This window comes from Gorilla gorilla, chromosome 3, assembly GCF_029281585.2.
Source record: "Gorilla gorilla gorilla isolate KB3781 chromosome 3, NHGRI_mGorGor1-v2.1_pri, whole genome shotgun sequence".
In the NCBI taxonomy this organism is placed as follows: Eukaryota; Metazoa; Chordata; class Mammalia; order Primates; family Hominidae; genus Gorilla; species Gorilla gorilla.
This window is the reverse complement of record NC_073227.2, coordinates 195,224,347-195,368,525: the sequence shown is the minus strand read 5'-3', so window position 1 is coordinate 195,368,525 and position 144,179 is coordinate 195,224,347. Positions and strand designations below refer to the sequence as shown.

Here is a 144,179-nt window from a genome sequence, read left to right as displayed (position 1 = left end):
GTTGGGTTAGTTTTGCTGATCCCATTTAGCTACTGGTTAGAGGAAGTGATGAACAAGATTTAAACTTGGTTTCTGGCAGTAAATTCCAACAGAAAACCCTTGCTGGACTTGGGGGTGTAGGGAGCAGCATCAGTCCAAATCCAGGCCTGGAGCAAGCCATGGAAGATTGCAATTGGACCTAAAAGGATAATGGTAAGAAGTAGAAGGGTGAGGAATGGAGAGTATTAAAGATGAGAATACCAGTAATAATAGCAATAACAATAATGACACTAAAATTCATGAACACTCATATGCTAAGTGCATGTCTCCCTAAGAACCCAGGACATCAACAAATATTTTTTAAAACAATGGCAATATTTAAAAAATACTTATCTACAGCTTTCAAAAATGCTTTGAATGTGGACAACATATTATTTTATTTTGCTGATTGTTCAACAAGCATGTGCTGAACAATGCTTTTTAAATATTGAATTTCTCTAGAGAAATCTTAAAAAAAAAAACCCTACTCTTTGGACAAAATGGTTTAAAATTCCAAGGATTATCCTATCATTATTATTTTGCATGAGATACTTTGATGTGCTTCTTTATGATAATACAAACAGGATACTGAAGTCATCTCATTTTCAAAAATTTATTTCAAATTACTTAACTGGAAGATGCAGAAGTTGGTGGTATGGTTTCTGGAAGTTACCATCTATCAACCTCTGCCTCTTCCAGGCACTCCTAGTTATGTCAGAATTCTCCCACCACAGTGACTTTGTGGTTGACTGCTGTGGTCACAAGGATCTGGACTAACTAGGGACGTCTGGAAGAGGGGGTGTTTGACCAAGCTGAGAATTGCAGGAGAATTACTGAGAAAGAATGAGTTAAATCCTCATTAATTCAGACAATATTTATCAGTCACCAACTTTCTGGAAGATTCCCTGTTATGCTGCCAGGCACTCAATAACTGACACCCATATTGGAGAATTACAGCCTAGAAGGGAAGGGCTATGAGCCCTATGGCACCCTCCCAATAACCCCTTGAAAATAGTTCTAAAAACAAAATGTTGATTTTTCTACTGAGGGGCCAGCATTTTGTATTTCAATTTTTCAATTTCTCTCTCTCTCTCTCTTTTTTTTTTTTTTTGACAGGATCTCACTCTGTTGCCCAGGCTGGAGAGCAGTGGTGCAATCTCAGCTCACTGCAGCCTCAACCTCTGGCACTCCAGTACTCCTCTCACCTTAGCCTCCTAAGTAGCTGGCGCTACAGGTTTGATCACACCTGGCTAATTTTTGTATTATTTGGTAGAGATGTGGTGATGGGGTGTAGGTTCACCATGTTGTCCAGGCTGGTCACAAACTTCTGGTCTGAAGCTATCTGCCCACCTCGGCCTCCCAAAGTGCCGGGATTATAGGTGTGAGCCACTGTGCCTCACTATTTCAATTTCTCACAATTAAAGAAAGTTAATTAGAAATTATCTAGAAAATAATTAAGCTAATTTTCTGGACATATTATCTCTCTTTAATTTTTTCTTGGCAAACACATAGCTCTTATTATGTGCCAAGCACTGTTATAGTAACTTTTAAAAAATTACCTGATTATTTATTAAACAACCCTATGACGTATGTATTATTGTTATTTACCCCATTTTTAGATGAGAAAATTGAGACCCAGAGCTAGTAAGTAACCCACCCAGGTTTACATAGCTAGCAAGCAGGTAATCTTTTAGTAAAGTGATCAAAAGACAAAATAAATTATATCAAAATAAAAACAAAAATAAACCATATTCCATATCCAGGGACTAAATTAAATTAGAACAGGATTCCTTAAAAATTGATAATGCCAGCTACAGTGAGACCAGAAGAATAAGTCCTGGTGTTCTATCACACAATAGAGTGACTATAGCAAATAACAAGGTAGTACATACTTCAAGATAGCTAGAAGAGAAGATTCTAAATATTATCACCACAAGGAACTGATCAATGTCTTAAGTGATAGATAAGGTCATTACCCTGATTTGGTCATTATATATTAAAACATCACATTGTACCCCATGAATATGTGCAATTATTATGTGTCAGTTATACAATTTAAAAATTAATTAATAAAATAAAATAAATGGAATGATACATTTAAAAATCTTGAAGTTCATACTTTAAATGAGTGAATTGTGTGGTATGGAAGTAATATCACAATAAAGCTGCTGTAAAAAAATGAAAAAAAATTTTAATTCCATACTAATTCAGACAAAACATAGCTAAGAATATGTGTAGCTGAAAAAAAAATGTGGTGAGATAAAATATTCCCAAAGAAAACTGGGCTATCCTATCACCACCTTCAGACTGGGTAAAGATCAATTAATTAATCTAGGTGAATATTTATTGGATGTATTTAAGTGTTTGGCCTATGCAGCCTCTTTTGGGTAAAACATTTCTTCACAAGCTCAAGTGATAAATACTATTGAGCTTTAGTTTCCGCCCTTAGAAAAATAGTAATAATGACAGTACCTATCTCATAAGCTTATGAAAGGACTTCTCCCATGTGGTGGTATGGTGTCCAGATAGGATTCCTGTATACTGGAAAGCAAATGCTCACCAATCAATACACCCCTCAAAATGGTCCTTATGCTTTGCTGTGAATAAAACATAGCTGTCAAGAGAGAGAAGACTTCAATATCCACACAATTTAAAAGTAAATGCAAGCATGTAAATCAGTCAATACACCCAGGAAGAGCCAAAGACAGCTTCCTTAACTTCCTCAGCCCACCAAAAAGGTTACTTTTCTTAGGTTAGCAAATTGGCTTCCTTATTTCTCTGATATCAGAGGTTTTAAAAATGCCAAAACTCTATGTATCAATGCAATATGAGACAAAGTGCTGTTCAGTTTGGAGGACTTTATGGAACTCATTTATGTACTGACCTCTTGGTAAATAACTTCTCAGATGAGAGATTGGGCTACAAAATACAGAAACAATCAACCCAGGAATCACATCTGTGAGGAAAGCTCAAGCTTTAAACTTTATTATATCTTGAAATAGAAAATCAAAACCATTCACAAATCTTCTGATTATGATGCATGAATAATATATTATAAATTATAATTACATGATTATAAAGTGATATTATTGACTATCAATTGAATAATAATCTACTAGTACCTAATGAATAATTATTGATATTACCATATAGTTGTAATATATTATATAATGATAATAGTAATCTGTATGATTACAAAGCATGGTAATAAATAAGCTTTAACTAACAAGCTTCACTTTAAGAATTCTTAATTCCATTCACCTAGTATAGTTTAGGAGGAGAGGCTATAAACTGAATCCTCCAGTGGAACAATTAGAGGCTCCCTTGAGCTCACACCAAAGTGAATTTAATCTAGACAAAGATGCCTCAAGAATTATTTTATGAGCTTATTCAACTGACAATCTGTGGATTCACAGGATTCCCCAAGCCCATGGAAATACATATTTAAGTCATGAGGCTGAGACTGCTCATCAGACCTTACCACTGGCTACATGGAAAGACCAATTCATCAATTTCAGGTGGGATATCTACCTCCTTTCTTGTGAATCCCTCTGCTACCTATTCCTGGTTCAACCTTCGGCCCTCAGAGAGATTCCCCTTTTGATCATGGTGCTTGTCCTCCAGTGATTTCAAATTCTAGGAGAGCAAAGACTTTCTTGTTCACTAACAAACATAAGTTTTCATCATACTGCCTGACACAAAGCATACATATAATGAATATACATATAAATTCACATACAAACACATATATAGATATATGTATGTGCCTGTATGTATGTGTACATGTGTTGAGACATAGAAGGATAATACGATGGATAGACAGGAAGTAAGCTGACTTACCTATTATAGAGGCCAACAAGAATGAGAAAATACCCTATGTTTAAGTGCTTCTCAAAATCTCATGTACATAAAAAAATCTTTGGAGGATCTTGTTACATTGCAGGTCTCTGTTCAATAGGCCTAGGTCAGAAACTATGATTGATATTCTGTGATCTAACCAGCTCCTAGATGAGGCCAGTGCTGCTGTTCCTCTGATCACACTCCGAATGGCAAAGCCCCAGATAACTTGGACCCAGGTGCTGGCCAAAAATGAGTAATTTAGCAACATATGCCTCAAAAACCATGCACTACATAAGAGACAATAAGTTACTTCGTGACAAGTACTATGGTAAGTACTTTAGATAAATTTTCCCATTTGATCCCTTCTGCAACCTAGTAAATATTAGTATACAAATTTAATAATGTAGCAATAAAGAAATTGAGACATAAATAAGCTACATGGCTTTTGCATTTTATATCTAGCAGATACACCTAACTCTAAGACTATATTGCTTCCCAAACAGAGACTGGATCCTGAAATGCCAAGGTTTCCACACCCTAGAAAACAGCAAATAAGGAATGGCTTTGGGGATGATTATTGGTGGGTTCATATCTCTGGGTTAGAATGAGATTTTCAGTTGAGTTCACGTCCTAATTTAAAGAGCAGTATTCACAGTGGAAACAGCTAAGCCTTGAGGCAAACATATCAGGGCTTAAAATCTTGTTCCACTTGCTCCAAGCTGTGTGACCTAAGTCATCTCACCTTGCTGAACCCAGTTTCCTCATGTGTAAAAACAAATTTGCATCATAGGGTTGCAAAGGTTTGCTGACAAAACATTTTATAGTGCCTAGCACATTGGTAACCGTGAACTCATAATTAAAATGATTTAGTATTTTTTTTTCTGCTACCTTACTTTAATTCCACTCAGTTGTGAAGTCGGTAGCACAGATAAATTATCTGCTCACAAAAGTAAATGCCACTGATTTTGGTGTGGCAAAACACTTCTGGAAAGTATTGGAGACAGTGTCCTACAGTATATTCTCTGCTTTAATGTTGTCATTAATAAAAATGGATTGTCTACCTCTTGCCACTTTGCTGAGGGGGCCAAGATGAGATGAATATGTGAAGCTGAATATCTGAGACAGGTCTCAGTTAATTTAGAAAGCTTATTTTGCCAAGGTTGAGGATGTGTGACCATGACACAGCCTCAGCAGGTTCTGATGACATGTGCCCAAGGTGGTTGGGGCACATCTTGATTTTACACATTTTAGGGAGATGTGAGACATCAAGCAATATATGTAAGACGTACACTGGTTCCGTCTGGAAAGGCGGGACAACTCTAGCAGAAAGGGGGCTTCCAAGTCACAGATAGGTAAGAGACAAACTGTTGCATTCTTTTGAGTTTCTGATTAGCCTTTACAAAGGAGGCAATCCGATATGTATTTTATCTCAGTGAGGAGAAAAACAGAATTATCCTAAGCAGTTCCCAGCTTGACTTTTCCCTTTAGCTTAGTGACTTTTGGCGCCCCAAGATTTCTTTTCCTCTCACATTTTCCCCCTCCTTTCCTTTTAAAAATGTTTTAGGGAAAGCATTTTAAAAGAAAATGAGTCTCTGGTGTCAGGTTTTGTCTGATCTCTCATGGCTAGAATGGTTTATTCCTAGATAGGTAGGTCCCAAGCTGTTAGGAAACCCCATTTTTAGAAGGTTGAGAAGTTGCATGTCCTATGAAGAGAAAATAGGGAGAGGAAAAGAGAAAAATAACAACAAACAAACAATCCTGGAGAATCCATATAGGCCACATTCCTTGGAAGTCCATACGTTAGTAGGGAGGTAGGAAAGTGGCTTATGTAGGTAAATAGATTGCTGTTATTTTCTTCTGAAGATTAAGTTGTCTAGATTCAGTTCGTGGGGCTTTAAGAAAGCATAACTACATTCTTGGTGACTACTAATCAGCAAAAATGCAGGGGAAAAGAAAAAGAAGAAAAATTGAAAACATTACTTTGGAGACTTGAAGTCAGGAAAAATTAGAATTCAGTCCAAATTGCAGAAAATAGTAAAAATTGAAAAACATTAGGCAAGACTAGAATCTAACAACAGGTGTACTATAGTTTTTGAAATATAATTTTTCTCTCTGCAGTTTCCCAGGTTTACTGAAGACAAATCATGGTAGAACCCATTTGCTTCATTATGCCTGGCCAGATTATTTGTATAAAGTACAGCAAGAATAATTATTTTTCATATAGGCATTTAACTTTGATGGGAGGGCCACAGTGGCTCACGCTTGTAATCCCAGCACTTTGGGAGGCTGAGGTGGGCAGATCATCTGAGATCAGGAGTTCAAGACCAGCCTGGCCAATATGGTGAAACCCTGTCTCTACTAAAAATACAAAAATTAGCTGGGTGTGGTGGTGGGCACCTATAGTCCCAGCTACTTGGGAGGCTGAGGCAGGAGAATTGCTTGAACCCAGGAGGCGGAGGTTGCAGTGAGCCAAGATTGCTTCATTGCATTCCAGCCTGGGTGACAAGGGTGAAACTCCATCTCAAAAAATAAATAAATAAATAAGTAAATAAATAAATAAATGGCTTTGATGGAAGTTTGTTCTATAGAAGGAATCTCAGATAAGATTTTTTTAAAGCTAAGCCCAGCTATGGATGTGTACCATCAAATATCTATGAATTGGGTGAATCCTTCTCCTCTTGAGGTCCCAAGATAACTCAGGGCTGCTGGGTCTGTCAGAAAGTGACATTCTTTACTTACCACAGGTCAAGAATTCTGTACAGGGATGGCGTAGACAAAATATGAGGCCAGTTTTCCCAAGGGGCTTTTATTGGCTGTATAAGTGAAGTTTGATTCCTTAAAGGAAAGCACACCATTCCAGTCAAGGCCTTGGTAAAATAACCAGTTTCTCTAATTGTATCCTGTTACAAATGAAAACAGATTCTTCTTGCACTCATGCAAATAACTATATTGACATATATTAAGAATACTCATGAATAGTTTCCAAATTCTGGAGAAATCAGGTGGAGACAAACAAATATGCTCCAAATTTTGTTCATAGGAGTATACTTAATTGTTAAAAGCTGCCAATAGCTCAAAAGAAATGTTTCTTTGACTCTGAGAAATAAAACAAAGAACCAGTAACATTTTAAGAAAAAAGTAAAAACGATTGCTTTAGTCAGTCCATGCAGTTAATTCCTGTTCTGCTTGATATTTATGAACATTTTGGCTCTCCATGAGTCCTGAAAGTTTTTTCTCTATTCTGGTATCAGTCTCCAAAGTTATCAGAAATCTGCATTCAAGAGTACCTGTCAGGTTTTATAGCTGATTATACAGCCATCTTCTAAAGAGGACAAAAACAAGACAATTGTCCATAGATGACAAAAAGTTTAGGGCAGCCTTAGTCAAAACACACAATTGACAAGGAAATTTGTTACCTCTGTGGCACAGAATAATTTAACATAGCAATTATTATTACTGATAATGTACACTAAGTAATATCAGAATTATAGGAGTTTCCCAAAATTTTGTAACATATATCAATAACATATTTATACAAATACAGCCCAAAGAAAACCAAACACCATTTCATATTTAACAATGCTTCCTATATAATATTTATAGCACATAAGCCAAATTATGTCATTTTTGGACTTTAGGGAACTTAATATCTTAAAGTATTAATTAGGTCAGAAAAAGACAATTTATAATTTGCTTTTGGATAGTTTGTTATAATTTGTAATTTGCTTTTGGATAGTTTGGAACTTTCCTTCAGATTTGATCAAGTCAGATAGAGTTAATCAAACCCAGTGGGGAAAAGACCCAACAACAAAAAAACAGTTAAGCAAAACAAATGACGGCACAACTTACACGATTACTGAGCGCTCTAATGGTAAGGAGAAATTAAGACCAGCTGGTTGTTAATCTTCACTTTGGCCAAGAAAAATCCCAATTCAGTTACTTACCTAGGAATATGTCTCATGCTAAAGACTGCTCTCTACTATCCTAGAAACAGGATAAATTTCAAATTCATCTTACCTGTTGGAAGTGAGTTCAAACTCCATAAAGGAGTTACCTGCCTTCCATCATCATGGAAGCAGAAAAAACTTGCCTTTCTTGGGTTGGAAGCAAGTAAAACTCCAAAACAGTTGTATAGCAAACTAAACTTTAGATCTTGACCAAATTTTAGGAGATCAGGGATTCTCTGGAGGGGTTCTTCCAGGCCTCAGCAAATTGTTCTGTTGGTTTGAGCCATAAAGATAGCTCAAGCTGGTACCAAACACCAATAGGAGATTTGTCAAAGGTCAGGGGCATCTCCATGCAGAATCCCTTTGTGGTCATCCAAATGTGAACCCCAAATATCTGAGACAGGTCTCAGTTAATTTAGAAAGTTTATTTTTCCAAGGTTGAGGATTCATGCCCATAACGCAGGCTCAGGACGTCCTGATGACATATACCCGAGGTGATCAGGGCACAGCTTTTTTTTTTTTCTTTTTTTTGAGACAGAGTTTTGCTCTTGTCACCCAGGAACAGTGCTAAGCTTTTTCACGGCATCATCGCACTCAAATCACACAATGATATGATGAATTATTATCCCAACCTCACTGTAGTTGTCTCATCACAGACATTCTGTAATGGACATTCTGCTCCATCCTCATTGTCCTGCAGCCATAAGGTTGAGAACACAGACTAAAAACTGGACCTTTTGGTTGTAAATTGTTTTGATGCCTGATTCACACGGAAATCTGGGTTGACAATACTATTATGAATATTCAGGAGAAGTTTTGAATGTGACTCTTCTACCTGGGTAGTGCCAGACCTAATATCCATTGTTCTATTTTATATGACATTAGGATGACACAAAAGAACAGTAACATATGCAAATAAATGCCTCATCCTTGATGATAATATATATTTAGAATGAGATGCATTAATGAGGTTAAGCTGTGAAGAAAAGCGTAGGATCTCTTCAAACTTGCTATTAAAGTCAATGTGTCAATTTGCTCCTGGCAAGTAAACTTTATGAAAAATGCAACAGGTTGTATAGAGGTTTTCTCTCAGTTTTGTCAAGATAAAAAGACATTAATATTTTGAAATGTGATATCACATTTCAAAATGTATCTACCCATCACATTTCAAAATGTGATATATTCTGTCTCCTATAGAGGAGAATCTATCATTCTCCTCATATTCTGACATTTTAATATACATTTAAAAGAGGAAGACTATTTTCCAAATAAGAAATGAAGACTAGTTGAATTTTGTGTAATTATTAGTGAGAGGAAACAGAAAAATAAAGGGGTTGTTTAGAATTTCTGAAAGCCAGTAAAATTTTGAACCAGAAAATCCCACATGCCATTACAACACGCAATGCCAAACTCCTTTTTTCTCTAGAATTGTCCATCTCGTCTCAGACTGTTAGCCCAAGGTTTATTTTTATAAGGTTTTACTCTGCATATGATCCCTTAGAGTGTGTGTTATTTATTGCTTTAACTTATACAAATATTATTTCTTAGTGATTGGATTTGCAGCTTAAACCTTACCAATCAGCAATAATATCTATCACTACAGATTTTTTTATTTGCTAAGAGCAGAACCAAATTAGTTCCTTATTTTCTCAACTTTCCAAAAAAAAAAAAAAAAAAAAGGCAAATGAACAAAAACCCAAGCCCCAAGCCTTTACTGCCACCCAGTGGTTGTTCAGAATTTTTTCAAAAAAAAAATTTTGCCAGGTCATGACTAATATTTTAAAGGAAATTTTTATTCTTGAAATGCTAGAATGTTTCAGACATTTTAATATGAAGCAACTTGAGACAAAAACTTTAAAAAAATAGCCACACATATCTACTACGAGTACATTATCAATGATGTTATTTTAAACATTGCAACAAAATGATGAATACAGTAACAACTCATTCTCATCTTACTTTGACAGGTAATTTAACTTTTTGTTTGAAATAATTATAGATTAATATGAAGTTACAAAAATGGTATATATATTTCTATTTAAAAACTGCCAAGTTACTTCCCGAGTGGTTCTGTCATTTTTGATTCACACAAAGTAAAAGATATTCAGTTTCTCCGCATTCTCATCAGCATTTGGTGTTATCACTAATTTTTTTTTTTTTTTTTTTTTTTTTTTTTTGAGATGGAGTTTTGCTCTGTTGCCAAGGCTGGATTGCAGGTGCATGTGATCTCGGCTCACTGCAACCTCCGTCTCCCGGATTCAAGCAATTCTTCTGCCTCAGCCTCCCGAGTAGCTGGGACTACTGGCATGTGCCACTGCACTGAGCTAATTTTTGCATTTTTAGTAGAGACAGGGTTTCACCATGCTGGCCAGGCTGGTCTTGAACTCCTGACCTCATGATCCACCTGCCTTGGCCTCCCAAAGTGCCGGGATTGCAGGCAAGAGCCCCCATGCCCGGCCCACTATTTTTAATGTTAGCCATCCTGATAGGTTTACAGTGGTATCTCACTGTAGTGTGAATGTGCATTTTCCTGATGACAAATGATTCTGAACACTTTTCCTGTGCTTATTTGCCATCTACTCCTCCTCTTTGGAAACGTGTCTGTCTTTTGATCATTTTGTATTTTTAAAACTGTTGACTTTCAAGAATTCTTTATATATTCTATATACAATCCCTTTGTCCTATATGGGCTTTAAAAATATTGTCTCTCACTGTGTAGCTTGCCTTTTCATTCTCTTAACAGGGTTTTTCACAGAGCAAACACTTTATTTTGATGATATGGTTTGGCTGTGTCTCCACCCAAATCTCATCTTGAATTCCCATGTGTTGTGTGAGGGGCCTGGTGGGAGATAATTGAATCATGAGCGTGAGTCTTTCCCATGCTGTTCTCATGATAGTAAGTCTCATGAGATCTCTGATGGTTCTATGAGGAGGAGTTCGCCTACACAAGCTTTTTCTTTGCCTGTTGCCATCCATGTAAGATGTGACTTGCTCCTCCTTACCTTCCACCATGATTGTGAGGCCTCCCCAGCCACGTGGAACTGTAAGTCCATTAAACCTCTCTTTCTTTTGTAAATTGCCCAGTCTCAGGTATGCCTTTATTAGCAGTGTGAAAATGGGCTAATACAAGGTCCAATTCATTAAAAAAACTTTTTCTACATATCATGCTTTGGGTGTAATCAATAAGAACTCTTTGCCTAGCTCTCAGTCCTGAAGATATTCTCTATTTGATTTTTTTCTAAATGTTTTATATTCTCATATTTTATCACTAAGCCTATGACCTATTTTAAGTTAATTTTTCAATAAAGTATGAGGTTTTAGTCAAGGTGCATTTTTTAGAATGTCCAATTGCTCCAGCACCATTTGTTGAAAAGAAAATCCTTCCTCCATGGAATTGTTTCTGTACCTTTGTTAAAAATCAGTTGAGTGTGTTTGTGCGTAACATGTGACTTTTATTTCATCTTCTAGTTAAACACATTGCATGATTAATCTCAACAACAGCCTTTCGATGACAGTAATGTAAAAATATTGATGAGATAATTTTATCAAAATGAAAACTAACATTAAATGTCTTTGGCTAGGAAAACACAGAAAATTATTCAAAATGGGAAATGAAATCTTAAATAATCTTCACATCATGTGCTGGGTTAAAACCTAATTTTAAATAAATGGCGGTATAACAAATCAGCAGAGAGCCGTACCATTGAAGAGGCTTCCATGATTTAAATCCTGGCAGGGTATTTTAGCAGCTAGCTACAGGACCTCTGAGGCCTGGCTACTAAACCCCTCAATGTTGGCATTTTTCATCTCCAAAATACAAGTAATAATCTACCTCCCTCTTTATGTTGCTGTGAAGATAAGTTAATTAACACTTACAACAATGCTTAACATATTAAGAACCCAATTTATGTCATCTATCATCAATAAAATCTGATATAAAAAGTCTGATAATGCCAGTGACAGCTTGAATCACACCTATCTTTTAAGATGAAATATATTTATCCTAAGCCTTGGGCAAGTTTCCTAGTCTAAGTCCATTTCCTCATCTGTAGAATAGGATTGTTATGAGGAACAAGTGAGCTAAAGTATTAGGTGGATTTATCACAGTGCTCAGTTACACAGGAAATACTCCTCTAGTAAGTACTACTCTTCTAAAATTTAAAATATTACTTACAATATTGTACCATTATTAATATCATATATTTGTGGAGCTCAAAGATATATACAGACAGTCCCAGACAGGATGGTTCAACTTATGATTTTTTGACTTTACAGTGGTGCAAAAGTGATACACATTCAGTAGAAACCAGAGTTGAAATTTTGACTTTTGATCTTTTCCCAGGCTAGTGATATGCAGTATGACACTCTCCAGAAGCTGAGAAATGGCAGTGAGCCATAGCCCTGAGTCAGCCAGGTGATAATGAGGGTAAACCAGTACTATACTACACAGTGTAATATAGTCAAAAAATTACGTGAGATATTAAACACTTTATTATAAAACAGGCTTTGTGTTAGATGATTTTGCCCAACTGTAGGCTAATGTAAATGTTCTGAGCATGTTTAAGGTAGGCTAGGCTAAGCTATGATGTCTAGTAGGTTAGCTACATTAAATGTATTCTGACTTATAATATTTCCAACTTATGATGGGTTTATTGTGACAGTCTCATTGTAAACTGAGGAGCATCTGCAAAACATGCTATGTTAGATGCTAGGATTAAAAAGCAATAAAGGCAGTCCTTATGCTAGATTGCATTTTATAGTCTACAAGCAAAATCAGGACATGCAAAATAGAGATGGGAGAGAAACTATTGCTACCAGAGGCATATGAGACTAAACAGTTTCAATCTCCATAATGACCAACCATAGTTTGAATGCTGGAGAATTTCAACACCAACAACTCGGTTGACCTAACTCTTAAAGACAGAGCAAAAATATTTAGCAAACCCATGAAAATTAAGTTTATTTGATATTTTAAGAGAAAGAAACACAGATTAGGCAAATATTCTATGGAAGAATAGCAGAGTTTTACCAACTTAATTAGCATATATAAGAAACTATTACCAGCAAAGAAAATTCTGTATGGAAGCTTAAAGCACGGTGGTTACTTATCAATTATGAATATAACAGTCTAATTCGTATTTTTTTCAACTTTTATTTTAGATTCAGGGGTATATATACAAGTTTGTCACCTAGTTATATTCTAAGATGCTTAGGTTTGGGGTATGAATGATCCTGTCACCCAAATACTGAGTATAGTACCCAATAATTTTTCAATGCTTATTTATCTCCCTCTCTGCTCCCTCCAGTAGTCTCCAGTTTCTATTGTTCCCATCTTTACATCCATGAGTACCCAATGTTTAGCTCCCACTTACGACTGAGGCCGTGGTATTTGGTTTTCTGTTCCTGCTTAATTTGCTTAAGATAATGGCCTCCAGTTGCATCTATGTTGCTGTAAAGGACATGATTTCATTATTTTTCATAGCTGTGTAGTATTGCATGGTGTACATGTACCGCATTTTCTTTATTCAGTCCAATGTTGATGGACACCTAGGTTGATTCCATATCTTTCTTATTGTGACTAGTGCTGCAATGAACAGGTGAGTGCATGATGTGCCTTTTTGGTAGAATAATTTGTTTTCTTTTGGATATATATCCAGTAAGGGGATTTCTGGGTCAAATGGTAACTCTGTTTTAAGTTATTTGAAACATCTCCAGACTGCTTTCCACAGTAGCTAGTTTATTTTCCCACCAACAGAATATGTGTTCCTTTTTTCCACATGCTCACCAGCATCTGTTGTTTTTTTGAATTTTTAATAATAGTTATTCCAACTGATGTGAGATGGTATCTCATTGTGGTTTTGATTTGCATTTCCTGATGATTAATGATATGGAGCATTTTTTCATATGTCAGTTGGCCTCTTGTATCTTCTTTTCAGAAGTGTCTGTCCATGACTTTTGCCCATTTTTTGATGGGGTTGTTTTTCGCTTGTTCAGTTGTTTAAGTTTCCTCTGGATGCTGGATATTGGACTTTTGTTGGATGCATCATTTGTGAATATTTTCTCCCATTCTGTAAGTAGTCTGCTTACTCTGTTGATAGTTTCTTTTGATGTGCAGAAGCTTTTCAGTTTAATTAGGTCCCACATGCCAATTTGTTTTTGTTGCCATTGATTTTGAGGACTTAGTCATAAATTCTTTCCCAAGGTAAATGTCTAGAACGCCCTATGTTTTCTTCTTGGATTCTCATAGTTTGAGGTCTTACATTTAAATCTTTTATCTGTCATGAGTTAATTTTTTTGTTGCTGTTGTTGTTGAGACAGAGGCTCACTCTGTTGCTCAGGCTGGAGTGCAGTGGCACCATCTCGGCTCACTGCAACCTCCACCTCCCAGGTTCAAGTGATTCTCCTGCCTCAGCCTCCCGAGTAGATGGGATTACAGGCACCTGTCACCATGCCCAGCTAATTTCTGTATTTTCAGTAGAGTCAGGGTTTCACCTTGTTGGCCAGGTTGGTCTCAAACTCTTGACCTCAGGTGATCCACCCTCCTCAGCCTCCCAAAGTGTTGGGATTACAAGCATGAGCCACTGCACCCAGCCAAGTTAATTTTTATATATAGTGAAAGCTAGGGGTCCAGTTTCATTCTTCTGCCTATGGCTAGCCAGCTTTCCTAGCACCACTTATTGGGTGGGGAGTCATTTCCCCATTGCTGATTTTTGTCCAATTTGTTGAAGATCAGATGGCTGTAGCTGTGTGACTTTATTGCTGGCTTCCCTATTCTGTTCCATTGGTGTATGTGTGTGTTTTTTTACCAGAACCATGCTGTTTTGGTTACTGCAGCTCTGTAGTATAGCTTGAAGTTGGGTAACGTGATACCTCCAGTTTTATTCTTTTTGCTTAGGATTGCCTTGGCTATTTGGGCTCTATTTTGGTTCCATAAGAATTTAAAGATTGTTTTTTTCTAATTCTGTGAAAAATGATATTGGTAGGAATTGCACAGAATCTATAGATTGATGACCATAATTTGGGCAGTATGGTCATTTCAACAACATTGACTCTTGTATCCATGAGCATGGAATGGAATGTTTTTCCATTTGTTTGTGTCATCCGTAATTTCATTTAGCAAAGTTTTGTGGTTCTCCTTGTAGAGATGTTCCACCTCCTTGGTTAGACACATTCCTACATAATTTTTGTATATGGCTGGCTACTGTAAACGGAATTGCGTTCTTGATTTGGCGCTCAGCTTGAATGTTATTGGTTTATAGAAATGCTACTAATTTTTGTACAGTTATTTTGTATCCTGAAATTTTACTGAAGTCATTTATCAGTTCCAGGAGCCTCTTGGTGAAGTCTTTAGGGTTTTCTAGGTATAGAATTGTATCCATGAAGTCATATAGTTTGACTTATTTTCCTATTTGGATGTCCTTTGTTTCTTTCTCTTGCTTGATTGTTCTGACTATGACTTCCAGTGCTATGCTGAATAGGAATGGTGACAGTGAACATCCTTGTCTTGTTCCAGTTTGAAGGGAATGCTTCCAGTTTTTACCTGTTCAGTATGATGTTGGCTATGGATTTGTCATAGATTGCTCTTATTATTTTGAGGTATATTCCTTCGATGACTAGTTTGTTGAGGGTTTTCTTCATGAAGGGATGCTGGATTTTATTGAAAGCTTTTTCCATGTTCATAATATTTTAACATATCATTATTTTGAAAGAAAAATAGAACACACCGTTTATCTACTATATTAACCTCTGTTAACAATCCTAGGGTGAGCTGAATCACTGGCTCTCATACCACTGCCACCTTCTGAAAACTCATCAATTTAAAGCATAAACAGTGACACCGTATTGATTCAGCCCACATCACTGACAGCAAATACCTCACTTGGTCAGAGAAGCAAGATGACTCAGAGAAGCCAACTGAAACCAAAAACCAAAGGAAGTAGTTGTCAGAGCAAAACCATAAGTAGCTTAGTAGGTTTAATATTCTTTAAAGCTGTTTATATATGTGCAATAAGTAAATAGATCCCCCTTTAAATCAAAGTCTTCCCTTGACTACATGACATCACTTTCTCCATCCTAGTCTAACAGCTTTTTCTGAAAAATAATAACATTATACTGTGCTTCTTTTTCCTGTTAACTATTTTGTTGTATATTTTGAAGACAAGCAATCTTAGAATTGTGTAACTCACATACACCTACACACATACATATTTCTTTTAAGGATCATGTCTATGTTTTTTCAAAAGTGAGTCTTCATAACATAGCTGTCTTAGTCTGTTTTCTGTTGCTTATAATAGAACACCTGAAACTGGGTAATTTATAAAGAAAAGAAATTTCTTACAATTCAGGTGGCTTGGAAGTCCAAGGGCATGGCTCAGTGTCTGGTGAGAGCCTTCTTCCTGGTGAGGACTGTGCAGAGACCTGAGGCAGTGCAGACCATCACATGGTGAGGGGGCTGAGCATGCTAACGTGCTAGCTCAGGCCTCTCTTCCTCTTAGAAAGCCACCAGTTCCACTCCCATGATCGCCCATTAATCCATTAACCCATCAATTTATTAACTCATGAGTAGATGAATCCACTCAGGGGGCAGAGCACTCATGAACCACTCACTTCTTAAACGTTCCACCTCTCAATACTGCCACATAGGATATTTGGTTTCCCACTCATGAAATTGAGGGGGGCACATTCAAAACACGGCAGTAACAAAGGCCTGAATGGCTTGACCATGCTGAACCATTTCCTGCATGGGAGCAGGAAAGAAAATTTACTCACAGAAGCAGTGAAAACCCTGGAATGTTGTGAAATTCTCTAGGACTAACCTGAAAAACCCTTGTATCTGTGGTTTTTTTGTTTTGTTTTGTTTTGTTTGACCAGTGACAGCTTGTCTCTCCTTGTCCTTCACGCCTAAATATAGTGGACCAACCTGAGGAAGTAGGATCATAACCAATTTGGAGAGAAAAACGAAGGAATTTGGTCTAGGATCACTATTGCCCTGTAGAAATGAAGGGGAATTATTAGTTTCTGATATTTTGAAAATAGCTAATAAAATAGGAGTGTCTGTACAAAGATTTATGGTAAATAATGTACTCTCAGACATATTACTTAACTCTCACCATAACCTAAATATGACCAAGAAAAAATATTTATTTACCAGTAAAATAAAAAAACATAGTGAGGTTTTCGGTTTGGTTTGATTTTCTAGGAATTTCAGAGTAATTTTAAAAACAGAGTTGTCATTCTCTCAGGTAACATGAGATGATTTTATGTACTGGAAAGTTTCCTCTGAAAGTGTCACAGAATATTTAAATGACACCAAAGTTGTATAACATTTTACCGAGATGTCATCACAGTTAAAGGTTGCCTGTGTGAGTAAGGCTTACCATACTTCAGCAGGCTTTGTGTGAATGTGAACTCCTCTCACACCTCCAATTCCAATTACAGAGACTATCTGAAAAGGAATCAGGGACCTGGAGCATAACCCAGTAGGGAGGTCACAACTGGGGAGGGGAGGAAATGGCCAAAATGAAAGGTGATGTCGTTGAAGGCAGGAAGAATTTTTTTTTTGCAACCGGGTCTTGCTCTCTTGCCCAGGCTGGAGTGCAGTGGTGTGACCATAGCTCACAGCAGCTTTGAACGTCTGGGCTCAAGCAATCCTTTCATCTCAGCCTCACAAGTAGCTGGGACTACAGGCACATGTCACCATGCACAGCTAATTAAAAAAAAATTGTAGAGATAGGATCTCACTATGTTGCCCAGGATGGTCTTGAACTCCTGGCTGCAAGTTTAAATTAAATGTTAAGAATGGCATTGGGAGGCCGAGGCAGGCAAATCATGAGGTCAGGAGATTGAGACCATCCTGGCTAACATGGTGAAACCTTGTCTCTACTAAAAATATAAAAAATTAGCTGGGCATGGTGGCAGGCGCCTATAGTCCCAGCTACTCGGGAGGCTGAGGCAGGAGAATGGTGTGAACCCGGGAGGTGGAGCTTGCAGTGAGCCGAGATCGCGCCACTGCACTCCAGCCTGGGTGACAGAGCAAGACTCTGTCTCAAAAAAAAAAAAAAAAAAAAACCGGCAATACTTGACTTTGTAGTTGAAGTCTCAAAGAGCAGAACTGTGAATTCTAAAAACAGAACTTTAAAAATAGCTGCGAAAGAATGGAACAAAAACAGTTTTATAAGACAGCTTCACTTACAGAATATTGTGTCATTGTGATCTCCAGTAGAGTAATTTTATTTTTCTTTTCTGAAGACCATGCAGGTGAGAGTAATAATCCACAGGGATGTATTTGATTTAGAAAAAGGCAAGACTCTTAGTACAAAACAAAGATTGGGGATATTATTGGTTTACACCTAAGGATTTCAACTAAAGAATTTCATTAGATGTGCAGGAGAGAAAAAGTAGTATCTTTTTCATACCAATTGCGAAGTTGACAATTGGTGAATGACACCTATAACAAAAGACAGATTAACGAGAAAGGCATAACAAAATTTTTTAACCAAAATTTTGTGTGACACAGGAAACTTCGGAAATGACGACCTGAAGACTTAGGAAAAGCTGTGTATTTTTATGCCTAGGTTTGCTAAAGAATGGACAGTCACATAAAAGTCTGATTGTCCAGCCTGGCCAACATGGTCAAACCTCGTCTCTACTAAAAATACAAAAATTAGCTGGGCGTGGTGGCGGGCACCTGTAATCCCAGCTACTCGGGAGGCTGCGGCAGGAGAATTGCTTGAACCTGGGAGGCAGAGGTTGAGGTGAGCCGAGGTCATGCTGCTGCACACTCCAGCCTGGGTGACAGAATGAGACTCTGCCTCAAAAAAAAAAAAAAAGAAAAAAAGAAAAAAAGAAGAAGCCTGATTGATCAAAAAGGATATGATCAATAAACTGGGGGGAACTTAGCAAGGCCTGTTTGTTCAGATTCTGTTCTGGCTGTATGTACCTTCTTTCCTTTTCTCTGGATTTAAGGTGTCCCCAAAAGTCTTCATTCTCCACATGGAGGGAGAGAGAATGATTTTTATGGCCTGGGAGAGAAGGTTGGAGAAAGTCAGAGAGTGAGCTTTCTGCTTATGCCAAGGTGCCATATTATTGGGGTATCATGTTCTAAGCCCTGATATATATTAAAAACAATTGCCCACTTATGGAGCCAACTTTGAAACAATATGAACTATTTTCTGATGTCCTTACAAATTGGTGTAATATGCCATATGGGAGTTCATCTAACCCTTGGTGATTTACATAAACCTGGAACTAACCTCATATTTCCAATTGCTACAGAAGTCTAGAGCCATTCCACATTCGTTGGCTAATTTCTGGACAGCTTACTATCTCCTAACTTCCTCTGCTTCTTGGGCTCTTGTTTCTCGTTTATATTGGGGTCAACATGAGGTGCTACCAGATATAAAACAGCTCCTTTACTGTGTTTGCCAAAAATTGAAACAAAGCATTTATAAGCACAATAGACTTTCCTGATGACTGGAGAGACGGGGGGGCAAAAGCTCATCACTTATTATATTGTCCTGTCCCCCAAGTCCATTTTTATCACTCACCACCAGAAGTTTCTCTCCTGGCTCTTTCTCTGCAGCACCTGCTTTTTGATTTTGCTGGCCTGACTCTTCTCTGCTCCCACCTTTTATTCCACTCCCCTCCCCAGTCCTTCTCAGTAGCAAAACAACACATTCCTCCTTTTACCTCATGTGTAGTGGTTCCCCTTTCCTCTGAAGTCACCAGCTGACACACTCCCAGCATTTATGAACACAGATTCTAAACAGAAACGGTTCACAGAGAGGAATTCCGGACCGAATATTAGAATAATATGTTCTTAACAGCATTACATTATGCCTGGTTTTGAGTGAGACAAATTTAGCATGATCATGGTTGGTGAAAATCACTGGGATGAAAAAAATGACTTCTCAAAATTGTATCTCATTAGTCTTCAGCAAGCTAGTGAGGCATCTTTCTCTCTACTTTACAGATGAGAGTTCTAAGGCAACAAAATGTCAGAAAATTTCCCTAAGATGACTCCAGGAATAAGGAATAGAGCCTGTAAAAACACTCTTTGGGAGGCCGAGGCAGGTGGATCACGTGAGATCAGGAGTTTGAGACCAGCCTGGCCAACCTGGTGAAATCCCATCTCTACTAAAAATACAAAAATTACCTGGGCGTGGTGGTGGGCACCTGTAGTCCCAGCTACTCGGGAGGCTGAGGCAGAAGAATCACTTGAACCAGGAGGTGGAGGTTGCAGTGAGTCAAGATCGCGCCATTGCACTCCAGCCTGGGCGACAGAGCGAGACTCTGTCTCAAACACACACACACACACACACACACTCAGTTCTAATTGGCTTCTAGTCACACACATTTTACAATGCCTTCTATGCTAACAAAAATCAACACAACACAATTCTCTGAACATCTATAATACACACAGTTGAAACTTGACTATATTCTGTTTTGGATTACTTTTCTTGAGTCTTTTCTTCTTAATAAGACAATAAGTTCTTTCAGGACCAACACTAATCAAGGAACATCTTATTTCCTATCTTCAAGATTAATAACCAGCCACCATATTCAACAAACAATTTGGGGTTTAATTTCATAATTTTCTTATGCTAACTTTATAATTCTGTGAATAATATGATCAAACCACCTCATATAGCTCTTAGAATAAAGGCACCTTTACTGATATTGTTAAAAAATAAAATTACAACAAGTTTGGTTTTAAGATGTAATTAGCTGTTATTAGTGATTCTAGAACTGGGCAATATCTCATTCTATAAAACAGAATGCGTGCTCTGGTTTATAGGTTGGCTTTATAGGCAGAAAAGGGCTGAAGAAAGCAGAAACAAGGAACAAAAGCAGATTGGTCATTTCAAAGTTACTTTACTTATAGGGTTAACACAGAAGGGGCTTCCTTATCATGCTGGCTCAGGTAAAATGAGCCCCTTCTGCTTAGTTGCTGTGAATCTTCTCATTTCTGGAAACCTTGCCTGTTTCAAAGTTTAGTGTAATTGTGCATGACACCTAGCATGAGTGACTTCATTGTCTGCTGGAGCCCAGTGTAGGAGCTCGGTCTAAACAATGAAATCACCTCCCATATACTTTGCTTAATAATCTCTTTAAACTATCAGGAACCAGAATTAAAACGAGATGAATAAACACTTGAGCAAATTATTTGGGTGCATCATCACTCAGAATTAAGCTTCAGCAAAATGCTGTGAAATGTAGTTTTACAGACTTAAATCCAGAAAACTCCATTTACCCCTTATGTTGTTTTAGGTTTCCCCAGGAGCTCTTTTTCCCAAAGCTGTTTACTTTGATTCTTCTTTCTGGAGCCTAGAGGCCTCTCCTTCTACCTATCTAAGAGTTTAGTCAAGTAAAGCCACTTAGTTAAAAAGGAAGAAGAAAAAAAAATACAGGTTTAAGATAACAGCTATAAACCCCTAATGGTGGTACCTGTCTCTTTTCTTTCTGTCTGGGAAAAAGGAAAGGAAGGAGACATAGTGTTTAAGAGGATGCTGAGACTATTATCTTACCGCTAGTGAGTTATTCTTTCGCTTTTATTATGACTTTTTTTGCACCCCGCTCCCCACCTCCCCGGCACTGTAGCTTTAAAGCTTCTTTTTTTCAGAATTTAGATATTGTAGTGCATTTACATCTTCCTCTGCTATACTGCAAGCTTCTAGCACTATTAATTGGTCATTCAAATACATGTGGGGAATAATGGATGAATAAGTACCAATTCTGTTACAATGAAATTACTGAAGGAGATATCTTGGTTTTTCTCTATAATTTGTATTCTAATATTCAGTCAAAGTAGTTTGTTAAATAAATTAGAAAGAATTGATCTTCAACCATGGTAATTAACATCTAGCTCTAGATGAAGGATTTCTGTCTGGCAATCCGTGTTTCATTAAGTTTTATCAACTTATCACCAAATAATGTGAACCCTCATTTTTTGTACAGGTTGAATAACCCTTATCTAAAGCACTTACAGCCAGAAGTGTTTCGGATTTCAGATTTTTTTGGATTTTGGAATACTTTCATATACATCATGAGATTTCTTGGGGAGACCCAATTCTAAACATAAAATTCATTTATGTTTCATATACACTGTATACACATAGACTGAAGGTAATTTTATACAATATTTTAAATAATTTTGTCGGCACTCAAAAAGTTTCCATTTTGAAACATTTCAGATTTCAGATCTTTGGATTAGGGATTCTCAACCCGTAACAACTTTTCTCTGATATTCTGGCAATGCTCCCACAGCCACAAAAGCCAGCTGTGTTGGTTTGATTAGAGGAACTTATTTTAACAATTGTTTTCTTGACATGTAGCTCAGAGAAGTAAAGTGAGCTGCCTAGCTCATTACACAATAATTACAAAAATAATGCTTAGCTTTTCTTGAAAGAGTATCCAGGTGCCAGCCTGAGTGTGTGGAATACAGGTGATGATTAATAAATACGTGAATGAATAAATAAAAGCCACAATTGGCTGTAGGTGTTAAACAAACACTTTTTCATCAATTTTAGCCACCAGCATCACCAGCCTGAAATAGCATTAAGAATCCATCCAAGTCAGTCAGAAGCAACCAAAAATCTTTATCTCTGCAGGACAGAAAGAAATACTTCTTTAAGTAACTTCCTTCCTAAAACACACACACAATCACACACAAACACACACACACACACGCACGCACACACAAACAATATCTGGTTCTTTTTTCTGGTCACTTTCACTTAATTTCAATTAAAAATTTATAATTTTTAATTGCAGCCAGGTTTCTTAATTTTAACTCCAGGTTTCTTATCAGGGAACCAATAAGGCTCCCTCATGGAGAGATTGAGGTTATTAAGTTCCCTCAGAGGGGACCTGAACATTCTCCAGCATTCTTCAGGGCAACTAACAATATCCTGGACATTCAGATGCCCTATGCAAGATCACAATTAGGTTTCTTATCCTCCACCTAGTTTTCTGGGCTAAATTACAAGGGATGCAGTATGGTTGATGAAAATACAAAAGCTGTCAATTCGAATTTTCACACACACACCTCACAGCACATGGCAAAACACACTCTCCAAGCATCGTTGCCTTTCTCTAAGGGTGCAGCCAGCACTCTCCAGGGTGCTTAGGGAGAGCACCCCTCTCAGAAGACTAGTAAGAAGGAAAAAACCATAGTAGGAGCCTGATGTTGATTTAGTTATCACTGAATTTGAATACCTCTTTTCAATGCTGGAAAAGATAATCGTGATACAAGGATAAATTCTCCTCAGGGCTTCTCCTGGTAGAAGGCAAAGTGCTACTCTTCCCTTCCCGCAGTCTGCCTAATCCCTACATCTCTAGTTTAAGGTACAGAAAGACTGATTATTCTCCTGCCTTGGAATATTCCTAATAGATACACAATCATAATAGGCAAAACTAGGGGCAAACATTTGGAAATGCTCAGAGAAGGCAATTTATGATAGGTAATTAACAACTCTGGCCATTGGCAGAGGCTGAAAAGTTCAAGTGCAGAGACCTGTTGTAGGATGATGTCCTGTCTGCCTTTGACACAGAAAGGATTACACAGAGCCTGCAGGGGAAAAAAAGTGTTGTATTTATATGGCCTCAGTTGCCCATTACAGCAGATTGAGACATATGGGCAGCACATCAGCACCTCGAACAACTGGTCTCCAAATGTATCCTTTTCACAGATACTATGGCTCAAAAAGCTTAAGCTTTACACGATTCTTTAAGAATAGATCTATTATTATCTTGAAGTGGAACATCAGAGAGACATCAATGTTATGTCTCTCACTTACCTGGAGTTCAAAGTATTGCAATAGTTCCCTTTCTTTACTGTAAGAAATTGCTGCAGGTCGACCCTAAGGTTTCCTTACATGAAGTAAATTTAACAGTTAGGGGTTTAGATTTAGCTCATGAACTAGATGTTCATGTTAACCATTGTATCAAGTTGGAATTACTTGCTGCTGGAAAATAAACTGCTCTAACGGTTCAGAGCTAACAATGAGATTTGTCAAAAATCTGTCCCATCAATGACAATGAAAATCACATTAAGAAGTCACTCTGCTTCTGGTTTTGCAGATTTAGTTTTCTGCATATCATAAAATAAATCTATGGAAGTCATCAAGGAATATTTAATACTCTGATGAAATTAAGAGATCATTTAAAAATTATTGACTGATATTGTTTTGCTAGATTTTAATCAAAAAGTGTTCTAACCTGTTTAGTTTGTAATTAAAATAATCTATTTTGGCTTAACTCTCTAATTTCATTTCTCTAAAACAAGGCACACGATTTTCTCTGTAAATGTACAATTACCAGTTGAAACTGCATTAAGCTTTTAAGCTAATGAATTTAATTTGGTGCTTTGGTATAGTTATTTACTAAGCAGTTTAACATCAAGCTATGGAAACATGAAGACACCTGTAACAAGTCCATAGTAATAGCAAAGCTACCCCAAACTGATCTGAAAATATCAGCTCCTGTTTTTTCGAAACTAATGTATTTTCACACCTGGAGTAAAATTGCCTGTTTTACGTCCATCTTATTGAATTAAATATGAGCAAGGGGAGAGGGCTGCATTTTAATGAAAGAGGCCATCAAACAGAGCCCAAACCCTGAGGTTCCTTCATCTCTTCACCACACAGTGTTCCTTCATCACAAATGGCAATCAGATTTTTAAAAAATCAGGAGAGGGAATTGAAAGAACTGCACCTAAGGCAACAGGATTTTTGAACAATAGAGAGAAATCACCTAGGAAACATTAGATCCTTGTTGTCAGAATCTGGGGGTCACAAAGGAAGTTGTATAAAAGAGGCCTATCGGGACACATGGATAAAGTAGACTAGAAAGAACATATGGGAAGTGTGTGAGAGGAATCAGTCTGTCTCAATTAATTACTGTCATTTTATGCACACAGATGGACAAAAGAACAATAGGAGACTGGTTGCTCTGATATGCAAAAAGGCCCCTACACAGTTGTAATAGTTGCCAAGCTTCTTGATTACCATTATGGTGTTGAGTTGAAATATTTCACTTCAAAAATATTTTCCTACTCTCAAATCTTTTGTGTAAAGAGGTGGCAAAAAAAGAAGAGAAAAACAGAAAACAGCAAGCTAGGCCACTAGGGGAACGATGTTGAACAAGATCTAGTCTATATGTGAGGAATTCACAGTTTTAGGAGGAAAATATGATCTTTAGAAAGATAAATTAAGATATGACATGGTAAATGCTGTTACAGAGATGTGAACAAAATACCAATGGAGGACGGATGGAGCAAGAACGGATCTTGAAGAAGGCTGGAATTCTCACAGCATTTGAAATGGATAGTGAAGTAATAATAGCAATTTGCCAGGAAAAAAAATTCAGGTGTGGTATTCCAGTCTGGAAGGTCGGTCCTAATGTCTGGCATTTGCAAGATGAGATAGTCAATAAGAAAATAACATAAAGTGCAAGAGAAATACAAATGCAGGAGAGGCAGCGAAGTCTGGTAGCAGCCTGAACAAACAGTTTCCTCTACTAGCCAGCTGGGGCAGTGGTTCTCCAACTTTAGTGTGAATCAGAATCACCTGGACTAAAGTGTTTGGGCTTCAATAGCTCTGAGATGGGATCAAAGGTTTTGTTATGCTAACAAGTTCTCAGGAAATGTTGATTCTTCTGATCCAGGGACCACCCTGTGAGATCCGGAAATAGGGTGCTGGAGCTTCATCTTGGAAACAACAGAGAAATGATAGAGAACTTCATGGGAGAGATATCCATATCATTGGCTTTGGTTTACAGTGTGAGATATGACTAGAGTATGGGACACTAGTAACAGGAAAATCGATTAGGGACTATTATATTTTCTAATTGAGAGAAAAATGAGGGCTTCCCATCACAATCACTTCTGGGAAGAAGAAGAATAGCTAAGAACTATTTCTCAGGTAGAAGCTATGGGATTTGGCATCCTCCTGTATTTGAGAGTTGAGAAAAAGAAAGAAGTGAGAAATGACACAGTACCATACAAAGGGCATTAATTGATGTGTAGAGTATAACACATTGGAGCAGTTCTCAAGAAGGAGGAGTTGTACGACTTCCAGTTCTAGCAATATTTCCTTATATAGAGCTTTAAAAACATCTGTGTACAATGCTGAACTCTTTTAAAAAAAACAAATCTTCTTGACACACAGGTGTGGCATAGTGTCAAATACTAACCAGAGGTTAAATAGGATGCATAATTAAAACATGTTGGATTTGGGCTGCAAGAGGTCATTGTCTTCCTAATTAAGAGTTTCCTTCAATGGGAGAAAATAAACTGTAATCAGTTGGAGATTGCATGGGAGTTAAGAAAGTAGACACATCAAGTGTGACTGACCTCTTAAGAAATGTGATAAGGAATAGAAAGGACACAGGAACTTGATATAATGGTTGGATCAAAAGAAATTGGTGGTTTCTGTTTGAGGATAAGTGGGACTTTTATCATGTTTCAAGGCAAATGCACGTGTAAAAGAAATATTCAATTTTTTTTTCATAATTCTTAAAATTAGTATCACCAATCAAGCAAGATCATAAGTAGGCATGAGGATAAAAAATATGTCAGCTGGCTCTCTAGATTCCTCCCCTCTGGGCAGGGCATGTCTGAAAGAAAGGCAGCATCCCCAGTCAGGGGCTGATAGATACAACTCCCATCTCCCTGGGACAGAGCACCTGGGATAAGGGGCAGCTGTGTGCACAGCTTTAGCAGACTTAAATGTTCCTGCCTACCAGCTCTGAAGACAGCAGCGGATCTCCCAGCACAGTGCCTGAGCTCTGCTAAGGGACAGACTGCCTTCTCAAGTGGGTCCCTGACCCTCGTGCCTCCTCACTGGGAGACACCTCCTCCCAGCAGGGGTCAACAGATACCTCATACAGGAGAGCTCCAGCTGGCATCTGGCAGGTGCCCCTCTGGGATGAAACCTCCAGAGGAAGGAGCGGCCAGCAATCTTTGCATTCTGCAGCCTCTACTGGTGATACCCAGGCAAACAGGGTCTGTAGTGGACCTTCAGCAAACTCCAACAGACCTACAGAAGAGGGGCCTGACTACAGAAGGAAAACTAACAAACAGAAAGCAATAACACCAACATCAACAAAAAGGATGCCCATGCAAAAACCGCATCCAAAGGTCATCAGCATCAAAGATCAAAAATAGGTAAATCCAGGAGGACAAGGAAAAAGCAGCGCAAAAATGCTGAAAATTCAAAAAAACAGAATGCCTCTTATCCTCCAGAGGATCACAACTCCTTGCCAGCAAGGGAAGAAAACTGGATGGAGAATGAGTTTGACAAATTGACAGAAGTAGGCTTCAGAAGGTGGGTAATAACAAACTCCTCTGAGCTAAAGGAACATGTTCTAACCCAATGCAAGGAAGCTAAGAACCTTAATAAAAGGTTACAGGAACTGCTAACTGGAACACTTAGTTTAGAGAAGAACATAAATGACCTGATGGAGCTGAAAAACACAGCACGTGAACTTCATGAAGCATACACAAGTATCAATAGCCGAATCAATCAAGTGGAAGAAAGGATATCAGGGATTGAAGATCAACTTAATAAAATAAAGCATGAAGACAAGATTAGAGAAAAAAATAATGAAAGGAAGGAACAAAGTCTCCAAGAAATATTGGACTATATGAAAAGACCAAACCTACGATTGATTGGTGTACCTGAAAGTGATGAGGAGAATGGAACCAAGTTGGAAAACACACTTCAGGATATTATCCAGGAGAACTTCCTCAACTTAGTAAGACAGGCCAACATTCAAATTCAGGAAATACAGAGAATACAACTAAGATACTCCTCAAGAAGAGGAACCCCAAGACACATAATCATCAGATTCACCAAGGTTGAAATGAAGGAACAAATGTTAAGGGCAGCCATAGAGAAAGGTCAGGTTACCCACAAAGGGAAGCCCATCAGACTAATAGTGGATCTCTCTGGAGAAACCCTACAAGCCAGAAGAGAGTGGGGGCCAATATTCAACATTTTTAAAGAAAAGAATTTTCAACCCAGAATTTCATATTCAGCCAAACTAAGCTTCATAAGTGAAGGAGAAATAAAACCCTTTACAGACAAGCAAATGCTGAGGGATTTTTGTCACCACCAGGCCTGCCTTATAAGAGCTCCTGAAGGAAGCACTAAACATGGAAAGGAAAAACTGCTACCAGCCACTCCAAAACACATACCAAAATATAAAGACAAACAACACTATGGAGAAACTGCATCAACTAATGTGCAAAATAACCAGCTAGCATCATAATAACAGGATCAAATTCACACATAACAATATGAACCTTAAATGTAAAAGGGCTAAATGCCCCAGTTAAAAGACACAGACTGGCAAATTGGATAAAGAGTCAAGACCCATTGGTGTGCTGTATTCAGGAGACCCATGTCACGTGCAAAGACACACATAGGCTTAAAAGAAAGGGATGGAGGAATATTTACCAAGCAATTGGAAAGCAAAAAAAAAAGGAGGGGTTGCAATCCTAGTCTCTGATAAAATAGACTTCAAACCAACAATTTTGGATCTGGATCATGGAGTGACTACAGATTTTCAGATCTGGAAGGACTAGAAGTTTGGAAGATTCTGAGATCATAAAGCAGGGTTTAGGCTAAGAATGTCATGCAATGCATCTGTATGCCTCCCTCCCCCAGTGCTCCTGGGGGCACCAGGTCCTTTGAAAGGGCATCATCCTGGTGAGGTATGCTCTTTGGTAAGCAATCCTGAACTCTATGAGATCATAATCATAATTTTATACAAAAATTCTGGAAGAAGTCAATAAACTTTGGCAATGTGCTATGGGCATATGAGCTTATTAGAGAAAATGTAGTGATTGTGAAGGGCTGATGACAATTCTGAATCCTCTTTATGGCCATCTGTTTGCATTTATATTCAGTTGTTCATCTGTTATTCATTCAAGAAGGTTTATTAGTAGCCTAGACATACTTAAGTAGTTGAATCATTGAGTCTACATAGAAAGTTAATAATATGAAGTTGAATCATTGAATCTATGTAGAAAGTTAATAATATACTCAATGATCAGTGATATGGTTCAGCTATGTCCCCACCCAAATTTCATCTTAAATTGTAGTTCCCATAATTCCCACGTGTTGTGGGAGGAATGTGGTGGGAGGTAATTGAATCATGGGGACAGTTACCTCCATACTGTTCTTGTGATGGTGAGTGAGTTCTTACGAGATCTGTTGGTTTTATAAGGGGCTTTTCCCCTCCTTCACTTTGCACTTCTCCTTGCTGCTGCCATATGAAGAAGGACATGCCTGCTTTCCCTTCCGCCATGATTGTAAGTTTCCTGAGGCCTCCCTAGCCATGCTGAACTGTGAGCGAATTAACCTCTTTCCTTTATAAATTATTCAGTCTTTATTATGTCTTTATTAGCTGCATGAGAATGGACTAATAGAGTCAGAAAAGATTAAAGTTAAAAGACAAAAGATAATATTCTGCTTGTTATATATTCTGCATATATATATGTGTACTAGAACTGGAACATTTTGTTATAATATCATAAATGGATAAAGACAGTGAGGATATGGGGCAACTAGACTCTCACATGCTGCTGATAGGAATTGTATGACTACTTTCGGAAACAGCTTGGCAGTTTCTTTGAAATTTAAGTATATGCTTACCTCCTAGAAATTTACTCGAGAGACTTGTATACTTCAAATCAAAAATAAAATTCTAAGCCCCCAACCATTCTGAATGGACCTCTCCTCTCACCCAAGGGCATTCCAAAGTTAACCTGTAAAACTAGTTCAGGCCATGATGGGAAAGAGAAGTCAGATGTGCCTCATTACCATTAACATCAACACAGACCTTAAAACTGATAGAAAAGGCTCTTTAAGTCTGATAAGAAACATTTACAGTCTATTCTCTCTAAAGCCTGCTACCTGGAGGCTTCATCTGGATGATAAAACCTTGGTCTCCACAACCCTTTATTGTAACCCAGACATTTCTTTCTACTGATTCCAGGTCTTTATTTTAATTTTACTTTTCTTAAAACTCCCACGACAGATTAGATTTCAGGTCTTTATATAACTCAATCAACTGCCAATCAGAAAAATCTTTGAATCTGCCTATGACCTGGAAGCCTCCACATCCTGTTGTCCTACCTTTCGGGACCAAACCAATGTACATCTTACATGTACTGATTGATGTTTTTTGTCTCCCAGAAATGTGTAAAACCCAGTTGTAGCCTATCACTTTGGGCACATGTCATTGGGACTTTCTGAGGCTGTGTCATAGGCATGTCCTTAACCTTGGCAAAATAAACTTTTAAATTGATTAAGACTTGTCTCAGATACTTTTTGGTTTACAATACCAATGTTCATAGCAGCTTTATTTCTAAAAATCAAAAATTGGAAACAATCCAAATGTCATCAACAAGTGAATGGATAAACAAATTATGGTACATCCATGTGTGATGTACTATTTGGCAATAAAAAGAAAAAGATATTAATGCATGCAACAATGTGGATAAATCTCCACATCATTATGCTGAGTACACACTGTATGATTTCATTCATACAAAACTCAAGAAAATGAAAAGCAATCTATAGTGATGGAAATTAGATCAGCATTTGCCTCAGGATGGAGCTAGAGAGAGAAATAAATTTAAAAAGAGCTTAAAGATACTTTTGGGGTGATAGAGTTGATCATCTTGATGGTTGCAATGGTTCTAAAACAGACCAAACTTTATACATTCAATATGTAAAGTTTGATTACATCTCAAGTAAGCCATTTTTTAAAAAAGACTCCAAGTTCAAGCCCTGCTGACTGGAAGCACCGTAGTGCTATATGTAGAAATAAGAGGGTAATATAACAGGAGAAAAGGTCGACTTGGTGGTAAATTTGCTTCCCATTTCAAACATTTTGAATTTGAAGTGGCCATCTGCAGCAAGGAGAAATGTAAATCTAGAGAATGGGAAAGAGTTCAAAGCTCAAAGAAAAGATGTACTAGCAATCCTCATAGAAGCATAAAAGCTTAGAGTTGGCTGGGCACCGAGGCTCACGCCTGTAAGCCCAGCACTTTGGGAGGCTGAGGCGGGTGGATCATGAGGTAAGGAGATGGAGACCATCCTGGCCAATATGGTGAAACCCTGTCTCTACCAAAAATACAAAAATTAGCTGGGTGTGGTGGTGCATGCCTGTAATCCTAGCTACTTGGGAGGCTAAGGCAGGAGAATCACTTGAACCAGGGAGTCGGAGGTTGTGGTGAGCTGAGATCACATCACTGCACTCAAGCCTGGTGACAGAGCTAGACTCCATCTCAAAAAACAAAACAAAACAAAACAAAACAAAACAAAAAAACCTTACGGTTGGCCTGGCACAGTGGCTCACACCTATAATCCCAGCACGTTGGGAGGCCAAGGTGGGCAGATCACAAGATCTGAAGATCGAAACCATCCTGGCTAACACAGTGAAACCCTGTCTCTACAAAAAATACAAAAAATTAGCCAGGCGTGGCAGGCACCTGTAGTCCCAGGTACTCGGGAGGCTAAGGCAGGAGAATCACTTGAACCCGGGAGGTGGAGGTTGCAGTGAGCCAACATGGTGCTGCTGCACTCCAGCCTGGGCGACAGAGCAAGACTCAGTCTCAAAAAAAAAAAAAAAAAAAACAACAAAAAACATGGCTTAGGGATGAGGGAGATGAGAACTGAAAAAGAGATTGAATTCCAAATATTAGGACCATCAAGTTAGAAAAGTACAAGGAAAAACAAACCTTTAGGAAACTGAGAAAGGTGTTAGACCAGTGGCAAAATCAGGAAACCACTATTTCATGAAAGCCGTGGGAGAAGAGGGATGTGACAAGGAAGACGAGGTGGCCGACATCAGGCAAGCAGTGCAAACAATGTGAAGGATGAGGACTGACAAACAGCAGTGGGTTTGGTGATTAGAAAGCCACCAACAATTCCCTTGGGAAATATTTTTTTAAAGTAGACAAAAAGTTATCAAAAAGTATGTTAATCTCACTATTTTTTATAAAATCAAAAATTAAAAACAACACAAAAGTCTAATAAGAGAGGAAACAAATTATGTCACATTTGTACCAAGAAATATTTTGTAGCAATTAAAATATTTATGAAGAATTTTTTGTGATATGGAATTAATGATGAGGTAAAATTTAGGAATCAAAATTGTTTGTGTATATATGTGTCTGTATATGTGTAGGTGTGCATTTGCATATATATAATGATATATAGAAAAAATGAATGAGAGGTAATATGAGAAAATAACAGTACTTATGCTTCACAGTAGTGAGATTATAAATGATGGTTTCACATATCTTTTTATTTTTTCTGTACTTTCTGCAAATGTTATCTTTCTTAATAAACTATTTTATCATTATAATACAAATGTTTGATATATCAAAAAATATACCTGAATTTGGCTGGGTGCAGTGGCTCAGACCTGTAATCCCAGCACTTTGGGAGGCCAAGGAGGGTGGATCACCTGAGGTCAGGAGTTCAAGACCAGCCTGGCCAACATGGTAAAACCCCATGTCTACTAAAAATACAAAAATTAGCCAGGCATGGTGGTGGTCAACTGTAATCCCAGCTACTTGGGAGGGTGAAGCAGGAGAATCGCTTGAACCTGGGAGGCGGAGGTTGCAGTGAGCCGAGATTGCACCACTGTTCTCCAGCCTGGGCAACAGAGCAAGACTGCATCTCAAACAAACAAATATATATATATATATTTGAATTATCTGAAACAAATTCAGATATATATCTGATATATATCAGACATATATAATTTTTGTTCGGTAAAATATCAAAAAAAGTGGGTTAATTTTAGAAAACAGAAAAATATGTAAATATTTAAAAGAAAAAGAAACCCATATTCTCATGTCCCAGAACAACATGTTGGTGTATGTCTGTAGGCTTTTAAGATGTTATTCTATATTCTATATAAAGTATTCAAGTCTAGCTTTTGCCTTACTACTGCAGCAATTATCCTTTATACACATGGTATGAGTGACTGCAATTCCCTTGTTGCTTAATAGAATGTTTCCTTTATTTCTCTGTTATCAATAGGTCTGCAATGCATACCTAGGTATATCTAGTTATGTCCTTTATCAGAATATAAAGATACCAGGTTTTAATAATATGAACATTTTTAAGCCTGCAATGTACATTGCACCACATTATTATGTGGATGTTAAATAAATTAAGTACTGAGAAGACACTTAAAATGATGCTTGGCCTTTAATAAGTGACACATACACTATTGGTAGAAATCTACAAGATATACACAGCCAGACATGGTGGCTCAATACTGTAATTCCAACATTTTGGGTGGCTGAGATGGGAGGATTGCTAGAGATCAGCATCAAGACCAGTCTGGATAACATAGTGAGGCACTGTCTCTAAAAAAAATAAAAAATGAGCGGGGCATGGTGGCATTCCTATAGTCCCAGCTACTCCAGAGACTGAGACAGGAGGATCGCTTTAGCCCACAAGTTCAAGGCTACAGAGAGCTATGATCACTCCACTGTGCTACAGCTTGGGTGACAAAGCAAGGCCCTTTCTCAAAAAAAAAAAAAAAAATTTAAAAAAAGACATGCACAACAATAAATAACAAATATGGTCCCCATTTGTGAAAATACAAAGAACCAGGGGTTTGTCAAAGAATAGATTTCTAGACAGAGTGACAAATTGAAAAATACAATCTGCAGTCATTCCCTATTTTTACCAAATGGCTCTGGAAAGAAGCTGACCTTTTTTTTGAGACTGTTCTTCCACTCTCACTGCTAACATCATGAAGTAGGGAATCAAAAGCAAAAGAACTTGGACTCGTTGGAGAAAATAGCTGTTGTGTCAGTAGCTTTTATCATTGCCTAAGATCCAGTGCTGACTCCTGAGGTCTTTAACTCTCCAAAATACACAGTACAGGAACCACTAAAGGGCACGGCAATGAATAAAAGAAGAAAGAATTCTACTTCAGCTCATTTTTTTTTTTCTTAATCAAAAAGAAAACTAGAAGTCTAAGATGAAAAAAAAAATGCTCACTAGTACACCAAGGTATAGGGAAAGGAAATTTGAGATAAGAAGCAGCTAACCATATTTCCAATTTTAAAAGCCTGGGTCCTAGAAGTATTTCATGTCAATGCCCCAGGCTCACAGATTTAGGGAAAATGGAGATATTACAAGCTAACTTACTGAGCATGAATAAGACTTGAATTAAATGTGTGGTTAAATAATCGAGGGAAAAACCATAGTCATCTGGGATTCAAAATGAAAACCAATAACTATAAGGCAATCCTGATGATTCCAGGCCACTGATGTCAGTAAATAAAACTGCACCTGGACTAAACAGACTCAGCATTGATCAAAATGATGGGAAGGGAACTGAATGCAGGAAAGGGTATTTGGTAACTCATTTTGTTTATTTGGTTTCCATTGCCTGGCCCAAAAGCTACTCTCAATCTCCACATTTAGCTTCCAATCCTAGAGACCATTCTGAAGAGATGAGTTAGTAAGTGAGTTAGTAAGTCATTAGTTGGAGTCTCAGATATGACACCCTTCCTTGTCCAAGAGACTTGATGAACTCTTGAGACTCATGGAGAGTCTACAAGATTCTGGTCTAGACCCATTAGATTTTGCAGAGATTATTTAACAACTTGCAGTTTGCACAGTCAAAGCTACTAGTAACATTTTAAAGAGAATTTACAATAAGAAATTGATATGGTTACTTAGCATTAAGGGAGGAAGAGGTCAAGGGTTAACAATGACATTTGAAACACAATGCTGAATTATGCAGTGTAATGGCCTCAAACTGCATGGATTTGAATTCAATTCCTTTATTTATTAACTGTGTGATCTTTGGCAAGTCATGACACATCTCTTAGAGTCAGAAACAAACGTAAAAATACTCACAAAGACACTCCTCTCGAAAAGTGGAGTCTTTTTCCCCATACTTTGAACCTGGTAGGAGTCGTGACTTGCTTTGACCAACAGAATGCACCAAAAATGAGGTTATGCTAGTGTCACGCCTGGGCCTCAAGAGGTCTTGCAGTTTCCATTTGAGAGCTTTTGAAACTGTGAGACTACTACATGAACAAGCCAGGGCTAGCAGGCTAGAGAATGAGAAACTGTGTGGGGAGAGGCCCTGTTGGAGTAGGACCTAGCTAAGGTCTTTATAGACCAGTCAAGCCCCAACTGGCTCACCAGCTGATCACAGGTTCATAGAGCTCAGCCAAGATCACCTATTCCTGGCTAACTAAGACCAAGAACAAGCCAGCTAAGCTGCACCCAAGGCATCAATCCACAGAATCTTGAGTTAAATGATGGGTTGATATTTTAAGCCACTAATTTTAGAGGTAGTGCGTTAATCACAAAAGAGAATTGACAGATATCTCATCCATAAAATGAGATAACAAAAGTACCTGCCTAATAGGATTGTTGGGAGATTCAAATGAGATAATATATGTAAACCACTTTGTGCCTGGCCAGAGTAATTAAAGTACTCAAACATGTTAGCAATGACTATTATTATTTATTATTGATAAAGATTATCTTGTGAAGGGACTTTTTCAAAAGTATGACAGGTTATGCAGCTAACATGTTATCTGGTAGGCTATAAAATTTCCACTCTGAGAAAATATTTACATCATGAGCTACAGTGCTGCTTGCTCTCCTACTACACTGTCTGAAAATCACTCTCTCTGATAGGGAAGCTGGAGGTGCTCCTCCAGATGACTGCTGTTAATGTAAACATATCACCCAAGAAGAGAGGAGGAAACCTTATGGTTCTTCTCCCTACTAATCTATCAGCTTATATTCTTCCATCAAATAAGCTTTTTGTCTTGTGTGGCATCAAGTTGGATCAAACAGATGTAAGGAAGGGAGGAAGAAGAGCATGAGAACAGTGTCATTAAAAAGACAGAGGTAACAGAAGGACCACATAGAGCTTGAGGAGAATATTTTGTTCATTTTTGTTTCACCATTAGATAGGACTCTTAGCCACATTCCATTAAATATTACTATGAACAAAAATGCTCATTTACATATAAGATTTAGAATTTTATTCCAGTGAATCTTCTCATTATGCCCCCAAACCCTAAAATTTGAAGGATACATTCCTAAAAATATATTCTAAAAAAATACATCCCTAAACCTATAAATGCCGATCAAACACTACCCTTTTTAATCTTCCCTTCATTTTTCGCATAATTTTCTGATTTTTTACAAGGCTTTTCCAGCAATGCATTAAGTTTTACACTAACAAGTATTAATGTAGTTCCTGTCTTTTCCCGAAAGGACTATAAAACGGCAAGGCTTTTAGGATTTAAGGCTGGGATATAAATACTCAACCCAGGTGTTTCTAAATCACCTTCCACAATCTCAAACGATGCTATACTTGAAGAGCTCTGGCAAAATGTCTTAAATTGTATTCTGTGTTTGTACCAAGTTATGTTATATCCAGAATAAATGCATAAAATAAAGCAAAGCCTGCTGACATATTTATTTTCAGAATAGGTCTGTCATATGAACTTTATCATCATATTTGAAAATCCAGCTGTGGAAAGGTATGCATACTAGATAAACGACTATTGGGCCTTTGCCAGACCACAAAATTGAATCATATAAAGAAAAATTCTAAACCAATGTTAGAGCAATTCATCCTTTTACGCTCTCTAATTAACCACCTAATTTCTGTCAATATCAATATAACAATCTTTTTTATGCCTATTAAAAATTACAAAAAGTTGACAACATTTTTCTGAAAATGCCCACTGAAAGTGATTTCTGGCTTTTAAAATTCTTGTCTTATCTAAAATGTTTCTATAAATATAAATGTCCTATGTGCCCAATGTAATCAGTTTTCCATTTTCAGTAAATTCCGAAGAACTCTTAAAATGTGGGCTCAACATCCTGGTGGATTGTTTCTATTAGAAAATGTGTTAGTTAGAAAGGAATGTCTCCACGTTTTCTAGCCCTCAAACCCAGGAAGGTTAACAGGTTCAAACCTAAGCATCATACCCCTCCAACTAGGAACAAACTTGTGTTTATTACCCCCAAAATACACTGTTTGAGCCAGAGTTTATGGATATGCTCAACTTGAATAATTTTTTCTTTAGCCTAAGGCACACTCTGAGTCTAGCCCCATGTACTGAGTAAGTATCTGAACCAGGTCAGTAAGTGGTTGTGATTAATGCATGCTATGCCTGAGATCTCTGGCAGTTCAGATGTGAAGCCCATAAAATATCTGCCACTTTAAGATATGGACCATTTGGGAAGATACTTTCCACTTTAAATATGTTCATACAAATTAAAGTGAATTTTATTTGATGAAAATTATATGAAAACAATTATATGTTGTCAATTTAAGGAGCCAATAAATGCAACGAATAAAGCCAAGGCCTATTACATGTGGCCTATGGAAATGTGTTTTATAAGATGTGGTTGATGCAATTAATAGAATAAGTCTAGAATGCTGCCAGTGTTGCATGGTCAGAGAATGAGCAAATGCTATCCCTATTATTTTCCCTTCTTTCCATTGCCACTGCGTATGTAATCAACAGAGAAACAGAGGTCTTAGGTATAAGGGACTTAATTTATTTTTCTTCATATTGTTGTAGTTAATATGGAACACCGTACCTTTAGCCTACTGTACCAACGGTACAAAAGATGGTCTTTGCCTTGCCCAGCTCTTTCCCTGCTACTTTCACTGTTGAGCTATATCTTAACCTCTACTTCCCTCAGCCATTGTTGGACTCTTTCACCATTCTGGATTTGTAACAGTTTACCTATGTGTGATCTTAATAGACATTGGGAAGAAAGGAAGAATGGTCTGCTTCAGCACTTCTGTAATCTTTGACTTTCTCTCTACTGATCTTGTACTAACCTTATGCATTTTCTAGAGCCAATAAAAATATTTAAGTTAATGAAGGAGAGAGCTTCTGTTTTAAGAAAGCATGTGTTTTCTCACCTTCCACAGCCCCCATTTACAATAATAAAGAAATATGAAAGCTATAAACCCACATGAAAAATATGAGTGAGGGGCTATAAGCAGACATTTTGAGAAATTTCTGGAAAATAGAAATTAGACAAACAACTAAGTGTTACCCATGTAGCAGGAAGGAAAAAGTCATCAGTTTTGATATACCCATTAAAAGAGCTGGAGCTGAGGAGGAAGCTGGTTTCCAGGCAGAATTCTGGACTTCATGGATGAGCTTCACTGAAACATCAGAGTACAGCAGGAAAAGTTAAGCACAGGATCCAAGAAACAGAGATTACATGCAGGAGAGAGGCCAAGCAAAGCTCTGTGATGAAAGGTATGAAGTATGCCCCCGGAGCAGCCAGCTGAGACTGGAACAAGAGGATGTAGCACTCCATGCAGGAAAATTCTAGAAAGGAAACACAAAATTATACATTAAAATATGATCTAAATGCATTGGCAGAATGGGTAGATAGGAATTAGAGCAGTGTCAGAGTGCTATTAATATTTCCTCCTCTTCCATAATAGGTACCTGAAAATAATGCCTAAAGAAGACCAAGCAAACAAAGAGAAATGACAATCATATTATTTAGAAATATGTTGTTAGATACCGGAATAAACAGCTAAATGTTCAGAGTTTTTTTTTTTTTTCTCATTGGTGAGGAGTGATGGCAATAAGAAATCTACGCAATTGTCTTACTTTAATTAAAAAATTGGTAACATAATTATGAGATCTAATTTATGTACTAATTAAAAATGAAAATACTCCATTGTGATGAGCATACACTTAAACAACAATTCCTACAGAAAAGTATACCTTTTATGGGTGTAAAGCCATCAGTAGATATCAAGTGCCTTAACCACTGCACATCCTGAAAGCACATCCTAAGAAAATAATAATACATATCATCAAAGATTTACATGTAGATATGTTTACCATGGTACTTTTTATATTAATGAACTTTATAAACCAGCAAAATATGCAATAGGAAAATGATTTAAAAGATTATGGTAAATATTTTTAGTAGGTTAATAAAGAGGTTGAGAATGAATTCTGAGAACCCCTGACTATTAGATTATGAGTTGCCTCTAGCTCCCTTGATCAAAGAGAAACAGGCTTTCATGTGCATACTTGGCATAATCCCTGGAGAGAGGTATATTAAGAAAATGTTTTGAAATGCTTCTTTTTAATTAAAAAAACACATGCTATAATAAAAAAGATTATGGTGTTATGCCTGGCACATAAAAGATTAAATGTTTGTTGAACTTCTAGGGAAAGAATATTTTGTAGTTATTAAAATCCATATTTTGCATTTGAAAATATATTTAATGATATGGAAAATATTCATGATTTCCATGAAAAGAATAAAAATTACATGCATCACATAATTTTTTTTTTTTTTTTTGAGACGAAGTCTCACTCTGTTGCCCAGGCTAGAGTGTAGTGGTATGACCTCAGCTCACTGCAACCTCCACCTTCCAGGTTCAAATGCTCCTCCTGCCTCGGCCCCACTAGTAGCTGGGATTACAGGCACGCGCCACCATGCCTGGCTAATTTTTGTATTTTTAGTAGAGATGGGGTTTTGCCATGTTGGCCAGGCTGGTCTCGAACTCCCGAGCTCGGGTGATCCACCCACTTCGGCCTCCCAAAGTGCTGGGATTACAGGCGTGAGCCACTGCGCCCAGCCAATCTTCATTTTTAATAAATACAAAATCTACATAAATATACATATAGATAGAAAAATAAGAAAATAAGATACGTCAAAATATTAACAAAGTTTATTTGTGGGTACAACTTGATCTTTGACTTTTAAAGAAAATTTTAATGACAATAAAATGAATGTGTGTTACTTTGAACAATTAAAAAATGAACATGTGTTACAAATTCAGAACATATTCTGAATAAAAACATTAGAAATATTGTATTTTCTTATACAATCATTTTAATAAGAAGTATGAAAGTTGAAACTATAATAAGTATTCCTATCTAAAATATTTTGGTTTACATATTCTTTTTGACCTAAGGGTAGAGGATGTTATTTGCAACTCATCCAAATTCATCTTTAAAAATTTAACAAGACAGTTCAGTAGTCTATTTTTACCATAAATCTATCTTGAGAAAGAATGATGATAGCCTGAAGGTTACCATATATTCATTAATTTTTTTTAACTAAATTAGAGAAGAACATAATCCAAACAGTCTTATCCTTTCTCTAAACCTAAAAAAAAAAAGTTATGAAGTACCTTTTGAACTTTTCCCCTTTGGTTTCTCAAAGCATAACATTTTTAGTTCCCATGAGTAAAGTACATACTTCAAGCTATAAAGTGTGAGAACATTATCCTGGAAGCAAGATAATGCTAAAATACCAAATATATTTCAACATTGACAACTTTATAACTTTTATAACTTTGAAGGCATATCAAAACAATTTAAACACGTTTCCTTAACATTTACAATGTAAAACCAACTAAAACTGTGTACTAAGAGGGAAAGCGCTAACAACTTTTCTAAAAATTCTTATAATTAACTCTTATTAAAATGTGTGTGTGTGTGTCTGTGTGTGTGTCTGTGTTTGAGCAAAGGGCTTTCCCATGATATTTTCCTATTCATCCTGAATCACCTTCCTAATAAAATGGAAAAGTATAGGGCCAGCTTGGTGGCTCATACCTGTACTCTCAACACTTTCAGAGGACGAGGCAGGAAGATTGCTTGAGGCCAGGAGTCTGAGACTAGCCTGGGCAGCATAGTGAGATCCCAAATCTGAAAAAATACCAATAAAAAAAAATCCAGGTGCAGTGGCACACACACATCTGTAGTTCTGGCTACTCACGTGGCTGCTGTGGGAGGATTGCTTCAGCCAAGGGGTTCTAGGTTGCAATGAGCTATGATTGTGCCACTGTACTCCTGCCTGGGTGACAGAAAGAGACTCTGTCTTAAAAGAAAAAAAAAAAAAAGGAAAAGTATTGCCATTACTCTTGTACACACTGATCTTAAATGTTAATGGTTTATCATAAGTTTTTCTATGTAATTTCAGAATAGAAACCTATTTTAATTTATATTGTTAAAGGATGATTTAGGCTTGAAAAGTTAAGCATAATTGATAACTTCTATGCAGAATTTAATTAGCCTGAGTTGTAAATTAACAATATCTTTTATATATGTCAAAGTGTTATGGTTAAAAAATCATATTTGTTGAGAAATTCTTTGCCATGAGGGAAAAAAATGAAAGAAATAAGTTTGAGTTGCTCCTAAAAATTACAGACAATTTTCTGGATACACCATAAGACTCTAATCAATGCTTCATGGAACTGAAAAGTCCATAGGTAGGCCTGGCTTTGACTGAAGCTTCCTCCAGCATTTCAAACACTGTCTTATAATTGCACTGTTCGAGATATTGGCTTCCTCCTGGAATTCTATGAGGCAGCTTTTCATTCAAGTACAAATCACTGTATCAATTCCAGTCTCTTCTGATAGTTACTATGGAAATACAAAATTTCTTTCTTAGAAAAACTAGCAAAAGTTCCTTATCTATATTGAGTTATCTTCTGGACCACTGCCAACATTTTAGGTAACCATCATCTACTCAAAACAGAAATATCCTCTTCCTTTCTTTCCGTTATCCAACCAGTCAGCCCTTTGGGACTGGAATGGCCACATGGCCACAACTTAGATGTTTTCTCCTTTTCCTACTTCTTGGTGGAAATGTTGGGTTCTGGATTGTCTACAGTTCCCCCTTGGTCATCAGATTAATGAGCCAATTGATCCCCTTTCATGCTTAAGCCAGTTTAAGTTAAGCTTTCTGACACCTATTTGGGACAACTTCTGGGAAAAGGCTATCTTTTAGCTAGTAGTTGAAGTATTTAATTTTAATATCAAATTTATTTTTTCTCTTATGGTTTGTGCATTTTGTGTTTTTTAAAAACTATTTTCCCACCCAAAGTTATAAAGATAAATCTCCTTTACCAGTGTTTCTCCAACTTTAATATTCATATAATCACCTGAAAAGTTTTCAAAATGCAGATTTAGCTTGTAGGTGGTATTGATATTACTGTTTACAGTCCTTTCATTTCTCTTTTCACATTTATGTCTTTAATCTACCTGAAAATGATTGTGAATGGTGTGAAACAAGACTAAATTCATCACACACACACCCCGTCCACATAAATAGCCAGGTATTCCTAGAACTTTTTACTGAATAATCTATCCATTCCCCACTACAGTCAGTAATACAGTATTTGTCATACATCATATTCTGTAGAGTCTGTTTGAGGCCTCTGTACTCTTCAATTAGCCTATTTGTCTGCCCTACAACAATTGCTATAAAAATTTTAATTATTGTTATAATTGCTACAATTAGGAAATAATTTTAAATATAAGACAAATCCCCCACCCTGTTTTTCTTCCTCAAAGTTGTCTTAGCTACCTTTTCTATTTTTCTCTTCTTTAATATGCATAATCTTAGACTCTGGGGGAAAAAAACTGTCAAGACTTTGAGATTACTTGAATTAAAATTATAATCTGGGTGAGAATGAATCTGTATTGAGTCTTCCTAACACGAAGATGGTATGTCTACCCATTTATTTAGGTTTTCTTTAATATTTTGTTTTTAATTTATATAAGTTTCATAATTTTCTACATAAAGTTCATGCACATATTTTATTACGTTTGTTTTTTTGATACCATTTATCTGTTTTCTCTCTCTCTCTCTAAATATATATATACATATATATACACACACACACATATACACACATACTACTTATATATATATGTAGATATAAATATATCTACATATATATGTAAATGTCCACTTATGGCTCCTATCTAGAAGTAAAATTGGTTTGGATATATTGATCTTATATCTAAAAATGTGCCAAATTCTATTAATTCTAAAAAACTGTCTGTAGTTTATTTTAGTTTTTCTACATAGCTCTTCTAATTGCTGAAAATCAGTGGTAATGAGAAATCTCAAATGTAGCAAAGCAGACAAAGTAAAAAAAGACAGATTCCATAAAGAAACAAAGATAAAAATAACAGTAGATTTCTCATCAGAAACAATGCAAACCAAAAGACCATGGAGGGCCATCTTTAAATTACTGAAAAGAATGAAAAACAACAAACAAAAAAAACAAAAGTCCCTATTCATCTAAAATTGTATCCTTCGTTTGAAAATGAAGGTGAAATAAAGACTTTTCCAGAATTCATCACCAGCAACTAGTATTACAAGAAAAGTTAAAGGAAACCCTTCAGGCAGAAGGAAAATTATATCAAGAAGAAATGTGGATCTACATGAAAGAATAAATAGCACTGGAAATGGTAAATAGGTTGGCACATATAAAAGACTTTTTAAAAATTATTTAAACCTTTTAAAAAGATAATGGATTGCTTACAGCAAAAGTAACGATAATGTTTTGCAGTTTATAACATATGTAGAAGTCAATGTTTGACAAAAAAAGGCTTGGCGGGCGCAGAGAGAATGAAAAGTATATTATCGTAAGGCTCTTATGTTATACTTAAAATGAGTAGTATAATATTTGAAGGTAGCCTATATTAAGTTAAATATATATACTGAAAAATGAGTAGTATAATATTTGACAGTAGCTTATAGTTAGTTAAATACATATACTGCAAATCTTGGAGCAAACACACAGACACACACACAGACACACACACACACATACACACACAGGATACTTCATAAGCCAAGAAAAAAATAAAAAACATTAAAAAATATCCAGTGAAAAATAATTCAGGAAAAGTGGCAAAAAAAGCAGCTAAGAACAAATGATAAAAACAGAAAACAAATATAAGAAGGTGGTAGATTTGAACCATATCCATAATCAAGTTAAATGTAAATAATCTAAACATTCCAGAGATTTTTAGATTTGATAAAAGAGCAAGACCAAATTACGTTATCTTCAGGAAACCCACTTTAAATGCACAGACTCAGATACATTAAAAGTAAAAAGATGGGAAATAAATACTGTAGTAACACTTCCTAAGAGAAATCTGGAATGGCTGTCAGACAACATAGATATCAGGAGAGAATATTACCAGAGATAAAGAGGGCCAAATCATAATAAGTCTCTTTATCATGAAGAAATAGCAGCCCTAAATGTTTATGCATTTAAAAACAGGTTTAAAAATATATGATAGAACCGAAAGAAAAAATAAAAGTTTTTTAGTCTTCATCTACAGTTCTAGTTGGAGACTTCAACACCTCTCTTTTTCTTTTTTATTTTTAGAGACAGGATCTTGCTCTGTCACCCAGGCTGGAGTGCAGTGATATATTCATAGCTCACTGAAGCCACAACCTCCTCAGCTCAAGTTATCTTCCCACCTCAGCCTCTCGAGTAGCTAGGACTACAGGTGCATACCACTATGCTTGGCTAATTTAAAAAAATTTTTGTAGAGACAGGATCTGGCTATATTGACCAGGCTGGTCTTGAACTTCTGGCCTCAAATGATTCTCCTACCTCAGCCTCCCAAAGTGCTGGAATTACAGGCATGAGTGACTGTACATGGCTACACCCCTCTCTCAGTGATGAATAAATTTATAAATGGATGTTATAAACATTTAAAACTGCTCCTTAAAAACACTGTTAATGAAATGAATGAGAAACCACAGAGTGGGGGAAAATCTTTGCAAAACTGTTCAACAAAGGCCCTTTACAACCCAACAGGAAGACAAACAACCTAAATACAATAGGGAATATCTTTGAATAGACTCTTCACCAAAGAAGATATACTAATGGCAAATAAATACTTTATGCTCAACATTTTGGACAAATGTAAGCTAAAACTACCATGAGAGACCATTACACACTGTTTTAATCACCCCCTATTCACCATGTTGGTGAGGGAGGAATTCCCACCTAGGGTTATGGGAAGGTCCAACACAAAACCCAGCACAACGCAGATGAAACTGATAACAGCTTATTAGTCATATGTACTCACAGCTTATAGGGGAGGACACTGCCTGCTCTATGGAGGTTGAATTTGGGAACAGAGAACAGCTGAGAGATGTGGGAGGCAGACTTTGTAATATGAAGAGGGTGAGACATCCCCTGGTTCCCACAGGAATATATGATTGGTTTCTTGGAACAATTTCACAGCTGGCATGGAACTGAAACCCTGCTACTCAGGGGTAAGTGTCTGATCCCTCTGTTAAGGAGTGGTTGTTTGGCTAGGGTACCTAATCCATGGAAGGAGAGTGAGGAGGGGATCCTCTGGTTAGGCCATTTGAAACCTTCTCAGTTTACCAGATGTCAAGACAGTACATAACACTGTGCCTTAACTTTTGGTTTACACCACACACGTCCACTAGAAGACTGACAAAATCAAGTGTTGGTATGGATGCTGAGCAACTGAAACTCTCATACATTGCTAGTGGGAAAAGCAAATGGGCCAGCCAGTTTGGAAAAGAGTTTGGCAGTTTTTCATAAACTTAATCATAACTTTACTATTTGACCCAGCCATCCCACTCCTAGGCATTTACCCAAGAGAGGTAAAAACATGTGTCCAGAGACACATGTTCCAGTGTTCATAGCAGCTTTATTTATAAAATGGAATACCTCCAAACTGGACATATCACAATGTCCATCAACTGATGAAATTGTGGTATGTTAGCACACTGAAATATTCATTGGCCATATAAAGGAATGAACTACTACATACAACAACATGGATGAATCTCAGAAGCATTATGCTACATGGAAGAAGCCAGACACAAAAGACTAAATATGGTATGATGATATTAATATAAAACTCTAGCAACAGCAACATTAAAATGATGGAATGCAAATCAGTGGTTGCTGAAGGACAAGGTGAAACCCAGGGCTAACCTAATTAGGCCTATCAAACTTAACTTGCCTTGTTTGTAGTCACTTGCTTCTAGTTGATTTTAAAACCTACATAGCGAAGTCAATGCAACTAAGCAATATGTAAATAAACTTCCACTAGTTTCCTTATAGATAACATCTCTGATGTACAGGTCACCATAGTAATTAATAGTTGCTTGTTTTTCAGGAAATTAGGATCAGCTCTTGTCCAGTTCAAGCTGACTGACTCCACTGAGCCTCCAATGGCCTGTATGAATGCCCAGTGAGTGCCCTTTTGACATCAGAAGGCCAAAAACTCCACCCTCAGATTGTGCCAACGACACCATTTTGCGAACATGGATCCTATGAAAAGCCATGAAACTTAACTGCACTCGCACAGATCAGCAATTACCTCACTTTTCCTTACCACCAATTAACTTTTTCCATGCATTGGACTGCCTTGCTCCTTTATCCCACAAATATCCCTAATGCCCCAACTTCAAGGAGGAGAATTTGAGAGGTGTTCTCCCACCTCCTCACTTGGCTGCCTCATGAATAAAATCTTTTCTCCACTGCAAAACTCATTGTTTCAGTGATTGGCTTACTGCAGGATGGGCAGAACGTGCCTGGTTTGGTATCAGAGGAATGACTGCAAAGAGGCATGTTCTATATCTTAAATATGGTGGTGGCTATATGAATGTACGACTGAAATTGGAGAATTTTATTGTATGTAAATTATAACACAATAAATGCTGATGCAAAAACATGAGGGGGGAAAACCTCTCAAGGCCTTAGTTTCTAATATCAACAATCTCTCAGGGCAGCTGCTGCTTCAGGCAAGCATAATACTCTGAATTTCTGCTTCCTCTTCTTTTGGCCTTTAGGGATTTCTTTTAATTTCCTGTGATATCTGCGATAAATATTTATTATATTTTTTTCAAGAATGTTTGATGATTTGTTGCAGGAGTTTTTCATATTTTTTAATACCTTGTATGCCATATTGCCGCAAACAGAAATATCATTTTCTCTAAAAATTTGCTGCCTTTTAGTGCTTTAAATGAGACCTGTGTACTTTTTTGAGTAACTTTTCAAAAATATCATAAAATTTCCTCACCTTTTTATTAGGAAAATCTCACATTTAGGCTCAAAAATATCAGTGCTTAAAGTATGGAGAAACTATTTTAAAAGTTACCAAGTTGGGCATTAATGCTACATACTATATTCTACATTTAAATATGTTACCAAATACAGAAATGTAGTATAACAATAAAGTTGACATTAAATTAAAATGAAATTAATTTCAGATATTGAATTTAAAAATCAGCTAACAGTTGCTTACAAAATTTGAATTCTATCATAATATGGGGGATGGGAGGACATCTTAATTGTTTGTCAAGCCACAAAATAAAATAAGAATGTCCTATGTACCAAGCATTGTGCTAAGCATGGAGAACACATCAGTAAACAAAATTCAGGATCTCTTTTCACATAACACTCATAGTTTAGCAGGGAGGGCAACCTTAAGCAACAATTGCAAATAGTAGGTTTATAATGTACAAACCGAAATGAAGAAAAATTACAGGGTGCTTTTCATAGCATAAACAGGGAATCTAAACTATTCTAGGGACCTAGGGGTCATTATTTGGAGGGAGTTATGTTTAATCTGAAGCCCCTATGATGAGTAGAATTCTACCAGCCAATGTGGTGCAGAGGATAGGAAATGAAGAGTGGAGAACAAATGAACATTTTAGGTGATGGAACAGCATTTGTAAAGTCACGGAAAGCCCATCACATTCAGAAAGTGAAAAAGCATAGTATATAAAAAGTGAAGGTGGAAGAGAATGATGATTTTAAAAAATGGTGCGAAATTGAGAGGATAATTGGAATACTGAAATGCTTTTAAACTTTAAACATTTTTCTACTTTCTCATGGCAGTGTGAAAAAATAAATTTTAAACATTTTGATGTTTGTTACTGATCTTCATTTAAAAGCCCTCAACTGTGGTGTTGTTTTAAATGTCCTAGTGTGAATATCAACAAAAAATGATCACAATTTAAAAACAATAATCAGATTCTTACCCAGTAAATCAAAGCTTACTTAAACAGAAGATGGCAAATCTGAAGCAAGACACATATTGATTGGGTAAAGTTTAAGAACTCCTAGTGGTTTCTGTTTTCCTCTCCTCTCACTCTCTTTGCACCTAATTCATCTATGGAAACTGCCTTCTAAATATTGTATTTTCTTAAACTTAAGACGCTTTTTTTACTCCTTCATTTACTTCATTTTACTACTCAAATGAGGTTTCCTTGACAAACGATTTTCAGAAAAAGTTTGTAAGACCATATATTACTGAATTTTAAATTAAATGTGAAACATGGATCTCTAATAATTGCTTTCCATATCTTCAGAAAAGTCACCCTATGACATAATACAGAAAAACAAATATGTATGCAGAATATTGCCTGTTGTACTTTGGGCAACATAATTAAAAGTAAAAAACTAGGAAATTTTTCAACATAAACACAGATATTTCAAAGATGGAGGCTAATGGTATGAATTGCGCATGCTTAGTAAAGAATCATTATTGATGAGGACCAAACAAGTTATTTGTACAAAGCTTACACCTAATTTTGAAGAAAGGATGTTTTAATTCCTATTTATATATTATTTGACTGAGGAAAAAAAATCATTTAACTAAATGCATTCAAAACCCTAAAACGCTAACCAAAGGTGCTAAGGAGTCCAAGATACTAAATGTGAATTACAAGAAGCTGTATATATTTAGATAAAAGCAATTCCAGAGAATCTGAATTTGAAGGCTTAGATTCAAATGTTAGTTATAACATTTGTTATAATAAAACAAGAAGTATGTGAATGTAAACTAATATTTCTTGAACTTAAAGTACCTACAAATTTCTTTGGGTTCTTTGTGTAATGCAGAATCTAATGTAGTAAGCAGGTCAAGAGCAGGGCTTGAGATTTTGCACTTCTAACAAGATTCCAGACGGAACCAATTAGGCAAGATATCAGATTAAACACTAGTGTAGTATCTTTTTGCTATCTCTCAGTCCAGATACTAGATTGAAGATAGTCCTTAAACTGGAAGTACTACATTTGCTCCAAATCCCATTATTTCCCTCCATCTCCACTGTCATCATAATTCAAGTCACTCTTACTATGTTTCTTCGATTACTGTAATAGCCTCCCACTGATTTCTCTGCCTCTAGTTTTGCCCCCTTACCCATTCTCCATATTAAAGCAGTAAAATAAATCCTTCAAAAACTCAGATCTGGTTATCATATTCTGCTGCTTAAATGGTTCACTAAATAAGATACAAGCTGCCCCTTGGGCCTGTGTCAACTGACCTCTAGACACACACACACACACACACACACACACACACACACACACACACACACACAGCACACTCAGTATGCTAGCCCTAGTGAATTTCTTTCAAATGCTCTTCCTTTCAAGCCTTTGTTTATGCTAGTCCTTTTGCGTAAACCATCTTCCCTGGCTATATTCTGTTCACTCTTTAGGACTTAAGATAAACATCACTTCCTTCCACGCTGATCAGTTTGATGCCTAGCCTTATCACAGTACTACACATTGCTATTGTGTATTTAACTGTCTTTGCTGCTTAGCTGTTAGCTCGGTAAGAACAGGAACCATGTTTATATCGTTAGCTCTGCCTATATCCAGTGCCTGGCACTAGTAGACACTTCAATCAACTTTCATTCTAAATGTATTTATTAATCTATCAACGAGGTATTCATCTTTGGCTGACTCTTTTCTAGAATTCATGATTACATCTTCCTTCTGTCAATACATTTCCCATAGAAAAGAATATAGTATGATTGACCAGGCCCTAGCTTTACCTTAATAAAACCTTGCTTTATCTTAATAAAACCTGGCTTATCTGGAAACCTTCATTATAATGTATTTGATATTCATTTAGTCAACAACTAATTATTAGTACCATTTAGTCTGTAATGAATAAATAAATGGTAGGCACTAGGTGAAACAAACATTAGAAAAAAGACTGAAAGCTGGAAGACTAATGAGGATTAAAGTCATACAAATAAATAATAGCTATAAAGTGGGTATAAAAATCAAAAGTATAAAAAGGGCATTAAAGCAGCAAAGAGACAGAAGTAGATAATTTGGCCTCTACAGTTGAGAAAAGCTTTTCCGAGAAAGGTATTTGGTCTTTGAGGATAAGCAGAAACTTGCCAGATGAAAGGAAAAGTCATTCTAGACAAAAGAAATGGTGTTTGAAAGCACACTTTTAAGAGAGTTCTGTGTATTTATATTCTCTATAGAATTGTAGAGGGCACTGGAAACAAAGACTTCAAAGAAAAAGGCCTTTGCTGTCCAGCATAAAAAGCTGGGCTCTACTCATTATTAACAGGAGAAACACAAAGATACATTTTTAGCAGCAACATGGCATAATCAATTTTTTAAAAAATACACTTTCGTATTGGTGTGGATACACTCAAGGAGGCAAGATCAGTGAACAGTGCAAGCAAAGAATGAGAAACCTTGAATACAGTGGTAATGGGAATGTATGAAATAATATAAAGGATTGCACAGTATAAATAACAGGGCTTAGACAGGGGATGGACTAGTAGTAGTAGTAGTAGTAGTAATCTTTGAGTGACAGTCTATGTACTGTTTTTGATAGTGAAGTGTGGCAGAATATGCCATTTTGGCATAAGATTATTTTGAGCTAAAGGCACTTGAAAATCAGCAGATGCAAAAGAGACACTGCCCTCCCGGCACCAGGAAAAAAGAAGTATCACTGAAGGGAGAAAACTTCCATGTGAAAGATGCCCTCCTGGTACAAGGGCATTCTTGCTACCAGAGATGAGTGGAGGTGGAGAAAAACCCGTACAAACAGTCCCTGTTAAAATAACTTACCTTTGTTTAGCCTCTTCATACATTTTAGTTACTTTTCCACAATTGCTGCTCTTCGTTCAACCTACTATACAAGCATTTAGGTTTTGCCACTTCTTTGGATGTTCATTTTCCTATGGGGGCTCCCATGTACATGGGAAAATCCATTTGTCTCCTGCTAATTTATCTTATGTCAATTCAATTCTCAGGCCTAGCCAGAGACCCTAAGATGGTAAAGTTTTGCCTCCCATACAATAGCAAAGGGCATGCAAACAAACGTCCTCCACCTTACGAGGACTTACAGAAGGTAATGCTTTCTCATCAAAGTGGGGAATGGGAAAAATGAAAAAAAAAAAAAAAAGGTGAGCCAGTCATGGGTCTAAAAATGATCAATCTTTACTATAATTCAAACTAATAGAGTTTTACAACTGTAATTACAAATAACTATTCCATAGCTTATTTTAAAACCTTTTTTTCATAAATATCCTAACAGAGATACAGTCTTCGAAAAGCTCAGAAGTTTCAGAGACAAGATAACCAACACAGAAATACTGTTGATGGGGAGCCTGGAAAGGAGAGCTACCTGGGGCAAACATTACTGGGAAACTGCAAAAGTAAATCTATAGGGACGGCCAAGAGACATAAGAAACACGTACAGAATTCTGTTGCATTGTCCCAAGTGCCTCAGGGTTTCAACAACAAATATTTAAGAGCTACATCTCATGATTTAATAAGTTGATTTGCACTCCAACTACATAACAACTTAAGTGAACTAAAGGACTGAAACGAATTAGGAACTATTCCAAAATATTCAGCCTTCTCATCACTCTAATTCCCTGACTGTTCAACTTTTCTGTGATTCTCTACTTTTCTTCTTACCACCCATCCCTCTAACATAAAATTAAAATAATTTATACATTTGGGATACTTACTGAATAAGTCCTATGTTTAATATTTTACATTTAAATGATTAAAAAGCAAAATCAAATTAAATTTTTACTAGTGATTTAGTGGACTTCACTGAGAAAAAAAAACCATATATATATATATATATATACTCCTAATTCCCACAAGTATTAGGAATAAACATAAGTCATAATAAAATTAATATGAATTTTTAAAAATTTCCTCTTCAAAAACAAATTTGCATGTTCTGAATGTGCTACTGCTGTCAGTGCTGTACTGACTTTCCAGTTTTCTTCTCTGACTGGGATAAGAAACCTGTCATTTTCACTAGGAACATTAAAACTCAAGAGACACAACAATTAAAGCTTTAATTTTGTAGTTTAATGTTTCACACTACCTCTACTTCACCTTCTTTATATCCTTTAGTTTCAAAAAAAGGAGACAAACCGGGGGACTGTTAAAAAGTAAAAATCAAAGCTACAATGTTATTTGAGCTCAAAAAGTGTTGTAGTTTATAAAATTGAGAAGGTTATATTAATTTTTATGCTTCCTGAAGTGTGTATCAATTATATAAAGTTATGAGTAATGAATGGCAGGAAACAAAGTCCCAACGTTTTCAAGTTTTATTTTTAAAATATATTACAACATCACATTAAAAACAGTAGAGGAAAACAAGCAAACATGATAGAATTACTTTTTTCCAACTCAATAGTACTTAGCTTTACCTAGAATTTTCATACAGTTGATGCTAACTTCTTCTGAACCCTTTCTGACTAGTATTTTACCTTATGTATTCTTTATAGTATTTCCATATAATCTTTACCGAGACCTATTCAGAGCATAACATAGACAGGGCAGCACAAGCAACTGACACCTTTGTTGGTAGTACAGTGTTTTTTCAACCAGTTTATGAGAGAATGAAAAGAATGAAAGTGAAAATTTTACTTAACTTAGGGTTAATTAGGTAGCTCCAGGTAATCTCTTCAGAACTCCCCTGCTTCACCTTCTCAAGTTAATCAACAGTGGCTAGTTCATAACTGGAAACCACTTACCAAATTGCCTAAACAAGAAAACTTTTTAAAATAACAATTTGCTGATCTGTCCAATAACTCCAATAAAGTTGAATTTGCTTTATTTTTCCAAAAATTATGTTGTCTGGATAAAGACTCTTTGTAAGTGTAAATGTATGATATATTGAGTTGATTTTTAGTCCCTATTAGAGAGTTGTTAGACAAGTTATTAAAGTTTAAGAAAATTTGGATTCTAAATTTCCACCTGATAACATATATGAAATATTTTATATTTTCAATATATACTTACTTATATTTTGCACACTGTATATAAACTAGGAGATTAGAAATTTTTTAAGTCCTTTCTCTGTGTGTATATCTGCACTACATAAAGAAAAAAAGAAAGGGCAGAAAGAGACTTAACTTTTTTTCTATCTTCCACAAGAAAACTTCAAAAATGTTTCTTTTTAAAATTGAATTTTTCAAAAGGGAAAAAATATCCTGTTTGATGCGAAATCACTTGTTTTAACAAAAGGTAAAATACTGGCATGTTAACCACAAGGTGGTGCTGTAATTCCATGCTGGTACGGATATTTTAGGAATTAATCGATACAGAAGTTTTTTCCCTTGTAACTATAACCTCTTAACCTCTTAATTTTTATAAATGTACTTCTCTCACAATTGAAAAAATTAGAGCTAACATGCTTCATTAATTCTGGAAATATTTACTGAAACTCTGTTAAATTCAAAATTGTATGTTTCTGTAGGTTATCATTTTAAAGTTCTGATGACCAACTATTTATTAGAATACTAAAAAAATGTGGCCAAGCATGGTGACTCACCCATGGAATCTAGCACTTTGGGACGTCCAGGTGGGCGGGTAGCTTTAGCTCACGAGTTCGAGAACAGACTGGGCAACATAGTGAAACCCTGTCTCTACAAAAATACAAAAATTAGCCAGGCATGACGGTACAGGCCTATAGTCCCAGCTACTCAGGAGGCTGAAGCACAAGAATCTGCTTGAACTCGGTAGGCAGAAGGTGCAGTGAGCCGAGATCACGCCAGTGCACTCCAGCCTGGGCAACAGAGTGAGACCCTGTTTCAAAAAGAAAAGAAAAAAAAAAAACAAAGGAATTCTAAAAATGTTTTCTTAAAAGTGATTTCTTACACTGTTTCTAATTCACAAACACAAAAAAAATTTAAGTGATTTCTACTCATATAACATATTTTATATTTGACAGTGTAATATAGAATTATACATATATGCCATAAATAGATGAATAAATAAAATATAATCAGATGGTACATATAGTATTAAAAAAAATACTAATTTTCCTTCCAAATAATGAAGTCAATTTTCTTGAGGATTTTCTGGGATTACTGCTACACTTTTATCTACAAGTTTAAAAAAAGATAATTCATATAGTAATATTAAAAATAAATTTCATTTTTCCATTGATTTAACTTCAGCTAAGACTTTTCTCTCCAAAAAATGTGTAACTTTTCATCATTAAAAAAACAAAACACAACACCTCACTGTGTATCTTTTAATGGTGGCTAGAATGGCTACATTCTCTTTCTGTTACACTGGTCTTAAAAAGTGTTACGCCGGAGGCCAAGACAGGCCGATCACCTGAGGTCAGGAGTTTGAGACCAGCCTGACCAACATGGAGAAACCCCGTCTCTAATAAAAATACAAAATTAGCTGGGCATGGTGGTGCATGCCTGTAATCCCAGCTACTCAGGAGGCTGAGGCACAAGAATCACTTGAACCCGGTAGGCAGAGGTTGCGGTGAGCCAAGATCGTGCTATTGCACTCCAGCCTGGGCAACAACAGCGAAACTCCACCCCCTCCCAAAAAAAATTATACAATAGAGCATACGAAAATGTTCAACACATTTCTCATGGTGAACCTTGAGACCACAGTCCTCTTGGTCTAAACTTGAGGACCACAGTCCTCCAGCCTGTTTCCCAGTACAGAAGGAGAATCTTAACCTTAATTTCTCAGTGTTAATTGGAAAGGTATTGATGTTTTTGACCAAGCATGAAATAACTGTCTTTTTGTTTTATTTAATTTTCAATGAGCATTTTTAACTGTTCATTATAACTTATTCATCAGTACAGATGCCAAGATGGTATATATGAGAGCCTCCTGGGTATAATACACAAGTCCCATTTGGAATGTTTCCAACAGGATGTAAACCATAGTCCTCAAGCCTGTGCTTTAAAAAACATTACTTAGCACACTGCCAACAACTGTCAACACAGAAATACAGTGCTTTAATGACTTCACTCTGTAAGAGAAATATACTGGAACATGAGTTTTTCCTAAAAAAAAAAAAAAAGTGACACAAGGTAAAGCAGTATAATCATTGCTCAAAAATATTAAAAGATTTATTCAATAATGAATGCAAAAATTCATATACCAAATGGAATCCAAATTGTCAAAAACTGCAGTATTGCAGTATATTAAAATTGTATAAAGAATTCTTAAAATATACAATATGTATAGTAACCAAAGTCCTAGAAAAAAGTTCATGTAGAAAATCCTACAAGTAGTGATTTGGACATTTCAGTAACTCTGCAGTTTCTTCAAACCTGAAATATAATAAATAATATATTAAGTAAATCAATAATTCATAATAAAGCATAGCATTTTAGTTGTTGAAATTATGCTTTTTAGCCTAAAATAAATTTGAATATTTTTCTTATCTATAAGTACAGTTACTATGAATAAACTTAAGTATGACCAGAGGGAAGACAAAGAGGAGCCAATTATGAGTCATATTCTTGGAGTGTAAGTTAAGTACTTTTTGCATTTCAAAATAATATTATAATTTTCTATAGTAGTAGGCTGCATAATCATCTTATATGCAATTTCATTTCATATTTCCTTCGAACTGCTCTTTAGAAAAATCACACCATTTGTACTAGACAAAAACATCATTTTTAGTATCTTATCAATACCTTGCCGAAAAACACCAGTGATATTTTCACAACACTGAAAATGTCTCCAAACCATCCATCTATATATATTATTTAATATTTTGATAAATCAGTTATCAAAAATAGATAATACTCTTGATTAGTTACCAACCAAAAATATCTTTGTACTCTATCTGCAGTTAATTCCATTAACAATTCCAACAAGTTTTAAATCGCTTGTTGGAAACTAAAACAGTGACTCATCTCACAAACACATAACTGTAGGTGGATTTATTATCCAGTGGAGTCCTGAAGGAAATTCCACACCTGACTGAGAGACCTTTAAGGTTTGAAACACACATGCACATTCTATATATACTGTAATCCAATACAATTCCCTATAGAGAAATGAATTTCTGTTGCCCCTTTCTGTTACTTACATTTTTTTCATCCTTTCCATTTTCTGGATTGTTGTTTCCTTTAATTTAAAAAGCAACAAATTTAGATGATTTCTCAAAGTAAACCATCATCAAAGATGGACCGAGAATGTACAAAACACAGTTTGAAACATTGCATTAAGTACTGTTTACTTATGAAAGAATTTTGAGAGACTAAGATTCGCGTTTGCTATTTTTCTTGCTAGCAATATTTACAACAAAAACTAATGCTTGCTTGTTTTCCTAATTTAGAAAGGAAATAATCTAAGCATTTTCTTACCTCTGAAATCTCATTCAAACCACAGTAATTAATGGTAGAGGCTCTGGGAGTTGAATCTGATGATGCTGTACTATAGCCAGAGGACAGAGGAATACTTGCTGGCCTCTCTACTTCGCTTTTTCTGTCTGTGAAGAAATTAAGTTTTAGATTACCTTTTCCTTTCACAGAAGAGTCAAATATCTAAAAATATTATTTACAGATGGAAGAAAAACATACTATTTTAATTAAAAATGGCTATCCGCATAGATCAAAGAGTTTTTAGTACTCTTAAGGTAACAGCTTTCATATGGAGATCTAGATATTAAAAATTGCCCAATAAAAATTACAAAAGGCAGTATTATTATCATGATAGCAATCAGTTTGAATAAACAGGTAAGTTAATAATTTATTTTAAAATATAACCTATTGAATCAATCATGTATATTCTTTTCTTAAAATGGTGATATTTACATTAAATAATTAGTATCCATGAATTTGTCATGATGCTTTTATTCAGCAACATTTAAGCATTTCACAAATTTTTTTACGACTGTTCTGTGGCAAGTGACAACTATTACTATAACTGACCATATATATCTTTTAAAAATCAAGAAACATTCTAACTTGATTTGACACATATGAAAATAAGTAATGCAAAAATTTAAGATCCACAGATTTCTTTTTCTAAAAAACGGAAAAACCTAACATTTCAAATATCCTGATAATATTAATTTGACAAAATGATGGCATCTCCCCTACAAAAATATCAATTAGAGAAGATTACGGATAACGTAATAAATCCTACAAACCCTGTGTTTCAGTCAGAATACATTTGGCTGCAAAAGCAATGCAAAAAAAAAAAAATTAGACACCCATTTAAACTGGTTCACATAAAGAGAGCTTTATTGTAAGCCTACACAGACAACCTTAATTGGGGAACAAACTATTACCACTGAGAACTGAAACAACTAGAAGACTAATTTTCATCTCTCATAGAGCCACAGTCTCTTTTGCCTACTTCTGCCATTTGCTCCATCCCTCCACTCTTCTCTGTAGAATGGCTTTCTCTGCTGACTCATCAGCATAAACTTCCACCACATGGCCAGCCCGGCCCAGGCTCAATATCATTTGACTAACTAACTCGTGGTGTCCTAATTCCAAATGCTAAGACAGAGAATGTAATTTGACTCATCACACTTTGAGCTGGAATTCTCTGGGTCAGGTGTCTACTCTTAATCCAATTAGCTAAGCCTGGAGGTCAAGATTACAGGGTGTAATTCTGAAGACTACCTAAACCCAGATCTTTTAGTAGGAGCTATGGACAAGAGGTTATTTTAAGAAATAATTTGAAATTAGGCAGGAACTATATCTACTATGCACTAAATCTTGGATTTTTTTCTGTGGGTACAGATAGTTGTCCTGAACATTTCTTACATCTTTCCAAAAAGAGGAGGGGGCCCTAGGAAAAGGAAACAGGTCCGGGAAGACAGATAAAGGGTGAAGGAATGGCTCTTTGTCTTCCACTTTGGGGTCTAGACTTTGCGGTGTCTAACCTTATTCAAGAGTGTGCCTCATGGTGGGAGAAAGCTGGTATTTGGCAGGCTGGCAGGCTATTCATAGTTATTCCTACAGAGGATTCCAGAGGTTACAGAGTGGACCATTACAGAACACCAACTATATTTAATAGCCAGATCAGTTAACTGCACATTAATTCCTATAATTTTTCTTATTGCTATCCTGAACCTTTAGTAAAGCCTTACTTGTTTAAACATTAATAGTTTCTTAGCTGTGCTATAGGGGATTGAGAAAAGAATTGGTAACTGAGTTCAGGTTGGAAAGGAATGGGGAAAGGTAATAGCCACTTACACAAGGACCCTGACACCAGTTGTTATGTACTTCAGTAGTGACTGCTAAGAAGTCTCTGTAAAGAAAGGGACTCTTCTACTTCTAAGGTTATGGGGGTATGGGACATGAAATCTTCTACCCAACTCTTACCACGTAAAAACTAATCTTTCACTGCCATCTTTGGAGGCTTATCACCTTATTCCATGAAGGGAATCAGTAGGGTCCTTTACCATTTAATAATTTGTAAGCCAATACTCCTAAATCAAGGACCAATGTATGTATCCAACTGATGTCTAGTTATTCTGTCTTAAGGATTTCATACATAATTTATTATACTCAAAAGTGAACTCATTATTTCTCCCAAACCTTCTCCTTTTCCTGAATTTTTTATTTTATTAAAGAGTAACAATCACCTACCCAATCACATGAGCCAAACACAAGTAGTCAGTGTTACCTTCCTTACTCTCCTTCACCCTTTTTGTATCTATCAGGATCAAGGCATATCAATTTTAACATCTAAATTTCTCCCAAATAAATCACCTGCTCTTTATCCTCACTATCATTGCCTTAGTAGAGACCCTCATTATTATTCTGAAATAATGACTACTAAAATTCTCTTCAAATTATCCTTGCCTATCTTACTTTCCTAACAAATCACTATTCTGCTTTGATGATAACCTTTGTGAAACACAAACCTAAGAATATTAGCCTTGCTGAAAATCTTCCTACGACTCTGGGATAAACTCCATGACTTGATCTTTCTACTTTTCTGCTACAGCTTCCTTCAGGTGCTCACATGTACCCTTCCTGCTAGTCACACAGGAACAAACCACACTCTTCTGTGGTAGCACACCTTTCTTTTTTTTTTTTTTCCTCTGAGGGAAAAAAGGCACAAAACAAAGCGAAACAAACAAGCAAACAAAAAAGGAGCACTAACAGTTGGTGCCCTGTCTGGCAATTAACACCTAAACTACTGTACCCTCTAATGAATATAAATAATTTCATGAAAAAGAACATCACATGAGGTCACTTCATTAGCATAATGAAACAACACACCCAAAACCACCATTCATGTCCGAACATAGACAAAACAAGGGCACCATGTAACCACATAAACGAGCAGATATAGCCCCCCTTGCCTAACATGAGTACTTATTTTATGCTAAAAATTTCATTTTTACCATCAATCATCAAATTGCTCCTGCTCCCTGACAGCACCCATAGCCCTTGCTTCCTCAAACCCTCTCCAAAATTATCCAACACAAGTCCAATCCTTAAAAGCCTCTGCTAATTCACTCTTACCAAGACATTAAGGTGCCTTACAATTCCCCATGGAACACTGTATTCCTGATAAAGGCAAAACAAATCTGGAACCTCACAAAAACTATTCCTGATTTAATATGATCCTAAACTCAGAGTAGTAAATTATTGCTCTCTGCATTCAAATGAAATCAAACCCTATTTCCAAGTAGCATGTATAAGGTATAATGTGTAAGTCTTTATAAACTTGAGTCTTTTAATTAATCTAGATCAGATCATAAACTCTATGAGACCAGGTATTCACCCTAATCATAATCTGTAATCCATTTCAGATAGAGGCCTGTTAATTACTTTCAGTCCTGGCACAGTTGTTGAAATTTAGCTATGTGAACCCGGACATGTTAACTCACACCTGTAATCCCAGTACTTTGAGAGGCAGAGATGGGAGGATTGCTTGAGCCCAGGAGTTCAAGACCAGCCTGAGCAACATAGCAAGACCTCGTTTTACTAAAAACAGTATGTAAATAAATAAACAATTATCCAGGTGTGGTGGCACGTACCTGTAGTCCCAGCTACTCAGGAGGCTGAGAAAGGAGGATCACTTTAAGCCAAGGAGTTAACATCTAGGAGACTGCAGTGAGCTATGATTGCACCACTGCACTCCAGCCTGAGCAGCAGAGTAAGACCACCCTTATCTCAAAAAAATTAAAAAAATTAAAAAAAAAAACTTAGCCATGTGTTTTCTAAATAGGTTAAAGGTATATTCTATAATCATGTCATTAAAAAAAAATAAGCCTGAGCATGCAAAATCAAACTTGAAAAAGGCAATGTTTTGCAAATCACAAGCATTCAATATTTTCAGTTAATAAATATTTAAACTCTACTATATGCAAATACTGGTGATAAAAGCACCGACATACTTTCTGTGTGCTAGACAGGCAGACCATAAGATAGTTTTTGCTCTCAAGGATCTTATACTCAAGCATTAACATTTGTTGAATAGATATATGAATGGATAAATAAAACAGGCAACATTTTACCAAATCTGAAATCTGCAGCCTATAATAAATTTAGTTGCCTTAAATAGCATCTCAAATAATTATATTTAACAAGCTAATCACTGAAATTGTTCTTTGTGCAATGATATTGATATGTGCTCCAAATATGCAGTGGTCAAGAAAAAACTTCAGATCAGTTGCCTGGATTCAAATTTGATCTACCATTCAATAACTGTGTGACCTTTGCTGTAGTTACTTAATTTTGCTGTACTTCAGTTTCCTCAACTGTAAAATATAAAAATAGTACTTATCTTGCATGGTTACTTCAAGAATTAAATGAGTTAATATAGTAGTTAGAATCGTGCCAGGCACACTGTTAGTGCTAGAATATATATTATTTTATTGTTACACATATAGTAGAGCTGAAAGATTTTATAATGTTAACAATCCACAGATATTAAAAATTTAACTTAATGATGAATTCTCAATTGGACAAAACATCTCTTCTATAGCTATGATTTAATCATAGATATGGCACAAAATTTAGATCTTTTAAAAATACATAACAATCAAAACAAAGCTGTCACTGAAAAACAGAAATCTTATCCTTGCTGCTCAGTCACACTAAGCAAAATATCAGTAGCCTAGTAAAGTGACCAGGAAAAGACCTATCCTAATATCAGATCTTTCCCATTTTATCATTATCAGTGAACTATTCACATGGAAGAAGTTTGCAATACTTTATAGATACTGACAAATGTGTTTTCTTCTCTTACATATTATTATTTACATATGAGAAAGCTACTACCTACCTAAGCTTAAATTTAAAAACTTGGAGGCCAACGTTAATATCCTAGAGCACTTGATTATTCTCGAATGATTAAAACAGTAAAATATCTCTAAAAATTTTCAATTTTGTACACTGAAATTTATTCACCCACTATGTTATGTGAAATAAGTAGGCTGGTTAGTTAAGCAATTCTTGGCTTTAGTAGTCTGTAGGTTCATTATTTTCTTTGTTCTAGGAGCTTTGCAATTTCTAAACAATAAAGCTTAAGAATATTAAAATTACTATAACAATCATTTTTCTGAAAACTCATCATACCAATTCTCATAGTATTTACAAACTTACGAGGATTCAGAAGGTCCATGTCGCTACAAGAAGCGTAGTCTTCACTAACTTCATTAAACTCTATAAATTCATCATTCTGGAATAACACAGTTAAATATTTAGAATGAAATAAAAAGAAAAACCCTCTCATTTTATATTCTTAATACTGAGCATAAAATATAAAGGTACCATGATAAATGTTTAAATATTTTTAATTTTTTATTAAAGCAATACATATACTGTATATTCCTACATATAAGAAATGTTTTAAATATGGAAGCAGATAGCAAGCTACTTGACTTCACCTTCTAAGAAGGAAAGACAGACCAGAAATTGAAATCCTGAGTAAAAAAAACAAATTTCTCAGATTTGATAAGGCAATGGTAAATTTGGTAACTATTCTATGAAATTCACAATATGATTGAAGTAAATGAGTGAAAAAAAGATAGGAAGAGTTATCAATATCTTCTGTATCTTTTCTACCCTATGAAAATAGGTCATTTGTACTATTAAAAGATATAAAATAATTTTAAGCTTTTCATAATATCTATCATATTCTTACCTCATTTTAAGTTCTTCAAGTATTATTAACATCTGTAAAAGCTCAACTGACAAGTTTTTCAGATTATCTTATTCAATGAAGAGAGAAACAACAGCCACAACAACATACAGGCTATATTTAAACAGGACTTCATTCTAACTAGACATTTTCTCATTATTCAAATATTCTCATATTTAGCATTTCCAAAAAAATACACATATAACAATCAAAAAAAAACTTTGTTATATCTGAGATATTTTATAAATGTTAAAGGAGGAAAATACCTTTTTAGACAAAAGCATTTCTGTTTCAAGAAGAGTGACACGACTAAGAAGATTAGTCCAGGTGTTTTCATCTACCATCACTTTTCCTTTCATTTTTTGTTCCAAACAGTCTAACCTTTTCTCTATCGAAGTCAGTTTCTTAAGATTTTCTTGGCATTCAGCAAGCATAGTTTGTAGTGCAGTAATCTCAGGATTAACATTCACATCCTAAAAAGGTTAGAGAGATTAAAAATAAAATTAAACAAACTGAAATTTCCTTAAAATTAATGTATTCTCACTTCCACAGTGTTATCTCAACAGTTAGGAGAGACCATCCTGCTTGAGAGTTAAGAGAGCTATCTCTGGATGGAGACTACTTGGCCACTTAAACTAGTTCTGAGATTTATGATCTTGATGCCTCCATTTCCTCATTAAAAAAAAAAGAGATAAGAGCATTATCTATTTCATATGATTCTTCTGATAATGAGTTAATTTGCATGATTCTCTTAATACCAGCTAGTAAAATAAAACTATTATTAACTAGCTTCTTGAAACAACGCTTAGCACAAAGCTAAGAGGAAATGACCAAAAACAACACTTAGTGCATTGAGATTGTTCGGTCTGCCATATAACAGGAAGTAGGTCCAATGGCCATCTGGCAGTTTTTGTAAGTGCCAACTGTATATTGATATACTGAGATATATAGAAATCACAAGACATAGAAACATAGAAAAAGAAGTCTTAGCAGAAACAGTAGAGATCAGACATATTGGGGTCTGTGGCAATTAAGAGTAATAGAAATGGTTTTTTAAGAGAGACAGAAAATAACAGCAAGGACCCAGAAAGGAAAATGAATAGGCAATAAAGTGCCAATCTTTTCCATTCACCAATAAAGAAAATAGGTGGTAGAGAACCTCCACTATGCAAAGTAGCATATCTCTATGTCTCACTAAACTGTAGATTCCTTAAAGCCAAGTACCATATCTTATTCTACTTTGCATCACCCCAACACTTAGCCCAGCACCCTACACATATGCAGCAAATATTTGTTGAATTATTTTAGCAGACTTATTAACACTTAAGTAATTGTAACATAGATAAAATGTCATGATTAATAATTCAAAAGGCTAGAAATATTCCAAAGTTTAGAGGCTGAAATAATTACACATATTTAAGTAAAAAATACTGGCATCTATTTAAAAAGTCCAAAGTTGTTACCTGTTGCTCAGCCTTGATTTCAGGAACCTTTACTTCAGGCATCTTTATTTCAGTAGCATTTAAGTCAGACACATCAACTGCTTCATTAACATCTGTTATTGGACTTAATGTATCCTCAGAAATGTCAACATTATCTTCATTATACAAGTGACGAATCACCACAGCTTTCTTCTGCATAGAGAAAAATATGTAAGAAACACTTCAATGTTTTCCTCCCACAATTATTTATTTTTTAACTTTTAAGTTCAGGGGTCCATGTGCAGGTTTGTTACACAAGTAAATGTGTGTCATGGGGGTGTGTTGTGCAGATTATTTCATCACCCAGGTATTAAGCCTAGTACCCATTGGTTATTTTTCCTGAACCTCCTCCTACCCTCCACCCTCTGAAAGGCTCCAATGTGTTTTGTTTCCCTCTATGTGTCCATGTGATCTCATCATTTAGCTCCCACTTACAAGTGAGAACAAGTGGTATTTGGTTTTCTGTTTCTGCATTAATATGCTAAGGATAAGGGCCTCCAGCTCCATCCATGTCTCTGCAAAGGACATGATCCCATTATTTTTTACGGCTACAGAGTATTCCATAGTGTGTATGTACCACATCTTCTTTATCTGCTCTATCATTGATGGGCATCTAGGTTGATTCCATGTCTTTGCTATTGTATTTAGCTTGATTCCATGTCTTTGCTATTGTGAATAGTGCTGCAATGAACATATGCATGCATCTCTACAACAGAACAATTTATATTCCCTTAAGTATATACCAAGTAACGGGACTGCTAGGTCAAATGGTCTTTAGATGTTTGAGGAATTGCCACACTGTCTTCCACGGTGGTTGAACTAACTTACACTCCCACCAACAGTGTATAAATGTTCCTTTTTTTCCACAACCTCACGAGCATCTGTTATTTTTAGACTTTTTAATAACAGTCATTCTGAGAAGCGTGACATGGTATCTCATTGTGGTTATGATTTGCATTTTTCTAATAATCAGTGATGTTGAGTTTTTTTCATATGATTATTGGTTGCATGTATACCTTCTTTTGAGAAGTAGATGTTCATATCCTTTGTCCACTTTTTAATTAGGTTGTTTTTTTCTTGTAAATTTCTTTAAGTTCTTTATGGATGCTAGATATTAGGCCTTTGTCAGATACAAGTTTGCAAAAATTTTCTCCCACTCCGGAGGGTGTCTGTTTACTTTGCTGATAGTTTCTTTTGCTGTGTAGAAGCTCTTTAGTTCAATTAGACCCCATTTGTCAACTTTTGCTTTTGTTGGAATTGCCTTTGGTGTCTTCGTCATGAAATCATTGCCCACACCTGTGTCCTGAATGGTACTGCCTAGGTTGTCTTCCAGGGTTTTTATAGTTTTGGGTTTTACATTTAAGTCTTTCATCCATCTTGAGTTGATTTTTGTGTATGGTGTAAGGAAAGGGTCTAGTTTCAATCTTCTGCATATGGCTACGCAGTTATCAAAGCACCATTTACTGACTAGGATATCCTTTCCCCATTGCTTGTTTTCATCAGGTTTGTTGAAGATCTGATAGTTGCAGGTGTGTGGTCTTATTTCTGGGTTCTCTATTCTCTTCCATTGGTCTACGTGTCTGTTCTGGTACTAGTACCATGATGTTTTGGTTACTGTAGCCCTGTAGTATAGTTGAAGTTGGGTAGCATGATCCCTCCAGCTTTGTTCTTTCTCCTTAGGATTGCCTTGGCTATTTGGGTCTTTTTTGGTTTCATATACATTTTAAAGTAGTTTTCTTTAGTTCTCTGAAGACTGCCAATGGTAGTTCAATGGGAGTAGCATTGAATCTATAAATTGCTTTAGGCAGTATGGTCATTTTAACAATATTGATTCTTCCTATCCATGAGCATGGAATGTTTTTCCATTTGTTTGTGTCATCTCTGATTTCTTTGAGCAACGGTTTATAGTTTTGCTTGTAGAGATCTTTCACCTCCCTTGTCAGCTAGATTCCTAGGTATTTTATTCTTTTTGTGGCAATTTTGAATGGGAGTTTGTTTGTGATTTGGTTCTCAGCTTAACTGTTGTTGGTATATAAGAATGCTAGCAATTTTTGCACATTGATTTTGTATCTCAAGACTTTGCTGAAGTTGCTTATCAGCTTAAGAAGCTTTTGGGCTGAGAAGACCCTCCTACAATTATTTTAAACATACACACAGCAATTTTGCAAAAGGAACACCAATCTTTAAAAATTAAAAAAAGTTTAAATTATCACATATAATGTATATATCAAAATATTACCATTACTAACATTACCAATAATTTATGTGTGATGATAAAATTGGGGTTATGACTTTTAAAACAATTCTTACATTTTAGGACAAGCGCTGAAATATTTATTAAATTATGTCTGAGATTTGATTTAAAATAAACACAAAACAAGATTAGCAAAGAGTTGATAAATTGCTGAAACTGGATGATGGGTATGTTTGTAAATGTTTGAAATGTTCCATAATAAAAAGTTATTTTTAAAAAAGATTGCCGAATAATTCACTTATAAATAATCAAAAACTGGCTCTATGAGTAGGGCTCATTACAATTTTTCTGTTAAACAAACTGCAATTTATTAGACCTTCAGCTAAGAATTCAAACCTAATAATGACAACGAAAAAGTCCTGACAAAAAAAGCATTAGGTCACGGTATGCATTTACCTAGAAATCCTCTACCTGCTTCCTATTCTACAGTTTGCATACACACTATAAAAACATATGTGACTCAGAAGCGCAAATAGGCATACTATATAAGGCACTGGGATAGGAGACAATTTGCTTTAATATTGACTCAACTTTTGCTTGTAAACAAAGAAATGTACTTGTAGACTCTTTTCTAAATCTGAGAACTTTTAATACTTATTCAAATTTCTGATAAAGATCTGATATAAATTTTAATAGATAACAAAGAAAACTTTGCTTTAAGAAAATTAAAAATAAGTCTAATGTTTTGAAGTTTACATTTTTCTTGGCTAGGACAATTTAGACTGTCCCCTCAACTCTCATACTGAAATAGAACATTGAAAAGCACATTATATCAATAAATAATTAATAAGTGCTCACAGTGTTCCTAATCCTGTGCTAAGCAAAATGAAGGTACAAAAAATCAGTATAAGAAAATCCCTGTTTATATATGTTCCTTCTAGTTGGGGAAGAATACAAGATATAAGTCATTTAACAGTTAGAAAATAATAAATAAAACTAACAAGAGTTAGATGAGTTAGAGATGCAAGTGTACAAAAACTATATGCACTTATTCAAAAATGGCGGCTCTGTATCATTCTTTATATTGTCCTCATTACCTACAGCAAAATAGGCACATTAAAAAGAAGTGGCATAAGAACCTTTTCTTATAATAAAATTTCACTTTTTTAAGGTATAAAGGAATAAACATATTTTTTTGAGATGGAGTCTCGCTCTGTCACCCAGCCTGGACTGCAGTAGTACGATCTCGGCTCACTGGAACCTCTGCCTCCAGGGTTCAAGCGATTCTCCTGCCTCAGTCTCTCAAGTAGCTGGGGTTACAGGCACCAGCTACCACGCCTAGCTAATTTTTGTATTTTTAGTAGAAACGGGGTTTCGCCATGCTGGTGAGGCTGGTCTCGAACTCCTGACTTTAGGTGATCCACCCGCCTTGGCCTCCCAAAGTGCTGGGATTACAGGCATGAGCTACTGTGCTAGGCCCAAGAATAAATTTTTTAAATAGATTCTGTTTACATAACTCATGTATTTTGGATTAGGGCAGAAGTAATACTCTAGATTATACTTCAGTCAGAAAGTATTCACATCCTTTACTTAATTACACCATTGATAATTCATCTGATATTCTATCATTCAATCAGAGTCTTCTCCAGCTGGAAGACAGCTGAAAATATATTAATAAATAACATTTTAGCTTAAGTCTCCCTTAGTGATAGAAACACTGTAGCTCTAAGTGCATTAGATTCAATTTGCCACAGCTGCTCAAAGCAGATAATGGCAGAAAAATTATCTTTCAAGAAAGAGAAAATATTCAAAATATTAACTGAAAACCAGATTCTACGTGTAGGGACTGCCAATTATTGGATAATTCATACTTGGTTACAGAAATATAATGTACATAAATGAATCATTATAACCTATCACTACTGCTAATGTAGGCTCTTCATATGTTCCCATGTTTTAGGAAGACTAGAACACAATTAAGAGCAAATGTAGATAACTGCATAAGATAATCTTCCTAAATCACTACTCTTCTGTTTAGGAAATCAGGCAGAATTAGAAATTAGAAATATAAAGAGAACACGTATTTAATTTTATCTTTCTATCCTATTGTTATAACTTCAGGCATACTGCCCAAAAATATATGGCATGCAGCACCGTTAAAAATCAATGAACTCCAATATCTAACTAGAATGTTTCATCAGGTGCCAATCAGAAAACTGAAAACTGTATATTCGATTAATTAGATAACTCTTAAACAATATGATATTTTCTTTGTGGTTGCATACCTTTCCTGAAGTCATAAACCTGCCACTGATATCAACGCCAACAGCCTCTGCAGATATTTTCTCATTGCTCAAAGGAGGTTCTGACTTACCAGAACTGATTTTCTTTCTTTGTTGTGATGGAATCTAAAAAAAAAGGTATTAGTCAAAATAACAAATTTTGTGTGAAAGCATAATTATATATTAAAATTCCATTAACATTTAAATTTTCATATATGAAATATAACTGACAAATAATGAGACTCTAATGAGACTACATGACTTTTAAAAACTAAGAAGTAATGAAAATGTATTATGTTTGAACTATTAGTTTAACACTAGGAGTTCCCAGTCACAGGTGTATAAAACAAGAGAGTCGTACTTAAACAACAAGCTTTATAAGGTTACTCAAATCTTTGAATAATACAGTAATTACACTATGAAATAATTTGCTGTCTAGGGTATTGATTTTATACATTAAAATACTGAGCCATCTATTAATAGCATACATCAGCATTAAAATCTATTCATAAAATTACCTTCTGAAGACTGCTTAATTCCTTGTGCTTTTTCATCACACAATTCAAAATATCACAAACAATTTGGATTTTCCATTCTGCAAACCCACATTGGATAAACTGCTTTTTTGTCAAAATTGGTTTATAATTAAATTGATCACGAAGAAGCTGCAGAGGAAACAGACTCTTGTAATAATTGGGAGCAATTTATTTCTAAAATTCCAAATGATAATGCCCACCTGGTCAGGGGAATAATGGCCACCTTTGAGAGGACAAGGAAAACCAAGCCATTAACTAAAGAGTACTAAAGTAATTCATAGGGCTGGTGTTAAGTCATGATCCAGTAAGACAGGTATCAGGTGGAAAACAGGTAGCAAAGGATATGCTGGAGAACAGATGTCTGTCCAGAGAGATGGAAAAATATAGTCAATCATCAAAAAGTGTAAATATCTTCACAGATATTAGAAAAACTTCTTAGTTCACTAGAATACCATACCAGAGTCAGAAACTATAGTTCTATTTGTTTATAACTCTTCCACTATGTGATTTTTGGATACGTCAGTAGGCCTTTTGGTCTCAATTTTTCATTTGTAAAATGAAAAAAACCACACTAGATCAGTAGTTTCCTAAATCTACTCTGTGGAGCTCTAGAATTTCTTAAAAGTGCCTCTTAGGCTTCCATGGATGTTTTCTGGGATCAAAAGCAAGAAAGAGAAAGATTAAACAGAGACTACATATAAAAGCTCCCATTTCATTGACTACAACTCTGCTTTTTTTAAAAGACTATTTGAGGCTGGGTGCGGTGGCTCATGCCTGTAATGCCAGCACTTTGGGAGGCCAAGGTGGGCAGAGCACAAGGTCAGGAGATCGAGACCATCCTGGCCAACATGGTGAAACCCTCTCTACTAAAATACAAAAAATTAGCCAGGCGTGGTCACGGTGCATGCCTGTAGTCCCAGCTACTCAGGAGGTTGAGGCAGGGGAACTGCTTGAACCCAGGAGGCGGAGACTGCAGTGAGCCTAGATCGTGACACTGCACTCCAGCCTGGTGACAGAGCAAGACTCTGTCTCAAAAAAAAAAAAAAAAAAAGACTACATTTGATAAGTGGGTTTTTACCATTAAAAACTAACTTTAATACAAACCACAGTACTTAAGCAAAAATTAATGATAAAAGCAGGGTTTTAAAAAAATCAAATACGAGATTAAATTCAGTATACACAGAGTACAAGTATAAATACTAGGGTAGATACAATATAAGACATGCTCTCAGACCTCAAAGAATATATCAGTTTAATAAAAAAAAAATGTCAGTAATAGTTCCTTTTTACAAACTAAACTAACATATAATTCTAAAAAACTATAAGTTTTATTGAATATAATTACATTATTCTCTAATTTCTGCCAGTATACCAAATTTTACTAAAATTTGATTAAAAAGGGCAAACAATAGCCAACAACAAATATTTACCAGTTGCTGTATTTATTAGAATAGGTAACATTCAAAAAGCAAACATGAATTGCATCTTGATTTCAATAGGGACTACATTTAAATGAGATAAATACAAATGAAAATATCCTGTCAATTGTATATGCTGCATATATTTAAGAAGTTATGACTAAATCATTAATTTTTAAAAATCATTCAATAACTAATAGTTATTGTTTCATAAACTCAAAATACCTTATAGACAGCATCTATAAAGCGCAAGTCATTTTTTGCTATGAGCTCTACATTGGATTCCATTATAAGTTCTGTTACATAAGGTGAGTATGAGGTAAAAGAATAGCTGATGATGGGCAAAGATGCTGCTGGGTCTCCCTTTATCAAACTGTTAGGAAAAAAAGAAAAATATTTTTAATAAGCATTTAATAAGCATAATTCCACAAAGTTGGATAATCAAGAAAATATTAGAAATGTTTATAATAATTTAAAACTTAACACTATAGCTATAATAATTAGGTGATACATGAGACTTTCTAGATTCCATTCCCCATTTTAAACCAGTCTAGCCAGACTACTATGAAATACCACTGTTCGTTTGCTCAAAAAACTTACTATAGGTCTCTAGTACCAACTATTTACCATTGATTTTCCAAAGCTTAGTCTTACGTGATCTACTCCACTTTCTACTACTACTAAAAGCAATGTACCATCTTACAAAATTGAAGTACACTTTATGGTTTTGCAAACACTTGTTCTATTACCTCCTTTGCTCTCTACCACAAACTTCCAAAGGTAAATATTATGAATTCGAAGTTACAGATGAGGAAGATGGGGTGGGAAAAAGCATGAACTGTGACTTGGTTGACCAGTCTATTACTTTTCACTTACTGCTCCTTCTAAATCGTACATTATTACCTATGCTAATTCCACTAGTCTAGAAAGGTATCCCACTCTTCTTTGCTTATCCAATTATTATTTATTTTTTACAAATCATTCATCAAATCTCAAGCTTCCCATGAAGCTTTCCTCAACTTTCTGATCTATACTGATCTCTCCAAGAAAGACTCCCAGGCTACTCAGTATCTGCTGTGTCTTTATCTGTCTGGTAGTGTTTCCTGTCTTCTTATTTTCTCAATGTGAAGTACCTTCACTGATTTTCCCACAACAAAGCACAGGAGGTATTTGTTCAATCTGCCAGTTACATTTGTTCAATTGCAGTATTTTGTACTTATATAAAACAAATGTTTTCCAAAAAATTCAAGATGTTCACATAAACATCCCCATCTCCACCCAAATTTTTAGTAAGACAGAGAACAAATAACATGATGATAGCACTGCATTTTGTTTTACTGGACAAATATGAATTATTTCTTTTATGTTTCTTTGAAATACTGTAATATTTCACCCAATCAGAAAACTCCTCTGGCAACCTTGTCTATCTGAAACACAGTCCAAAAACAGGAAATGAAAAAAAAATACCTTTGAACAGCAAAATCTGTCCATTTTATGCACACTATACATAGATGATAGCCAGGCACACATTCAACACTTTTTATGTTAAACAATTTCAAAAATCTTGATTATCTAGTTCCTAAGGACTTAGCATATTAGAAACAGTAAGAAAAACAGATGCCAACACAAAAAACAGCAAATGGCCAGAAAACATAACAAATGTGAAAAAGTAGAAAAAAGAATCAAAATGAGGGGGGTGTTGTGTGTGTGCTTAAATGTGTGTGGCAGGGAGACTAGCAATCTGAGTGCCTCTATGGAAGAAGCAAGTAGCATTTCAAATCTCAATAGACCCTGCAGATTTTAGTATGTTATATAATAATCTAAAAATTGTTGTTCTTAATGATGCTTTTGGGTAATAAGAAAATTAAATGTTTAAACACTGTATTTAGAAAACAAGAGAATACTGGTATATTTTAGAATTATTCCTATTTAAAATGTCTTTTAAAATGTTGACACTTAAAGTGGCAAGGAGAAGACTTGGCTACTCAAACTGGTTAAACCCCTGCAAGTTCTGGATGGTCAGGATTTTCATGTTTTGAGGAATCAAGATGATTCTTACATACATGGATTACATCTGTTTCATATCTTCTGCCTCTCACATATAATGCCTATAATAACAGCAATTTGAGCTAAACTTTCTCCTTACTCTCCTCTCTATCCTTTCACTTTCAGCCTTCTCTTGAGTTACCTCTCCCTACTGTAACCTCAAGAGTTATTAGAATATCCATTCTTATATGGATAGCCATTCTTATATGTAAAGCCCATTACTGAAGGATTCTACTTACAAGTTTCCCTCTACTCTTGAACATCTAACTTGGACTTGTCCCTGGATACTCATTCATTCAATAAATGTCTAATCAACTCCTAATATGTGCCATGCATAATTCTAGATGGGGGGATTCCACAGTAAAAACAAAAAACAAAGTCCAAGACTTCAACTTACATTCTAGTAACCAATTAACATTTAACCAATCCATCAATTAATCAATGATAAAAGGTTAAGGGTAAGTGTCATGAAGAAACAGAATTATGAAGGGATACAGAATGACTGCAGTACCATATTATATAGACATGAATATAGGAAAATGTATGTTGCCATATTCTAAAAACATTGTCATAGTTGCAAAATAGGAGCTAAAGTGAAAGGTTCAAAGTGGGGTCTGTTAAATGGGAGAGCTTAAGAGCAATCTTCAGGTTGCCATACACAAAAAAATCTACTAACTAGAATATTCCATATGAAAAAGAACACTTGACTTAAATGTATAAAATCTTTCCTCCATAAAAGAATAAACAAATAAATGATAAGAAAAGACTGACAAGAAATGGCAACAATCTCTTCTTATTCTGGATATATTTAACTGTAAGAAATATCATCCAACTGAATATGAGAGAATGGTAGATTATACAAATAATAAAATCTATTATACCTTTATGAGTTTAAAAGCTGTACAGAGATTATAACTTATACAGATAAATACTGTGCTTCTAAACAGTTTTAAATCTTTTAAGTTGGAATTCTTCATTAGCTCATACTTAGAAATAAACTCCTATAATTCCCTGCTTTCTCAAATATTTTAATCATTTCAAGGCAGATTTAAATAGGATCCAGGTAAAATCTGATTTTTCTCAGGTAGTCCCCCATGTTAAATATCATCTCAAATCACTAGCAAGAAGAATACAATTAAGTTTGATATTATAGCTTACCCTACACAGTCCACCTCTTCAGGATAATTTAGCAAGCGGAGCACCTGTTCTAGGTTCCGTAAGCTTCTTTTTAAGTCACCTGTTGCCATTACTTAACACCAGATTCAGCTCCAATTCTTGAAATAGTCTAATTTTTCACCTGAAAATAGAAATCCATGCAATACTGGTTAAGTCTCTGTATTTTTGAAGCTTCTTGATTCTATTTTGGTCATATCTCCTATTGGCACTTACCATATTTATCTTACCCTAGCTCTTTTTCCCCTAGCTTCTTCTCTACTACTCAAGTTCTACTTTGTAACTACTATAAGTTCCTGAATATAGGGTGTCTCCCCTACCCTCCTACATGTTTTCCTTCCAAAGAAATGTTTGCCTTATATTCATCTTATTATAATGTATCTTATATAACACTTGCCCAATAGTTTTTTTTTTAAGCATAAAGCACCATTTGAGAAGACACATCAACTTGGAATAACATCCATCAATGACTCTTTTGGATGCTTATAGAAGCTACATAACACAATCAATAAAAAATGGAGACAAATTTAGCGCAGATTTAATCAGAGTCACAGGGCTCTGATCTCACATAGTTGCCAAAAAGATACCTTTCCTAAAAACTAAAAATACATTTTAAAAATGCAGGGTTCACTTGGATAAATATGACAGATTAAATGCATGTTACCTTCCTTTCCATTTTCTAAAGATCACTAAAATGAAAGTAAATAATTAAAAATCATATATACCCACCAGGACAAAAGGAACTACAGGAGATTTCACATAACAAAACAGGTATCAACAAAATTTTGGAAAATGAAAAGCAAATGAATAAGGGATAACCAACCTAGCAGAGCACAGACTGGCCAATCCCATCTGCCTAATATTTAGGAGGAAACCAACTGAAGCAAGATAGGTTCACAAATCAGGTGCACTTGATGCTTCTGAAAGACAAAGCGGTAAGTCCAGGGGGCTGAAATAAGAATGATTATTTGAAAGTCTACATAAGCAGCAGCTAACCCTAGAATTTATTTTCCCTCCCGCCTCCTATCCCTACACACATAACTTGCTCAGCAAGGCAACTACCTCTCACCTACCCTGGAAAGAGAAAAGAGCTTTACACTCCAAAGAAATTGAATCAAGGAGGCACCAAATTTGGAAACATTAGGCAAGGCGAACAATACAGAAGGAAGTGTTCGAAGGCAGAAAGAAGTATTAATGAAAACACACACACACACACACACACACACACACACTAATAAAGTTTCTTCCTATATCTCAGCCTCAAGAAGCTGTTAGACTTACATCCTCTGTGACAACAGACTATCAGGTTCTATGCTAGAGAAGGTGGATGGACCTGGAGAAAAAAGTATCACGTTTCTGACATTTGAGGAAAATCCCCATTGAAAAGGGCAGGTCTTGCCCAATAAACCTGCAGCAAACTCACTTATTGATAAGCCCTAACCAGGCACCTTTTTTTCTTAGAGACTCATGTTTAAAACTGAATATATGCCCAAAGGTCAATAACTATTAGAGGGAAGCTTCAGTATGAAAAGTATATATAAATACCTTAAACAAAATAAGCAGAGAAGAAAAATTTGGTGGAAATAGAGATAATATAGAGAAAAAATTTCAAAATGAAGCTTTCCATTCTCAATGAGATTAGAAAAAAAATCAAAACCTAAAACAAGAATATTAGGATATAAAAAATATTAAGCTTGTGAGAATGTAAAATGAGCCAGAGATTGTTAAAGTGGACCAAAAATAAGATCTAAGTACATGTTGTCTATAAGAAATCCATTTTGTTTATAAGATTAAAAGTAAATGGATAGGGAAAAATATACCATGCTAACATTAATCAAAAGAAAGCAGGAACAGTTATAATAATCTCAGACAGCAGACTTTATAATAAGGAAAGTTATTAGGGACATAGGGTCATTACATAAAGATAAAGGACTTAATTCTCCCAGAAAATATAACAATCTTTAATGTCTATGCACCTGACAACACAATGTCAAGATATATGAAACAAAAACTGACAGAACCACAACGAGAAATATACAAATCCCCTATTTTAGTTGGAGACTTCAACACTCCTCTATGAGAAATAGATCCAGCAGGCAAAAAAAAAAAAAAAAAAAAATCAGTAAGGACAAACAATATCATCTATCTATCAACTGGATATAACGAATATTTATAGACTACTTCATCAAACAACAATAGAATACATATTCTTCTCAATTTCACATGGAATATCCACCAAGACAGACTATCTTTGGGGTCATAAGGCACACCTTAACACATTTTTAAAAAGTAGAAATCATACAATGTCTGCTTTTAGACCACAATGGATTTAAACAGAAATCAACAACAGAATTGAAAATGATGGCAAAAATAAAAATTTAAATAAGACAAGTTTGAGGAGATAATTATAGTTACACAATGGATGAAAAGACACAAAAGTGGAATAGAAATTATAAGAAAATTAGAGGACCAAACCAAAAGGTTCAACATCTCATGAACGAGAGAAAATGAGGGAGGAAATTGTGAAATAATACAAAAACACCTCTTAAGGCTGAATGTCATGATTTTCTAGATTGAAAGAACACAATGAGTGATAAACACAAGAAGTGAAACAAAACTCACACCAAGATATATCACTGTGACATTTCATAAAAGAGAAGTTTTGATAAACATCCAACAAGGCAAGAAAAGATCACATAGGAAGAATATCAAAATAGCACCAAACTTTCAATAACAATGTTAGAAGCTAAAGGATAAAGAAACATTATCTTCAAAATCCTGAGAGGAATTACTTATAATCTTGAATTCTATACTCAACCAAGGTATCAAATACCACACCCAGCAGATTTACTCTAGGTATGCAGGAGCTTAGTACAACATTCTAAAAATCAACGTAAGCCACATTAGCAGGTCAAAGAAGGCAAATCATGTATTATCAACGGATGTAGAAAAAGCACTTGAAAGAAATCTAACACCCATCCATAATAAATACTCTCAGCAAACTAGGAATAGAGGGAAAGTCCCTCAGCTTAATTGGGAAAATACCTAGAATTCTGAAACAAACAATACAATTAAAAAATAGGCAAAAGATGTTAACAGATATCTCACTAAAGAGGATATATGGATTGTAAATAATATGAAAAGAGGCTTAAAATCATTTATCATTAGAGATTTGCAAATTAAACCAAAATACCACTACACACCTATTAGAATGGCCATAAAGCCTACAAAAAAAACCAACAGCTAACACCACACTTAAGGCTGAGAAACTGTATATGTCCCCCAAAGACTGGGAATAACACGAGGATGTCCTATCTCACCACTCCTATTCAACAGTGTTCCAGAAGTCCTAGCTAGTGAAATGAAGCAAGCAAAGGAAATAAAATACCTTAGGAAGAAAGGAATAAAGTGGTCTTCATTTGCAAAAGACATGATTGTTTATTTAGGAAATGCTAAAGAATTAACAAAAAAACCCCTAAAAGTAAAAAGTGAGTATAGCAAAGTCACAGTATATAAGGTTAATATATAAAAGTCAAATGTTTTCCTATATACTGGCAATAAATGATTAGAAATATAAAACTAAAAGCACCATTATCATAGCACAAAAAACACTTATAAGTCTAACAAAATATGTAAATGATCTGTATGTGACAAATTACAAAACTATGAAAGAAATCAAAGAAGGTTTTAGCTAGAAAAGGACAGTGGAACAGGACCTCCCCAGCCCTTGTCCTTCACAGAAACACCAATTTAGCAACCATCTATGTATAAAAGTGCCCTGATGGGTCCAAGTAGAAGGCTATGACATCCTTCTGGAGTCCAAGACTGATAGAAGCCATTTTGAGGAGGCAGAATCATGCCCCAGTAGCAGGCATGCGACTACAGAACTGGCTCCAGACCCAGCAGCAGCCTCATCAGCATGTGGGCTTCAACTCACCTGTCCAAGGTCTCACAGGAAGACTTGTTTGTCTGGGAACCCAGAAGGAACCACACCCACCCAAGCCCCAGTAACAGGCCCACAACCGCAGACCTGATTTTGAACATGTAAGCAGACCCACAACCTGGCTCCACCTAAGTGACTGTGGTTTGGAAGTCAGTCTCACCAAGGGACCCAGCAAGAGAAGATCTTCACCTACTGAAATCACTCTGTTTAGTACAGAAGTGGGAACTGCTCCTTCAAATGTACAGACACCAGTGAAAGACTCAAGGGATTATGAGTAAATATAACATGCCAAAGGAAACCAATAAGGTTACAGAAACTGACTATAACAAGATGAAGATCCATGATCTGCTTGACAAAGAATTCAAAATAATCATCTTAAGCTCAATGAGCTACAAAAACAAACAAACAAACCCAGATAGAAAATGAAATAAAAATCAGGAAAACAATACATGAACAAAAAGTTCAATAAAGGAGAAGCATAAAAAAGAACCAAACAGAAATCCTAGAGCTGAAGGATACAATGACTGAACTAAAAAATTCAATAGAAGGCTTCAACAACAGACTCAATCAACCAAAAGAAAGAATCAGCAAACTTGAACACCGGTCATATGAAATTATACAATTAGAGGAAGAAATATTAAAAAGAATAAAAAGTGAAATGAAGTAATACTACGGGACTTATGGTACACCACTAAGTAACTTAATAAACACATTATAAAAGTTCCAGAAGGCAAAAAGACAGAGAGAAAGGGGCAGAAAGCACATTTAGATTATGACTGAAAACTTACCAAATCTAGGGAGGAAAATGGACATCCAGACTCACGAAGCCCAAAAGTTCCCAAATAGGTTGAAGCCAAAGAGGTCTGTACCAATAGACACCATAATGAATTTGTCAAAATTCAAAGACAGAGAAAAAATTTTGACAGCAGCGACAGAAAAGTAACTTATTTCATATAACAGAGCCTCCATAAAGGTATTGGTGAATTTCTCAGCAGAACACTTGCAGGCCAGGAGAGAGGGAATGACATATTCAACATACTGAAAGTAAAAAAAGAAACCTGCCAACTGAAAACAATTACCTGAAAAAACTGTCTTCAGGAATGAAGGAAATAGCCAGGCATGGTGGCTCACACCTGTAATCCCAGCACTTGAGGAGGCTGAGGGCAGGCAGATTGCTTGAGCTCAGGAGTTCAAGACCACCCTGGCAAACATGGTGAAATCTTGTCTCTACAAAAAATACAAAAATTAGCCAGTCATGGTGGTGCATGCCTCTAGTCCCAGCTACCTGGGAGGCTGTGGTGGGAGGCTGACTTGAGCCCAGGAGGTTGAGGTTGCAATGAGCTGAGATCATGTCACTGCACTCCAGCCTGGGCAACAGAGCCAGACCTGGGGAAAAAAAATAAAAATAAAAATAAAAGAAAAAGATAAAAGAATAAAGAATAAAGAAAACATGAAAACTTCCTCAGATTAAAAAACTCAGGGAGTTTGTCACTTTTAGACATGCCCTAACAAGAAATGCTAACAGGAGATCTTCAAGTTAACTGAAAAGATACTAAACCAACAGTATGAAAGCATATGAAAGTATACATCTCACTGCTAAAAGCAAACATGAAAACAAACACAGAATATTGCAATACTGAAATTTGTGGCACGTAAATCTCATTGAACACTAGTATATAAATTAAAAGACAAAAATAGTATGAGTAACTACAACAACCACAGAAATTTGTTAATAGAAACAATATAGAAAGAAGTAAAATCTGAAATCAATTACATACATTGGTGAGGAAGAGGGGGGAGGAGTGTAGAGATTCTGAATATGAATGAAGTTGTTACTAGCTTTAAAAAGCCTGCTATGACTACATAATATTTGATGCAAACCCCATAGTAACCAAAATAAAAAGTATAGTAAATAAACAAAAAAAAGAAAAAAATCAAAGCATTCTACTACAATCATCAAATCACAAAGACAACAAACAAGAGAAAAACAGGAGAAACAGAAAGCAAATAGAAAACAATGAATAAAATGGAAACAATTAAGTACTTAATTATTAAACATTATTACTTTAAATTTTTAATAATTAAGGGCTCTCAGTAGACATGGAATGGCTGAAATGGATAATAAAAACAACACTCAACTATACGCTATCTACAAGAGACTCTAACATTTAAGGACACACGTAGGCTAAAAGTGAAGGGATTGAGAAAGATATTCCATGCAAACTATAACCAAAAGAGAGCAGGGTGGCTATCTATATCAGACAAAATAGACTTTAAGTCGACAACTGTCAAAAGAGACAAATAAGGCATTATATAATAGTAAAAGGGTCAATTCAATGGAAAGATACAACAACTAAAAATACATATGCACCCAACATCAAAGCACCTTAAAATATACAGTGAACATTGACAGATTTGAAGGAAGAAATAGATATCAATACAATATAGAAGGAGACTTGGATACATCACTCTCTATAATGTACAGGTCATCCAGACAGAATGCCAACAGCAAATATTGATAGAATTGGAGGAAGAAAATAGATATCAATACAATACAGAAGGAGACTTTGATACGTCACTGTCTATAATGTACTGGTCATCCGGACAGAATACCAACAAGTAAATTGCAAACTATACAACACTATAGACCAAAGACCTAACATGCATATACAGAACATGAGACTCAACCATAGCAAAATAATCATTCTTCTCAAAAGGACATGAAACATTCTCTATAACTGATCACAGCCTAGGTCACAAAACAAGTCTTAACAAATTTAAGAAGACTAAAAACATTCTAAACATTTTGTCTGATCACGAGGGAATGAAACTAGAAATCAATAATAGAAAATGGAAAAATTCACAAATACAGGGGAATTAAATAACATACTATTAAATAATACTGGGTCAAAGAAGAAATCAAAACAGAAATTATAAAATATCTCAAGACAAACAATAATAAAAACACAGTATACCCAAACATATAGGATGCAGTAAAAGCAGAATAAGAGAAGTGTTTATAGCAATAAATTCATTAAGAAGAAGAAAGAGGCAGGACACAGTGGCTCACGCCTATAATCCTAGCACTTTTGGGGGCTGAGGCAGGCGGGTCACTAGGTCAAGAGATTGAGACCATCCTGGCTAACATGGTGAAACCCCATCTCTACTAAAAATACAAAAATTAGCTGAGCATGGTGGTGCGTGGCTATAGTCCCACCTACTCGGGACTCCCACCTACTCGGGAGGCTGAGGCAGGAGAATCACTTGAACCCGGGAGGCGGAGGTTGCAGTGAGCCAAGATCATCACACCACTGCACTCCAGCCTGGTGACAGAGCGAGACTCTGTCTCAAAGAAGAAGAAAAAAAAAAAGGTCTCAATAAAACAACCTAACTTTACACCTCAAGGAACTAGAAAAAGAACAAACTAAATCCAAAATTAGCAGAAGGAAGAAAATAATAAAGATTGGATTAGAAATAAATGAAATAGAAAACTGAAAAACAATTTTAAAAATTGACAAAACTAAAAGTTCCTCTTTTGAAAAGACAAACTAAATCAACAAATCCTTGGCTAGACTTTAAAAATAGAAGACTCAAACAAAATCAGAAATGAAAGAGGACACAATTGATCCCACAGATATAAAAAGTATCATAAGGGACTATTATGAACAATTATATGCCATCAAATTGGACAATCTAAAAAAAAATGGGTAAATTCCTAGAAAAATATAACTTACCGAGACTGAATCAAGAAGAAATAGAATGCTTGAATAGACAAATAACAAAAAAGGAGATTGACGGAATAATCAAAAAATTCCCAACAAAAAAAAGCCAAGAGCCAGATACATTCTAGCAAACATTTAAAGAAAAATTAATACAAAACCTTATTAAACATATCTAAAAAAAAAAAAAAGAAGAAGAGGGAACACTTCCAAAGTCATTCTGAGGCCTGCATCACCCTGATACCAAAGCCAGACAAAGACACTACAAGAAAACTACAGTCTAATACATTTGATGAATATAGATGTAAAAATCCTCAATGAAATGTTAGCAAACCAAACACAACAGCACATTAAAAGAATCATATACCATGACCAAGTAGGATTTTTCATTGTGATGCAAGGATGGTTCAACACATGACAACCAACCAATGTAATATACTGCATTAATAGAATGAAGGATAAAACTCACATGGGCATCTCCACAGATGCAGAAAAAGCACTTGACAAAATTCGATACTCTTTTGTGATAAAAACTTCCAATAAATTAGGTATGGAAGAACCTTATAGCAAATTAGGTAAAGGAAAAACAAAATAAAGTCCATTTATGAGAAGCCCACAGCTAACATACTTAAAGATAAAAAACTGAAGGCTTTCCCCATAAGATGAGGAACAAGGCAAGGTTGCCTATTTTAGCCTCTCCTATTCAGCGTAGTATTTTAAGTCCTAACCAGAATAACTAGGTAAGAAAAATAAATTAAAAACATCCAAATAAAAAGAGAAGAGGTACAATATCTGTTTGCAGATGACATGATCTTAGATGTAGAAAACCTTAGGGACCCCAACAAAAATGTGAGAATAAACAAATTTGCCTTCAAAAGAGAAGGAAATCCTGCCATTTGCAACAACATGGATGAACCTGAAGCACATTATGCTAAGTGAAATGAGCTAAACACAAAAAGACAAATACTGTATTATCTCAATGTATGTGAAATCTAAAATAGTCAAATACATGCAAGCAGAGAATAGAATGGTGGTTGTAAGGGAACATGGGGAGAACAAAATGGGAAGCTGTTGTTCAAAGGGTACAAAGTTTCAGTTAGGCAAAATAAATAAGATCTGCAGGTACAACCCAGTGTCTGTGATTAGCAATATTGTATTCTTAAAACTTTGCTAAGAAGTTAGATCTAATGTTAAGTGCTCTTATCACAAAAGGTGAAAAAAAGATGAGTAGAAGGAAACTTTTCAAGGTGATGGCATTGATTTCTTGTAGTAATAATGGTTGGATGGTTTCACAATATCTACTTATCTCCAAACAGAAATTGTATACATTAAATGTCTATAGCTTTCTGTATGTCAATCATACCGCAATAAACAGGTTAAAAAATGAAGCAGCACCAGATCTCTGTACACACACCTTTAAAAATAGTCCCTTTGTATATAAAGCACCCCAAATTTTCTCCTTCTGAGTGTGTTATCTACTTAATTAAGGGCCTGGACTACAAAATCCAAGTTTTCACTTTTCACCCAAAGTTTTCCATTCTCACACACAGAATTTTCTCGTTCAGTTAGCAGATGCAAGAAGAGAATTTCAGATATTAGCTTTAAATACTACATTCTTGTCTATACCTGGTATTACTAGCTCTACCTAATTCATTTTCTTTCTTACCATGAAATTATAGAAACAAAAAGGTTACTGCAAAACACTTATAAACATATTGTCAGCATGAAATAATTATAATTATCCTATAATAAATTGTACCTTTTGAACAATTTTGGTCACTTTTTGATCTTCGTGTATTAATAAGTTAATACATGTAAATCATAACCAGAAGGGAAAATCAAAACATTCCACCTACCAAGTAATGATGAAAAAGAGAATGTGTGTGATTTAGTTAATTTAAAATATTATAGAAAGCAACAAATAACAGAAATGGTATCTGGGATAAACTTCCTGGACCTGGATAAGGATGTTTGGTGATATCTCAAGCTGTTCAACACCTTTGCACATGCCATTTCTTCAAGCTTGAAGAGATACAGAGCAACTCCTTCCCTCTCCCATTCTCCATCTGGCTAATACCCCTCGGCATCCTGCTTAAATGTCACAACCTCAAATAAGTCTTAGATCCCAAACTAATTAATCCCCCTCATTAATTTTCTCTAATAGACCCAGTTCTTTTCCTTCTTGGTACTTATCATAATAAAGAACCAAAATCTGTGCCAAGGGTCCAAAATAGCACTCTACCTGAAAAGCAACACTTAACCCTTGTCATTTCTCAGCTCTATTTCAGAATGAGCTGGGTTACTACCTGGGGTCCCATAACGACCTATATCCCAATGGCCTAGAAATAGAAGGAATACACCGATTCCCCCTCTTGATGCTGATTCTTCACTTTAATAAGCCACCACCATTGTCAGTCAAGATGTTTTGCACTGTCATCGGTCCCAAACTCCTGCTGGTTAGCCAGCTGTCTACTTCCAAGAAGAAAAGGTGAACACAGAAAAAAAGGCAAGAAATTCAAAATATCTATGCTTTTTACAGAAAGAGTAAATGGTGCAATTATTTTGGAAAACTTACTGGTGATACCTACTAAAAGCTGACATACATAGGGCCTATGAAACAGGAATATGACTCTGAAGAACGTACACAACAGAAAAACACATACGTGAACCAAAAGATTTGAACGAACTGAGACTTTAAACAAAATGATTCATTTTTTAAAAACTGCCCCAAAAGTAATAGCATGGAATTTATTTCTAAATGACTAATTTTCTTGCATGGAGTGGGACTTTCATTAGATTATCAAAGGAGATTTTTCCCAAAGAGTCATAAATAGGTATATAAACAATTAAGAACCTTTGCTGGAAGGAGGTAAGTTTCTGAACTATAAAAGTCTAGTCAGCCAGTAAGGTGAAACTCAATAACTTACATAAAAACATCTACTACAACTGTCCATGGACACTTCATAGAAGAAAAGTAATACATAACAATACCTTGAGTAATGAACCCTTTGAGAATGAAGTTCCTTTAAAATGAAGTTATCACATTAAAATGAAGTCATTATATTAAAATGAAAACAGAACAATTCATAAATCAGGTGAAGCTGGGTTAGTGTGATCTTTTCCTCCAATTCGCATTACCCATCTGTCCAGGATACAAATCATCCCTTTACACACCGTTTCTCTATCTTTAAATAAGGAAAGGTAAGAAGGTTACCGATTTACAAAATCCTAAATTTAGTAAGCTTCCTACTTTAAGCCCCTCGCCACTCATTTCCACAGCCATTTCCCCAGGGTAGAGCAACTGCTCCCTCTTTATGAACCTACCTTTCTGTTCCTAGTCTCCTTTATCAACATGGTAGGAAACAGCTTATTGAATATACTTTTATAGACTTGTGCATGCACATTTTAGTCACTATTTTTCAGCCAATAAATTACTTCAACTAAACATTTACATTTTTAGACAGAGATAATTTTAGGTACTGTCAAATGGGAGATAACTAGAAAAAGAGAAAGTCATCCTGAAATCACATTATACAAAACACTGGCCAAGAAGGTAAACCCTATTTAATATCCTTTAGATTGACTGGGGGTAGATGGACACACGGAAGCCTAAAAGGGATTTCCCAAGATAAGCCTTTACTTCACTGAAAAACATGAAGTGAGGACTACTCTGGCTTTAACCGCAAAAAATGTATTCTTGGATTTTGCCACTGGCCAATATAGTAGGTCTGAGCTTCTTTCGGGTTCCAGACCCATCTATCTTAACACAATTCTTCTAGGGATACCTTCTTCCCAGTAACTTTAATGTAAATTCTATGTCTTTCCAGACTTCCTTTAGTCCTTCCAGATGCATATTCCATTTTCCCAGTGCAAGTAATTTTGTTTTACGTAACACTTTATGATATCTTCTCACCTTTCCCTTTTCTGACATTTTGGAAAACATTTCAGTGTCTCTTACATGATTTCTACCTCTGATAATGGAATTTCTGACAACAAAGTTATGTCTCTCTTCAGCACCAGTGAATAAATATTTTGAAGAGTAATACAAGCAGAGCTCGTGAAGGAGGTAAGTGATAGGAGACAGAAAAATAAAGGGATTTAAAATTGGGATTATTACAGAATAAAATTACAGCTACTGCTCTACATTCTCACAAAGGGCTTTACTAAGTCTACTATAAAATTCAAAAGCCTTAAAAACAAGACATTAAAAGAAGCCAATCTATTACTTATGTACATTTTAACACCTTACTTTCATTAATGAAAAATACTTTTAAAAATTTAACATTTTCAACTTATAGCACTGATCAAAGGAAAACTAAGGAAAAAAGGAGATACCACTCAGCTTGCGGCATAGATTCAATAATAAAGAAGCTCTCAATATTCCTTTCTAGCTTCCTTCCTTGTCTACAAGTCAGATCTGCGCAATTGAACTTGTGGGAGAGGTTGTGAAAATGGTGTACTCTAGCAGTTTAGGATTTTCAACATCGATCAATCTCACTGCTGTTAGAGGTCATTAAAACAATGCCTCCCAAGAGAATGTCACTGGACCAGAGTGATTTTTGTTTAGAATGAAGCAACTACACTGACTCTAATAACAGTCAATGGCTAAGAGTTTGTGACATAGCACATAATGCTCGATATTATCTAAAAACACGTATCAAAAACAAAAAAGTAAAGATGAGAAAAACAGTTTACGAAACTGCAAAAGATATTAGGGAAATACTTCTCTAAGAGATAGAAGAAAGGTCTGAGAAAGGCAAAGCATCGAGAAAGCTGGGCGGGAGTGGGGAGGAGTAAGGGACAAGTAAAGAGTTCAACGGGACTGCTGTGTTCACACATAAAATTAAAAGGTCTGCAGATAATTCGGAAAAACAACAGTCTAGCATGGCCATAATTCCAGAGTAAAAGAGAATAACAACTTCAAGATTAACTTGTTACAGTGAGGGAAAAATCTGTAGCCTTCAATAAAGGTGGAGAAATATTTGAAAAGCTGGGGAAATGCAAACAAGGAAAACACGAACTGCTGTCCTGTCTTCCTTATAGTCAGGAGCCATTTGTATCCTCACCCCAGAGGATCCAACAGGAATCAGTAAGCCTATAACTTTCCAACCCTAAGTCACAACCTAATTCTGATAGGATGAGCTACCACGATACTTCCCACTTCGTTGTGACTAAAAGCATATACTAGTTGGGTATATAAGCAAGGCTCCCCTCCCGCCATTTGATTTAAAAGAATGAAAAGGCGGATCTGGTCATTCGTCTCCGCCCGGGGTCTCTGTAAGGACGGCGGAGAGAGGCGACCTCTGCCCAATACCAGGCGCAGCCTTGCCGTCTCCTCGGGGCTCACCAAGCAGCCACCAGCAAAGAAGCCGGTTTCAAAGGCCCAGCACGACAGGGAGAGGAAAACGGAGCATATGCAACCATACACAGTCACCAGAGTCCAGCCTCCCGCAACGAGTCGCTACAGCCAGGCGCCTGCGCCCAGAAGCGCTTCTCGCGCCGACCGTTTGTATTTGGAATTGTGGGTTCCTGCCCGCCACGCACCACCGCAAGCCCTTCAAAGCGGGGAGCTTCTCTGTGCTCCAGGATTCCTCGCTGCCGATTCCACACCGCGTTCAAGACTCCTGTGAAAAGCGACTCTGCTGAGAGCCTCCTCAATGGCCAGTCCACTTCTAACTTGCAGCTGAGAAGTTTTTCTGATCTTGATGGTCAGAGTGGCTCGTGCTGCGAAGTGAGAAACATGGAATCTATAGCGAATCGTAAACAACAGAAATAAAAATGCGTCTCCGTTAAGAGTCGGAGCCTAACGTCACTTCCGGCAACAATAGGAAACGTCAAAATTGGGACAGTCGGCAGTTCTGGCCCCTGCAGCTGGAGGTACCCTGAGTTCTGAGGGTCGTAGTGCTGTTTCTGGTATTCTCATCGCGGTCACCTCTACCGGTGTGGACAAGTAAAGTTTGAACCAGCTTCTCCATGGCCTGGGCACCAGTTCCCGGCTGAGCCATTTTCCTTTTGGCTAAAAGCCCCCGCCCAGAGGCTAATTCGTCGCGGCGGCGGTGGAGATCGCAGGTCGCTCAGGTACAGGAGTCAACCTAGATATTTTAGATCTCTTGTCTCTTTTCCCTGTTCACCTTCACTTTTCTCGAAAATAAAGACAACCAGTGCTTGACAGTTGGCCGAAACTGGCCGACCAGCAAGAGTTTGCGACCAATGACAGTGCGAAGCATCTTGAGTGACAGTGGTGGTGGCTCATTAAAGTGAGGAATCAGTGTCAAGAGGCGGAACTGGGTGTATTCCTTCTGTTTCTAGGCCATTGGGGTGTAGTTCGGTTTAGGACTCCAAGTAGTAACCCAGCGTCATTGTGAAATAAACCTGAGAAATGACAAGGGTTACTTTCTTCAGGTCCAAGTGTTGGTTTTCGAGTCGAGTGTTATTTTGGTTCCTAGACAGTTTTTGGTTTTTTACCACTTTCCAGTAATATGAATGCAAACACAAGTATAGTTAAGATCACGATGGATTGCTAGCTGCTACAGTAGTCAAACTTTGGTTATAAAACTTGTCAAACTTGTCTTTTGTTTCTCAGCGACTGGGTTCTAATCTGTTACGTAGAAGGTTCTCAATATTTATTTGGCAAAATTACATAAATGGATCCCAATCCTCAGTCATTTAATTTTTTTAGTTTTATTTTTAGGTTCTGTATGAATTTACTAATAAAATAATTGATTCTACTTGTTTTACAAGTAAAATATTCATTTTCAAGGCTCCTAGGTGTATATCCCCAAATGAATATATCAGGATTTTTATTACGGTAAAGTGAAGACAATTTATGTTTTCTATTTCAGCTTTCCTCTTCCTTCTTTTAATGTTTGAAGTAATGTATTTCTGAGGTAGGAGCTCTACACACTTCTCAACTCTACCCCTCACGAAAATGATATATGAAACAGAGTAGGTTTCAGAATAAAGAATGCATAAGTTTTATTATTTTTTTCATATTGGGTCAGAAATTCATCTTTAGCCAATTAACCTGACAATATGTCCGATGAAGTACTTCATTAGTTGTCTATTGCTGGGTAACAAATTACCCCCAAATTTACCCCAGCTTAAAACAACAAATATTATCAGTTTCTGTACATCAGGAATTAGGGTGCAGCGTAACTTCATTTAATAATGTTACAGCAAATTAACTAGTATTACTTGGGGCCCTTGGATCAATTGAAATACTTCCATCCACAAAATATTATAGTAACTTCTAGATAAGCCAAAACATTGATCATAATTTATTACATATGATCACTTTAATGGGGAATGTTTTGTGTGTTTACTGTTGCTAGGTTAAAAGATATCTTCCTCATTTTACAATATAAAAACATTGAATTACCAAATCTTTAATCACAGTGTGTTGAAATTAGTCATTCAGATTTGTAACTTTATGGTTTATTATTTAACCAACTGCTAATGTACAACTAATTTTTTCCTCATTTTGATTAAAATTTGGAAACTGGCACTATTCCATTGACTGACCCATGATAATGCATCAAAATCATTAATACTGAAGTCTAAGAATTATGCATTTAATTTCTGTTTCTTTTTCTTGAATTATTTTGCTTAAATAATTTTTTAAACAATTTAAATGAAATACATCTATTTCTGGAAATTTATGTTCACTATTTCTTTTTCGTTTTGCTCTCATTGTTTTGTTTTTCTGACAAATTTCTTGACACAGCTCTCTAATAAACTAAAACGTTTTTGGCTGACTTGAATAAATTTATATCATATTTGGGGCAAGTATTTTTTTGAGACAGATTTTTATTCTGTTGCCCAGGCTGGAGTGCAGTGGTGCGAACAAGACTCACTTGTAGCCTTGACCTCCTAGGTTCAAGCAATTCTCCTTCCCACCTCAGCCTTCAGAGTACCTGGGACCACAGGCACACGCCATCACGTGTGGTTATTTTTTTTAATTTTTTTGTCTGACTGTGCTGCCCAGGCTGGTCTTGAAGTCCTGAGCTCAAGCGATCCTCCTTCCACAGCCTCCCAAGGTTCTGGAATCATAGGTGTGAGCCACTGTGCTGGGTCTGGTGCAAGTACTTTATAGCAATATAAGATAAAAATATTTGTGGTTTGGAGTTTAGGCAACAGCTTTAGGGAGTTTAACTATTTAGTCAGCAGTTCGTGTATTTTTCAAGAATAGATTGCATAGGATTCATAAGCTATTTGAATGAAGGAACCAGATTTTAGCAAGTAAGCCAAGCTTGGAGAGACTCTATATGGAGTAGTGATTTGTGGAAGTCATGAATATAGGGAAAAAAGAGATGGAAAGGACAGATGTTAAATACACACACACGCACACCATCATCTCTTCTTTTATTTATTAATTTGTTTTTCAGAGTTTTTTCCCTCATTTTATTTTTATGGGATCACAGAATTGTTTCTTCCAATTTTTAAATTGTAGTAAAATATACATAACATAAAATTTACCATCTTAACCATTCTAAGTGTACAGTTCAATGGTATTAATTACATTGATAATGTTGTGCCACCATCAACACCATCTATCTTCATTACTCTTTTTATCTTGTAAAACTGAAACTCTATACCTATTAAACAATAATTCCTCTCCCCCATTCCTAGGTCCTAGCAATCACCATTCTACCTTTTGTTTCCAGTTTTGGAAACCGGAAATGTTTGTATTCATATTACTGGAAAGTGGTAAAAAACCAAAACCTCATATAAATGGGCTTATCCAGTATTTGACTTTTTTTGACTGGCTTATTTAACTTGGCATAATGTCCTCAAGGTTCATCTTTGTTGTAGCATATGCCAGAATTTCTCTTCTTTTTAAGGTTACATAACATTTCCTTATACGTGTCAGCCACATTTTGCTTATCCATTCATCTATTATTGGACGCCTGGGTTGCTTCCATGTTTTAGCTGTTGTGAATAATGCTGCTATGAACATGGGTGAACAAATATCTTTTCCAGACCCTGCTTTGAATTCTTGAGGGTATATACCTGAAAGTGGAATTGCTAGATCACATGGTAATTCTGTTTTTAATTTTTTTTTAGGAAGCTCCACATTGTTTCCGCAGAGGCTGTACCATACGTATTATGTTCACATTAACAATACATAAGGGTTCCAGTTTCTCCACATCCTTGCCAAGACTTATTTTTTTTTCGATAGTAACTATCTTAATGGGTATAAGGTGGTACCTCATTGTACTTTTGATTTGTGTTTCCCTAATGATTAGTGATGTTGAGTGTATTTTCCTGTGCTTATTGGACGTTAGTGTATTTTCTCTGGAAAAATGTCTTTTCAAGTCCTTTACCCATTTTTGAATCATGTTTTTGTTATTGTTGAGTTAAAGGAGTTATCTGTAAATTATAGATATTAGATTTTATCAGATACATGATTTTCAAATATTTTCTCTCATTCGGTGGGTTACCTTTTTACTCTGTTGATACTGTCTTTTGACGCACAATTTTTTTTTAATTTCCATAATGTTCAGTTGGTCTATTTCCTCTTTTGTTGCTTGTGCATTTGGAAATCATTGCCAAATTCAGTGCTGTAAGCCTTTTGCCCTGTTGCCCTGTTTTTTCGTCTAAGAGTATTACAGTTTTATGTCTTACATTTAAGTCTTTGATCCATTTTGAGTTAATTTTCATAGATAGTGTTGGGTAAGGTTCCAACCTCATTCTTTTGAATGTGGATATGATTTCTCAGCACCATTTGTTGAAAAGACTGTCCTTTCCCCCATTAAATGATCTTGACACCTAGTCAAAAATCTTTTGACCATATATGTGACGGTTTATTTCTGGATTCTCTGTTCTATTTCATTGGTCTGTATGTCTGTTTTTATGCCAATACCATACTGTTTTGGTTACTGTAGCTTTGTAATAAGTTTTGAAATCAGAAAGTGTGTCTTCCAGCTTTGTTGTTCTTTTTCAAGTTTGGTTTGACTATTAGAGGTCCCTTGAGATTCCATGTGGATTTTAGAATTTTTTTCTATTAATGCAAAAAACGTCATTATAATTTTGGCAGGAGCTACATTGAATCTATAGATCACTTTGGGTGGTATTGCCATCTTAATAAGTCTTCCAATCTGTAACCACAGGATGTACTTCCATTTATTTGTCTTCTTTCACTTCTTTCAGTAGTGTTTTGTAGCTTTCATTCCAGAAGCCTTTTACCTACTTGGTTAATTCCTAAGTATTTTATTCTTTTTGATGCTGTTGTAGGTGGTATTATTTTCTTAATTTCCTTTTCAGATTGTTTATTGTAAATGTATAGAAATACAACTTATTTCTGTGTCTTGACTTCATGTCTTTCTACTTTGCTGAACGGATTTATTAGTTCTAAGTTTTTGGTAGAATCTTTAGGGTAACTACAAAGGATTTTACTGCTTTCTTTCCAATTTGGATGTCTTTTACTTTTTTTCTTGTCTAATTACTCTTGGAACCATGGAATTTTATAGCTAAAAAAGACCTTAGGGAACACCAGTTTCAAAACCCTTATTTTACAGGGGAGGAAACTGAGACCTCAAAATTTTAGTGACTTGCCTGATGCTCACTACTAGCTAAGGAAGGAGACTGAGTCAAACTCATGTTTTCTTTCCATCAGTCTCTTTTCACTATTAAATGTTTTCTCATTTTTCACCTTCCCCCTATTTCTGGCTGCCTTCAATATTCATTTAATTTAATACCTTGTTTTATTTGTATAAAAGCAACTCAGTGAGAATTATGACTTTTGTTTTGGTTTTTAATTCCATAGCACTCATAGCAATGGCCTTTGTGGTTAGTGGGCAGGTGAGTATGTGTATACTGAGAAGGTGGGTTAGGATATGCTACCATGACTACAGCTGATTACAGCCACGTTAAGTAAATAGTGATACAATTAAGTAAGAACCATATAATTAAAAATAATGCTAGTGAGAAGTATGATACATTTATTTTATTTAAAGTTTCAAATAGTTAGACAATGGAACATTTCTTGAAAAACAAACCACAGAAATTGAATAAGCCTAAAATTCTTAGATTTTTGGTTGCATTTAAATAACACATCTTAATTTTTACATTTATTTAGTTGCCATTTTGGTAACACTTTTTATAGAATAAAATTAACAGGAAAAAAACCTTCAGGAAACAAAGTAATATTGTAAATCTTTTTGAATTAAAAAAAACCAAAACCTGCAAATGGTATGCCTTTTAGTAACAAAAACTGCTCTTGCAGGACCAGATCTTTAAATTTAATGAGTAGGGGCTTTTTATGTGTTCAGTGTACCTTGTGACCTCTTAGTACTTAGCTATTTCCCTTTTCTCCTTAGAAAGACCTCCTTGTGGACTTACCCTTCCTTTATTTCTCTACATTTGTTGCCTTTAAATTTTAGGGATGTGATTGGTTATCAGGGTTTTTTTCTTTTTTAAAAAATTTCTCTACGCAGTCTGTTCTAAACTTCTTTGGTGGTCTGTTCTTTTGGAAGTGAAGAAATAAATGCTAGGCTCCTGATTTGATTCAAAATGTCTCAGAAAATATTTTCTCATAGACTCTCCCATGTTCTTATGCTATTGAATAATATCACATGATATCCCTTAAAGATTTTTAAGACCTGAAGTAACCAAAAATAGAGTTGCTACTTTTTACTTAAAAGCACTGAAAATTTATAAAAACATATAAGTGGATTTCCTTATCGTTAGAATTTGTATTTTAGAGATAACTATTGTAGCATACATTTTAAACCTTTATCTGAGACAGGACATTTACTTATAAATTCCACTATTTAGACAACTAAGAAATACTGAAGAAAAATGACCATTTATAATGTGTATTTAAATGAGGCTGTTCATATGTCAGTCATTACATACCAATGATTTAACACCGTTTGCTCAGTAAAAGCTTTATGGAATTGGTTTGCTTCAAACAAAAGGACTTAAAGCAGAATGCTTTTTTGAGACCTCCGGACTCCTTTCTATTCTTGCCATCTTTCCCTGTGTAGATTTTATATGCCCAAATAGTATATAAACCATTCTTCATTACTTATTGTCTGCACAGCATGTGCCATTTGAGTGCTTAGTGCCATGAAATTATAAGCAGTAGTTACCTTTTTCTTAATAAATACTACTTTATTTTGGTGTTTAACTTGTTACAGAGAGATAGTTTGATTAAAGCTGCTTAATATTTTACAGATAGACTTTGTATTAGATACAAAATATTAATAAAACTTGTATTTTAGTCTTTTTAAGAAATAGTCTACTATTTTGAATAGGAAACAAAACATAGTAGTCAAAAATACCATCTCTTAGAAATGTAACGATCTTCTAGAAGTTAAAAAGTATAGAAAACTATTATTGTTCTTATAAATTTTAATAAATGTATAATCTGTGTAATTATTTGTAGTTAATCCATAGTTTGTACTGCTTTTAAGTGGAAGCTCTTTTATGCTGTTGTAACAGACTTGGTTAGACTAAAACTGCTACTTTAAAAAAAAAATACATCCAAAATGATGTCAGAACAATATAGCTGTTTCAGAAACTACATACTGCTTTACCAATTAAAAGATGCTTTTATATACATTCTCTTAGTTAAGGCTCATAGCCACCCTGTAAAATAGATAGGAATGATTTCCCCCATTTTATAGGAAACAAAAGATCAGAACCTTGTTTGAAATACCTAAGGTCACACAGCAAGTTACAGCGTAATTGGAGCTCCATCTTTAAATTCATCCTCCACAGTAGTAGTGTCAAAAAACTTCTACATTACTGTAAAGCAGAGATTATAGTATATAGCCCACTTTAGAGATTTGTTTTATTTATTTATGCTGAAATTAGCATAATAAAACTGAAAGTGGACAAATTAATTTTTGAAAACCAAAGATCTACACGCCACTGCACTCCAGTCTGTTGACAGAGCGAGACTCCCTCTCAAAAAAACAAAACAAAACAAAATCTAAATATATTTAATTTTTTTTAAAAAATTGGCTCTGTCAGGCAGGCACAGTGGCTCATGCCTGTAATCCCAGCACTCTGGGAGGCCGAGGCAGGCGGATCACATAGTCAGGAGTTCAAGACCAGCCTGGCCAATATAGTGAAACTCCGTCTCTACTAAAAATACAAAAATTAGCCAGGCATGGCGGTGCGCGCCTGTAGTCCCAGCTACTCGGGAGACTGAGGCAGGAGAATCGCTTGAACCTAGGAGGCAGAGGTTGCAGTGAGCCGAGATTGTTCCACTGCACTCCAGCCTGGGCAACAGAGCAAGACTCCAACTCAAAAAAAAAAAGTTGGCTCTGTCAAATAAATATTTGGTCAATATGTAATAAAAGTATTACTGTTAATATTGCTATTGTTATTTTAATGGAAACAAAGGCATATAAGAATTTAGGAGATTCTAAATTTACCGATTTTAATGTATTTTAATAAGTAGAAGCATTTTTCTACAGATATTAGAAATATAATATTTGTAGCAATCCAAATTAATTCATGTAGCTTATTACTGTTTTAAAATAAGTAATTATACCAATTTTCTAATTAATGCATTTTATATTTACATTGTCTTTTTTATTAGACTAAGAGTTACACAAATATCGATCCTTTTTGCATTTGTACCTTACTCTGTTGTTTATATATCCTATGTAAGTGGTCAAAACATCATTTAGGATTTGTGTCTATAAGGATTTGTATTCCTTAATTCCATCTTCTTTTGATCCATATGTATTCAAATTTACCTGAAGTGAGAGATGATTCATAGGTTGTAGATTTTTCACAATTAGTTGGATTCCCAAAATCTAAAATAGTTACTATTTGTGAAATGATGCTAGACTTCCCATGTCTTTGCTCACCCTCTTTAAAGCATTCGAGTTTCTAATTCCTTTTTATAAAACATCTTTATTAAGGTATCATTTACATACAATAAAATTTGTTCACTTTAAATGTGCAGTTGCCTATCCTTTTTTAAACTTTTTTTGTTTTTTTTCCATCCTTCTATGATTTTTTAAGATAATTGTAGATGTACATTCAGTCTCAAGAAATATAGAGTGATCCCTTGTACACTTTACCTAGTTTCTCTGATTGGTAATAGTTTTGTAACTATAATATACTATCAAAACCAGGATTTTGACATTGATACAATCCCTCTATCTTACTCATATTCCCCTAGCTTTATTTTTACTCAGTTTACATATGTGTGTGTATGAAGTTCTGTGCAAGTTCACATATCCAGCACCATAGTCAAGATAGTAAATAGTTGTAACACCACAGGGATCTCTCACACTGCGCTTTTGTAACAGTACCCACCTCTCTCCTGGCTAATGATGTTGACCATCTTACCATGTGCTTATTTGCCATTTGTATATCCTCTTTCGTGAAACGTGTGTTCATATCTTTTGCCCATTTTTATATTGGATTGTTTGGTTTTTCTTTACTATTGTTTTGAGAGTTGTTTATATATTCTAGATACTCGTCCGTCAGATATGTGGTTTACAAATATTTTCTCTCAATCTGTAGGCTTTCCTTTCATCTTCCAAATATAGACTTTCAAAGAGCAAAAATTTTTTATTTTGATGAATTAGATCAATTTTTACTTTCATGATCATCCTTTTGATATAAGTCTGGGAATTCTTGGCCTAGCCTTAGACCCCAAAGATTTCCTTCTATGTATTTTTCTAAAATTTTTATAGTTTTATGTTTTACGTTTAAGTCTATGGTCCATTTTGAGTTAACTTTTGTAAAAGGTGTAAGGTTTAGGTCAAGGTTCATGTAATTCATTTTTTTTAAAATCAGTGTTTACCAATCGTTTATTCATTCAACAAATATTTTCTGAGCACTTTATATGCCAAGGCACTGTGTTTGATACTGGGTTTATTCATGTAACCTATTGTGTGGAGTCAGTTCCATATTTTAGTACTTACAGTCATCATTTTGCATTTTACCATGTTAACTGAAACTAGTGCGTGTTGGAACTATGGCCTTGCTATGTAAATGGCATCTCTCCAAATTTCACAGATCCCAAATTAATGAAATTCAGGACCAGGATTATGACTACTCAGGTAATTAATCCACAGTTATCAGGTGTATTTGAAATGAAGGAACCAAAATAATAGTTATCATTTAAAGAGGGTGAGAGGGATGAGTACGAAACTACCTTTTATTGTAAACTACCTACTATGGGTTAAGTTCCATAAATGTTATCCCCACTAAGTCCCACGGAATAAGAATTATTATCCGTTATTTTACTAATGAGAAGAATGAGGATCAGAGATCACAGGCTAATCAGATTCTGTGTTGGGGTTTGATGCTGATCTTTCTTCACATCAAAGCCTGTGTGCTTTCCACAAGAACAGCAGTAGCCTGAAAGAGCAGCTGCAGCTGGGACCAACGATGGAGGTAATAAACAGTGACGGGGTAAAAAGAGATGAGAACCAGTGATGAAGAAACAGATGGTAAATTGCTTTTGTCATCCATGGGCTCCAGCGGTTCTGGGAATATGGTTTGTGGGTTAAGAATAAAAGCTTTGGACTCAGATAGACCTGAGTTTGAATCCTAAATCTTCCATTTTGCCAGCTTTGACTTCTCAGGCAAATTTGCTTAACCTCTCTAGACCACTATTTCCTTTGCTGTAAAATTAGGATAATAACACCTGCCTGTTGGTTGTTGTGAGGACTAAAATGAGATAATATATAACAGACTTAACAGAGTGCTTGGCACAGAGTATGTATTAATGGGTTATAGCACAAAATAATGTTGTTTAATATTTATATTATTAAACATTATATAAATAAATGTATATGCATAATATTATGTACCAAAGGAGGGGACAGAGCCAAGAATTCATTCTAAGGCTTAAATCTCCACACACAAGAAATAATTAAAGGGATTTTTTATTCTACTTTGTTAGAATAAAAAAAGAATGTCTCTGCCCTTTAAAATAGGAAATTCTTATCAAAAATGGCAAAAATAATTCCTACTAAATATTTTGATGTTTTCTTTGATAGTAGGTTTCCTGCTACTGTTATACTATGATGCTGAGTATTTATCTCTTTAGTAATGGTCTTCAGTCTGTATTACACTGAGCCCTAAGGTAATAATTCTTAAACTGAGTACATAAACTCAAACACACATCTTTTTCAAATTTACGTGCCTGGATTCCACAACTAGGAGATTTGTAGTTACAAAAAAGATTGTTAGAGGAATAAAAATAACCCTTGAATACTTTTTAGCCAGGTTTACAAATTTTTAATATTTTGCCACATCACCTTATTGTTCCGTCTGTATAGACATAGACGTTACTGTTTTGCTGAACCATTTTGGAGTAGGTTGCATACATCACACCATCACACTTCAGTGTGTGTTCCCTAAGAATGAGGATATACTTCTGTATAGCCATTTCACAGTTATCAAGTTTAGGAAATTTAACATTGATACTATGATACCATATTTTTATCCAATCTTCAGCCCATATATCTAGTTTCTTATTTATCTCAATAATGTGCGACATAGCAATTTTTTTCCAATCCTGTTGACATACTGCATTTCGGTAGTATTGTTTTTAGCCTCTTTTAATCCAAAACTGTTCTTCCACCTTTTTTCTTTTTCTTTTTTCTTTTTTTTTTTTAACTTTTATGACATTGGCATTATTGATTTATTTTTTAGGAACAGAGTTTTGCTCCGTCACTCAGGTTGGAGTGCAGTAGTGTAATCTTAGTTCACTGGAACCTCCAATTCCTGGCTTCAAGTGATCCTCCTGCCTCAGCCGCCTAAGTAGCTAGGACTACAGGCACATGCCACCACACTCATCTAATTTTTAATTTTTTATAGAGACAGGGTCTCGCTATGTTGCCCGGGCTGTCCTCAAGCAATCCTCTTGGCCTTGCTCTCCCAAAGCACTGAGATTAGAGGCATGAGCCACCATTCCCAGCCTGGCATTGGTGTTTTTGAAGGAAAATATTCTGTTATTTTACAGACTGCCTTTTGAGTTTCTCTGATATTCCCTATTAAATTCAGATTATGGATTTTTGGCTGGAATACTATATAATAATGATGTTGTGTCCTCAGGGCATCACATCTAGAGGCATATGATGTGCATTTGCCTCTTATTTGTAAATGTTAATTTTCATCATTTGGTTAAGGTTTTGTCTTATTTCTTAATTTTTTCTTGTAATTAATGACTGATATGTGGGAAGATACTTTGGGATTCTGTAAATATTCCATTCTTTGTCAAACTCCAGATTCAACAACATCCATTGATAATTCTTGCCTAAATTATTTTTTCTCTGATGGTAAAATGATAATTTTTCTAACTACATTATTCTTTCTATCTTCTTTAATTAGAATTCTGCTCTAAAAGAGAGCTTTCCTTCTCCTTTATGTTTTTATTGATCATCATCAGTGTAGACTCACAGATTCTTTTTTTATGTAATGGATTATACAGTTGGTCCTCAGTATTTGTGGATCTGCATCCAGTGTCATCCAACCACAATTGAAACTATTTGGAAAAAAATAGAAAGTAACAGTACAACAATAAATAATAATACAAATTTTAGAATACAGTGTAACAACTATTTACGTAGCATTTACATCTTATTGGATGTTATAAGTAATCTAGAGATGATTTAAAGTATACAGGAGGATGTATACTATGCCATTTTATATAAGGGACTTAAGCATTCATGGATTTTGGTATCTGGGGGAGGTGACATGAGGGGGTGATCCTGGAACCAGTCTACTGCAGATACTAAGGAGCAATTAATTCATTACTGTCATTTTTATTTTGATGTTCCAGGTTTGGCCAATAGGAGCCTCCTTCAAATTAGCTCCTAATGTCCTTTTGACGTTATCCCATTGCTTTTGTTTTGTTTTGATTTGCTATTAGTTCACTGAACACTCATAATCCAAGTTTAGGAAACATTGCCTTAGGAGTTTCTTTGTAGCCCCTAAGGGGGTCCCAAGTAAACTGGAAAGGTACAAGTTGAGAAGAAGATGCACCTTTTCACCACATTCGTGTATAGCAGAACTTTGATGAGTACCTCCTATAGGTAAATCCCCCAAATACATAATATATACAAGATTTTATAATTGTATCTATTTAAATTAAGATTAAAATTAACTTTTATTGACCAGTTACCAGATGAAATCAGGAAAAATAAATCAAGTAATTGCTATGCAAGTGTTTCAGCCACATTTTAATGCTTGAACATTGGATCTTTGAGGCAATAAGAAGTGACTTACAGATTTGTGCACCATATTCCTTCCATTGAGGTGATTGGTTTGACAGCCATTATGCTGGGCCAATTGTAAATATAAGGAGGGTGGTGGCAGGGAGTTTTTCTCTAATATCATTCAATTTCTTTAGCAAAAATGCTTCTTCATTTTGCCTGAGTGAGGGAAAGGGGTTGGGGTACATACCTAAGCATTCTAGATATGTGATGTATGTGTGTTGAGGGGAGAGGTTGTGGTCCATTGTTACGTATACATATGCACATTATTTCATTTAATTCTCATAAAAATCATACAAGGGGGACATTTTTATTCTTATTGTGTAGGGAAGGAAACAGTGACCCAGAGATGTTAATATCCTCATTGTTTTGCTCATTTGACTCTGAATTTCTCTCTTCCTTGTCCTATGTTTTGGACTTCCAAGCCTCTTGAGGTTTCTGCAAGGTACATAAGCTTCTGCTTCCCTCTCCATACGATTGCAGACTATCCTCTGTCTTTCTCTACATGGCTTCATTAGTAGCCACTCCTCCTTCTACTTTTCATGTTGCAGAAATATGTTGAAATCTCATGTTCATGAATGTCCTGTTTTCATTTTCTTTTAGTTGTAGTTTCTACCTTTTTTTTCTCTGTCATTTTATGGGAGAGAGAGGTGATAAATATGTGCTCCATCTTACAAGAATACAACCAAGGTTGAGATTTTTTCCAAAAAAGTTCCATAAAAGATTGTTTCAAAAGTGAGTCCAAAAATTGTTTCTTCTGTTTCCTGTCCAATTGATATCTTACAAATTGCAAATCATGGTCATGAGATGATAACCTGCCATTTATACTTATACCAATATTAGTTTAAAACCTATTCCTGGGAGGCCGAGGCGGGCGGATCACCTGAGGTCAGGAGTTCGTAGACCATCCTGGCCAACATGGTGAAACTCCGTCTCTACTAAAAATACAAAAATTAGCCAGGCGTGGTGGCAGGCGCCTGTAATCCCAGCTACTGGGGAGGCTGAGACAGGAGAATCACTTGAACCTGGGAGGTGGAGGTTGCAGTGAGCCGAGATCACGCCATTGCACTGCAGCTGGGGAACAAGACGAGACTAAATCTCAAAAAAAAAAAAAAAATACTATTCCTAAGACATGAGCATGAATAAAAATGATCTTGAAGTTTAGCATATTAAATTTAAGCTATGTAATACCAACAGAGCTTTTGTAGAAAGAAAAACACCATATATGTTTAGTAATCCTAGATATAACTTTACTGAAATGTTAGCAGGTGGGAGGACAACAGATCATATAGGGATGATAGTGGCTGTTTGCTCTATAAAAGGACCTTTAGCTAAGTAGGAAACTTTATGCAGTCTTCTAGATAAATACCTCTCAAAGGCATTATTTTTTAATAATGCTGGACTCTTCCTAAAATCATGTTACTTTCCATTTATGTCTTCTCAGCTACTGTGCCACAGCAGCATAGGACTTTAGGAACAGAAAGTTAAGTTTGAAATGTAAGCTATGATAATAAACCAAAATATGAAATTCTTATACATGAGATTAATTTAATAAAATAGCTCTGTCTCGGCTAATGTGGCATGTTTATACACAATACCACTGAGTGTTCAAGGTCGCACAGTTTGGTTGCCAGTCCACATTCAGTAGCCATTCAGTAGCCATTCATGTCAGGCTTCTAAGTTTCCTGTTTACTACCATGCTCCCTGAGTGTATTTGCAGGTAGTACAGAATTGAACATGAATATTTTATCCTTAAACCAAAACAGTATATAATAGCTCTGAGACACAAGGAGCATTAGTTGACTGCTGTATTAAAATGGTTATAATTAATTGATAGTCATATTTGCATAATTTCAGGGAGTAGAAATTCTGGGATCATATTCATTTGCCTGTTTGGCTGTTGCTTCATTTGATGCTTCATCCAATTTATAAAGGAGTTCTCATTTATTTTATTTTGTGCTAATCATTCTCTGGAAATTATCAATTTAAGTTTACTAAATAGTATCTAAATCTTCAGTTGTAAGTATTCATTTTATTACCATTCTTTTTTTTTTTTTTTTTTGAGACCAGTCTCACTCTGTTGCCCAGGCTGGAGTGCCACATTCTCGGCTCAGTGCAACCTCTGCCTCCCGGGTTCAAGTGATTCTCCTGCCTCAGCCTTCCCAGTAGCTGGGATTACGGGCGTGCACCACAATGCCAGGCTAATTTGTGTATTTTTAGTGGAGACGAGGTTCGCCATGTTGGACAGGCCAGTCTGGAACTCCTGACCTCAAGTGATCTGCCCGCCTCAGCCTCCCAAAGTGCTGAGATTACAGGCATGAGCCACCACTCCTGGCCGCATTTTATTACCATTCTGAAAAATAAGGAGAAAATGTACAGTTGTGATTGCTTTGGGGTTTTTTCCCCCATTTTTTTTTTTGTTTGTTTTTGTTTCCTTGGAAAGGAAGAGTTTCAACTTTGAAATCTTATGGAGAATTTTTTTGTAGCATAATTTCTCTCTGTGACCTAAGTAATTATGAAATTTTTGTTTATTTCTGTCAGATGATAAATAATGAAGTTATGTTTCTGTGTTTGTAGACCAAGAAAAAACATGTTTGGTTTCATTTCGAAGCTCCTTAGAAAGAATTCTATAGATCCTCTCAACATGATAAAGAAGCTTTGAACAAAATAAATTCAAATTTGGAAGAAAAGGCATGGGACACCTTGAATTGTATTAATTACAGTTGATCTTCATTATTTATAATTTTGTATTTGTGAATTTACCTACTCACTAACATTTATTTGTATCTCCCGAAGGAGTACGCCTGGTGCTTCTGCCGCCTTTAGCAAACATGCGCAAGAGCTGAAAAAATTGTGTTGTTCAAGGTGCACATTCGCAGCTGAAGTTGAAGGCAAGGCTCTGCCTTCTTATCTTAGCTGTCATTATAAACAAGTGTCCTTTTTGTGGCTTATTTAATGCCACATTTCCCACATGCTTTTTCTTGGTGATTTTAGTGTTTAAAACGGCCCCCGGCCGGGCGCGGTGGCTCACGCCTGTAATCCCAGCACTTCGGGAGGCCGAGGCGGGCGGATCACGAGGTCAGGAGATGAAGACCATCCTGGCTAACACGGTGAAACCCCGTCCCTACTAAAAATACAAAAAATTAGCCGGGCGTGGTAGCGGGCGCCTATAGTCCCAGCTACTCGGGAGGCTGAGTCAGGGGAATGGCGGGAAACTGGGAGGGAGGCGGAACTTGCAGTGAGCCGAGATCGCGCCACTGCACTCCAGCTTGGGCGACACAGCGAGACTCCATCTCAAAAAAAAACAAAAAAAACAAAAAAAACAAACAAAAAATGGCCCCCAAGCCTAGTGCAGAAGTGTTATCTAGTTTTCCTAAGTGTTGTGCCTTATGGAGAAAATACATGTTAGATAAGCCTCATTCCAGCCTGAGTTATAGTGCTGTTGGCCATGAGTTCACAGTTAATGAATTAGCAATATATATATTAAATGTCTTTCAGCAGAAACACACATACAGTAAGGTTATGTATTGATCAGTTAATGAAAATATTGTGAATAGAGGCTTACAGTAACCTAACCCTGTAATTCCCTAGGAACAATGTTTCAGTATTGCTAATTCAGTGTTTGCAGAAACTTTAAAGAACATAATTGCCATGAATAACAAGAAGCAACCATGTTTCTTTTATTTCTGTATGAGATAGACTAACATAGACTATGCTCTTAGAAGAGTAAATATTTTTTCAAAGAAATAAATATTTTCTCCACCTATTTTGAGTGAACAAATAAAGCTGTAGTTTCATCACAAAATCCATATTTACACCAAAACTAGTGATTTCAAATACAAAAACTTATTTTGTGTTGAATTTTTTTTCAATTTGAAACTTTTTGCATATTCAGTGATTCCACATTGCAGCTGAATTTTATTTTACCTAACAATTCCTGCAAGTGACAGGACAGTAATGTATCTTTTATAATATTATGTTTCAGTTTTAAAATCTTTATACCAAGATATTATTAAAACTTTTAAGACAAATCTGAAAACTTTATACTTTGAAATTAAGTTTTAATTGGTTCAGTCTAAACACTGTTTTCAAGAGTTTGAAATCATGGACGAACCCAGCATGAAACTGCATCATATTCTACATCTCTTTTAGAGCTAGTGTTGACAGTTTATTTTCTTTTAATTTTTAATTTTAATTTTTTTTAGAGGCAAGGTCTCACTCTGTCACTCAGGCTGGAGTGCAGTGGTGTGATCATAGCTCACTATAACCTCAAACTCCTGAGCTCAAGTGATCTTCCTGCCTCAGACTCCTGAGTGGATAGGACTACAGGTATGCACCATCGCACCTAGCTAACTTTTTTTGTATTTTGTTGAAACGGGGTCTATGTTGCCCAGTCTGGTCTTGAACTCTTGGTCTCAAGCAGTCCTCCTGCCTCAGCTTCTCGAAAAGTGCTGGGATTACAGACATGAGTCACCATACCTAGCCACATCTTGACAGATTATTAGCAATAACACAAAGACCTATTTCATGAAACTGCTATTGGCACCGTCCTCAGGCATGCTGAGTTTTAAAATTTTCTGTGAAAGACAACACAGCCTTTTTTTGTCTTCTAGAGTTTTTTGTTGTTGTTGCTGGGTCATTGATATAAAAGAACTACATTTACAAGAAGAAACAACATAAAAACATGGTCACAATATGAAATAACTAAAGGAGGTGAATTGTGTGTAGAGGCCCTACAAAGCTGTGCAAGTAGCAACATGAACAAATAAGCTTATTCAACAGGCAGGACATCAGAACAGTTTAAGTATCATTACATAAGCTTTATGAAAGTGCTTATTTTCACTTGATAAAAATATGCTTGTCAAAGTAATATCTAACGTATTGACTGTTAGTTAACTGTTAGCCATGAAATTAACTTTATGTACATTATCTTACTTAATACAATAGCTTTTTGAGCTATAGATATTTTTATCATTATTATTTTTTGCATTGTACATGAAGAAACTAAAGCTCAGAGCAGTCAAGTAACTTTCCCAGGGTCCTGTAAGTAAGAACTAATAAAGTCAGGATTTAAACCCAGGTCTGTCTGACTTCAAAACCCATACCACTATACTCCCTCCATGACTTGCTTTACAACTTATACAATGGATGTCACATCATTTTGAGAGTTTTAAAGCTTTTCTGACAGTTACACCCAGGTTTCACATCCCTATTATGCTAAGGAAGATAGGGAATGGGGGCAGAACGCTACAGACTCCCTTTTCTTTCTCCAAATGCTAAACTCATGATGTTACTCTTTCTCAGAGTGCTTTATCATTACTGTGTTTTTACCCAGGATCAAGAACTGCTTTAAAGGGAAACGAAAAGTCCCAAGGGGACAATTTTCAGTATTGTTTAGCAGTAGGAATACAGAAAATAAGGTATAATTTTGCAGTTTTCTTTGTCTGAACTATGTATACATGAGCCTCAACCCTCCAACCTCCCCATTATTATTATTATTATTTTTTAAAGAACCAGCTGCTGGCTTTACCTCTTTCTACCTGCTGGATGCTTTCTGAATCATATTATCCAGTGTGTTCAATTTAAGTGATCCCCATTAAAGTCCGGAGCCTAGGGAAATCACCCTGATTCTTTGTTGCCTAGCAACAGGCCTAAGAGTAGCAACAGCTGCTTAACCATATGCCACTAGAAAGATTCTGTAGGAAAATAGACTGAAATTGTTAATAAATGTTTTAACTATTGAGACTTCAGATACTGCAGTTACCATGTTTGATAATTTACCTTTAGTGGTACAAAAACAAAAGAGAAGAATAAATTTAATTATTTAAAATAACAGCTGTGCTAGGTGAGCTCAGCAATTAATGTGATTTCTAGATATTTTCTTGCTAAGTTAAATAGAGGAATAACAATGGTGAAAATAAAATACTTTTCTTTATGATTAGTAGACTTAAAATGTTCAATTTGTGTCAAAATTAAGTTGTACTTAATGTTGTAATGTGACATGGTACATTTAAACAAATATAAAACTTGTACTTATAATTTTTTATTGACATTCTCTATTTTTGTACGTTAATCATTTCTACTGTCTCCATAGTTTTGCCTTTTCCAGAATGTCTTATAATTAGAATCATACAGTAAAGAACTTTTTTAGATTTGCTTCTTTTACTTAACATTAATAATAGGCACTTAAGGTTCCTCCATGTCTTTTCATTGCTTGATAGCTCATTTCTTTTTACTGCTAAATAATTTCCCATTGTATAGATATACTGTACCGCAGCTTATTTATACATTCGCATAATGAAGTATATCGTAGTTGCTTACAGGATTTGAAAATTAATTACCAAAACTGCTTTAAACATTCACGTGTAGGTTTTTGTGTGGACATAAGCTTTTAATTAGGTAAATACCTAAATAAAAAGCTTTTATTTAGGTAAATACCTAAATAAAAAGCTTTTATTTAGGTAAATGATTCAGCTAATGCTGAATCATACAAAGTATGTTTAATTTTTAAAGAAACTACCTGTCTTCCAAAGTGGTTGTATCATTTTGCATTCCTACATCCTTGCCAGCATTTGGTATTGTCACTGTTTCGGATATACTCTTTTAATGGGTGTGTAGTAGTATCTCATAGTTATGTTATTTTCAATTCCCTCACGACATATGATGTTGAGCATCTTTTCATGTGCTTATTTGCCATTTGTATATTTTCTTTGGTGAGGCGTCTATTCAGATCTTTTGCTCATTTTTAAAGTGGATTATTTTCTTACTGCTGAGGTTTAAGAGTTCTTCACATATTTTGGATGCACAGTCTTTTTATCATATATGTGTTTTGCAAAGATTTTCTCATGGTCCGTGGCTTGTCTTTTTATTTTCCTGATATTCTGTTTTTTTTTAAAGAATTTTATTTGTATAGCTTAACCACTGATTTAGGAAAAAATACCATGGTGTCGTGTGTAGTAGAGAGAGAAGGGTTATCTTTTGTGCTTTCTTTTCAAAAACAAATGTGCCTACATTTTAAAATTATTAATATGTTTCTTCTCTTTGTACCTCCCCACCATACCTGTATAGCTTAAGCTGCTGGGATTCCAAGCAGTGCAATATAAGGTGGGGGAAGAGTTAAAAATTATCCTGGACTATTTTTTCTGTTTTAATCAACAAATGACCGAATTTAGTGGCCATTACCCAAATAATAGCCAATGGTTTAGTAAATAAATGCGTGGATCATACCTTTTTAAATACTAAAATAAAATCCCTATGGATTCTTCAGGAGTACCTAGGAAAAGACACCAGAAGAAGGCGTGCTCTAGTCTGCCCACTATTTTTTCTGTTTTAATCAACAACAATCTTTGACATTCTTTGAAGTTCCACTCAATTTTCAAATTATTTCTAATTGAAAGATATCTAGTCACTGTTGTTGGTTTGTTTTTTTGTCTTTTGGGGTTTTTGCTTTTGTTTTTGTTAGTACTTATTGTAAACAGTTAATTAAAGCCACATTATATTTTAAGTTCAGGTCATGCTATAAAAATTATTTGACTATTTTAATGATTTTATGGGAAAGTCAGTATTTTTTCCAAGTTTTTGAAACACACAGGTATTAGTAGTCAACTCGAGTTGATAAAAGTATTTTGTTTGAAAAATAGATCATGAAAGTAATTATTTGTATTCATTAAGAACTCCGATTTAGTTGTTCTGAATGACTTTATTTGCTCCAGAAAAGCTATTGAAAGGCAATACCAAATCTAGATGTAGGAATTTTCTAATACATTTGTACATGAGGAAGTCAATATATGTGACAGACAAATGTAGAATGCTCTGGTGGGAGGTCAGATGGTAGTGGGGAGACTAGAGCACACCTTCTTCTGGTGTCTTTTTCCAGGTACTTCTGAAGAATCCATAGGGATTTGTGGAGAAGAATTAGAAAATTTCTCTAAATTACAATTTTTAATTTAAGGCAACAACAAAACTAAATAGTCTACTGTTACCGAGCTATTTATCATGGAGTTCTAGGTGTCTAATTTATAGGGTTTCTGAATTAGACTTCAGGGCCTATGTTACATTTTATTACAGTCTACAATGTAAGTGTAGACTGGCAAGAATTAAACTAAAAGCCTGTTTCCCAGCTGTTACGCATCTGGGAGTTCGGTTAAAAGGAGCTAGCTTAGCTTAGACTGAATTGTGATAAAAAGCAGGGTCTGGAGGCCTTTTAACTAAAGTCTGTGCTCTGATCAGAGCTGTATTTAATACTGGCCCATAAGTCCACATAATTATAATTTGTAAGAGTATTAAGGACATCAGTAACTTTTAAATCTTACCACGTGAATAATGATTATGTCACATATGGACTTTAAAAGTAGTTAGCAAACTGGGATAAAGGTGATGATCGAACCAAGTAATTCTGAAACTTTGTCTATCAAAATTTGCGCTTATAATTTTCCAGCTATTCTTAGTAATATACTTCTGGTTTTAGTAGGTTTTAATGAGAAGTTTTAATTCTGATAAATGAATGCTTCATGTCAGATTTGTTATACCACTGGGAAAAATGGGTTACTTTTTAAATGTCACCCTTATTACATTCTGGCTTTTTCCCAGGCTTGCAGATGGGTCAAGGGTTGTGGAGAGTGGTCAGAAACCAGCAGCTACAACAAGAAGGCTACAGTGAGCAAGGCTACCTCACCAGAGAGCAGAGCAGGAGAATGGCTGCAAGCAACATTTCTAACACCAATCATCGTAAACAAGTCCAAGGAGGCATTGACATATATCATCTTTTGAAGGCAAGGAAATCGAAAGAACAGGAAGGATTCATTAATTTGGAAATGTTGCCTCCTGAGCTAAGCTTTACCATCTTGTCCTACCTGAATGCAACTGACCTTTGCTTGGCTTCATGTGTTTGGCAGGACCTTGCGAATGATGAACTTCTCTGGCAAGGGTAAGTTAAACCCACCAATGTTGAATTCAGGTATCTCTAAACATAATCATGCTTAAATGTTCTTTTTATAATGTATATTACAAAATATTTTCTTTAAACTTGGGCTTGTACTTTGAGATGCTCTTTATTAAAACCTGGAAAAATATACAGTTAGCATCACAGTCAAATTTGATCTTGTGAAAAGGAGGACAATAGAAAATAGAATAATAACTTTACAGTTAGAAGAGAGGTTACCAATCAGGCTCTGTCAGTTGATTGTGAATCAGAAACTCTCACTTTATTCTAAAAATACTGCAAAGTTGTGGAGTGAGAATTTCTAATTTAAAAGTTGGAGTGTTCACATGCTGTGTAGTTTGTGCTTCCCATAGGATACCTGCCATCCGAAGAATAGGCAGACTTCTAAATCAATGAATAGTCCTCAAATGTTACTGTTTTTAATTTTCTTCATATAGAGCCTTACATTTTTACTCAATTCTATATTTCTTCAAAGGTGCTTGTTAGAATAAAATTTAACTGGTGAAAATTTTATCTACTTTTTTTTTTCTAACCAGCATTTCAATGAAGTAGGCAAATGTTAGAAAGCAAGGGGACAAATAGTTGTTTTTATTTACTTGCTGAACTTAAAGTAGATTACGTAAATTTCCACATTGTACTAGTTTGAATTAAAACCACAAATCTAAGAACATTTGCTGGAATAGAATCTGTTTTATTGAAACTAAGTTACTCCTTAAATACCATCATATACTTTAACAAAAAGTATAGGTACATGATTTTTTGGCCTAAAAATATTACCAAACATGGAATCACTGGATCTCAGACCTTCTAGCATCCTTTACCAAAGTTTATTTGTCTTATTATCTTGAAATAGGTCTTTATAAAAATATAGACTATAACTAGAAACAAATATCTTTTTAAGATTTCATATAATTTCAAACTAGAAATCTAATTGAGAGACTTAATAAATTACAAACTTTAGTCAAAATATATTTTCAGTAATGACATTCCTAAGTTAGGCTTTCTGATGTCACACAGTTCTAGTACAAGTTATATAGGTCATTTCTCAACCTCTAAATAGATAAAAATCATCAATATCATATCTTGTTATTCTTTTACTCATTTGTTTGACATAGTGAAAGTACTATGTGAGAGGAAATTCTATTAATGAGGAGTCTTTAAAATAAATGTTATTAATTTTTTAATCATGTGAATAGAAGAGGAAATGAAAGTACTTTTAAACTGGCTCATTCTTTCTAATCTCTTTTCCACATTTTAGTATTCCTTACTAACTTAATTTCTGTTTATTTGTTTGAACTTTTTTTAAAAGTTTAATTTCTAGCCTTACCTGAAGTCAACCAGAATGTATTCTTCATTTGGGGTTTAAATCTGAATTTTTCATTTGTGAAAGAAATATTTGCCATAATTATGCCTATTTTTATAATACTTGGATTTTTTCCTTAATAATAAATTGCTTCTATTTGAAATTAAAGGCTGGCTTAGTTTTAATTTCAACTTTGGATGTATTGAATACTCATTGATGTTGGGAAGTTCTCTGGTTTTCACAAAGCTTAGTAATAAAACTCTAGTTTTGAGTTTTATTGGGACTAGATTAATAAGACTGAAAAAATATTGATAATATTCTAAATAATTTTTTATACTTAGTTTTGAGTCAGTGATTTCATTTCGTGGGTAAAAATAATGCAGCAGTATAAATCAACTACTAAGAGGGTAGTCTCATGTTAAATTAGATATTTTACCCCCTTGTCCTCACAATTTTTGATGTTATATGCTCAGACAGTAACTTTTTCTTGTTGCTCTGCACTTTGTGTGTTTATTAAAAGAAGGAAATCTAAGGCAGAAATTAATAATGAATATAAGAAAGTAAACAGTTTCATTTGTCAAAACAAGTAGCAGGTGTTTTTGAATACACAGCAAATCAGATAATTTTGAGACAAAGACTCATCACAATTGTATCAGAATATAATTTCAGTATTCTCTGTTTCTCTAGAATAATGCATTTATATTCAAGGCTTTTTGGTAGATATCCAGAATTTCCAGGCATTATAATAAGATAAAACATTAACTTTCAAATAACCAGTAGCTATTGCCTCTGTGAAGAGTTAGAAACTATCCCAATCTGCAGTGTGTTTTGAGATATGAACTGTTAGTATTTTCCATTTTATAGAATTTCTAAACAATCATGTATCACTCTGATAGTAAAGAACTAGTGTTTTTGAAGCAGTATCTTAAAAACAGCTATGTTAAACATCACAGCTTGATGAATGTATTCAAGTTGTGGCATTACAAACAATTTCTATATTTAATTTGTCTGTTGTAACGTGTATTATTTGAAAAACAAAAGTTGTTTCCCTGCCCAGCATTCTTTTCCTCCCATTTAGTTTTATTTCACAATAGAGCACATAAGTTAGTTAATAAACCCTATTTAGATTCTTGGTTAATAATTGCAAGCTGTGGATTACTCATTGGGTTGAAATCCTGCATCTGTACATATTAGCCATATGATCTTGGGCAGCTGTTTTGTCTGTGTTTCTTATCTGTATCACCAACGTCATAGGATTGTTGTGAAGATTAGGCAGGCTAATCCAATTAAAATACTTGAAATAGGGTCTGACATCTAGTAAGTATTCAGTAAATGTTAGCTATTATTACTATTATTATGAATAGTTTATGTTTAACTTCAGATAGTACTCATGAATATTATTAATCTTTATAACTCACATTTATTAGATGTTGTCAAAATTGCTAAATTTAAAGCATCTGTCATACTCTAGTAAACAAATAGAAAACAAGTACAAACTTAAAAATTTTAAACTTTAGAATTATAAAATTCAATCATATCATTTCATGTTACTATTTTTGCATGTATATGCATATTTAACTTAGGAAATTAAACGTAGTAATGTTTTCTTGTCTCATTTTCTCTGATTTTACAGGTTGTGCAAATCCACTTGGGGTCACTGTTCCATATACAATAAGAACCCACCTTTAGGATTTTCTTTTAGAAAATTGTATATGCAGCTGGATGAAGGCAGCCTCACCTTTAATGCCAACCCAGATGAGGTTAGTGAAGAACTTGAATATTTGTATCCAGTGACCTTTATTACTGTCTTGCTGCAGCTTTCCAATACCATAAACTAGCAGGGAAAACAGAAAGTCATTGAACATGCTTTTTTAATCACTGAGAAAACCGATATTTTAAACTATTGCTATGTGACATAGTCATTTTTCTTCGCCTTACCATGTCACGTTCTAACCTTTCTACCTGTTCACTTTATGTAGCAGCATCCATGATATATATTCAGTCCTCTACTGACCTGATTACAATATTAGTACATTATAAGTAGAGAGCACAAAAATTTGATAATAAGAACACAGAATGTGTTCATCAGATTTTATCTGCAGCAGTTTTTTTCTGTTTATTGTTTTTCCTTAGTAGTGATGTTACTTTTATCAAAGATAATCATTGAGGACATTGTTCTATTTTCTGACAAATCAAAACGTTGTCTTCAAATAATGCCTTTAACAATATAATTCCATGTTGACATAGGAACTATTTATAGATTGTTATAAAATTGAAGAATTTTGTATTAATTATTTAATTCTTTCTTAACATGTAAGCATGATCAAAATGTGAAAACAACTTTTTCACTGATTTTTTTTTTCTCTATTCTTATTTTACTATGTCATGGAAAAGTTCAGATTTTCAGAAATGTTTAAATACTTACAGATTTATTCTTAGAAATCTAAGTGAAAATTATACAGCACTCAGAACTACTACTTTTGGGTGCATTATTTTTTGTGGGAAAATTTAAACTGCAGCATTATTTTAATTTACCTAATTTTCAAAACCAACTTTTTTTTCATTTGTTGTCGAGGTATTAATGACAGTTCAAATCATACAGCCAAGTATTTTCTAAAGTTATCTTAACTTTGTTATAATTAGGGAAATGTTTCTCCTATGTAAAATTTTTGAGTCTTAAACAAAAATACCAATTTTATACGTATGCATATAAAAATACCAATAATATCTTTTTCTAATCAATTGATTTTTACTTATATATGGTTTATTTTTTGTTAAATTTTTATGGTACATAAATTTAAAATAAAATAAAATGCCATTGCAAAGGTTTACTGATACACTTCTTACCAGTTAAGTCATATCTCCAGAAATATAACAAAGTATATATATTGTAAAGCCAGGTATAATATTTAAATTCAGATATTTCTTTTCTTTCATCACTATTTAAAGAGGTATTACTGTCAATGAATAGCAAACTGATAACCTTAATGAAATTAGAATGATTTATAAGAAGTTCAAATTACACATTTACCAATATAATATTGCTTTTTAGAATCAAATGATCATTCTTCAGAAAGGCAAATAAATGGATAAACTATCACAAATTTAAATGTTGTTATTGTGCCTTTATTGCACATTTTTTCTCATGCCTTTTATTATAAAATATACTTGTTTTCACCTTGTTTTTGGTCAAATCCCAGTTACCATCCATGTAAACATATGGCAACATAAGAACGTCACTTTTTTTATCCTGCACTGTGGCATACCTGCTCTTACAAGAGATTCTGCTGCACTTACATATTCAAATGATGGCACAGTTATAGAGACTTTACTATTCTTAATTCTTTATTTAGACTTAAACATTATTTGTTGCTAATTAAAACAGTTCATATGATGAACTTTATAATAAAATATATATTTTTCAGGCCAGGCGTAGTGGCTCACGTCTGTAATCCCAGCACTCCAGGAGTCTGAGGCAGGTGGACCACTTGAGCCCAAGAGTTTGAGACCAGCCTGGACAACATAGGGAGGTCCTGTCTCCACAAAAAATTTAAAAAAAATTAGCTAGGCATTGTGGTGCATTCTTGTGGTCCCAGCTACTCCGGAGGCTGAGGTAGGAGGATCACTTGAGCCCCAGAGGTCAAGGGCGCAGTAAGTTGTGAGAGTGAGATTCTGTCTCAATGATAATAATCATAATCATAATAAAGATATGTAGCCCCAGAGGTCAAGAGTGCAATAAGCTGTGAGAGTGAGACCCTGTCTCAATGATCTTAATAATAGTCACAATAAAGATATATATTTTGCATCAGTCTGTTGAGGTAATTGAATGATGATTGCTGGAGTAAAACTGAGGCACAATGGTACAGTGCTGTACTGTACAGTACATAAGAATCAGGAGAGGCAGCTGTTTTAAGCCCCAGTCTTATTATGCCCATTTAATCAAGGCATGCTGGCTCCTGTCATGAATTATTCTGATGTTGAGTAAAACTGTCATCTTCAATTCATATCACTTTCAAATGTTACATTATAAGAGAAATGTAACCTGGTAAGTACTAAGTTGTAGATTGTTACAGAGTCAGAAAAGTTGGATGTAATTGCTGATATTGATTATGGTAAGTAGTCTTTCCTTGCTAAAGGAATGCCAATTTTTAAACAAATTATAAAGCAATCATTTTTACACAAAGATGAACATACACATGGGTCCTCATATACTAGAATATTATATGTATAGGTTTAAATATCTAATTTGGAAAAGCTAGACATATAAATAGGTTTTCATCTTTGCAGCTACCAATATCAAACTATACAGTTCTTGTTAGTACCTCCTCTAGGGTGTTTGGAGAGGGGGCAGAGAAAAGAGCTCAAATTCAAGTTGTTTTTATATCTGACATAATTTTTTAAAATTATAAGTCAAATGTTTGTTGAGGGAGGGGATTTAAGTTATTAATTAAAATAAGATTTTTAGATCTTCAGATTTTACTTATCTATCCTACCTTCCATTGTTATTGAGAGTTGGCTGTGTTTTCTTTTTTTTTTTTTACTCCCTGGCCTGATTTAAAGATACTCTGGAACATTCCAGAAGCACTGAATTTATCATTCTAAAAGGGCCATGTAGTACTCCCAAGAGGCATAGAGCTGAGCCACTCAATGTGTCTTGAGGTTCCAAAATTCTGATTCTATGCTTTTATGAACATGTGATTTAGCAGATGTTACCTAATAGCAAAAGAAAATGCTATCTTTACCAGAATGCACTTAGGAAATATATAGGAAAAAAAGGACATTGCAATACACTTAATAAGGTCAGAGAAATGAGGGGAAGTAGTTCAGTGACTACATTCTGTACTTTCTTTCATTGACTAACATAAATAATGTTAACTTGGCTAATTGTTTACCAAGTCAAGTATTCAAAAGTGAAATCATGTAAGTGAAAGATCCATCCTAATAAATGTTCTTATATAGCACTTATCTGTATGAGTCATACTTTAGCCAGACTTTAGAATGACTCTTGCCAAGTTTTTTGAGTGCTCAAAATTAGGCAGTACTTTTTGGAGACTGTATTTTGTTTTCTTTTTCACCACTCACTGGAGCACTGTCATCAGATATATTATTTTGGGTTCATTTAACTCTGAGCAGTAAATTAGTTTTGATGATATGTTTAAATATGTGATGCTTTTTGCAAGTACCTGAGATAAGATGTATATAATTGCTTAGTATTGTAAAAAGTCTACTTTTTCATAATTTCCAGTATTGTACTTAACATTTTGATAGCAAACATCATTAAAATATTATAAAAATAAGAATACTTACAGCCACAGGGAACAAGATTCTCCAAAGGACACCGTTCATGTCACGGATATGGGTAACCAAGCTCCACAGCAGCTGCTGGCAGTGGCTCATGGGGTGGGGGAGAACATCTGCACAGTTTGTGGTACGATAATCTGGCACGCTGTTGTACTATGCATGACATTGTGATCTCAGCTGTATGTAACGTCTTGATCTTGTGCATGAGCTTGTGTACTTTGTGGCAGGTGGCCACATTCTAGTAAAGGAATGTGCTGAAAACCATCTATTTACATTAAGTTGTATTTTCCCTGCATGTACAAGTTGTGTGTGTCAATTTTATTCCACTAGCAGTAGTATAATGAAGTAATTTTATTTAACAACCAGTAAACTATATTACTTGTGCTCCAATGTATATTAAAACACTTTCTTGACGTAGTTATTTTTAAATTTAGGATCTGAAAAATTGGTAGTGAACATGGTTTAACTTTAATATAGGCTTATTTTTGTGTAATTGTGTTTTTAAACAGTTTTTGTTTTAAATATCCTCATTGGTGTCAGATAACAAGTTTTTTTTTTAATGACTATGTAAGCACATTTTTCTGGTATTTATGCAGAAATATCCACATGTGTATAATTTTATACATTTTACTAAATAATCTATTATAAAAATATTTTAAATTTGACCTATCCACATGTTTGAGGTAGAAATGAATATGCAACTTATTTTCAAGATAACATGTTATTTTTGTTATTGGACTAGCTAAAGTATAAACAGGAAATTTGTAGTTCTCCATTATAGAAAGCATTTCAGGAATTTATATTCAGTTCTTAAAAATAGTATCTCAGATACATGTTAATGACTTTTTGCTCCAGTATTCAACAACAAAATCGTCATTACCATTACTTCATAGCGTAGCAACAGTGATGAAAAATTAACTTCTATTCCTAGGGAATGAAAACCCTCATGGGCGTTATTAGAATGTACCGATAAACATTTCCCAAGTGCATTCCTTGCGAATACACAGTTAAAAAGGAATTCTTAAGTCTAATTTGAACATGATAGATTATGATTAGTTGGCTTATTTACAGCCTAACTTTTCAAAGCCGTTAATACTTTGATGTACATCGTGACTATCTAACAAGGGGGATGTTATATGCAATATATATCAATTTTGTTTGACATGGTGTTCTTTTTTGGGAGGAGGAAGGTAAAAACATTCCAGGGAATACATTTTGAGATAACCTAGTATAGATTATCTGTAATCCTACTGTGTATAAATAAATATTTTAGAATGGTTGAAATACCCTGTTGTTCACTTGCAGTTATCTGATGTAATCTTCTCTCTTATCAAAGTCTGTGGATCTGTAATTGTTTTCTTTCGTTTGGTCTGATAGTACTTACTACAAAACAAACAAACATTAACAAACCCTGAGAGTTGAATTGAGTCTTGACAGACTGAGAGATTTTTCCATTTTATATTTTGATTACCATCTGATTTGGAAAGGGACGTGTTACTTTGGACAATAAGGGTAAGGCAATAAACCTGAAAGCAATATTGAATTCAAATAACTGCCTGTACATATTGATAAATGTATCTGTGTCAAATAATTTGTAACTAATAGACCATTCATCATTATTTACTTGGTATCGCATTCTCTGTACTAACTCTTTTAAATCTTAGTACCTCCTGCAACACAGAAGTATTCCTAATGAAGGCTGACAGGCCACTAAGATACTTTTTACTTTGGAAAATATACTACCTTTTGAGGTTTTATCCTTAGTTCTATACGTCTAGAAATTTGGCTTTATCTTTCTACTGAAAGTGAATCTCTCAGGAATAAACTTATAGGTAGTAGAATGTGAACCAAGTTGACAGTAAGACACACATACTTCAAACAATGCCAGATAGCATAAAGAAAGAGAAAGATAAACTCGAAATTCTAATTCTTGGCTGTGATATAAACTAAGATCTAGCTAGGAAGAATTGAGTTCTCAGCACCCTTCATTATGCTGCTCGACTCAGCATGTTCCACATTTTATGACTGGCTTCTTGCAGTACCCACTTCTCCCTGTATGTATCAGCTAAGATGTTTTTGGCTGCAAGGAACAGAGAACCTAAACTGTGACTTAAACCCTTTACATTTGTTTACTTCAAAAGAGTCCTGGGTGCAGGTATCCCAGTTACTTTAGTGAGGATGATGATCTCTTGATGGACCTGAGTGTGTTGACTTTCACCCTCTCTTGATAGCAAGATGCTACCACAACTCAAAATATCACTTCCCCCATAATAGTGTCCCCAGTACAAAGAAAGAGAGGCAGAAAGAGAAGCTTTCTCCTCATATTCCTTATACTTATTAGGGAGAAAAATCTTTTTGAGAAGCCTTTGGTGTACTTCTACTCATTTCTTATAGAACATAATTGAATCACACGAGCACCCCTAGAGCACTAGAGAATAGAATAGAAAGATTACATGATTGGCTTAGACTTATGATTCAACAACTGAAGCTAGGATGCTAGAAGAAATGAAAAACAGGGAAATGGCCTTTGTTAAGGCATGCAAGCATCTGTAACGCCATTTTAACTAGTGATGCACTTAAAACATGTGATTCAGCCTTCCTTATTTCTGGTCTCTGCTGGGTTAGAGGCCTTAGTATCCAAAGGAGGAACATTGGCACCTGTGGCACAACAATTTGGTTGGTAGCTGACCCTACCTTCTTGCCAGTTTAGGTCTTCCTGCTACTAAGCAAACATATCAAAATTTTAAAAGGGAGGAAGAGGGGATAGGAGGGGAGGTGGTTATGCTGTGATTGAAGTGGTTAAGCCTGATAACCAGAGGGAAATAGTACTACACAGTGTGGCAAAAGAAAAGGATATAGGTGGAACTCAAGAGATGTCTTGGGGTTCCTTCTAATGGTACTATATCCTATGATAAAAGTAATTTTTTAAAAATCACACTGGGCCTACATGGACAAGGCTTATAACTCACCATTTAGACTCCTCACTAGGGAAAGCACCTCAACCAGTTGTGTGGCTGGCTCATTCCTAGCGTCCAGAGTTGAATATGGATTCTTTATTCCAAGCTCCATTCACCTTGAAGAATGCTTTTATGGCATCCGTGTAATCTATCTCTTGACTCGTGAGGTTGGAAAATATGTGTATAGAGAAAGATTTTTTAGATTTTTTATTTTTCTTGAGACAGAGGCTCACTCTGTTGCCCAGGCTGGAGTGCAGTGGTGCAATCTTGGCTCACTGCAATCTCCGCCTCCCGGGCTCAGGTAATTCTTGTGCCTCAGCCTCTGGAGTAGCTGGGATTACAGGTGCATGCCACCACACCCGGCTAATATTTTTTTTAGTAGAGACAGGTTTGCTTCAAGTGACCCACCTGCCTCGGCCTCCCAAAGTGCTGGAATTACAGGAATGAGTCATCATACCTAGCCTATTTTTTAGGTTTTAGAAAGAGACACAAAGAAGTAGTATTGTCTGTGCATGTGTGTGTGTGTGTGCATGCACTCACACGCACAAGTACATGTGTCATGTACACCTCTAGGCATTGGTATGTGAGAATATAATGGCATGACCATGTGCAGCCATCTGGTAGCCATGAGGGGTATTAGTAACCCTACCAAGAATAGCAGACTGGAAAGAAAGAATTGGGTCTGTGATGCTATCTGTGAGCCTAACAACCTGGAGCCATATTAGTTTGGAACTTCTTGTTATACAAGGTAATTTTATTTTTGAAGTAAATGTATCCCTTTATTTTGAACTAGGTCTCCTGTTGTTTATAACCAAAAACATTTTGATGTATTATTGCTATTATTATTATCCAAACTCTTAGGAGTTTGAGATGTAATCCTCAATGCAAATTTTTAAAAATAAACATTGCTAACTGGGTACAGTCAGTGGCTCAAACCTGTAATCCTAGCAATTTGGGAGACCAAGGTGGGTGGATCACTTGAGCTCAGGAGTTTGAGACCAGCCCAGGCAACATGGTAAAACCCTGTCTCTACAAAAAATACAGAAATTAACCGGGTATGATAGCATGTGTCTGGAGTCACAGCTACTTAGGGGACTGAGGTGGGAGGATCACTTGAGTCCAGGAAGTTGAGGCTTCAGTGAGCAATGATCATGCCACTGCACTCCCAGCCTGAGTGAAAAAGCAAGACCCTGTTTCATAAATAAACATTGCTAATTCTCAGTAGCAGATCAATTTATCTCCAAATTTGCTGAAGGGAATTTAATCAGGGCAAAAGAAGCTAGATGACAGTGAGAGGAGTCCCTCACCAAATATGGCTTAACTAGCTTCCCCCTCTGTAAGAACTGTTTACCCATAGGAGCTAAAATGCTGGAGTTTATGGCAGGCCCCTTCTCCTTGATCAGCATTAGAGTCAAAGTGAAAAATTATGCCTCTCAGACACTAAATAGCCTCTTCCTCTGCCTAGACAAGTTAATACCTTCAAGCGACTAGCTACAATTAGTCAAATGGTGCTAAACTGGAGGTGATTTTCTTTTTTTTGAGAGTAATATGGTATGTGTGGATATGCATGTGTGTATGTATGTATGTATGTATCTATCTCTTTTTAATCTAATCCATCAGGTGATTTTATGATTAAGAAGGCAGCTTTACCCTTTGCCTTTTAGGACAACTTTAGTTTACACCTTACCCTAACCATACTCTATCCCAGCCACCCTCCTTTTCCCTTTTGTCCCAGAGTCACTCCAACATGTGGTGTAGAATCAGTTCCCAGAGGAGGTTTGTGACTCGGAATAAACCTTTTAGAAACTTGAAAGAAAGACAAATTTCCGAGGCCCTCTTCTAATCTTTATCTGGTTGAAAAAGAGATTCAGGCCCTAGAATATTCCATAGTTTATTCATCAATCAAACCACCTGATGTATTTTGCTGTGTTTTATTCAGTGTGCTATGGGAACTACTAATTTGCTGTATCATTGAGTGTGAATTGTCTAGGGTAAAAACTGAAATTAGTGGAAAATGTCTTCATCCTGGGATACATTTTTAAATTTTTAATATTAAAATATGATATGCTACAATGAACAATTTTTTATTTGAATTTTACTTTTGTTAGCAATTTAAGTAATTGTAACTAGAGACTTTACAGTGGTACATTGAGCTTTTTAAGTACATTTTAATGAAAAATCTGTTTGCTTTTTATTTTCTCATCATACACTACCTGACCCCCTTGATACCTCCCAAATATTTTTCCTTATCCATTGTGATCACAGTTTCAGTGAAACTTGATATTACTTCTAGATTTAAGTTCTCAGCTTTAATGTCCAAGGTGTCTGCCTCTACATGTCTTTCATGAATTTAGCAATTGTTACCAGTGTCACAGTAGACGTCACTTCAAAATATGAGTATTGTATCAGAAATCCAAAGGCTAATATTTCCTCAATTCTTGGATGTCATCAATTGTAAGACATCCATCAACTTACTTACAGCTTTTCAAATATGGGAGTATTAAGGAAACACTACCTTAAGTGCATTTTTTAAAACCAGCTAACTGTAGTGTACATTTATCCATAAAACTATATAACATTTTCTTCTTTTATATCATAAAGTTTTTAGAGAGATGCCTTCTTTATAACAAAATTCCTAAGATTTCTGTAAATCTCTTTTGGTTGTTAGCAGTTAAATACAGCATCAAAGTGATATGCTACTTTGGATTATTTGGATTGGTGATTCTGACCTTTGAGAATTTATAACTTGAGGTATTTCAAAGTGTGCTGGGGTTTTATCTGCCCTTAATATTTGATCCAGCTTATACATTTTTTGGAAGGGGGTTGTTTTTGTATTTTTCCCTTGGTTGAATTATATAATCCTTGGAAGTTTACAGCATCTCTTGAAAGTCAGCTGGAAGCTTTGTACACGTAGATTCAAACATTCATTCAACAAATATTTATTAAGTATCTCTACCACTTACAATTTATGTAATGTTGACTCTGAGCAAGTTATTTAACCTCTGTGCTTCAGTTTCCCCATCTGTAAAATGGGGACAGTAATAATACTTATAACAGTGTTCTTGTGAAGATTAAATGAAATAAGACATGTTAAACATGCCTCTAAGTGTTCACCAAGCTGTAACTCTATGTTTATACTAAAGGTACAACTACAACAACTTAAAATACCAAGAACCAGGCACTGTTCTAGGCCTTGGGGTTCTTCCTCTTCTTGAACTTTTGGATTCTAGTAGATAACTATATGACACCTGACGAATGGTCCTTCATGAAGTATGTATTGGTGACATCAATATCTCCTAGCTTTAAATGATACCCTTTGTCTTTAATTGTATTTTCTGACATGTATATGCAATCTTTTGCATATACAGTAACATTTTGTTTCAGTAGTGCTGCTGAGTTTAATCTTTTTGACATTTAAGCAATAATTAGGGGTCCAGAGTTATGTTAAAATTAAAATATGTGTCTTGGCTACAATGTTGGCAGGATGAACAGATACTTACGTTACACGATTAAGTATATACATGTGCTAGCAGTGAAACTACCGTGTAAATCCCAACTTGCTTGTCTACTAGTAGACTTTTTAAAAAAATGTTGTTTATTTTAAAACTGTTTCAGAGCTGTTAAAATATATTTATAAATGTACATATTAAGATCTAGGTAATATGATAAAACTAGTATTTATGGGTTAGTCATTTAAACCGTTGTATATATGCACATTGCAAATCCAGTATTTGTATGTGATTCTTATAAAGCAAGAATTCTAAATTAGCTAGCATCATTGTTAAATGTGTCACTTTCTCATTAGTTTCAGTTATTAATCATAACCTAATAGAGATTTATCTCCATATTTTGATTAGAGTGCTTTATTTTTCTAATATAGAGACAGGTTAGAGATAGAGGGGGCTTTTCCAAGAAGCGTGACTCAACTAGCAGCAACTTTTTTGATAATAATTACAATAATGATTGTTACATTTAATTGATAGTAGTAATTTATTATTTAGGAAATACTTTCTTAGCTATCATATTGATCCATCCCAGTCACTAATGTGGTTCTTTTGGGGGATATTAGAATTCACAGATGTTCTTTTTCTGTTTGAGGCTATTAGAACTAATTAATAGGGGCTTTTAATTATTTAAAACTTGAGAAAATTAGGTTCATGTTATTTTGTTTGCCATTGCTTTTTCTCTCTTGAAAAATAAGCAGGAAGACCTGTCCTATACCTCCTCTGTGTTTTCCCTGGACTCCATTGGAGGGAATTTTTATTTTTATTTAGATTTTCCTTAAACCATCACTCTTTTATGTGGGATTTTCTGTTGACATCTTTTAACTGCAGATAATTTCAGGTGTATATATCTCTGTCCTTAGCAGTTCCTCAGCATTCTGCTCTTTAGTATGTTGAAAAGTCTTCCATAAATCATTCTAGCTGAAATCCTTGCCAATTCAAACAATGTTTATACATAAACTGGTTTAATATTATACGAAAGGTAAATGTAAAATCAAAACTCTTCATTATCCTCCAGACAAAATATGGTGTTATGTTTCATAGCTAACTGAGAAAACTGGCTACAGGATACTGGCACTCTCTCTTCACAGCTGTTAATTCTCCCACTTCAGTGTGGACAGTGTGTGCTCTCTGTTCTTGCTCTGGAAGAAAGGAGACTGAAATCTGCTATTTAGACTTAAAACTGACATCAAAACTATCTTTACATTTCTTTCCCAATTTTCACTGCCCCCTTTCCTCTTAGTTCTGTGTAACACAGAGCCTTCTGGTGAATAGCCTAGTTATGGGTTCCTCAGCGAGAGGAAAACTTAGTACTCTTATAATCTTTTTATCTAGGACAACTTTTAAAATCTGGACATAGATTTTACTTTAGTCTTTGAATCTAGTGACTGTATTAGGAATAACTATTGTTATATTTATAGGCAGCTTAATAAAAGCACTGTGTGACATTTCTGTTATGTATGTGCTCAAGGTCAGCGTTAAACGTAGAAGGTCATGGAAAATTACAGAAAGCAGAAAACATTACAAAATTTAGTGGGTAGAAAGAAATGAAATGACAGGATAAAAACATAGACACCTAGTCTTAGACATACTAATTAAGAAATCTTCTGCGCTTATTTCATTGCAGCCAAAAAGCAAGGTGTTGATTTTTTATTTGCATAATAAATATCCTCAGATAAATTATTGTCAATTATTCACATTCTGTGGGGCCCACCCTCCCTTAACTATAGAGCACATGTTCTCTGCTTAAATAGGGATAATGAGAACTTCTGGACTGATAAAAATTAATAGATTTTACATTTACCTTAGCAATTCTTCAAACACTGTAGAAAAGAAGAAATAGTATCAGAGCAGTCATCTTAACCATTGCTGCTGCTATTTGCAAACAAAACAGTGGGGATGTTCCCATTTGACCTGCAGATGTGTCAATTATTTTTTACTATTAATAACGTATATTGTGTCACTTAATTTTTACATTATCTTCAGTTTGAAAATGTTACATTTCAGTTTAAGTTTCATTGTGCTCAAATGTATACTTGAAAAATAATATATTCAGTTAATTTCACTGTGGTTAAAATGTATACTTGAAAAATAATATATTGGTTATCATGTTGAAAGAAAAGTTAGAAATCTAGATTGAGCTATATTGTTTAAGTATTACTATTTTTAAAGTCTTCAAAATGTTTTTTTAAAAGAAAATTAAATGCAGTATCCAATTGGCTTTCTATTATATAATGGTCTAAGGACAGTTTGATTACCTGAAAAGTAGTGGCCATTGTACTAGATTTTACATTTTATACAAGGACAAAATTGAACAAAACTTGCTAAATCAAATTTTTTTCTAAATTTCTTTACTAGGAAAAAAATTAAAGGTACTCCCTAGTATGTGACAGTTTTGTTTTATTAGTGACACCAATAAAACAAAACAAAACATCGTGTAACTTTTATTGATACCAACTGTTACACAATGTGTGTGCCAGGTGTCTGTGGCAGTAGACAGTACTTTCAGTACCAATAGTCAGTACTTTTTCATTTGGCTTTGCATGTCTAATTTTCTAGAATTCACTTTGTTCCCAAATATATATTTACTGATTCTGAACATACATATGGTAGATTTTGCTTAACGTTAACAAGAGATGGGCTGAATTCACATTAACTTCACCTAGATTCTCACTGCTGCTTGGCACTCCTTTAGTTTATTCCTAGTGAATTCCCAGTCATATCCAGTCATATCCTGCATCGTTGTTGATAGAAATCTTCACCACTTTGCCCAAGAATCCAAATCAGCCCTCTGTTTTCCAATGCTCCCCAGATAGACCTCTCTAAGAAAGAAACCAACATGTTCTTTGTTTTCTGCTTTTCACTTTCTTACTGTAGCTGTCTCTGAGCCAGTGCTACTGTGCTGTCCCCCAGGCTAATCATTATAAACTCCAGCAGTATTTTCAGACCTTTCCCCTGCTCTCTTTTTATTGGCTTTGCTGCCCCTGCAGCAAAATCTCCCGCACATCAGTCTTTTCCTGTCTGCATTGACCTCTCTTTTTGTCTTCTAACATGAGTAGGTCATAATTATCTTGAAAAAAAGAATACTTTCTCTTTTTTCCCTTTAATTTTGCCATTTTTTCCTCCTTTGTACTAATATATTTTTCAAGTGAGTGGACAATACTCAGTTTCCTTACCTTGAGCTCATTCTTTTGTTTTCTTCTTGGATTTCAGCCTCTGCTACAGTGTGGAAAGAGACCTCTTGAAAGTCACTTCTTTCCTCCCAGTCACCAAACTCAGTGCCCTCTTCCTATTCTAGTATCCTTCAGCTATTTGAAAGAAAAAGAAAACTAGCTGTGTTCCTTTTGCTATGCACTTAGCCCACTGAGATTTTTACTGATTAGGAAACTGAGGCTCAGGAAGATTGTGTAGATTGTTTATGTTCATATCATCATTAAGTTGCAGAACCATGGCTTGGTCCCTGTCCTAAAAATGGTGCTCTTTCCATCATACTGCATAATTGCACTAGACACCCTGTTCTTTAACTCGAAGGCTCTTGGCTTCTGGAACATTATTCTATCCTTCTCTTCATTACTCCCTTACTGATCCTTCTTATCCAAGATCCTGAATCTATATCTTCAACCCTCACTTTTAAAATATATCCTATTACATTACCAACTGCCTACTATGCCTTTCTAGTTATATCTGTCATCACCTAAAATTCAACATGTCTAAAAGCTAACTCATCACTATTTTCTTCAAATCAACACCCTCTTTGACTTTTTTTTGACCTGTCCATCATTTTTCTGTCAGTCATTTCCGTCTTCATCTAAGCCAGAACCATCAGCTGTCTTTCACTTTTCACTGTCACATGGCTTGATAGCCAGCATATTTATCAAGTTATTTTCATATATGTAACATATTTCTAGTGCTTTTTCATATGTTCAAAGCTGGACAGTTGTATAGTCTGCTATCTATTTATTTTTATTTTTTAAGTGAGTGCTCCACTGAATAGCCCACTATCTAATTTTTCTTTCGTTATTTATCTTTATATTGCTGCCAAATTCACATTATAGCCCATTGCTTCATCAGGTTTAAAAGCCTTCAGAGGCTTCCAGTTAGATTTAGGATAGAGAATAGACTTCTTACCCTAAAACTCAGCGCTATTTCTGTCACTGTCATAGTCTGGTTGTAGATTTACTCTCCAACCCAAAATATTTCCCCTGCCTTCCTAAAAATAGTCTTTAAAAATTATATATTACTTTTGCTCATATAATACAGTATTAACTGGAACATTCTTCTCCAGCGTTCCCCTCATTCAGAGCTGTCTAAACCCCTTAAATTCCTTGTCTAAACCCCTTACAATACTTCAGTCTAATCTCTAGCAGGAAACCTTATCCAAACGTCCTATCCCATAGTGAGTTTTCCTTTCATTGAACTCTGAAACACTTACTTTTCATAAGCATTCATTTAGGTTTTCTTCTACTGCCATGTATTATTGATGTACCTTGGCACGTGTGTATTCTAGATGTTTATGTATGTGTCCCATTGCCACAGATAAACTTTAAATTTTCTTAGGGCAAAACTCTGTGTTACACTACTCAGTGTCTATCACTGAATACCTTGCATATCACACCTTGTGTTTAATATGTTTCAAAAATAAAATGTGGACAATTTTAATGTATTGCTTCATGTTTTAAAAAATATTTTAAAGCAGATGCATATATGTAAATATGCACAGATATACATATATCTATTTTACAAGGTAGTCTTATAGGCATTCATCTTTCTATCTAAATGTAAAGTGAATTGGATACTTTTTAAAAAAAATCAAATGACTAGGAAATTTTTAATTAGTAGCATGAACATTATTTACCAGTTTATTTTCCCAAGAAATATGAGGCCTAATATCTATTTTAATAAGAGGAATTTTATTTACCCCACTGTAACTATCCTTTAAAACTATTTTTTAAAAATATATTTTGGCCAGTAGTTTCCTTTCACCTGACAAGAGCTGATCTCTATGCTTGGAGATAACTGAGATTAATCATGATGGTTTCAGCCCATGATAGTACTAACACCATCGTGATTCATCTCAGAGTTATCTGACAAAACTATCTTAGAATTCTCCCCACATGCAAATAAAAAGGAACTACATTATGACTGCAACAATTTAGATAATTCTAAAAGTTGAACAGAGTTGCAAATGGGAGTTAAAAAGTGTATAGATTAAAAGGTCAAATTTAAGTAGTTCTGAGTTTGAAGCTTAATCTTATTTTGAAAATGTAAGAACAACAACAACAACAACAACAAAATTGAATCAAGCAAAGACAAATGATTGGTCTTTGAACAGCTCAACTAAAGTTACAAGCATTCCCTTCCTTATGTGGTACTAATCTGTCTGCCTATAATTGAGATTTCCTGACTTTACATCTATACTCATCTAGGATAAGGATTTGTAACCTGCAGTCCTTAGATGGAACTCTATTTCTGTTTTAAAAAATGTGTATGTGCATTATTCTGGGAAGAAGTTCTGTGACTTTCCTAGTACTCAAAAGGGTCCATAGACCCCCAAAAGAGCTTAATATCTTCACTACAACCACACACATCTTTTCCTTTTTCCTTGTGACACAGTCTTTTAGATATCCTAAAGTCTTAATCTTTTCTTCTTTCCTAAGTATATCTTCTTCTCTGACCTAATACTCCTACATCCTTCCGCTCTTTCTTACATAATATAAATTCTACAGCCTTCAACGATCTCACCAGGTCTTGATTTCCTTTATCCAGATAAGTCCTAATTTGTCAGTATGCCTTATAAAATGTGACACCCAAAATTGGAAACTTTTATAGTCAATTTTGTAGACTATACTGAGCTACAACCTTCCTTCTTTAGAATACTATATATATATATATATATATATATATATATAGACTAATGATTTCCTTTGCATGTGAGACACTGCACAGATGTCCATGCACATACACACTGCTCAGAGTTCTAGTCCTGACTAGTCACTGATATGCTATGTGGTCTAGGAGTTTCTCTGTACCATTCTTCTAAAATTTTATTTTTAAAAATGTTTATACAACTTACTAAACAAATATGTAGTTATTCAACAGACCTCATGCTGTGGTATTTTTTTGTATTTAATTGTAGGTTGGTGCGAAAGTGATTGCGGTTTTTTGACATTACTTTTAATGGCAAAAACCACAATCACTTTCGCACCAACCTAATATATAAGAAGATAAGAATTTGGATGACTTACAGCTTGCTTATTAGAGACAGTTATAATCTGTTCTCATGTCTTTTTGTATTTGTTATTCCTTTACCATTCACTTTGGTAGCCCTTCTAAAGTAACCTTCCTCTCCAAAGGAATCCCAAGCTTGAACCTGATGCCTCTTTTCCTCATAAAACCAATAGAGTTGGCTTATTTCAATCTATGTTCCCAATTTTCAGGATTGAATTTAAAATTCTTTGTGCTCATGCCTGCTTCTATGTATTTGATTGATTTGGGAGAACTGAGGTTAGATTAGATATAAAATTCTCAAAATGTGTTTTTTATAAAACAGAATATGGCTAACAGTGTATTTTTATGATGTTTACATGAGGCAAATACCAGTGTTAATTTATAACTGAGTATCACCAAATGATATTAAAGTGGCATAGATTATGTAACTAGAGAATTAGATATCATTAATGTATACTATTAGGTTTGTTTATTTTGCACAATTTTTAAAAAGTAGCTTAGCATTAGTTCTACATCTCAGATACTGATTTAGGTATGAATAAGGAATCTATATTTAATAGATTTAATTATTTAATGCTTAATTGACATTGTTTTAAAATCATTTCAATTAAAATTAAATACTGGAAATAATTCTAAAATATTGTTATCCTTTTACACTGAGGAATTTTGGAAACAAACCTGACTTTTGCTAAGCAGATTGAGTATACAGTCAACTCTCGATTATTCAAACTAATGGAGGAAAGGATAGAACAAGCATTAACGGTTTTCTAGTTGCTGCCCCCTCGGACAGTTGATGAAAGCCTCATTCCAAAGAAGTATTTTGGCTTTCCATCTTATCATATTACATAGAAGCCCTTGTATTCAGGATTTAGTCTGAAATACAGGTTACAACAGAGTTGACAAGAAAGTTTCACGTTATCACATTCTTTTCTTCATGTACATTTTTAAAATCAGTGCCTTAGCATTGCTTTTGTATTATTAAAATTCACATGAAAATTTGATCGAATTGCTAGTAGGCTATTATGTTGATGGCTCATAAAGTTAGTTTTATATAAAAAGTCTGATCTTTGAATTACAACTTATAGATAATTATAACCTTTCAAAAGCATTACCTCGTGGTACCTAATTACTTAAAAAAAATTTTTACCATAAAAGTTTTATGAGAAAGTTTTTATCTTGAAAAGGTTTTTATAGATATTCTTCCAACTTTTAAAATTCTTAATGTGTGTAATATTTCTGAGTACTATGTAAGTGTTTGTAAAGTGAAGAAATGCCAAAGGAATTTATGTGTGAAAACATTATGTTGTGTGTATATAATACGTCATTTTCTCTGCCAATTAACGGCACATAGTGTGCTAATATCCAGACATAAGTATTCATGGGAATGCATGTATCTGGATAACCGCAAGTTGAAATAAACCCACCTGCCTTTTATTTCAATAACTGCACATTCAAGTCCAGCGAAGACATTTATTTGAATGTGACCTCTGTATATGTGAGAGAATACTGTTTTCAGCATTTGATTTTTTTGTTGTTGGTGGTGTTTTGTTGGTGGTGGTTTAAATCTAAAGTAGGTAAAAACTTATGGGTAATGCTTCTCTGGAAAACTTTGCATGCAGAGAAAAGGAAATTCAAAGATAAATGCTATGAAAAACATTGAACTGTTTTGTCTTACTATGTTTTCCCTCAGTGTGTATTGTAGCTAGGTTCTTGTAGAACGTAGCAATGTTTAAAGCCAAAGTAGTACAACCTATACATTGGTTTGGAGTTGGGCTTCCTTTACTTTAAGTTAAATAATTTAATATTTTTCTCCCAGAATAAAATTGCTAGTCTTTCATTTGGAGCATTTTTTTTTTATCAAGAAGCTATTTCCTTGAAAGGCATACTGCAATATATATGTGAGCTTTAAGAAATCATGTTTTCTATTAGACAGCAGAAGTGTTTGTTAAAAGGCTTGTTTTAACATCTGTATTGTGGTTTCATCTGCAGCCCCCTTCCCCAATTTAGGCCATATTTCTGTATAGTTAGTTTTACCTGACATGAGCCAGAAAATTAAATAAGATTTCTTTAACAGTCTTAACTTTGAATTTCCTGCTTTTCATTGCATGTAAACTATCAACCACAAACAATAGTTTCAGTTCAAGTTCTAGCTTGTATTTTGCATGATAAAGCTACAAAAAGTCTATTAATGCTGGAAAGAATTTATAGCTACTGTTGTGCTATTGCTTAATTGTTAAAATGCATAAATAAAGAGCAATTTTATTTATGTAGACTTGTCTTTCTGCCTTAGGGAGTGAACTACTTTATGTCCAAGGGTATCCTGGATGATTCGCCAAAGGAAATAGCAAAGTTTATCTTCTGTACAAGAACACTAAATTGGAAAAAACTGAGAATCTATCTTGATGAAAGGTAAAAACGAAAATTAACTTTTCATCCAAAATGAGTTAAGTAATGTTTTTGATGAGTTAAGTTTTACTTTAAAACTAATACTGCATAGTAATCATCTGGTTGCAAAATTGAATAAAGACAGGGAAAAGATTCCTATATCTCACACATCATTTCTTTTGTGAGCTTTAACTTGTTGATGAGGAAGTTACCATTTTAAAAGTAAGTAAAAGTCCACATGCACACAAAATGGAAGCCCAACGTCTTTGTAATAGCAAACCAAAACAAAATATTTTTCAGGAATCTGCAACCCTGATTTTTTAAGACAAGTAGCCATAATCTAAGTATTTATAGTGGTAAAAATTCTGAATTATGAAATTATCCATATAAAAAACCTAGTACAAAGACAGATTATAGTCATAAACCCCAAATCCTAGGGATATAAGGTATATATATTTGCATGTAGACACTATATAGAAATGTCATGTTCAAGAGTGAAAATTATGAAAATGTAACATTTAGCAGTGTTTTACACAGAGATGATGGTTAGTATGCTGTTCTGATTTGATAGTTATTCATTTGTACACTTTACTTTTGGTTATTAAAGAACATAAATTTGGGGACAACATTTTGATGCCACATAACTGAACTACCATTTTTAAAATTATAGCTCTCGTGCTAATCTAATGTATGGCTTAAAAATAGTTTACCTTCATTGTAATTCTCAAACTTTTGTATATATCAGTATTTTTCAACAGCAATCTGTAAATATGCATTATATTCCAGAAACTTTGCTAGAGTAGTAACACACGGATGATTAAGATACAATCCCTGTCTTTGAGAAGTTCAGAGTCCAGCATCCTGGTCATTGAAAGATGTGAAGATCGCATCATGAAGTTTTTTTGTCTTTAAGTGCCAAGTACCTAGGGATAGGCAGGGGTTTTTTTCTTTCTTTTCTTTTTCTTTCTTTCTTCTTTTTTTTTTTTTGTAAATATTTTAGGTTTTGTGGGTCATATGATCTTTGTCACAGCTACTTAAAACTCTGCCATTCTGTGGTGAAAGCAGATATAGACAATACATAAACTAGTGTGGATGTGTTCTAATAAGCTGTATTTACAAAAGCAGGCAGCAGGCCAGATTTGGCCCAGTAGCTGTAGTTCGCTTGTTCCTGTTATATGCAATTGGTAGAAGTTGAAGATTTGATCATAAAATCATGATTGAGTTCAATAAGAATTGAAGAACATTGTAACAAAGTGTGACTCTATATTGAAATGCTAGTGATTTTTTAGAAAATTAGATATACACACACATATTTATATGATAGCAAATAAGCTAAATGTATATCAATAGGATTGTTGCATCCATTAGACAGGATACTGTGCCATTAAAAATAAATTAGGTGGGTCTAGGTATAAAGATATACAAAGCTGTCCACAATATGCTATGTGAAAAAAGCAAAAACAAATTATAGAACAATATATAGCATATGTAGGCATTCCTAAAAGTCTATGTAAATAGTTTTTACCTCTGAAGATGTGAATTGGTATAGGTGGAGACTGTCATTACTTTCATAATTTGAAAAATAAACAATTCTATTGCTATTTGGATTTGGCCAAGAAGGCACTTAAAAAGAAAGTGTTCATTTTAATACTACAGAATTCCTTTTTTCTTCATTTTAGAAGTAAAATTACTAGGTTTTACCTTGTTTCATTTTGTCGTAAACTACTCATGAGAGATTTCAAAGTTAACTTCTTAAATAATCATACTTAGATTTTTTAATGTTGGGAATTATATATACTTTTATAGGATTAGCTGATCTAATAATCAGTAATAAGGTATTTTATCCAAAAAATGGAAATTTGTTATTTTTCTTACCATTTTTTTAATGAAGAAAAGTTAACTAAAGCTGTGCCTTTTTTTCTTTCTGTAGGAGAGATGTCTTGGATGACCTTGTAACATTGCATAATTTTAGAAATCAGTTCTTGCCAAATGCACTGAGAGAATTTTTTCGTCATATCCATGCCCCTGAAGAGCGTGGAGAGTATCTTGAAACTCTTATAACAAAGTTCTCACATAGATTCTGTGCTTGCAACCCTGATTTAATGCGAGAACTTGGCCTTAGTCCTGGTAAGAATATATATATTAATAGTACATCACCCCCTGCCCATCTTTAGGTAAAAACAGAGATATATGAGACGTTTGTCTCACTGTGGGGAAAAATATTCTCAGTAATTACAAATACTTGTTTTACTGTTTGTAGCAGTGACTGACTACTTCATCATTTATGTGAGCTTGGAAAAAACAGTTTGTCATAGCTATGGTGTGCGTGTGTGTGTGTGTATATATACACATGGCTATGTATATATAGCCATTTATATTTTTTATATATTACCTACAAATTTATATATAAATATATATATTACAAATTTATATGTATACAGATCTCTATGTCTATATACACATATAGACATACACATAGACTATGTCTATATACACATATAGACATACACATAGACTATGTCTATATACACATATAGACATACACATAGACTATGTCTATATACACATATAGACATACACATAGACTATGTCTATATACACATAGACATATAGACATTTGTATATATATAAAGTTGTTATATATGTCTGTTTGTGTGTACTTCTATCTATATGTGTATGTTTGTGTGCTTATGATATAGCCTGAATCTTCTACATATTGTTTCAATTCGTATAGCTTATCTTTTCATATCAAAAATTTTATTGTGCTTATCTGATTAAACAGAAATTACAAAACTGTTCCTGTCATGTGAAATTTGTTGAGCATGCTTTACAAGACATAATGTTCAACTTGGCTTTCTTAAGACTGCAGGATTCCAAAATATCAGCACTATAGTAGTAGAACTATTATGATGATTGTTACTATTTTAATATTAAACATCAAATATTACCCTAGGCATATATAAAATCTTGTTGCATGGTGCTCAGGTGTAGCAGTCTTTTCCCTAAAGATTTACTTTCAAAATTAATATGTAAGTTCCACAGGCCTTTATAACATCTTAAATGAGAATATTAATAATCTTTTGAGTTATTTACATTTTATTTTCTAGTACCAGATTAATGTTTTCTTGTCATTAAAGATGCTCTCAAATTAAATTAGGTTTTTGTGAAAGCATTCTATATAAATTTTTTTTTAGAAAGAGGAGATAAATACAAATGTATTTTATGGATGTTTGAATAGAAATATCACATTTGAAAGCAAAGACGAAAATAAAGCCAATTCTAAATTTTTTAAATCTAGAATGAATTTTTACTATACACTCCTAAACTGTTCTAAAGTTCTTTTGAAATGAAGGAAATGCATGCTTAGTTAGTATTAAGATAGGATGATAATCATCCTGGTTTGCTCAGGATTGAGTTTCCCAGGATGACAGGACTTTCAATGCAAAACTGGGAAGAGTCTAGACAAACTGGGATGGATTGGTCACTCTATATTTATGAGCTAATCTTGATATCATGAACATTTTTGCCTTATATAATGCCATTGGAATCATATTTTGTAAACCAACTAATAATTTGAACTGTTTCTTTTTCTTTCCAGATGCTGTCTATGTACTGTGCTACTCTTTGATTCTACTTTCCATTGACCTCACTAGCCCTCATGTGAAGAATAAAATGTCAAAAAGAGAATTTATTCGAAATACCCGTCGCGCTGCTCAAAATATTAGTGAAGATTTTGTAGGGCATCTTTATGACAATATCTACCTTATTGGCCATGTGGCTGCATAAAAAGCACAATTGCTAGGACTTCAGTTTTTACTTCAGACTAAAGCTACCCAAGGACTTAGCAGATATGGGGGTTACATCAGTGCTGGTCATTGTAGCCCGAGTATACAATCAAGCTTCAGTGTGCAACCTTTTTTTCTTTTGCCATTTTCTATTTTAGTAATTTCCTTGGGGAACTAAATAATTTTGCAGAATTTTTCCTAATTTTGTTTATCACGTTTTGCACAAAGCAGAGCCACTGTCTAACACAGCTGTTAACGAATGATAAACTGACATTATACTCTAAAAGATGGTGTATTTGTGCATTAGATTTGCCTGAAAAACTTTATCCATTTCCATTCTTTATACAAATACCATGTAATGTGTACATATTTAACTAAAGAGATTTATAGTCATAATTATTTTATTGTAAAGATTTTAACTAAAGTTTTTCCTTTTCTCTCAAACTGAGTTCTGAAATTTATTTGATTCTGATCTGAAACTATTGTCTTCGTAAAAGTTAGATCTGACTTCAGACAGAAACCAATACCAGCTTCCTTTTCCTTTAAACTTTGAAGAGTGTTGATTTGTTACTATATTACTATGCAAAACTGGCAGTTATTTTTATAATATAAATTTATAATTTGATTTTTTATTTTAAAAACTGGGTTAATCAAGTCTCGGTAAGTCCTTTAAACCATTTAGGATTTTTAAAACATCAAAATTTATGATTTACATTCATAGGAATAAAATAAAATATTATTAGAACTCTGGTAAATGTTTGCTTGCTTATATGTGGTGTGATTATGCAAACTTTACTATTTTTGTAATCTTGATGATCCCTGTTCAGAGTCCATTGAGAAAGACATATTGTGAAGAACAGTAAACACTCTTTACTCATTGGTTCAGTGAATGTCTATCCAGGGCTTTACATGTGTTAACATTGTGCGAGGTACTAGACATGGGCCCTGCTCTCACAGATAATACATAACCGGGTACTGAGAAGAAAAAATCTGCTGAATGGAGAGCAACTGTATGAAGTATATCTTAATTAACAATTATTTAATAGTTAAAATATGCAGCATTAGAATGATAGAGAACAGTGTAGTTATATGGTAAGTTAAAAGTGACCTCCAAGTAAAAAGCATAACCTTAGGAATGAACTAGTATGTGATGGGTTGAGCTACTAGTTTAGAGGAGGGAGTTGAGGGAGGTAAAAGCTCCTTACTAGACGTATTGAATCCTGGCTTCCTTCCAGATCTGACCCTTAGTCAAAAGTGGCTGTCAGTATTACAACTGGAATGTTGTACTACAGATTTTTCAAGGACAAGACATACGATAATCAAATTTTGAATGTCTAAGGGACTTTTAGACTGATAGTAAATAATTTCTAAGATTCTGAAGCAAATATCCAAATCATTTTTGCATGTGCACAATTTTGAATTCCATGACAATTCTAATTTTTAACTTCAAAACTGCTTTATTACATTTCAAAAGACAAAGGGTGGTGATAACTATTATTTACTATCGTGCCTAGTTTTCAGTGATTAACACTTTGCCCTCTCCCTCTGTCTACCTCCTTCTATCTTTCCTTTGTTTTTCTTCATACCTGTCTCTTAACATCCAGTTCTCTCTGCTTCTGTTTTAGCTTATATCTTTTCCTTTTTTTGTATCCTCAATTTCCTAACTTTTTTTCTTTTTCCTATTTTATTTTCCTACCCTGACCTGATTATAAATGTGGATTGGCAATATTTCCTTTTCCAACATTTTCTTAGGAATATTTCAAACACATAGAAAAGTGGGACCAGGCACAGTGGCTCATGCCTGTAATCCCAGCACTTTGGGAGGCCAAGGTGGGAGGTTTGCTTGAACCCAGGAGTTTCAGACCAGCCTGGGCAACATGGCAAGACCACGTTTCTACTTAAAACTAAAAAATTAGCCAGGCGTGGTGGTACATACCTGTCCGTAGTCCTAGTTACTCAGGAGGCTGAGGCAGGAGGATGGCCTGAGCCCAGGAGTTCGAGATTGCAGTGAGCTGTGATTGCCACTGCACTCCAGCCTAGGCAACAGTGAGACCCTGTGTCAATAAAATTTAAAAATAAAATAAATTTTAAAATAGAAAAGTGGAATTATTTTGCAGAGAATGCCTACTCACCACCTAGATTCTACAATTAAAATTTTACTGTATTCACTAAATCATGTTTATCTATTCCTCTATCCGTCAATTATTTTGATACAGCTAAAAATAAGTTTGAGACGTAACTTACTTCCTAAAGACTTAATTAAACTTGCAAATCATTAGCTAGAGATCATTTTTTTAGCTTTCTTTTTTTTTTTTTTTTTTTGAGACAGAGTCTCCCTCTGCTGCCCAGGCTGGAGTCCAGTGGTGCGATCTTGGCTCACTGCAACTTCTGCCTCCCAGGTTCAAGCGATTCTCCTGCCTCAGCCTCCCAAGCAGCTGGGACTACAGGCACGTGCCACCACGCCCAGCTAATTTTTTGTATTATTAATAGAGATGGGGTTTCACCGTGTTAACCAGGCCAGGCACAGTGACTCAAGCCTGTAATCCCAGCACTTTGGGAGGCCAAGGTGGGAGAACTGCTTGAGCCCAGGAGTTTCAGACCAGCCTGGGCAACATAGGAAGACCACATTTCTTGCTTAACCAGGACGGTCTCGATCTCCTGACCTTATGGGCCACCCATCTCGGCCTCCCAAAGGGCTGGAATTATAGGCATGAGGCACCGTGCCAGGCCAGCTTTTTTGTTTGAGGTAAAATTTATGTGTACTAATCAATGAGTCTCCGCAAATGCATGTATACCTGGGCAAAGCAAACCCAGTTCAAAATATACAACTTTACAGCCTATTTACAGATAATATTTTACTATATAACATGAAACATAGAAAACTTACAACCATGTAAGCCTCTTTACCCTATCACCCCATCCATTATCTTATTAAATGTATTACATATATGTTATAAACTCCACAATATAATGTTATAATTTTCTTTGAACAGACATATATATTTTAAATTTAAAAAAATGCTCTTTTATATTTACCCAAATTATCATTTCTTATGCTCTTATTTCTTCCTGAAAAATCCAAGTTTCCTTGTAGCATCTTTCCTTTCAAACTGAAAAACTTTAACATCTATAGTTCAGATCTGCTGGAAATTAAGTATGACAAATTTTAACATCTGAAAATGTCTTTATTTTGTTTTCCTTCCTGAGGAATATTTTTGCTGAATACGTAATTCTAGATTAACTTCCCCCCACCCCACGTTTGGCATTTTAAGGATATTGTTCCAGTTTCCTGACCTCCATTGTTTCCAATGAGAAGAGTAGTGTTCAAATAGTTTTTCCCTTGTGAACAAATGTAATTTTCCTCTGAGTGCTGTATTTCATCAAATATTTTTTTTCAATCTCATTTTCTCTTCTTCTCCTGGGACTGCATTTATGAACATGCTAGACCTTTTGATATTGTCTCACAGGTTTTTGAAGCTCTTGGTTTTTTATCCCTTTTTTTCTCTTTTTTCTTCAATTGGATTTTTTTCACTTGATTTGTGTAGTCCAACTCACTGACTCTTCTGTACTCATTTTCTTTTAAGCCCATTCAGTGAACTTTTATTCTAATTATTGTATGTTTTAGTTCTAGAAATTCTATTTAGTTTTTATAATTTATATTTCTGTGCTGAGATTATCTTTTCATTCATGACTGGTGTATTTTTCCTTACACCTTTTAGCATAGTTATAATAGCTAAGATACTTGATGGCTCATTTCAATATTCTATTTCAATATTAAATACTTGTCTATTTTAATATTTAGTATTTTAATATTCAATATTTCAGTATTGGATATTTCAATATTCAATTTTCAAAATTCTTATTTTAATGTATGAATATATTCAATATTCATTTCAATATTCTGGATCATTTCATTGTCGGTCTTCTCTAATTTTCTTTTCTTTCAAGAATGGGTTACGTTTTCCTGTTTCTTCGTATGTAGAGTAATTTAGATTGTGTCTGGAACATGGTAAGTAAAATGTTGCAGAAACCCTGGATTTTTATTTGTTTCTCTAAAGGCTTCTTTTTTTTTTTTTTTAAAGCAGCTAGTTAACTTGGCCAAACTCCCAGCTGCAAACTCTGGTTCCCCTAGAGTTCGTGGCAGCTCAGATTTTAGTTCAGCTTTTTAACCTGGCTATTGTACTTGAAATCTCCTCTGTACATGCATGCTTGGGAGACCAGCCAGCTTTAGCAGAGTCATACACAGAATTTAGGGCTCTCTCTGTGGTTCTTTTCTGATCAGGATTTCCCTCTGCATTTTCCAGCAGTTGCCATTACCCCAAACGTGTCCTAGTGTTCTTCAAGTCAATACAACTGTAGTCTCCACATGATGCAGAGTGAGGAGTTCCTCAGGCTATGAACTATAAAAATAGGAAACTCACCCAATGCTATTTCTTCTAAGTATTCACTCCTCTGTAGGATCAACCTGCTTTTGGTTGTATTCTATTACTTTCAGTTAGTTAATTTTTAAATATTTTGTCCAGAGTTTGTAATTTCATATGTTGGCAGGATGGTCTGAAAGAACTTCTTGACCATCACTTGAAGTGGAACCCTCTCCAATTGGGTAGTATTCTTTTTACTACTTCCTATGATTACTGAGTAGGGATTTGTTCCTGATTATTTTTAAAACTAGGTGAGTAGAAATTTTTAACATGTTCTATCTATGAAAAACCTTAATTATAAACATTTAGTAAATGTTTACCAAATTAGCAATTCAGTGTTTCCTAGTTGGTGTCCTACTAGGAAGGAAAAAGAAAATGAAAAGAGGAAGAGAGGAAAGAACAAAAATGCTTAACAACTTTTAGAATTCCCTCCAAATTTGTCATCAATAGGGTTTTTACTGAATACATTCTTTTAAAATTAGCACTCTCTAATCTTGATGAATTCGTATTTTCATAAAAATCTGTATTTTCATACTTCCATTCATTTGCACTGTGTTTCTCTTCGGGAAAGCTGTTAACCTTTCTTCATATTTACCTGTTGAATGTTATTTGTCCTTCCAAGTCCTGTTAGATTCTTTCCCCTCCAGGACAACTTTCTTAATTCTTGCAGGTGGAAATTTTGTTCTTGTATCTCACTCAGTGCCTAACACAGATGTTAGCCCAGCGTAGTTTCTCAATAAATCCAGTTGAATCGTTTTTGGTCTGGTTTAGATTCTATATAATCACATAGAAATATGGCTTTACTGTTTCCATTTTTAAAAAATACATCCAGACCTTTCACAATTTACAAATCAGAGTATATTAGCTAACTTTTTAAAAATATTAAGATTCAACTGTGTATTATTCTAGACATAAATTCACCTCTCCAGAAATAATTTGAACTATCTGAATGAGTTATTGCTACTTGGAGATTGCCTGCCTCCTTTTTTTCATGCAGACTCGTTGACCTTTTTTAAAAATAAGAAAAACATCAAGACTTTGTCATTGATCTTGTTACTTCTTTTAATTGGTCTAAGTTTTTGACAATATTATGAATATTGTGCTCAATGAGAGTAAGCTTATTCATAAGCTTTAATATTTAAAATAACATTTATTCAAATTAAAACCTGTTTTCCTGTGTCAAAAGTGAACTTTTTCCTAAATATCATTATTAATAACACTATTGCCTACAGTTTCTTGTCAAGCATTCATAAGTGAATGTGTCTTCTTCTAGAAAGTCATCTTAAGGAAATAATTCCAAATTGGGAAAAGGCAATATGCACAACTTTAATTACATCATTGTTTTTAAAAGAAAAAAGAGATGAAAACACTGAAATTCTAACAAATACCCAACAAATATTCGAGTACATTCTATGTACCAGACACTATGCTGAGCACTGGTTGAGAAGACCAAAATACATCCTCATGATGTATTACTATGATGCAATGATATTTATCAATAATATGGGAAAATTCTTACAGATATTATAAAGTATATAAAATTGTACGTGTGTATATTGTACATATATATACACAAATTACAATTACTATATAAAACAAAGCAAAAACCTGTGAATACAAAGAAGACACTGGCATAAAATATACCAAAATATTATAGATAGTGGATTTTTTGTGTATTTCGTCTTTAAAATCTTCTTAAGGATCATATATTTTAGATAGAACAAAATAAATTCATCAAACTATTCAGAATATAAACAATGTCCCTAATTTACCTAGTAGGGTTTCCCTTCAGAATGTTTCCATGTATTTTTATTCAAAATTTATTTTAAAAAGACACTTAGTTGACCTGTTAAATCATTATCTGGACAAATGTTTTGTTTTCAAGCTTAAAAATGTACATTGTTTTATTTTATTTTTGTCTCATCAAATTAAAGACCAACAAGAGAAAGATATCAAATCTTTACTGAGGAAATTTTTATTTGTTAAAAAAAGAAATAAAGGCTTTCTTCCTGGCATGGTTGGACAGGAAGGTTGGATTTAATTTAAAATGATTAATGAGATTTTGTCAGACTCCTTGACTTTGCCACCACTGCAGTTTGTCAGTGCAACAACCTGGGAAGCCGGACGCCACTCTGTCGCCCAAAACCATTCTCCAAGGAAAAAATTAACTGGAAGGACTAGTGCCAGGTCCCCATCAGTGGCGTTGTCTCTCTGGTATTGACAGTTTAAAAGTCTAAATCAGAAATATGTATGTTTGGGGACTCACATACTTAAGATATTGTTTTTAGTCTCTTTGCAAGTAGTTAATCACTTTTTAAATATTTAAGTTGTTGACATTTTCTAAAGGAAACTTTGAAGACAAAATCTGTACTAATGTCCCCTCTCCTTAATTTGTTTTAAAAATTAAAATAAACAAGGAATTTTAGGATCTCAGGTTACATTCTATTTTTTAACTTAAAGAATTAAAGTGAAGCATTTTTTTAAAAGTAAAATAATTTTTCATTTTTCAAAATACTTTTAAAAAACAAGCATGACTAATTTTATAATCAAGTTTTTAAATTAAGGTATAAGGTTGCAATATGACTTAATACACCCTTATTTATGTATGTATTGTTTAAAAATGATGACATTAGCTAAACTCAAATTGCTGAATATACCTAGTTACTAGGTGGCAAATGGAATATATATTTTTACTTCAATACTGATATTGTATTTAGTATTGTACAAATTACTGTATTTGACATTTGTGTTTAACTGAAAGTTAAGTAAATGTTAATACCAATTAAACGCCAAATGTCAATTGCTAATTCCAAAAACAATACCAATACCAAATTACAATAACAATTGTACAAATTGTTATTTGTATTTGTAGCAATTACCAATACCAGTGTTTATCATTTTATTTCAATACCTGTCCAAAAGAATTCAAGCTAGAGAAAATTCTTCCAAAAAAATCCTCATAGAAAATGTCTTGATATAACAAGACATCCAGTAGCTCCTTTTACAGAAACTTAATGTGTATTTGCCAATTTTTATCTAAACAAAAAATGAACAAAGAGTGCCCTCATCTTGAACAATTTGAGGGTAGTTGTCTCCTCTGAGCTGCATGAATATATGTTCCCAAAGGGAAATTACCTTTTGCCAGGGCCAGAGTTCCAGTGAATATCTGCCTGTGCTCCTGTGGTAGGCAGTCTGAGAAAAGTGGGGTGGCCCAGAAAAGTTTATCAAAGCTGCTGCCCTTTTAGAGAGGACAATAAAAGGAGCTAAGTAAAGTAGCTCTGTGTACATACTAGCACAGTGACACCCATCACATTGCCCTCCAGTGAGTTTCTTCCAAAGCCCATGTCATTTTCAGTCTTGCGGCCATTGAATAGTTTATTGTATCTCTATAATTCTCAACAATTATATATTTTATTTTCTCAATGTTTGTGAAATTAAGGGAAGGAGAGAAATACATGTTTTTCCCTAAAAACGGATTGCAAAGTCTAATTTAGGCAATTGTGTTTGCAAAGGAGTTCATAGTTATTCATTTTCTTTCCCTTTGGAGATTTTTGTTCTTACAGCATAAATTCTAAAAATATGTATTTCTCTCCTTCCTTTAATTAATCTTGGTACTATAATATATAGTATTTTCCTGGATGCCATCCAAAAAAGATTATGACCATTGTCAATAATAAGCCGGAGAAATGAAAAACTTGAATGAAACCAAGCTTATATTGGATTAGGTGAAATTCAGTGCCTTGTAACAGCTCTCCCAGAGTGGCATTTATTACCATGATGGATTTGTATTGGTTCTGGGTCTGGTTCTTAGCCTCAGAAATCTGGTTTTGTCAGCACCCCTCAAGCTCGTGTATTTTTCATGACATGATTTTAAATCCAGAACTAAAGGAAATGTTACAGTGATAACCTACTAAATGTGATCAGCACCTTCTCTCTCTCTGTTTACCAGCCTACAGTAAATTGATTGACGGGCATGGAGTCTGATCAAGGGGAGTTACCTGAATCAAATGCTTTGTGTTTTGCATCAGACTTAAATAGCCAAATGCACTCCTCAATAGAGATCATTTTGCACATTTAAAATTTGATAGCTGAAATAACTTTCTACTAGAAACTGCCAAGAATTGCTCCCATATTGCTTTTAATTTTATACTAAGTAGCATGGTGTTTTGCCCTTTCTTTCATCAGTTTCCCCTTTCTTTGACTCAGAATGTTTCTAATACTTCCACTTATTATTACATCAATTTATTAAAGCCTTAATGTAGCCAATCACGTTACAGGCAAGACCTGCTGTTCCAACATCATTCTGATGTACTTTGTGCTTTTCTCACTGTTTAAGGGAAATATCATTTCTCACATATTCAAGTTCAAATTTACCATAACCCCTAAGTACCTACGATACAATGATAAATTTAGAGCATTATTTTACATTACAATGACATTTTAATTTTTAATATTTAAATAAGCATTTAAAGATGGCTTATGTTGTGCAAGAAAGGAACTTACTAGGTGCTGTGAAAGAGACAAAAATGAAGAAAACTACCCCTCATTATTAAGGACTTCAGTGGGAGGAAGGCAACCATAATACATCACATACAGTTCTGTAATACTTCATATATAATATTACCACAATTTTTCAGAGGTCTGGAGGAGTTATGTGACTTTTGGAGGATCACATGACCATTTATAGGGACCAAGACAAACACTGAATCCCATGTGCCTTTTGTTTATTACTAACCTTAATGAATAGCAGAAGAAACGATGTTAAAAGATCTTTTTAAAAAACTACTAGTATTTTAGAAAGAGAAGAGTAAGCAATTAATACCAACTGGCTTAGTGTGAAAGAATGAATGCTATTTCAGTAGGTATATTACCGACTGAGTTAATAACATGATGAAAGGCATGGAACCAAAAGCATATAAGGGTCATGAAATAGTGAATAATCTGCTAGAGTTGGAGGGTAAAGTGGGAGTGATGTGGAAGAAAAGCCTGGAGAATATAGTTTGAACGGACAGTAAGCTAAAATAGAGAGTCAGTACTTTATTGTGTAGGCAATTGGATATTTTTCAAGAAGAAAGGTATCATTTCTGATCTGTGTTTCAGAAAGATCTCTCTCATATATGAAGTAGAAATGCAATAGACTGTAGTCTAAGGAAATTAGTGAAGAGGCTACTATAATTACGCAAGTGAAATACAATGGAAATCTGAACTTTAGTACTGTCATTGGGAGTAGAAGTGATAGAAGCAAGATTTGAGATAAACTTTTGAAGTAAACCATTTTGGTGAACTACTGGCTGTTGGACGTGAAGATGAAGAAGTTAAAAATTACTCCAAATACTCTGAAGAAGGAGTTCTATTCTAGATGGAGGGAATGTAAGTGAAGGACACGTCTTCTTGGGTTGGGAGGAAGGTAGTGATGATGGGGAGGATGTAAGCAGGCGAGAATGAGTTCACTGTGGTCAATTTGAAGTATTCATAAGACAATTATGTGAAGGTATTCAGCTGTTAGTTGTATAGTGTTAAGATGGGAGATAAAGGCTAAGATAATGTTCTGGGAGAGTCCTCAGCATAGACATAGTAGAAGAAACTAGAGGAGTTGATATGCATTGTGATATTGTCATGAGCACTTAGCATAGTGCATGGCAAGCTGTAGGATCTAAATACGTGTTGTATGAACAAATTGATTTTGACAAGTGCTCTCAAATCAAGCATCCAAAAATCTCAAAGTACTTTAATAACATTCCTTGTATATAAAAAGTTACCATCCTGTCTCAATTTAAACAATCTTCCAGAATAAAAATTTTAAACTAAATAACCAAGGTGCACTCTGTTCAGAAAGGTTTCCTCCTGCCAGGACATGAAGTATTCTACTTAACAAATATTCTTTTTTAGCTGACAGACTGTATCTGCCCCTTTAATTGGAAGTACTGAAAACTAAAACTTTAGCATGAAACCAAAGCAAATTATATTTTACTCTGGTGATTAAGATGCATGCAAACCCAATCCTCAGCCAACCCCAAATGTTTCTTCTAGTCCTCAGAAACCCAGGTTTAGTTGTTTTCACACTTCACTGAGGTTTAGGATTGCAAGGCATCTTCTGAGTTTTGTCTCATTGCCCTTGATTCCTTGCTGTCTTATAATACAACTACAAGCCTCAAAAGAACCAAAACGAAGCTGTTCTCTTCCATCCTCACTGCCTTAGAATGTGTTGTGTTCTTAGCAGAAATGAGAAGAGGAGCCCTCTTCTTATAGAGTTTAGGTGTAGTCTTGGAGACCCTCCTTACTCTCCTCCACTGATTCTGCCTTTGGCCCTCGGTGCCTAAGTTTCTCCTCTATGCCCTTCTCTGCATGCAAAACAACCAGACATCTCTGGGTCACCAGCATCACCAGTTTCTCAAACAGACCCACACTTAGCTTAGGACCACCCCAGTGCTCCTCAGCCTCTGCAGCCAGGCACCTGCCTCATAATTGGGGGGGCTATAGAGTTTATTGTCTAAACCAGGACACTTTTGAGCGTGCTAAAATGCTAAACCAGATGGTACTTCAGGACAAAAGGCATAA

At 35.0% G+C, this 144,179-nt stretch overlaps 2 protein-coding genes across 17 annotated transcripts; one reads left to right on the top strand and one right to left on the bottom strand.

The window, feature by feature from the left end:
- Positions 1-36,288: 36,288 nt before the first annotated feature.
- On the bottom strand, positions 36,289-86,417 carry CEP44 (centrosomal protein 44). Of its 15 annotated transcripts, none has more exons than XM_004040645.5 (12): positions 86,145-86,417; positions 73,762-73,858; positions 72,924-73,062; positions 69,945-70,092; positions 68,284-68,430; positions 67,769-67,891; positions 63,272-63,442; positions 62,075-62,281; positions 61,271-61,346; positions 56,057-56,181; positions 55,780-55,817; positions 52,010-55,012 (listed from the first exon to the last, which is right to left on the bottom strand). In XM_004040645.5, exons 3-12 carry the CDS (start codon positions 73,010-73,012, stop codon positions 54,964-54,966), a joined length of 1,173 nt encoding a protein of 390 aa, XP_004040693.1. In that variant the 5' UTR covers positions 73,013-73,062; positions 73,762-73,858; positions 86,145-86,417; the 3' UTR covers positions 52,010-54,963. The 15 variants fall into 15 exon arrangements, with proteins under 15 accessions (XP_055241830.1, XP_018881421.1, XP_018881422.1 ...); XM_055385860.2 differs by having other exon boundaries at positions 85,948-86,365; XM_055385858.2 differs by having other exon boundaries at positions 86,027-86,186.
- FBXO8 (F-box protein 8) lies at positions 86,412-133,955 on the top strand. Of its 2 annotated transcripts, none has more exons than XM_004040644.4 (6): positions 86,412-86,678; positions 107,387-107,723; positions 110,675-110,801; positions 129,321-129,439; positions 131,346-131,542; positions 133,014-133,955. In XM_004040644.4, the coding sequence occupies exons 2-6, from the start codon at positions 107,395-107,397 to the stop codon at positions 133,199-133,201; spliced, it is 960 nt and encodes a 319-aa protein (XP_004040692.1). In that variant the 5' UTR covers positions 86,412-86,678; positions 107,387-107,394; the 3' UTR covers positions 133,202-133,955. The 2 variants fall into 2 exon arrangements, with proteins under 2 accessions (XP_004040692.1, XP_055241841.1); XM_055385866.2 differs by lacking the exon at positions 86,412-86,678 and adding an exon at positions 102,045-103,126.
- The last annotated feature ends 10,224 nt before the right edge of the window (positions 133,956-144,179 follow it).

Bases quoted from the DNA above. Each gene is read 5' to 3' on its own strand.
- CEP44 (XM_055385855.2), bottom strand. From the start codon at position 73,012: ATGGCAACAGGTGACTTAAAAAGAAGCTTACGGAACCTAGAACAGGTG. The intron at 61,347-62,074 runs GTATTTTCCTCC...GTGTTATTCCAG, and splicing joins AAATGCTTTTGTCTAAAAAG to AATGATGAATTTATAGAGTT. The intron at 38,188-56,056 runs GTAAGAAAATGC...TTTCCTTTCTAG, and splicing joins GTTTGAATGAGATTTCAGAG to AATTTTCCTGCATGGAGTGC.
- FBXO8 (XM_004040644.4), top strand. From the start codon at position 107,395: ATGGGTCAAGGGTTGTGGAGAGTGGTCAGAAACCAGCAGCTACAACAA. The intron at 110,802-129,320 runs GTTAGTGAAGAA...TTTCTGCCTTAG, and splicing joins TTAATGCCAACCCAGATGAG to GGAGTGAACTACTTTATGTC. The intron at 129,440-131,345 runs GTAAAAACGAAA...TTCTTTCTGTAG, and splicing joins AGAATCTATCTTGATGAAAG to GAGAGATGTCTTGGATGACC.